At 44.1% G+C, this 144,179-nt stretch overlaps 1 protein-coding gene and 1 non-coding gene across 7 annotated transcripts; both read left to right on the top strand.

Moving 5' to 3' along the window:
* The first annotated feature begins 33,796 nt into the window (after positions 1-33,796).
* trnag-gcc (transfer RNA glycine (anticodon GCC)) lies at positions 33,797-33,867 on the top strand. Its single transcript has one exon. It is a non-coding gene; the product is annotated as a tRNA-Gly (tRNA).
* A 5,284-nt stretch (positions 33,868-39,151) lies between these two features.
* Positions 39,152-98,693, top strand: LOC137358670 (nuclear receptor subfamily 4 group A member 1-like). 6 transcript variants are annotated; one of them, XM_068024836.1, is made up of 8 exons: positions 53,294-53,506; positions 68,783-69,081; positions 69,283-69,597; positions 81,316-81,445; positions 90,349-90,512; positions 91,630-91,832; positions 93,405-93,583; positions 94,808-98,693. In XM_068024836.1, the coding sequence occupies exons 2-8, from the start codon at positions 68,785-68,787 to the stop codon at positions 95,062-95,064; spliced, it is 1,545 nt and encodes a 514-aa protein (XP_067880937.1). In that variant the 5' UTR covers positions 53,294-53,506; positions 68,783-68,784; the 3' UTR covers positions 95,065-98,693. The 6 variants fall into 6 exon arrangements, with proteins under 6 accessions (XP_067880934.1, XP_067880937.1, XP_067880936.1 ...); XM_068024835.1 differs by having other exon boundaries at positions 69,280-69,597; XM_068024833.1 differs by lacking the exon at positions 53,294-53,506 and adding an exon at positions 39,152-39,277 and having other exon boundaries at positions 68,783-69,597.
* The last annotated feature ends 45,486 nt before the right edge of the window (positions 98,694-144,179 follow it).

Raw genomic sequence — 144,179 nt, 5'->3', positions numbered from 1 at the left:
TGGAGATGTCTAAACACTGGCAATGGAATGTACATTGGAGATGTCAAAACACTGGCGAGGGAATGTACATTGTAGATGTCTAAACAGTGGCAATGGAATGTACATTGGAGATGTCTAAACACTGGCAATGGACTGTACATTGGAGATGTCTAAACACTGGCAATGGACTGTACATTGGAGGTGTCAAAACACTGGCAATGGAATGTACATTGGAGATGTCGAAACACTGGCAATGGACTGTACATTGGAGATGTCAAAACTCTGGCGATGGAATGTACATTGGAGATGTCCAAACACTGGCAATCGACTGTGCATTGCAGATGTCAAAACACTGGCGATGGACTGTACATTGGAGATGTCAAAACACTGGCAATGGACTGTACATTGGAGATGTCAAAACACTGGCAATGGACTGTACATTGGAGATGTCAAAACGCTGGCGATGGACTGTCGATCGGAGATGTCAAAGCACTGGCACTGGACTGTACATTGGAGATGTCTAAACACTGGCAATGGACTGTACATTGGAGATGTCAAAACACTGGCAATGGAATGTACACTGGAGATGTCGAAACACTGGCAATGGAATGTACATTTGAGATTTCTAAACACTGGCAATGGACTGTACATTGGAGATGTCAAAACACTGGCAATGGAATGTACATTGGAGATGTCTAAACACTGGCAATGGAATGTACATTGGAGATGTCTAAACACTGGCAATGGACTGTACATTGGAGATGTCTAAACACTGGCAATCTACTGTACATTGGAGATGTCTAACCACTGGCAATCGACTGTACATTCGAGATGTCAAAACACTGGCAATGGAATGTACAGTGTAGATGTCTAAACACTGGCAATGGAATGTACATTGGAGATGTCTAAACACTGGTGATGGACTGTACATTGGAGATGTCTAAACACTGGCAATGGACTGTACATTGGAGATGTCAACACACTGGCAATGGACTGTACATTGGAGATGTCAAAACACTGGCTATGGAATGTACATTAGAGATGTCTAAACGCTGGCGATGGAATGTACATTGGAGATATATAAACACTGGCAATGGAATGTACATTGGAGATGTCTAAACACTGGCAATGGAATGTACATTGGAGATGTCTAAACACTGGCAATGGAATGTACATTGGAAATATCTAAACACAGGTGATGGACTGTACATTGGAGATGTCTAAACACTGGCTATGGAATGTACATTAGAGATGGCTAATCACTGGCTATGGAATGTACATTGGAGATGTCAAAACACTGGCAATGGACTGTACATTGGAGATGTCAAAACACTGGCAATGGACTGTACATTGGAGATGTCTAAACACTGGCTATGGAATGTACATTAGAGATGGCTAATCACTGGCTATGGAATGTACATTGGAGATGTCTAAACACTGGCAATGGACTGCACATTGGAGATGGCTAATCACTGGCTATGGAATGTACATTGGAGATGTCTAAACACTGGCTATGGAATGTACATTAGAGATGGCTAATCACTGGCTATGGAATGTACATTGGAGATGTCTAAACACTGGCAATGGACTGTACATTGGAGATGTCTAAACACTGGCAATGGAATGTACATTGGAAATATCTAAACACAGGTGATGGACTGTACATTGGAGATGTCTAAACACTGGCTATGGAATGTACATTAGAGATGGCTAATCACTGGCTATGGAATGTACATTGGAGATGTCAAAACACTGGCAATGGACTGTACATTGGAGATGTCAAAACACTGGCAATGGACTGTACATTGGAGATGTCTAAACACTGGCTATGGAATGTACATTAGAGATGGCTAATCACTGGCTATGGAATGTACATTGGAGATGTCTAAACACTGGCAATGGACTGTACATTGGAGATGTCTAAACACTGGCTATGGAATGTACATTAGAGATGGCTAATCACTGGCTATGGAATGTACATTGGAGATGTCAAAACACTGGCAATGGACTGTACATTGGAGATGTCAAAACACTGGCAATGGACTGTACATTGGAGATGTCAAAACACTGGCAATGGAGTGTACATTGGCGATGTCACAACACTGGCGATGGAATGTACATTGGAGATATATAAACACTGGCAATGGAATGTACATTGGAGATGTCTAAACACTGGCAATGGAATGTACATTGGAGATGTCAAAACACTGGCAATGGAATGTACATTTGAGATTTCTAAACACTGGCAATGGACTGCACATTGGAGATGTCAAAACACTGGCAATGGACTGTACATTGGAGATGTCTAAACACTGGCAATGGACTGTACATTGGAGATGTCAAAACACTGGCAATGGAATGTGCATTGGAGATGGCTAATCACTGGCTATGGAATGTACATTAGTGATGGCTAATCACTGGCTATGGAATGTACATTAGTGATGGCTAATCACTGGCTATGGAATGTACATTGGAGATGTTTAAACACTGGCAATGGACTGTACATTGGAGATGGCTAATCACTGGCTATGGAATGTACATTAGTGATGGCTAATCACTGGCTATGGAATGTAGATTAGTGATGGCTAATCACTGGCTATGGAATGTACATTGGAGATGTTTAAACACTGGCAATGGACTGTACATTGGAGATGGCTAATCACTGGCTATGGAATGTACATTAGTGATGGCTAATCACTGGCTATGGAATGTACATTGGAGATGTTTAAACACTGGCAATGGACTGTACATTGGAGATTTCAAAACACTGGCTATGGAATGTACATTAGTGATGGCTAATCACTGGCTATGGAATGTACATTAGTGATGGCTAATCACTGGCTATGGAATGTACATTGGAGATGTTTAAACACTGGCAATGGAATGTGCATTGGAGATGGCTAATCACTGGCTATGGAATGTACATTAGTGATGGCTAATCACTGGCTATGGAATGTACATTAGTGATGGCTAATCACTGGCTATGGAATGTACATTGGAGATGTTTAAACACTGGCAATGGACTGTACATTGGAGATGTCAAAACACTGGCAATGGAATGTACATTGGAGATGTCAAAACACTGGCAATGGAATGTACATTGGAAATATCTAAACACAGGTGATGGACTGTACATTGGAGATGTTTAAACACTGGCGATGGACTGTACATTGGAGATGTCAAAACACTGGCAATGGACTGTACATTGGAGATGTCAAAACACTGGCAATGGAGTGTACATTGGCGATGTCAAAACACTGGCGATGGAATGTACATTGGAGCTGTCTAAACACTGGCAATGGAATGTACATTGGAGATGTCAAAACACTGGCGATGGAATGTACATTGGAGATGTCTAAACACTGGCAATGGAATGTACATTGGCGATGTCACAACACTGGCGATGGAATGTACATTGGAGATGTCAAAACACTGGCGATGGAATGTACATTGGAGATGTCTAAACACTGGCACTGGAATGTACATTGGAGATGTCAAAACAGTGGCAATGGAATGTACATTGGAGATGTCTAAATACTGGCAATGGACTGTACATTGGAGATGTCTAAACACTGGCAATGGACTGTACATTGGAGGTGTCAAAACACTGGCAATGGAATGTACATTGGAGATGTCGAAACACTGGCAATGGACTGTACATTGGAGATGTCAAAACTCTGGCGATGGAATGTACATTGGAGATGTCCAAACACTGGCAATCGACTGTGCATTGCAGATGTCAAAACACTGGCGATGGACTGTACATTGGAGATGTCAAAACACTGGCAATGGACTGTACATTGGAGATGTCAAAACACTGGCAATGGACTGTACATTGGAGATGTCAAAACGCTGGCGATGGACTGTCGATCGGAGATGTCAAAGCACTGGCACTGGACTGTACATTGGAGATGTCTAAACACTGGCAATGGACTGTACATTGGAGATGTCAAAACACTGGCAATGGAATGTACACTGGAGATGTCGAAACACTGGCAATGGAATGTACATTTGAGATTTCTAAACACTGGCAATGGACTGTACATTGGAGATGTCAAAACACTGGCAATGGAATGTACATTGGAGATGTCTAAACACTGGCAATGGACTGTACATTGGAGATGTCTAAACACTGGCAATCTACTGTACATTGGAGATGTCTAAACACTAGCAATCGACTGTACATTCGAGATGTCAAAACACTGGCAATGGAATGTACAGTGGAGATGTCTAAACACTGGCAATGGAATGTACATTGGAAATATCTAAACACTGGTGATGGACTGTACATTGGAGATGTCTAAACACTGGCAATGGACTGTACATTGGAGATGTCAACACACTGGCAATGGACTGTACATTGGAGATGTCAAAACACTGGCTATGGAATGTACATTAGAGATGGCTAATCACTGGCTATGGAATGTACATTGGAGATGTTTAAACACTGGCAATGGAATGTACATTGGCGATGTCAAAACACTGGCGATGGAATGTACATTGGAGCTGTCTAAACACTGGCAATGGAATGTACATTGGAGATGTCAAAACACTGGCGATGGAATGTACATTGGAGATGTCTAAACACTGGCAATGGAATGTACATTGGCGATGTCACAACACTGGCGATGGAATGTACATTGGAGATGTCAAAACACTGGCGATGGAATGTACATTGGAGATGTCTAAACACTGGCACTGGAATGTACATTGGAGATGTCAAAACACTGGCGAGGGAATGTACATTGGAGATGTCTAAACAGTGGCAATGGAATGTACATTGGAGATGTCTAAACACTGGCAATGGACTGTACATTGGAGATGTCTAAACACTGGCAATGGACTGTACATTGGAGGTGTCAAAACACTGGCAATGGAATGTACATTGGAGATGTCGAAACACTGGCAATGGACTGTACATTGGAGATGTCAAAACTCTGGCGATGGAATGTACATTGGAGATGTCCAAACACTGGCAATCGACTGTGCATTGCAGATGTCAAAACACTGGCGATGGACTGTACATTGGAGATGTCAAAACACTGGCAATGGACTGTACATTGGAGATGTCAAAACACTGGCAATGGACTATACATTGGAGATGTCAAAACGCTGGCGATGGACTGTCGATCGGAGATGTCAAAGCACTGGCACTGGACTGTACATTGGAGATGTCTAAACACTGGCAATGGACTGTACATTGGAGATGTCAAAACACTGGCAATGGAATGTACACTGGAGATGTCGAAACACTGGCAATGGAATGTACATTTGAGATTTCTAAACACTGGCAATGGACTGTACATTGGAGATGTCAAAACACTGGCAATGGAATGTACATTGGAGATGTCTAAACACTGGCAATGGACTGTACATTGGGGATGTCTAAACACTGGCAATCTACTGTACATTGGAGATGTCTAAACACTGGCAATCGACTGTACATTCGAGATGTCAAAACACTGGCAATGGAATGTACAGTGGAGATGTCTAAACACTGGCAATGGAATGTACATTGGAAATATCTAAACACTGGTGATGGACTGTACATTGGAGATGTCAACACACTGGCAATGGACTGTACATTGGAGATGTCAAAACACTGGCTATGGAATGTACATTAGAGATGGCTAATCACTGGCTATGGAATGTACATTGGAGATGTTTAAACACTGGCAATGGACTGTACATTGGAGATGTCAAAACACTGGCAATGGAATGTACATTGGAGATGTCAAAACACTGGCAATGGAATGTACATTGGAGATGTCAAAACACTGGCAATGGAGTGTACATTGGCGATGTCACAACACTGGCGATGGAATGTACATTGGAGATGTCAAAACACTGGCGATGGAATGTACATTGGAGATGTCTAAACACTGGCAATGGAATGTACATTGGAGATGTCTAAACACTGGCAATGGAATGTACATTGGAGATGTCAAAACACTGGCAATGGAATGTACATTTGAGATTTCTAAACACTGGCAATGGACTGCACATTGGAGATGTCAAAACACTGGCAATGGACTGTCCATTGGAGATGTCTAAACACTGGCAATGGACTGTACATTGGAGGTGTCAAAACACTGGCAATGGAATGTACATTGGAGATGTCGAAACACTGGCAATGGACTGTACATTGGAGATGTCAAAACGCTGGCGATGGAATGTACATTGGAGATATCGAAACACTGGCAATCGACTGTGCATTGCAGATGTCAAAACACTGGCGATGGACTGTACATTGGAGATGTCAAAACGCTGGCGATGGACTGTCGATCGGAGATGTCAAAACACTGGCACTGGACTGTACATTGGAGATGTCTAAACACTGGCAATGGAATGTACATTGGAGATGTCAAAACACTGGCAATGGAATATACACTGGAGATGTCGAAACACTGGCAAAGGAATGTACATTTGAGATTTCTAAACACTGGCAATCTACTGTACATTGGAGATGTCAAAACACTGGCAATGGAATGTACATTGGAGATGTCAAAACACTGGCAATGGAATGTACATTGGAGATGTCTAAACACTGGCAATGGAATGTACATTGGAGATGTGTAAACCTTGGCAATGGACTGTACATTAGAGATGTCCAAATACTGGCGATGGACTGTACATTAGAGATGTTTAAACACTGGTGATCTACTGTATACTAGAAATGTCTAAACATTGGCGATGGACTGTACATTGGAGGGCGGCACAGTGGCGCAGTGGTTAGCACCGCAGCCTCGCAGCTCCAAGGACCCGGGTTCGATTCCGGGTACTGCCTGTGTGGAGTTTGCAAGTTCTCCCTGTGTCTGCGTGGGTTTTCTCCGGGTGCTCCGGTTTCCTCCCACAAGCCAAAAGACTTGCAGGTTGATAGGTAAATTGGCCATTATAAATTGTCACTAGTATAGGTAGGTGGTAGGGAAATATAGGAACAGGTGGGGGTGTTTGGTAGTAATATGGGACTAGTGTAGGATTAGTATAAATGGGTGGTTGATGTTCGGCACAGACTCGGTGGGCCGAAGGGCCTGTTTCAGTGCTGTATCTCTAATCTAATCATAAAAAACTTCTAAACACTGGTGATCTACTGTACACAAGAGATGTCCAAACACTGGTGATCTGCTGTACACGAGAGATGTCTGAACACCGGTGATCTATTGTACATTGGAGATGTCTAAACACTGGTGATCTGCTGTACACTAGAGATGTCCAAACACCGGTGATCTATTGTACACTAGAGATGTCTAAACACTGTTGATCTACTGTACACTAGAGATGTCCAAACACTGGTGATCTATTGTACACTAGAGATGTCTAAACACTGTTGATCTACTGTACACTAGAGATGTCCAAACACTGGTGATCTATTGTACACTAGAGATGTCTAAACACTGGTGATCTGCTGTACACAAGAGATGTCCAAACACTGGTGATCTGCTGTACACAAGAGATGTCTAAACACTGGTGATCTACTGTACACAAGTGATGTCCAAACACTGGTGATCTATTGTACACTAGAGATGTCTAAACACTGTTGATCTACTGTACACTAGAGATGTCCAAACACTGGTGATCTGCTGTACACTAGAGATGTCTAAACACTGTTGATCTACTGTACACTAGAGATGTCCAAACACTGGTGATCTATTGTACACTAGAGATGTCTAAACACTGGTGATCTGCTGAACACAAGAGATGTCCAAACACTGGTGATCTGCTGTACACAAGAGATGTCTAAACACTGGTGATCTACTGTACACAAGAGATGTCTAAACACTGTTGATCTACTGTACACTAGAGATGTCCAAACACTGGTGATCTGCTGTACACAAGAGATGTCCAAACACTGGTGATCTGCTGTACACAAGAGATGTCTAAACACTGGTGATCTACTGTACACAAGGGATGTCCAAACATTGGTGATCTGCTGTACACTAGAGATGTCTAAACAATGGTGATCTACTGTACACTAGAGATGTCTAAACACTGGTGATCTGCTGTACACTAGAGATGTCCAAACACCGGTGATCTATTGTACACTAGAGATGTCTAAACACTGTTGATCTACTGTACACTAGAGATGTCCAAACACTGGTGATCTATTGTACACTAGAGATGTCTAAACACTGGTGATCTACTGTCCACTAGAGATGTCCAAACACCGGTGATCTATTGTACATTAGAGATGTCTAAACACCGGTGATCTATTGTACATTGGAGATGTCTAAACACTTGTGATCTACTGTACACAAGAGATGTCCAAACACCGGTGATCTATTGTACATTAGAGATGTCTAAACACCGGTGATCTATTGTACATTGGAGATGTCTAAACACTTGTGATCTACTGTACACAAGAGATGTCCAAACACCGGTGATCTATTGTACACTAGAGATGTCTAAACACTGGTGATCTACTGTCCACTAGAGATGTCCAAACACCGGTGATCTATTGTACATTAGAGATGTCTAAACACCGGTGATCTATTGTACACTGGAGATGTCTAAACACTGGTGATCTACTGTCCACTAGAGATGTCCAAACACCGGTGATCTATTGTACATTAGAGATGTCTAAACACTGGTGATCTACTGTCCACTAGAGATGTCCAAACACCGGTGATCTATTGTACACTAGAGATGTCTAAACACTTGTGATCTACTGTACACAAGAGATGTCCAAACACCGGTGATCTATTGTACACTAGAGATGTCTAAACACTTGTGATCTACTGTACACAAGAGATGTCCAAACACCGGTGATCTATTGTACACTAGAGATGTCTAAACACTGGCGATCTACTGTCCACTAGAGATGTCCAAACACCGGTGATCTATTGTACATTAGAGATGTCTAAACACCGGTGATCTATTGTACACTGGAGATGTCTAAACGCTGGTGATCTACTGTCCACTAGAGATGTCAAACACCGGTGATCTATTGTACACTAGAGATGTCCAAACACTGGTGATCTATTGTACACTAGAGATGTCTAAACACTGGTGATCTGCTGTACACAAGAGATGTCCAAACACTGGTGATCTGCTGTACACAAGAGATGTCTAAACACTGGTGATCTACTGTACACAAGTGATGTCCAAACACTGGTGATCTATTGTACACTAGAGATGTCTAAACACTGTTGATCTACTGTACACTAGAGATGTCCAAACACTGGTGATCTGCTGTACACTAGAGATGTCTAAACACTGTTGATCTACTGTACACTAGAGATGTCCAAACACTGGTGATCTATTGTACACTAGAGATGTCTAAACACTGGTGATCTGCTGAACACAAGAGATGTCCAAACACTGGTGATCTGCTGTACACAAGAGATGTCTAAACACTGGTGATCTACTGTACACAAGAGATGTCTAAACACTGTTGATCTACTGTACACTAGAGATGTCCAAACACTGGTGATCTGCTGTACACAAGAGATGTCTAAACACTGGTGATCTACTGTACACAAGGGATGTCCAAACATTGGTGATCTGCTGTACACTAGAGATGTCTAAACAATGGTGATCTACTGTACACTAGAGATGTCTAAACACTGGTGATCTGCTGTACACTAGAGATGTCCAAACACCGGTGATCTATTGTACACTAGAGATGTCTAAACACTGTTGATCTACTGTACACTAGAGATGTCCAAACACTGGTGATCTATTGTACACTAGAGATGTCTAAACACTGGTGATCTACTGTCCACTAGAGATGTCCAAACACCGGTGATCTATTGTACATTAGAGATGTCTAAACACCGGTGATCTATTGTACATTGGAGATGTCTAAACACTTGTGATCTACTGTACACAAGAGATGTCCAAACACCGGTGATCTATTGTACATTAGAGATGTCTAAACACCGGTGATCTATTGTACATTGGAGATGTCTAAACACTTGTGATCTACTGTACACAAGAGATGTCCAAACACTGGTGATCTATTGTACACTAGAGATGTCTAAACACTGGTGATCTACTGTCCACTAGAGATGTCCAAACACCGGTGATCTATTGTACATTAGAGATGTCTAAACACCGGTGATCTATTGTACACTGGAGATGTCTAAACACTGGTGATCTACTGTCCACTAGAGATGTCCAAACACCGGTGATCTATTGTACATTAGAGATGTCTAAACACTGGTGATCTACTGTCCACTAGAGATGTCCAAACACCGGTGATCTATTGTACACTAGAGATGTCTAAACACTTGTGATCTACTGTACACAAGAGATGTCCAAACACCGGTGATCTATTGTACACTAGAGATGTCTAAACACTTGTGATCTACTGTACACAAGAGATGTCCAAACACCGGTGATCTATTGTACACTAGAGATGTCTAAACACTGGTGATCTACTGTCCACTAGAGATGTCCAAACACCGGTGATCTATTGTACATTAGAGATGTCTAAACACCGGTGATCTATTGTACACTGGAGATGTCTAAACACTGGTGATCTACTGTCCACTAGAGATGTCAAACACCGGTGATCTATTGTACATTAGAGATGTCTAAACACCGGTGATCTATTGTACACTGGAGATGTCTAAACACTGGTGATCTGCTGTACACTAGAGATGTCCAAACACTGGTGATCTATTGTACATTAGAGATGTCTAAACACTGGTGATCTACTGTCTGCTAGAGATGTCCAAACACCGGTGATCTATTGTACACTAGAGATGTCTAAACACCGGTGATCTATTGTACATTAGAGATGTCTAAACACTGGTGATCTACTGTCCACTAGAGATGTCCAAACACCGGTGATCTATTGTACATTAGAGATGTCTAAACACTGGTGATCTACTGTCCACTAGAGATGTCCAAACACCGGTGATCTATTGTACACTAGAGATGTCTAAACACTTGTGATCTACTGTACACAAGAGATGTCCAAACACCGGTGATCTATTGTACACTAGAGATGTCTAAACACTTGTGATCTACTGTACACAAGAGATGTCCAAACACCGGTGATCTATTGTACACTAGAGATGTCTAAACACTGGCGATCTACTGTCCACTAGAGATGTCCAAACACCGGTGATCTATTGTACATTAGAGATGTCTAAACACCGGTGATCTATTGTACACTGGAGATGTCTAAACACTGGTGATCTACTGTCCACTAGAGATGTCCAAACACCGGTGATCTATTGTACATTAGAGATGTCCAAACACCGGTGATCTATTGTACATTAGAGATGTCCAAACACCGGTGATCTGCTGTACACTAGAGATGTCCAAACACCGGTGATCTATTGTACATTAGAGATGTCTAAACACTGGTGATCTACTGTCCACTACAGATGTCCAAACACCGGTGATCTATTGTACACTAGAGATGTCTAAACACCGGTGATCTGCTGTACACAAGAGATGTCCAAACACCGGTGATCTATTGTACACTAGAGATGTCTAAACACCGGTGATCTATTGTACACTGGAGATGTCTAAACACTGGTGATCTACTGTCCACTAGAGATGTCCAAACACCGGTGATCTATTGTACATTAGAGATGTCCAAACACCGGTGATCTATTGTACATTAGAGATGTCTAAACACCGGTGATCTATTGTACACTAGAGATGTCTAAACACTGGTGATCTGCTGTACACTAGAGATGTCCAAACACCAGTGATCTATTGTACATTAGAGATGTCTAAACACTGGTGATCTACTGTCCACTAGAGATGTCCAAACACCGGTGATCTATTGTACATTAGAGATGTCCAAACACCGGTGATCTATTGTACACTAGAGATGTCTAAACACTGGTGATCTGCTGTACACTAGAGATGTCCAAACACCGGTGATCTATTGTACATTGGAGATGTCTAAACACTTGTGATCTACTGTACACTAGAGATGTCTAAACACTGGTGATCTACTGTCCACTAGAGATGTCAAACACCGGTGATCTATTGTACATTAGAGATGTCCAAACACCGGTGATCTATTGTACACTAGAGATGTCTAAACACTGGTGATCTGCTGTACACTAGAGATGTCCAAACACCGGTGATCTATTGTACATTGGAGATGTCTAAACACTTGTGATCTACTGTACACAAGAGATGTCCAAACACCGGTGATCTATTGTACACTAGAGATGTCTAAACACCGGTGATCTATTGTACATTAGAGATGTCTAAACACCGGTGATCTATTGTACACTAGAGATGTCTAAACACTGGTGATCTGCTGTACACTAGAGATGTCCAAACACCGGTGATCTATTGTACATTGGAGATGTCTAAACACTTGTGATCTACTGTACACTAGAGATGTCTAAACACTGGTGATCTATTGTACATTAGAGATGTCTAAACACCGGTGATCTATTGTACACTAGAGATGTCTAAACACTGGTGATCTGCTGTACACTAGAGATGTCCAAACACCGGTGATCTATTGTACATTGGAGATGTCTAAACACTTGTGATCTACTGTACACTAGAGATGTCTAAACACTGGTGATCTATTGTACATTAGAGATGTCCAGACACTGGTGATCTATTGTACATTAGAGATGTCCAAACACCGGTGATCTATTGTACATTGGAGATGTCTAAACACTTGTGATCTACTGTACACAAGAGATGTCCAAACACCGGTGATCTATTGTACATTAGAGATGTCTAAACACCGGTGATCTATTGTACATTAGAGATGTCTAAACACCGGTGATCTATTGTACATTGGAGATGTCTAAACACTTGTGATCTACTGTACACAAGAGATGTCTAAACACTGATGATCTACTGATCAGCTGTTCTGATGAAAGGTCACAGACCTGAAACGTTAACTCTGCTTCTCTCTCCACAGATGCTGCCTGACCTGCTGAGTCTTTCCAGCACTTTCTGTTTTTATCTGTTTCTGTGATGTTGACTGAGGGATAAATATTAATTCGCACATTGGGGAGAACTCTTCTGTTGTTCTTCAGCATAGTGCCAGGGGATCTTTTACATCCACCTCAGAGGGCAGGCAAGGCTTCAGTTTAACATCGCACCTGAAAGACAGCACCTCTGATAGTGCGGCGGATGGGATGTGTGACAGACGACTGATCCCCTACCGCCTGTTTGCTCTCCTGGCTGAAAGTTAAAGTTGTCCCGAGTGAAGATGTTTGCGTAGTTAACACTCGGTGATTTGTACACAGTGTTGTTCAACTGCCTGGAAGCATGTCTGCTTTTTCTAGCCTATTGTAATACTTCTTAAATATCCTCATTACCTCCCTCATTTTCATTTCCAGCAAGTTATTGGTTTCATTCAGATCAACAATATCATTCTGTGAAACTGTTCTGGTATACAGGGGTGAGATTTACAATCTACTTGGATGGTCATTTCCACCATTGTAAAAAGGTTTTCCTATCTATATATCGCAATACAAGATAGTCAGATCTATATACAGGAGAGTAAGATCACTGAGGTTCAGATCCATATAAAGCAGAGTGCAGCTAACTCAGCACAGTCCAGCATTTGAACCTCAGAGCCACCAGCCTGCGTGCTAAATACAGTAAGTGCTATTTACCAGCTGAGCCACTAGGGGATCTAGTCTACACACAGGAAAACCACCCTGCAATGTCCCCAGTTGTCTGATGTTTCTAACAGGGGTTGTAAATAATTGGCTGCAAATCACTGGCCCACATTCATCTCTGTCAGTTTTACTTGTCGAGCAGTTTGCTTGTAAAAATAGACCAGGAATCTTGAAGGCTTACTCAGCTGTCACAGGCGTTGGAGAAATAGGATACTGAACTAACAAGCCATAGGAATGAGCTGGTGAACTGAACTGAAGGACCAGGGCTTAATTTAGCAGGGAATTTGTAAATTCTCAAATCTAGCTGGAGGGTGTCCCCCTGCACTGAACGTAGAAGACACGCAGATGAGGATTTGGCCTATTTATTCTTCAATATCACATTAAGAGGCATTATTATTCCAGGGGAGAGTTCTGAGCTATCGTTAAAAACAGAGTGCCTTCTACTATATGCAAAATTCCATTCTACAGCACCCGCCCGTGGACAGGATGAGTTTCCAAAGTACTTTACTTTAAAGGAAGGAAGACCTTCATTTTTACAATGTCTTTCGTGACCTCAGGTCACCCTAAAGCATTTTACAACCAATGTAGCATTTTTGAGGTATAGTATTGTAATGTAGGAAACACAGCAACCAATTTGCGCACAGCAAGCTCCCTCAAACAGCAACATTATAATGACCAGATCGTCTGTTTTCGGATATCGGTTGAGGGACAAATATTCCCCAGGACATCTGGGGGAACTCCCCCACTCTTCTTCAAAATAGTGCCGTGGGATCTTTTATATCCACCCGAGAGAGCAGACAGACCCTCAGTTTAACATCTCATCTGTAAGATGGCACCTTTGATTGCGCAGCACTCCCTCCGTACTGCATTGCAGTGCCAGCCTCGACTATGGGGCTCAGGTCTCTGGAGTTTAAACTGGATTGAGTCTGCCAAACAAGAGAACACACAGAAGAATATCATATGAGTGCATCGGATGTGAGCCTTCTGAGAACCTTCGGGCTCAGAGATGGGAATGCTACCACTGAGCCATGGCTGAAGAGGGAAAATGGCTAAGGAGGACAAAAATGGTTGATGCAGAGCAGGAAGCATTTTGATGTTTTAACTTAATTGTTTTTGGGTGCGTATTATGTCCACAAGAAAGAAAAAACTTGCACGTTGTCTGAATGTCTTGAGGCACTTCACCACAGATTAATTACAGTCACCGTTGTTTAGTAGGCAAATATGCCAGCCAATTTGTACACAACAAGATCAGACAAATAATAGGAGATAAATGGCCAGTGAATCTATCTTAGTGATGTTGGTTGAGGGATAAATATTGACCAGGACACTGGGGAGAACTCCCCGACTCTTCTTCACAATAGTGCCATGGGATATTTTACAGCCACATGAGAGGACAGACGGGGCCTCAGTTTAACATCTAATCTGCAAAACAGCGCATCCAACACTGCAGCACTCAGTCAGTACTGTACTGGAAGTGTAAGCCTGGATTATGTACTCAAGTCTCCGAAGTGGGCCATGACCCCAACACCTTCTGATTAAAGGGGTTAAAGTGAGCTAAGTTGACACATGAGCTGTGAAAAATAGCCAGTAGCATTAGTATGGATTGTATGCTCTAGCTGTGTCCGAAAGGAGTGTATTGAGCTGTGCAACATTGGGGGGAAGCACTGCTGGGTACAGAACTGTCACTTGTCGTGGTTGTGGTGGGATCAATTTGAGGTAAAGAAACACGAGGATTGTAGAAGAAGCATATTGGAACCAATAAGTTAAATAAAGCTGGGGGCAGCACTGATATAGTAAAGGCATATAAGTAGAAATTCACATCATAATGCACTCATATGATATCCTTGTGTGTGCTCTTGTGCCGCAGGCTCTAACCTATTTAAAGTAAAAGGATTAAAACCGGTGCAAAAATAGCACCCACACAAGAATATAATTCATATGTACATTGTATTGATTGGACTTGCACCCCCACCATTCCCTCACTCCCTCCCCCCACCAAACACTTATCGAGGGATCCCAAGTACAAGGATCATTGACAAGAGTGTGTACAGAAAGGTTGGGTTGCAATCAAACCTACAGGTGGCATCATAAGCCAAGAAACATTCTAATCTTGCCATCAGAATTTTAAGAATGTGTTACAGCCTGCAACTCTCTTCAACGTATCTGTTCTTATCTGGAATATATAGACCAATGGTATTGGGTATGATTTTCTGGTCTGAAGGCTGTTGTGATAGTTTTGTGGTCGAACATTCCTTCACTCAACTGTGTCCATGCAGGGGTAAGAACAGAAGAAAAGCCAGCCGAGCATCCAACTGCACTTGAAATCAGCTCGACAAACCTACGACATCATCTGGCGACCCTACAACATCATCTGGCAACCCCATGACATCACTCGGCAACCTTATGACATCACACGGTGTTACAACCAGGTGAGAAAGGTGTCTAGGGATTCCTCTCAGCCTTCACCTGATCTTACCGTAACAGGATTTAGCTCCCCCTTGGTGAATCCTTGTTCACCGCTTTCCAATTATAAGGCAAAGAAACCAGCACAAACAGGCTTTCTTAGGTTTAAAGAAGAAAAGTTGAAATTTATTAAGCTTAAACTCTAATTCAGTTGATGCCTACGGATACACGACGCACCCACGCTAGCATGCATACGCAATACACACATGCACATAGAGACAGAAAAGAGCAGAAGGAAAATAAAGTGAAAAGTTTGTGGCAATCTCTGAAGAGTTGTTGTTACGGTTCTTCGAGCTCACTATAGAGTCCTTGACTGTAGGTAGATCTTGCTTTTCTTTGGGGCCCAGTATTCTTCTTAAACCTTGTTTGCTGTAGGATACTTTTCCCTTTTGGGGTTCATGTGTCTTCAGTGGATTCAGAGCCTTGTGAGAGATGGGAACAGACAGGAGAAAGATCTTCTCAGTCCAGGAGCAAACAGACTTTCTTTTCCCAAACTGTTCGTACAAATTTAAAAATCTCAGGTTGCCCAGTAGGTTAGTCATGTGACTAGCTGGTTTGACCATGTCCGTTTCTGTATTCGGCCATCTTAGCAGTCAACCTGGAATCTGATCAAAAGTCCATTGTGGGTTGAATGTGTCAGGGAATGGCTGCTTTGTCCTTCCAAGCACTGTCTGTTAATATGCAAATGTCTTTTCCAGCCACGGCTGATCTGTTTAATAAGTCCTTTCTTCACTCCAGTAACAGTTTAAAATCAATGTTCATGACAAAATTAATGTGCCTCATTCTTGGCAGGTGGGGGCCTAGCATGACACCGGGCAATCCTACGACATCACCCTATGACACCACCCAGCAATCCTACTGCATCACTCGGCAACCCTACAACATCACCTGTCCCCCAGATCCACTGCATGTATATACATAATAGGTTGCACATTGTCCCTTTGTCCTCCACAGATAAATTGCCCACTTTCTTCAGGTCTACTCCTTCCACTGAAGAGGCCATTACCCCCTCCAAGGGCAATAAGAGACACCAAATAGCTAGAAATCTATTGGAACCATCAGCTGTAGCTACCAAGCAATATTGGTCCATTTAGGGGCTTCCACATCCTGCTGCTGAGTAGCAGGAATGGAGGAATCTGCTGAGTTTCGTCATCAGATCCTCCTTATGACCTACCCAGAAGTACTTCAATCCTTCAGGAGGTACTGGCAGAGGAGAGGTCACAGCAGCCAAGCATGCTAGACTCTGCCCAATGGAAGCCTTGGTTCATGTCTATGAGTGCTCTCTCTCCCGTGACATGACCCGATCCCCTTATTAGTTTATTTGCAGCTTGCAGTGAAGACTGATATCTTGTAAGAAAATAAAAGGCTATGAAACATCACTGCCCACAGCAATAGAGCAGGGGTCATTCAGCACAACTAAAGTCTTACAGTTATACCAGGCAGGTACTATGTACAGCTAAATATTCTTACATTATTCTACAATTAACGACACAACAGTTCTACTCCCTACGTAGCTAGAAAAGGAAAGCCATAGCAGAAGAGAGAAAGAAAGAGACAGAGAGACTGAGTCGCAAAGGGGACAGAAATAAAAGGTCCAGAAAGGGACAAATCTGATCTGTTTCAATAAATATACCAGAAGATTGTTAATGAAAAGAGAAAATGTCAGAGGAACAGGTTCCTCCTTATCTGAAAACTGTTGAAGGGCTGGATTTTGCTGGGCTTGGGGCAACGGGATTGGAGGGAGGGGTTAGGAACATAGGAATATAGGAGCAGGAGTAGGCCATTCAGCCCATCGAGCCTGCTCCGCCAGTCATCCACTTCAATGCCTTTTTTCCCACACCATCCCCATATCCCTTTATGTCATTTGTATTTAGAAATCTGTCAATCTCGGCTTTAAACATACTCAATGACTGAGCTTCCACAGCCCTCTGGGGTAGAGAATTCCAAAGATTCACAACCCTCTGAGTAAAGAAATTTCTCCTCATCTCTGTCCTAAGTGGCTTCCCCCTTATTTTGAAATTGTCTAGACTCCCCAACCAGGGGAAACATCTTAGCTGCATCTACCCTATCTATCCCTTTAAGTATTTTGTAGGGGGTTGTGGGTGGGGCCAATAGAATGGCGGGGGAACGTGTTGGAATGGAACCCTGACGTGTTCTCGCTTCCGGGCAATTTTCCCAGAGGCAGTCAGGAGGCGGGCAATTAAGCCTGTTAAGGAGCCAATTGAATGTCATTTTGAGGCGGTTTTTACATTTGACTGAGGGGCACAAGGGATCCACAGAGCTTCAGCAGCTCACCCGCTATAAGGAGGCGAGGGCTCAGTGGCAGGTGAGTGATGGCTGCAGGTGGGAGCCGTTGAGAGCAGCAGTACCCAGGAAGGGGGAGAGGCATTAAAGGACAGGAGGGAGAAGCTGGAGGCACTGCCAAGCGGGCGCACACATCAGAGGCTGATGAAGGGTCTCTCTGATGTGTAACTCATGCATGCCAGAGTTAGGGGACTGAGAGGCTTTGAGACCTGGATGCAGCAGTTAGCAGATTTTGACTGCTCTTGTGAGGAGTTGAATGACAGAGAGAGAGAGGTGCAGGCACAGGGAGCGGGGCTGCAACACCCTGAAGGTTTATGAGGGTAATCGGGGACTTGGACAAGGTGGGTGAAGACTGTCATGATTCTGCTCATGATCACAGAAGGCGCTACCCAGCCGAAAGGGTTTACCGGCGAAGACTATGGGTGTACAGGCAGGTGGTGTCAGAGCTATGCACAATGCTGGAGGAGGGGTTGAGGCGAGTGGGATGTGGTGGCCAACCATTGCCTGCGGCAGTGAAGGTCACTTTGGCGCTCAACTTTTATGCCTCAAGCTCATTCCAAGCATCATCTGGAGACATCTGAGGGATCTCCCAGTCAGTGGCCCATTGCTGGATCAAGCTGGTCATGGATGTCTTGTACATACACTTGCGCACAGGTCAGGCCAGCCAGACCGAGAGGGCATTTGGATTCGGGGCCATTGCTGGATTCCCCCAGGTGCAGGGAGTAATTGACTGCAGGCATATGGTCATCCAGGCTCCTGCAGAGTAGCCAGGAACTTTTGTCAACAGGAAGGGTTTCCACTGGCTAAATGTACAGTTAGAACACGACCGATGCAAATGTACGCTGCAGGTGTGTACAAGGTTCCCAGGAAGCTGTCACAACCCTTACAACCTGAGACAGATCCAGGTGCCTCAGCTTTTCAGGCCACCTGAACGATTTTGTGGATGGATATTGGGTGACAAGGGCTGCGCTCTGAAAACATGGCTCCTTACACCTGTGCGGCACCCCAACGCCGAGCCGGAGGACACCTACAACCTACAACTGTTGCCATGCGACTACATGGGCAACCATTGAGCAGGCTCTGAAAATGAGATTCCGGTGCCTAGATAGATCTGGCGGAGTCCTGCAGTACGCACCATCAAGGGTCTCACGTATCATGGTGGTATGCTGTGCTCTACGCAACCTGGTGCGCCAGAAGAGAGTAGCCTTGGAGAATGAGGATCTCCTTGAGCGCCCACCCTCCTCCGAGGAGGAGGAGGATCTGGAGGGGGCTTGAGACCAAGCAGTCAATGGCAATGCACCCGAGAGGCCAATGCCAACAGACATTAACATGCGTGCCAGGGAGACACGCAAGTCACTCATACTGACGCATTTCTCCTTCACCTACCTTAAATGCCCATGTAAACACTTTACTCTTCTCCCTCACACAGCCTTGTTGGCCTTCCCTTGAATGCCCTTACCATGTCAGTGGGTCCCTTATGACAGGACGCGAAGGCATACATACACCATTGCCCTCATGCAGACCATATCTTACCTCCTTCTCAAGAGCTCACCAACTGCTGATGGCCCACTGGTGCAGAAATGAGCACTACAGACATTAACTGAAGCAAAACATCACCTTACATTTGACACATTGAGCCAAATCTTTCACATTGCACAATAAACTATCACCCAGTGAGACCCAAGTGCAACTAGATAGATTTACACAAACACTTGCGGATGCTCCTATGTTATGCTCTCCTGGTGCATGCAGCTGACAAGATGGTCTGGCACTTCCTCTTCTGCCACCTTCAAAGATTGGTGAATATGTACCCCCAGGTCTCTCTGTTCTTGCATCCCCCTACCCCCATCAAAATAGTATTATTTAGATTATACTGTCTCTCCAAGTTGTTCCTCTCAAAGTGCATCACTTCTCACTTATCCGCATTAAATTGCATTGGCCATATGTCTGCCCATTTCACCAGTCTTTGTCTTCCTAAAGTCTACTACTATCATGCACATGACTTATGAAGTTGCCATGTTTTGTATCATCCGCAAACTTCGAAACTGAACTCCCTATACCCAAGTCCAGGTCATTTATATTTAACGAAAAAAAGCAATGGTCCTAACGTCGACCCCTGGGGACCCCACTGTATTCTTTTCTCCAGCCAGAACAACATGTATTCACCACTACTCTCTGCCTCCTATCACTTAGCCAATTCTGTACCCAAATTACCACTAATACTGGGTTTCTATTTTCCAAATAAGTGGTAATTTATCAAATGTCTTTTGAAAGTCTATATATACATCTACTGCACCATCTTCGTCAAAGAACTCAATCAGGTTAGTCAGGCACACTGTGCCTTCAACAAACTTGCACTGACTTTCCCTTATTAACCCATATTTCTCCAAGTGATAATTAATTTTGTCCTTGACAATGGTCTCTGGTAGTTTTCCCACCAGTGATGTTAGACTGACTGGCCTGTAGTCACCAGGTTTATCCCTCTCCCACTTTTTGAACTAAGGTGTAACATTTACAATCTTTCAGTCCTTTGGCACCATTCCAATATCCAAGGAATGACTTGTTAACTTTGAGTGATGCCAACCTATTTAGCGCCTCCTTTCTATCTGTTCTTATCCTAGCCAATATCTCAACTCACCACCACTCCGTACCCACCCACCCCCCTCAATTCCAGCATTAGGTTCATCCCCTTTTTTTGTTCCTGATCAGCCCCACCATTACTTTAACTATCCAGTTTTTATATAGGTTTATGCAAGATTTTTGGGTTCCATTTTATGCTCCCTGCTAATCTTTTCACACACATTCTCTTTGCTCTTCTTATATCCTTTTTCAATTTCTCCCTGCACTCTGTGCATTCTGTCTGCTCAGGTTTCAATTGTATTCTGTGCCTGACATTTATCATGGAATTCCTAGATTCCTTTGCCCTTCTACCCCATTTAGCCTCTTCACAGAATCACAGAATTGTTACAGTGCAGAAGGAGGCCATTCGGCCCATCGTGTCTGCCCTGGCTCTCCGAATGAGCAAATCGCCGAATGCCATTCCCCCGCCTTCTCCCTGTAACCCTGCACATTCTTCCTTTTCAGTTAACAGTCTAATTCCCTTTTGAATTCTTCAATTGAACCTGCCTCCACCGCACTCGCAGGCAGTGCATTCCTGATCCTAACCACTCGCTGCATGAAGAAATTTTTCCTCATGTCACTTTTGTTTCTTTTGCCAATCTCTTATTATTCAAGCAGCATGCGGCCTCATTATTCTTCCTAGTGTGGGAATAGGAGGAAGGTGGATTAACTGGGATGCTTCTTTTTATTGTATGTGGTGTGCAGCAGGTGTACTGTCAGGCAGGTGCTGGGGGTAGGGGTGAATCCCTACTTCTTTGGAGAGAAGCAAACGTTTGTGGCTCAGGAGAGGGTTCAAGGGAATGACTTCAGCAGCTGTCAAAGGGTCTTGTGGTTGTTTCCACTTGGCTGTCTCCAAGTAATTGCAAAAGGGCACAGTACTGAACATGGCCTCTGACACTCAGCCTACAATAACAACAGCATTCTGCAGCAGGTACACATAAACTGTGTTCTTGGGTAAAATAAATTACCCTTCTTTACAATCGTAGCCTCTTCCTGCCCGACAGCTGGCACCTGAACAGCAGCTCTGGGATCAGTAGCGCCCAGCTTTTCTGGGAACAACTTGCTCCTGAACTACACAATTACAGGAAATCTTTGCCATTAATTTGCACGAAATTCACACTATTTGCAGGTGCAAACACCAGAAAAGCCACAGAGGAAGTTTGTGTGCAGTGCTACACAGGAGAAAAACAGGAGTAAATAATTAGTGCCCATTTTTCTTCTATATTGCACTTATTTTTGGGGTGCTATTCAGGAGCAGTATTGGGGAAAATTGGCCCGAATAACTCATCGCTGAAGTGCGCAAAGAGACTACAATAATAAAGCACCAGTTCATTTGGACGTGCCCTTGTCTGTAAATAGTTATGTAAAATGACCTCACCATAAATGTACAGGCGGTTGGGTGCTCACAGCTAGGCTGCTGGAACACTTATAAAATGTTGGAGTCGATGCCAGGGTTATAAGCGAAAGGCATGTAGCTTGATCCTCACAAGCCCAAGAACAGTTTATCACTTGCATGGTGTGTGACAGGGAAACTGTAATTCCATCTTCCTTTGCCACAAGTTGCCTTGCACTATACTGTAGATTGCTTTCCTTTGGCAAGATCCCACATTGTAAAAGACTAAGATGTCATTGCAAAGTCATGTCAAGCTATAAATACGATTTATAAAGCAGTAAGTTTATGTGCAATAACTTATGTAATGTCCAGGTGCAAGACACATTGAAGGTCTTATGTTAGCTGAAATTTTGTTTGCAAGCAACAAGTTCTCATCCTGCTTGTAACTAACCATTCCAATGTACTAAAGATAGCAGTTGAAGTCAACTTGATGGTGCAGGGCACTGATGCACCAAAGCACTACAATTAGCCTTAGTGATTACGGAGACTTGGATATCACAGGGGCAGGAATGGATGTTGGATGTTCCGGGGTTTAGATGTTTCAAAAGGAATAGGGAGGGAGGTAAAAGAGGTGGGGGAGTGGCATTGCTAATCAGGGATAGTATCACAGCTGCAGAAAGGGAGGTCGTCGAGGAGGGTTTGTCTACTGAGTCAGTATGGGTGGAAGTCAGAAACAGGAAAGGAGCAGTCACTTTATTGGGAGTTTTCTATAGACCCCCCAATAGCAACAGAGACACGGAGGAACAGATTGGGAGGCAGATTTTGGAAAGGTGCAGAAGTAACAGGGTTGTTGTCATGGGTGACTTCAACTTCCCTAATATTGATTGGAACCTCCTTAGTGCAAATAGTTTGGATGGAGCAGATTTTGTCAGGTGTGTCCAGGAAGGTTTCCTGACTCAATATGTAGATAGGCCGACGAGAGGGGAGGCTATATTGGATTTGGTGCTTGGCAACGAACCAGGCCAGGTGGCAGATCTCTCAGTGGGAGAGCATTTCGGTGATAGTGATCACAACTCCCTGACCTTTGCTATAGTCATGGAGAGGGATAGGAGCAGACAGGATGGGAAAATATTTAATTGGGGGAGGGGGAATTACAATGCTATTAGGCAGGAACTGGGGAGCTGAAAATGGGAACAGATGTTCTCAGGGAAATGCATGACAGAAATGTGGAGGTTGTTTAGGGAGCACTTGCTGCGACTGCTGGATAGGTTTGTCCCGATGAGGCAAGGAAGGGATGGTAGGGTGAAGGAACCTTGGATGACAAGAGATGTGGAACAGCTAGTCAAGAGGAAGAAGGAAGCTTACTTAAGGTTGAGGAAGCAAGGATCAGACAGGGCTCTAGAGGGTTACAAGGTAGCCAGGAAGGAACTGAAGAATGGACTTAGGAGAGCTAGAAGGGGACATGAAAAAGTCTTGGCGGGTAGGATTAAGGAAAATCCCAAGGCTTTCTACACTTATGTGAGGAACAAGAGGATGGCCAGAGTGAGGGTAGGGCTGATCAGGGATTGTGGAGGGAACTTGTGCCTGGAGTCGGAGGAGGTAGGGGAGGTCCTTAATGAATACTTTGCTTCAGTATTCACTAGTGAGAGGGACCTTGTCGTTTGTGAGGACAGCGTGAAACAGGCTGATATGCTTGAACGGGTTGATGTTAAGAAGGAGGATGTGCTGGAAATTTTGTAAGACATGAGGATAGATAAGTCTCCGGGGCCAGACGGGATATACCCAAGGTTATTGCGGGAAGCGAGGGAAGAGATTGCCGCGCCTTTGGCGATGATCTTTGTGTCCTCACTGTCCACTGGAGTAGTACCAGATGATTGGAGGGTGGCAAATGTTATTCCCTTGTTCAAGAAAGGGAATAAGGATAACCCTGGGAATTACAGACCAGTCAGTCTTACATCGGTGGTGGGCAAATTATTGGAGAGGATTCTGAGAGACAGGATTTATGATTATTTGGAAAAGCATAGTTTGATTAGAGATAGTCAGCATGGCTTTGTGAGGGGCAGGTCATGCCTCACAAGCCTTATTGAATTCTTTGAGGATGTGACAAAACACATTGATGAAGGAAGAGCAGTGGATGTGGTGTATATGGATTTTAGCAAGGCGTTTGATAAGGTTCCCCATGGTAGGCTCATTCAGAAAGTAAGGAGGCATGGGATACAGGGAAATTTGGCTGTCTGGATACAGAATTGGCTGGCCCATAGAAGACAGAGGGTGGTAGTAGATGGAAAGTATTCAACCTGGAGCTCGGTGACCGGTGGTGTTCCGCAGGGATCTGTTCTGGGACCTCTGCTCTTTGTGATTTTTATAAATGACTTGGATGAAGAAGTGGAAGGCTGGGTTAGTAAGTTTGCCGATGACACAAAGGTTGCTGGAGTTGTGGATAGTGTGGAGGGCTGTTGTAGGTTGCAACGGGACATTGACAGGATGCAGAGCTGGGCTGAGAAGTGGCAGATGGAGTTCAACCTGGAAAAGTGTGAAGTGATTCATTTTGGAAGGTCGAATTTGAATGCAGAATACAGGCTTAAAGACAGGATTCTTGGCAGTGTGGAGGAACAGAGGGATCTTGGGGTCCACGTCCATAGATCCCTCAAAGTTGCCACCCAAGTTGATAGGGTTGTTAAGAAGGCGTATGGTGTGTTGGCTTTCATTAACAGGGGGATTGAGTTTAAGAGCCGCGAGGTTATGCTGCAGCTCTATAAAGCCCTGGTTAGACCACACTTGGAATATTGTGTTCAGTTCTGGTCGCCTCGTTATAGGAAGGATGTGGAAGCTTTAGAGAGGGTGCAGAGGAGATTTACCAGGATGCTGCCTGGACTGGAGGGCACATCTTATGAAGAAAGGTTGAGGGAGCTAGGGCTTTTCTCATTGGAGCGAAGAAGGATGAGAGGTGACTTGATAGAGGTGTACAAGATGATGAGAGGCATAGATAGAGTGGATAGCCAGAGACTTTTTCCCAGGGCGGAATGGGCTATCACCAGGGGGCATAATTTTAAGGTGATTGGAGGAAGGTTATGGGGAGATGTCAGAGGTAGGTTCTTTACACAGAGAGTGGTGGGTGCGTGGAATGCACTGCCAGCGGTGGTAGTAGAAGCAGATACATTAGGGACATTTAAGCGACTCTTGGATAGGTACATGGATGATAGTAGAATGAAGGGTATGTAGGTAGTTTGATCTTTGAGTAGGTTAAAGGGTCAGCACAACATCGTGGGCCGAAGGGCCTGTACTGTGCGGTATTGTTCTATGTTCTATGTTCTATGATCCTAAGGTAACAAGAGGAAAATTCCTACTCCTGATCAAGGTCCTCCTGCTGGTAAATGCAAGATTGGGTGTAGCTGTTGCTCCCACCACCATCTTTGAGGATGTCTACTGACATTTACTGTTTAGGGGTTCACACTCTGGTCATTGTTCCTCTGAACTTCATTCTCTTGTTGCTCCGAAACCTTGGTATTCCTCCTCCCTGCATCCTCCACCATGTTGATATGAAGACTGGAAACTGTGGGGCTCTTTAACTCCCTCACTCTTCCCTTCTCATGCAGTCTGCAGGTATTTAAAAACCGGGGGTGTTGTCCTGGCACCAACTCAGATGTACATACCACTCTCTCAGCTGCTTGACCACGTCCTTCACTGCCCATTTAATACTGTACCACTGACGTCTATCCTAGATACTGCCAAAATCTATGAAGTCAATAAAAATCGGGCAGTTTCAACAACCCACGGCTGATCCACAATGCCAGTTTTACGCCTAGGTGGCAAGTTGAAAATCTACCCCACATGCTCTCTCAAAGAAGAGACACATCATCATTCTGGACTTTACACAGACGGTTAGTGACAGGTTGGACATGTTACGAGGGTGGACGATTAAAGCCAAGACAATGGACTTATTTAGGCAATAGCTGAATGCTGTAATGGGAAGATGGTAGCGTAGGTATTTGGAAGTCCAAAGAGCCGTCTTCATCCAAACTGGCCTTGTAATGTGACAGCATTATTTATCAATCTACTAATCAAGTAAATGGAGCTGCTTCTCTCTACCCCACCACTAGTGTGCAGTTTGCCACTGCAGTTCCTCACACTGGAACCCATGTACCAACTTGAAGCCCTGCTACTGGTTTGTTAGTGGGGCAAGGAAACAGGCCAACCAAAGCAAGGCCATTAATATTCTGACAAAAACCAAACCAAGCATTCGGTTTATTTCTATAGGGATAGAATTGAAGAGTAGAGAAGTTATACTAAACTTGTATCAAACCTTGGTTAGCCCACACTTGGAGAACTGCGTGCAGTTCTGGTCACTATATTATTAAAAGGATATAGAGGCTCTGGAAAGGGTGCAAAAATGATTCACAAGGATGATACCAGAACTGCAAGGTTATGACCTATCAGGAAAGGATGAACAGGCTGGGGCTTTTTTCTCTTGAAAAGAGGTGGCCAAATAGAGGTCTTTAAAATTTGGAAAGTTTTGATTGCCTGGACACAGAGACAGTGTTTCCACTTGTTGGGAAGAGCAAAACCAGAAGCCATCAATATAATAAAAGCAATCAATATAAGATAGTCACCAAGAAATCCAATAGGGAATTCAGAAGACAGTTCTTTAACCAGAAAGTGGCAGGAATGTGCAACTCGCTACCACAGGGAGTAGTTGAGGCGAATCGTATAGATGCATTTAAGGGGAAGCTCTACAAGAACATGAAGGAAAAAGGGACGAGAGGGTTATGCTGATAGAGTTAGATGAGGAAGGATGGGAGGAGGCTCGAGTGGAGCATAAACGCCGGCATGGACTGTTTGGGCCGAATGGCCTGTTTCTGTGCTGTATACGCTCTGAAATTCTTTGTAACATAATTCCCCTTTAAATCAAACATTATCACAAATTCAGATAGGTCCTCTTTATCCTCGAGGTTTTTTTTTTATTCTTTCATGAGATGTGAGCATCGCTGGCAAGGCTGGCATTTGTTACCTATCCCTAATTGCCCTTGAGGTGGTGGTGAGCACAAATGCTTTACAGACAAGAAATGGGAGGGTGGCTTAGTTCAGTCAGATCTAACACCCAATTATTGCTTTAATTGGTAGTGTGGTCACCATGCGATAAGCCACTATGGCTGGATTTAGTTCATGGTTCGGACATGTGGAATGGCAGTAATTATGACAATGGTAGCATTACTTCCAAAGGGAGCATACATTAAGTAGTTCCGAAGAAGGGTTACTGACCCGAAACGTTAACTCTGCTTCTCTTTTCACAGATGCTGCCAGACCTGCTGAGTGGTTCCAGCATTTCTTGTTTTTATTTCAGATTTCCAGCATCCGCAGTATTTTGCTTTTACATTAAGTAGGACTAGATATCTAGTAACATTACAGCACACATGTCAATTTGACCTTTTATGTTCACCCCTTCCATTAATTTTCTCCCTTGCTCTCCCGAAGGTGCTAAATTCTTGATGGGGTTCAGTTTCATGGGCGCTGCTCCTTAACTGAAACCAGTGACTCATTCCAGAGGAGTGGCTCCACAAGAGCTGCCAGTTCTTTGCTATTATGCCCAAATGACCATTCTTCATGCACGAACCTAAAGAGTGGGTGTTGGAAGACAGTGGACCATGAGGGACTGTGGTGGGCAAACCCAATCCTGTCCGCATATCTACACACAAATCCTACACACATCCAAGCAATTTTCAGGAGGAGTCACTGGATGGCAAACTATGAGAAGAACCCTGGGTGAATTGTTTTCCCTCCCTAAACATTACCACTGCACTGCTGAAAACAGCTAACTCAAAATATGGAGGGATCGAGCTTGCAGCCCCATAGTCTGTAGGGTAAATCTTGCAGTACAGAGTACATCTACTTATTGAGGTGTTGAAGGAGCCACCATTCAAGTTGATATTGTGTTTACTGATGGCTGATTTTATTGATCTTTGCCACATTCGATGATAGATTGCTTGCTCTCAGTTAATGTAAATTGGCAGCCAGCATCTAAGTACTTTCTTTTGGGCCTCCTTATCTCGAGAGACAATGGATACGCGCCTGGAGGTGGTCAGTGGTTTGTGAAGCAGCGCCTGGAGTGGCTATAAAGGCCAATTCTGGAGTGACAGGCTCTTCCACAGGTGCTGCAGAGAAATTTGTTTGTTGGGGCTGTTGCACAGTTGGCTCTCCCCTTGCGCCTCTGTCTTTTTTCCTGCCAACTACTAAGTCTCTTCGACTCGCCACAATTTAGCCCTGTCTTTATGTCTATATCTAAGTACTAAGGGGTGGAAAACTATATAGAATGCTCGTTGGATTATTCTCAAAATTGTAGACTATTTATAGAATAATGAATTACAAAGGCTAGAGCTAATCAAGAGTTTTAGCCATTCAGGAGGCCATTCAGCCCCTCAAGCCTGTTCTGCCATTTAATGAGATCATGGCTGATCTGTGATCTAACTCCATAAAGCACCTTTGCCCATATCCCTTAATACCTTTGGTTAACAAAAAAATCTATCAATCTCAGATTTAAAATTTACAATTGATCTCGCATCAATTACTGCTTGCAGAAGAGAGCTTCAAACACCTACCACCCTTTGTGTGTAGAAGTGTTTCCTAATTTCACTCCTGAAAGCCCTGACTTTATTTTTTTGACTATGCTCCCTAGTCCTAGACTCCCCAACCAGCGGAAATAGTTTCTCTCTATCTACCCCATCTGTTCCCCTTAATATCTTGAAAACTTTGATCAAATCACCCTTGCCCTCATGAGGTTGCCACCATTTGCCAAGTCCAAAGCTAGGTGGGAGGCAGGATAGAGGTAGGACACTGGGTGAGATCATGCACTGCTTGAGTTCTGATGCCTGCTTTGCTGTTGATAACAATTCTTTGCAAACACGACCAATTCCTTTGCACAAATCAAACCGTGTGACCAATCGTTTTAATATGGGACTGTCACTACTGCTATGGCTGCTGGGATAGCCTACTGTCCATTGCATTCTCTATTTTTTTTGCTCTCCAATGAGAGGAAGGAACCATCATTTTACAAAATTCTTTGGAAAAGGGATTTCTGCCAAAGACTGGAGGCAGGCCAGTGTCACACCCTTGTTTACAAAAGGGGAAAGGATAAGGTAGCGAAATTATACCTCAGTTTGTCTTACCGCACCTAGGTAAACTTTGAAAGCCCATACAATAGGATCAATGTTGACTCAATGGCAGCTTTCTTGCCTCCCTTGAGTTGAGCAGCTGTAGGTTCAGGTGCAAGCAACTTGAGCAATTAATCCAGTGCTGCACTGTCAGACAGAGATATCAAATTCTTGTAGGTGGGTACAAAGGTTATTTGGCATTATTCAAAGAAGAATGGTGGATTTTTACTGGTGTCTTCACCAATGTACCTCAACCACCATCACTGAAGCAGATGTTGTCATTTATCTCATTGCTGCTTGGGGGATCTTGCTGTGTGCAAATTGGTTGCCATGTTTCCTAACAGTGACTACACTTCTGTGAGGAATTTTGGGATGTTGTAAAAGGTGCTATGAAAATGCAGGTCCTTTCCTCTAATATGACACCAGTAAATACCTAGAAAGGCTAATCAGGAATGTCATCATGGATCCGCAGAGGGCAGGCTGTGCTTGGTTAATTTTGTTAAATGAGTTGAGAAAGTCAGAGCCTGTATAAATGACGCGAATGAAATGGGTGTTGCATTTATAGATTTTTCTGATAAGGTGCCTGTTACGACAAGGTAAGGAAGGGGTCTCAGGCTCCCCTCTTGCCCCTTTCCTGGTTTATCTTTTAAAAAACAGTGTTTTTAGCTTAACACCTCAGTGAGTCCTCACTCACTGCTCTCTAATTGTAATTTTAAATGAACCAACCCAACAGGTTTTCTCAGATTTAAACAGGAAAGATGTAAGTTTATTATCCTTATCACTCTAACTCGGTTAAAATTACTAAAACACGCATCGCAACCATGCTAGCATGCATACGAGATAAACGCACACACGAGGAGGTGACTAGATGTGTAGATGAGGGTAAAGCAGTTGATGTAGTCTACATGGATTTCAGTAAGGCTTTTGATAAGGTCCCGCATGGGAGATTGGTGAAGAAGGTAAGAGCCCATGGGATCCAGGGCAATTTGGATTCAAAATTGGATTCAAAATTCGTTAAGTGGCAGGAAACAGAGGGTAATGGTCGAGGGTTGTTTTTGCGAGTGGAAGCCTGTGACCAGTGGTGTACCACAGGGATCGGTGCTGGGACCCTTGCTGTTTGTAGTGTACATTAATGATTTAGATGTGAATATAGGAGGTATGATCAGTAAGTTCGCAGATGACATGAAAATTGGTGGTGTCGTAAATAGTGAGGAAGAAAGCCTTAGATTACAGGATAATATAGATGGGCTGGTAAGATGGGTGGAGCTGTGGCAAATGGAATTTAATCCTGAGAAGTGTGAGGTGATGCATTTTGGGAGGACTAACAAGGCAAGGGAATATACAATGGATGGTAGGACCCTAGGAAGTACAGAAGGTCAGAGGGACCTTGGCGTACTTGTCCATAGATCACTGAAGGCAGCAGCACAAGTAAATAAGGTGGTTAGGAAGGCATATGGGATACTTGCCTTTATTAGCCGAGGCATAGAATATAAGAGCAGAGAGGTTATGATGGAGCTGTATAAAACGCTAGTTAGGCCACAGCTGGAGTACTGTGTACAGTTCTGGGCACCACACTATAGGAGGGATGTGGTTGCACTGGAGAGGGTGCAGAGGAGATTCACCAGGATGTTGCCTGGGCTGGAGCATTTCAGTTATGAAGAGAGACTGAAAAGGCTGGGGTTGTTTTCCTTAGAACAGAGAAGGATGAGGGGGGGACATGATTGAGGTATACAAAATTATGAGGAGCATTGCTAGGTTAGATAGGAAGAGACTTTTTCCCTTAGCGGAGGGGTCAATAACCAGGGGGCATAGATTTAAGGTAAGGGGCAGGAGGTTTAGAGGGGATCTGAGGAAAAAGTTTTTTAACCAGAGGGTGGTTGGAATCTGGAAAGCACTGCCTGAAGAGGTGGTGGAGGCAGGAACCCTCACAACATTTAAGAAGTATTTAGATGAGCACTTGAAACGCCATAGCATACAAGGCTACAGGCCAAGTGCTGGAAAATGGGACTAGATGCTTGATGGCCAGTACAGACATGATGGGCCAAAGGACCCGTTTCTGTGCTGTATAACTCTAAAACTCTATGACGAATAGATACAGAGGGGAAGAAAGGATTACAGAGGGAGGTTTAATTAAGGTTGGTAACAAATAGAATCCAGTTACTGTCTTTTGGTTTGGATGTAAAGTCCTTGATTGGAATTGAGATCTTGCAGTTCTCGATGGGGCCCAGTGTATACTTTCAAACTTGTTTCTCTGGTACCAGAGGGCTGAAGGGGTCCTCTGTTTTGAGGCTTAAGCTGCTTTTTGGGTCCCTGGGACTTTGCTTGAGAGAGAGAGAGGGACCTTCCTTCTCTTTGGTCTTCAAATTGCAGTCTGACCCAAACCTTTCTGTGAGGCACAATTCAAACAGTTCCCAGTCTGGCCAGCAGGTAAGTCATGTGACCAGCTCTTTGAAAAAGCATCTGCTGCGACGGTTGTTGATTCTCAAAGTTCACCAGTCACATTTGGTGGGGTCTGGAGCTTGGGCACTTCCGCAGACAAAGAAGGTTGATTATTACAATTGCCCAGATCAATCTTGTTAATTGTAGCAGTGAGCACTCCCATTGACTCTCTATTCAACTGTCTCTCAGAATGCAAATGTGCAGCCATATTTCAGCTGTCCAACTCTGTGGTCTTTTTTAAACAAGTTCTGTGCGATGTCCAGTTAAAGGGTTCAAGTAGTGTTCCATCTGATGAAATTAATATGTCTCCATTTGGCAGGTGTGGTTTCCATCACAGTGCCATATTTGAGACCTGTTATGGTAAATTAAGGCACACTGGCATTAAAAGGAATGTAGCATATGGATTGAGACAGGACTAAGTGACAGAAAACAAGGAATGGGACAAATGGTTGTTTTTTTTGGATTGGTGGGCTGTGCGTAAGGGTGGACACCAGGGATCTGTGTTGGAATGTCAGTTTTCACATGTACACTGACAACACCCAGCTCTATCTCACCACCACCTCTCTCAACCCATCCACCATCTCTAAATTGTCAGACTGCTTGCCTGACATCATGTGCAGAAATTTCCTCCAATTGAATATTAGAAAGACTGAAACCATTGTCTTCGGTCCCCACTTGTTCCCTAGTCACCGACTCCATCCCTCTCCCTGACAACTGTCTGAGCCTAAACCAGGCAGTTCACAACCTTGGTGTCATATTTGACCCCGCGATGAGCTTTCAACCACACATTCGTGCCATCACTAAGGCTGCTTAACATCGCCCGACTTTGCCCCTGCCTCAGCTCATCTGTTGCTGAAACCCTCATCCATGCTTTTATTATCTCTAGACTTGACTATTCCAATGCACTCCTGGCCGGCCCCCCACGTTGTATCCTCTGTAATCTTGAGGTCATCCACACTCGTGTCCTTACTCACACCAAGTCCCATTTCCCGATCGCCCCATGCTCACTGATCTATATTGGTTCCTAAGCAATACCTCAATTTTAGAATTCTCATTTCTTGTTTTCAAATCCCTTCATGAGCGCACTCCTCTCGATCTCTGTAATCTCCTGCAGCCCCATAACCCTCCGAGATATCTGTGCTCATCCAATTCTGGCCTGTTGAGCACCCCCAATTTTAATCCTCCACCACTGGTGGCCGCGCCTTCAGTTGCCCAGGCCCCAAGCTCTGGAATCTCCTCCTTAAACTCCTCCACCTCTCCACCTCACTTTCCTCCTTGAAGACACTCCTTAAAACCTCCCTCTTTGACCAAGCCTTCGGTCATGTAACCTAATATCTCCAGATATGGTTCACTGTCAAATTTTGATAATGCTCCTGTGAAGCACCTTGGAACGTTTTACCACATTAAAGGTGCTCTAGAAATGCAAGTTGTTGTTGTTGTTGAATGCCTTTTGCTTTTAGCCATGGTTTGAGCATAAGGCCAACACATCAGGTGAATGGCTCGGGATTGAAAATTTTGCAAGTGTTCAATGTTCGGCTCCAAAGCCCAAATGAAATTCTAGAATAATGTCTCTCTTCTATCCAAAGTAACGTTAAATCAACACAGTAAAACCGGCTGACAGCTTTACTGCAGTTTCCCAAAGTATTGGTAGCAGGCTGCCAACCAGCCAAGGTCAGGCAAGAACCCCATGGGCTGTTTCAAGCAGACACTTGCCATGTTGTGGCCTTTGTAAACCTGGACTGTGTGGAAAGAGACTTTAGAGGACAACTGCCCCTTAGAGGCCACTGCTAATACAAAAGAATTTGTAACAATGCTGCATTTAAGTTCTTGAAGTTAGAGTTCTCTGTTGTTCTTTTGTTCTGGGCATCACTTACATCAGAAAATGAGGTAATAGAAATGACAGCTCATGTTTGGATAAGAAATCAATTTTGGAACAATTTCTTCATCTGGCATCGGTGGTTCAGTGGTAGAATTCTCGCCTGCCACGCGGGAGGCCCGGGTTCGATTCCCGGCCGATGCAACCGTTTTTATTTAACCTTACAAAAATTGTTTATATTTATTCCCTGTTGCTTTATTTAACTTATATTGTTTTGACTGTAATATTTAGTCACTACACGAAAGAAAAATATAATTAAATATTAAAACATCAGCTATTTGTTTTTCATTTAAAATGTGGGCTCCTGGGTTTGATTCATTCTCAAAGCGTTTCAAATGTAGAAACTCCAGGGCAGTGACTTGCAGAAGAGTTTCATTCACAGACCAGGCAATATAGGGGCTTTGTACCAATTTGGAGTTAATGAACACAAATGTTGTCCGTTAAAATTATTTTCCTCTGTTTTCTTTAGTTATTAATTCTTTAAAGATTGCATAGAATGTAGTGAAACCTCACAGAAGCCTAATCAGAGAAAAATTGTTACTGAGCCAAATAACCTGCTGTTAGACAGGGTGTCTAAAAGCCATGAGTTTTAAGGAGGGCTTTAAAGGAGATTTAAGGAGGGAATTTTTCTTTATATTCGTTCATGGGATGTGGGCATCACCAGCGAGGCCAGCATTTATTGCCCATCCCTAATTGCCCTTGAGGAGGTGGTGGTGAGCCGCCTTCTTGAACGGCTGCAGTCCATGTGGTGTAGGTACACCCACAGTGCTGTTAGGAAGGGAAAGCTTAGGGCCTAAACAGCTGCTGGCATGGCTGCCAATGGTGGGGCAAATGAAGGGGGTACGCAAGATGCCAGAGTAAATTTGCCAACCCTCCAGTATATTGTCCTGAAGTCTCCAGGAATGATAGGTTAATCTCCTGGACACTTCTGCAAACAACCCAAGAGAAAGAAAATCATGAAAACATTTTTTTAAATCTGCTTTCTTCCCCATTTTCTTTTGTTTATTAATTATTTAAATATCAGAGATGGGGGGGGGGGGAGGCTATTTGACTGGGTGAGGCAGTTGGAGATTGAAGATCATTGGCTGAAACCTCCAAGAGTACATCCAACAAGAGTTGGCAACCCTCGGCCAGCGACGAAGGAGTGCAGCGATGTCAGAGGGTTGTAGGGCTGGAGGAGATTAAAGAGATAGGGAGGGGCGAGGGCATGGAGGGATTTGAAAATAAGGATGAGAATTTTAAAACTGTGACATTTGGTGGACCGGGAGCAAATGTAGCTCAGTGAGAACAGGGGTGGTGGGTGAACAGGACTTGGTGCGAGTTAGGATATGGGCAGCAGAGTTTGGGATGAGCTGTAGTTTATGGAGGGTGGAGAATAGACGGGCCAACCAAGAGAGCATTGGAATAGTCAAGGCTGGAAATGCCTTAATTGCACATTTGTCTGTTTGCTCTCCTTACATTTAGATGAGTTGCTAATCTGTACCACTTTGCTGATCATAAATGTCACATCTAATATGACTGTTCTCAGCTTCTAAATTTCTAATTTCAAAACAAAAATTGCTGTTTTGTAATTTAGGTCAGTGTATCGTCAATGCAGTAACTGGTATGTTAACGGTACATTGGAACATGCTGGCTTACAGAAAGCATTGTGTGGCATGAGCATGATTTACAAGCGTTGAAAGGCACGGGTGAACGACATCAGCTGCATCGTAGCCATTTATCTTCTGTGTGCCAGCATTTTGATGTGTTCTGCTCACGCCGCGTGGCAACATTGAAAAATGTGCTTTTTAAACCAATTCTTGCTTTTCAGACTGTTAGGTAATTATTTCAAACAGTGGGTCTTTTTCGCTCTCTGCAGAGGTCAGATGGTGCTTGGCTTATTAAAACTTGTGATGTGGTCCCTTGGGCCTGCATGGAACATTAGACTCTTTCAGTGTGTGCTCGGACGGCTCAATGAGCTGCGCAGCATGAAAACATGGGAGCTCAGATGGTGAGTGCCAACTGGCTAATCGACTGTGGGAGGAACATTGCAACCCTGCCCAATCCCTTTCGCACAGGCACATTTTCTGATGGCTTTTGTTGCCTAGTAATTAGGAGCAGGGACCCTTGGATAAATTTCCCCTTCCTCCTCCAGAGTCCCCATTGCTAGTTTTCTTGTTAAAACCTGAGAGTATAGGGATGAGGGGGGTGCAGTTGGGGAAAGAGGGGATGGCCAGAATCTTCAGACTGCAACTTTACTGCAGATTGTGCTCATTTGACTAAGAAGACAGGCCTCACTTTGGAGATAAAATCTCGGAACAGGAGTTGGCCATTCAGCCTGTTCCGCCATTCAATGAGATCACGGCTGATCTACATCTTCACATGTGATTTTAAAGCTAGAAAAGAATAAATGAACAGAAGAGGAAAAGAAAAAAACTTCTGTTGCTTCTGCATTGTGGAAACTTGTCAAATGTGTAAAAGCCCCTTGAGTCTTTGAGTGGTTCATGGTTGTCCCCTGATTTTTTTTAATATTCACTCATGGGATGTGGGCGTCGCTGGCTAGGCCAGCATTTGTTGCCCACCCCTAATTGCCCTTGAGAAGGTGGTGGTGAGCTGCCTTCTTGAACCGCTGCAGTCCATGTGGGGTAGGTACACCCACAGTGCTGTTAGGAAGGGAGTTCCAGGATTTTGACCCAGCGACAGTGAAGGAATGGCGATATAGTTCCAACTCAGGACCGTGTGTGACTTGGAGGGGAACTTGCAGGTGGTGGTGTTCCCATGCATTTGCTGCCCTTGTCCTTCTAGTTGGTAGAGGTCGTGGGTTTGGAAGGTGAGGGTCGAAGGAGCCTTGGTGCGTTGTTGCAGTGCATCTTGTAGATGGTACACACTGCTGCCACTATGCATCGATGGTGGAGGGAGTGAACGTTTGTGGATGGGTTGCCAATCAAGTGGGCTGCTTTGTCCTGGATGGTGTTGAGCTTCTTGAGTGTTGTTGGAGCTGCACCCATCCAGGCAAGTGGAGAGTATTCCATCACACTCCTGACTTGTGCCTTGTAGATGGTGGACAGGCTTTGAGTAAATCTATAAGGCTACTCATACCCAATGTGAAGCAACAGAATCTAATTTTCATTCACAAGTACATGAAACTGGATGACTCACAGGTGACTCAAGAAACGTTGGCAAGGCTGGACACCAACGGTTAAATTATGTGGTGAAATTTCCACAGCTGGGGTTATGTTCTGTGGCATTTAGAAGGTTAAGCGGTGATTTGATTGAAGTTTTCAGAGATTAAACTGAACAGATAGGGTAGATTGAGAGAAATTATTTCCGATGGTTGGGGAGTCTCGGACAAGGGGCACAGTCTAAAAATTAGAACCTGACCTTTCAGGAGTGAAATTAGAAAACTTCTACACACAAAGGGTGGTAGACGTTTGGAACTCTCTTCTGCAAATGGTAATTGATGTGAGATCAATTGTTAATTTTAAATCTGAGATTGATAGATTTTTGTTAACCGAAGGTATTAAGGGGTATGGGGCAAAGGTAGGTATATGGAGTTAGATCGCAGATCAGCCATGATCTCATTGAATGGCGGAACAGGCTGGAGGCCTACTCCGGTTCCTAAGTTGTCCTCTTCACAACATACTTTCCTACCTATCTTTGTGTTATCTGCAAATTTAGCTACTATGCCATCGCTCCCCTCATCTAAATCATTGATATAAATTGTAAAAAGTTGAGGCCCCAGCACAGACCCCTGCAGGACTCCACTTGTCACATCCTGCCAATCAGAAAAGGACCCATTTATGCATACTCTCTGTTTTCTGCCAGCCAGCCAATCTTCTATCCATGCTAATATGTTACCCCCTACACCACGAGCTCCTACTTTACGTAATAACCTTTTATGTGGCACCTTATCAAATACCTTCTGGAAATCCAAGTACAGTACGTTAGCGGGCTCCCCTTTATCCACAGTGCATGTTACTCCTTCAAAGAACTCCAATAAGTTGGTTAAACATGATTTCCCTTTCACAAAACCATGCTGACTATTCCCAATTACCTTGAGTTTTTCTAAGTGCCCAACTATAGCCTCCTTAATGATCAATTCTAACACCTTCCCCACGACAGACGTCAAGCTAACTGGCCTATAGTTACCTGTTTTCTGCCTCCCCCCACCTTGAGGAAGAGACTGAGTAGCTGAGCGATGCAGTAGTGAGGTGCAGCAGTGCCACCTGGTGCTCGGAAGCCTGTTATTACAACAAACATTGATATGGCAGTTTTCCATTATAAATGTTGACATTAAAGTGTCACTCAAAACTTATGACGCATAAAGTAAGTGTGAAGAGGAAAGCTACCCATACATAAGACATTTAGCATATTATAGTTGTCCATTAAATGTCTTAATAATTACCTATATAGAACACTAGTATGGGCCCAGCTGGAATGTTGTGTCCAATTCTGGATACCACACTTTAGGAAGTACATGAAGGATTTGGAGAGGGTGCAGAAGAGATTAACTGGAATGGTTCTAGGGATGAGGGATTACAGTTACATGGATAGACTGGAGAAGCTGGCATTGTTCTCCTTAGAGCAGAGAAGGCTGAGGAGATTTGACCAAGGTGTTCAAAATCGTGAAGGGTTTAGATAGAGTAAATAGAGTGAAACAGTTTCCAATGGCTAAAGGGTCGATGAGCTGAGAACCATCCACCTGAGAGGGCAGACGGGGGTCTCTGTTTAACATTCCACTGAAAAGACCGGCACCTTCAACAGTGCAGCACTCCATCAGTACTGCACTGGGAGTGTTATCATGGATTATGTGCTCAAGTCAATGGAGTGGGATGTGAACTCACAACTGGCTGATTCAGGGGTGAGAGGGCTACCGCTGGTGGAAAAGTTAGCAGGAGAGAGGGAATCCTTAAGCAACCTCACACCTGCACTTCACTCTGTTCTCAGCATGCAGCTGGCAGAAACAGCCCTGTAGTGTTATAGCCTTATTGCAAACTCACACTCCTGCCTAGCAAGGCTCCACGTCAGAAGCTTTGCCTCACAAAATGACCCTTTTAAAAATACTAAACCAGCATGGAGACACAATGCAAAATAACCTCATTCTGGAAATCAATCCTCATAATAGTTGTGCAGATGGGTAAAAAAGTTACCTTGGTATCCATTACTCAGACCATGTACTATTTTGGATTATTTTAAGGATGAATTCTTTTGAGGATTCTATTTTTATTGGAAATGACGCAAGAGATGGGAATTCCATCGACGTCAATGGAAGTCTGAATTGACGTCCTTCTGAGCAGGGTTTGGCTGCACAAAGATGCATTTTTTGGCAAGAGCACAAAGGAAGTGTAGTATTACTGCACAATGCAGTGTAGTATTACAATCCAGTCCAACAGCATTCAGCTAGCTATGGCCTCGTATTGCATAGACTGCTGTTTGCTCAAACAGACGGACCACTGTAGCATGAAGAACAGAAGGGAGCCTAGATTTAATTACGCTGCAGATTTCATTGTGCACTGTCTCAAGCTATTTTTTTCCCCCAGTTCTGGCAATCGGGCTATAATGGAAAATCAAAATTGTAAGTACAAACACCACCCATGTTGTTCCACTGGAAGTTTTGCTTTAGATTTGGAGGGATTATGCATTTTAATGTGGCCATTGCAGTGACTATATTTGCAATGTTCTCCATCAGTTTTGCCTGTTCCCATATATGGAGACAGTTCCTGCTATATTAGCTGACTTAAAGGAGCATTGTCTTGGGCAGGTGTGGGGAGGAGGCAAGGGGATAAACAAAAGGATTAAATGGCATAAATCAGGTTGAAAGGTATCACCACAAGACTTATAAGCTGAGTATGTGGGAGCAGCATTCTCTCTCCATTGCGGGTAAGAACCTGGTCATCAGGTGCGAGGCGCTCACGTTGTTGCTGTACGTGGCGCATGTCTGGCCCATACCACACTCCTGCGCTGTGGCGGTCACCCGAGCCATTTTCCGCTTCATCTGGGAATCCAAAATGGACCAGGTCCGGAGGGACACGATGTTCAAACCTCTGGATAAGGGCAGGAAAAATGTACCCAACATTGCCCTCATCCTGATGACTACCTTCGTGTACGGCTGCATCAAGCTGTGTGTAGACCTCCAGTACACAAACACCAAGAGTCACTATGTGCTGAGGTTCTATCTGTCCCCAGTGTTGCGAAGGATGGGTCTGGTCACATTGCCGCGGAACGTTCCATCCAGTTGGACCGTGCCATACCACCTATCCTTCGTGGAAAAGTTTCTGCGGAAAAATACCTTTGACCACCAATCCATCAGGCAGTGGTCTGCACGGAATGTCTTCAAGGCCCTACGGGAAAAGGAGACGGTGGATCCTGTCGGATGGTTCCCCAAGCAGACTGCCAAAGTCATTTGGCGGAATGCCTCATCACCAGAACTTTCAAACAAGCACCAAGATGTAGCTTGGCTGGTGGTGAGAAGAGCCCTCCCCGTCAGATCCTTCCTGCACGCCCGGAGTCTCACACCCTCTGCACAATGGCCTCGATGTGGCTGTGGTGGGGAAGAGACGGTTGCACACCTCCTTCTGGAATGTGTCTTTGCAAAGCAGGTGTGGAAAGAGATGTAGTGGTTTTTGTCGAGGTTCATCCCAAACAGCTCTGTAACACAGGAGACTGTGCTCTACGGGCTGTTCCCAGGGACGCACACCGAGACAAACATCAACTGCTGCTGGAGACGCCCTTTGGTCTGCCTGAAACTTGCTTGTCTTCCAGCACAAAGAGTTGTCCACGACCGAATGTTGCAGACTGGCACATTCCAAGGGCCAGGACTACGTGCTGAGGGACGCACTAAAGCTTGGGGCAGCCGCAGCAAAGGCTCAATGGGGAAAGACCACTGTGTAAGGTCCTCCCGCCATAGTGAACTGAGGGGCTGGACACATGGGAAACCCCTCGGGCTGTATCCAGAAAATATTTGTTTGCTGAGAAAAGTACATGGCAGGTAAAATGAAATGGAAGGGTTGTGAGGCAAATCACTCCTGTATTGAAGGAAACTGATCTCCTTTGCACTCTTTGTATTGTTTGACTTGGTGCTGTTTTGAACTGTTTTGTAATATATTTTTTACAGTTTTTTACGAATAAAGTATATTTTGGAAAAAAAAATCATCACAAGACTTGCACTCTCTGAACCGATCCCTCCCAAATGAAAAATGGGTTTGCCAAATACATTTTCATGAAGACAGTGCCTCTTTAATTGCATGAAAGAATGTGAGATAATTAGGCTTGTTAAACTGTTGGAGGAATGTGAGTTGGACGATTGTGGAACTTAACACAGTCATGAGAATCTGTACTGGGGAATGAGCTCCAAGCAAATAGTTTGGACAGACCGTAAATGTTGGGCAATATTTTATGTATTTATTAAATTAGTGCGTATTTTGTGCTGGTTCTGTGGGAGAGCACAGTGGTTGTTACTCTTTATTTATTCAGTATGCAACCTCTTGTGATTTGGCAGGTAAATGCATTAGACGATGTGGAACTAACCCCAAAAGGAAGAGAGCTGCAAGTTGATGTACTGACCTGAGCTAAGATCCCCAATCTCAGTCAGGGTATCGATAGGGACATCTCCATATCCAGCCAGGATTCCTGCTTTTGATCATTATCCAGTGGCCCCTGCTGGAAGTGTAATTGTGTGTGTATGTTGGATGAGGACAGGATCAGGCTGGGATGTGATGCACTATCAGGCCAAATAGCCGACTGACCTTCTGGGCTCACACATGAAGAATGCCCCCTTGGGGTGAGGTAATGCAAGGCTGTCAGTGCCCTTTAGAAAAGGGACCCAGCAAAAGGCAACCCTTTTAGGTGAAAAGGGCAGAAAAATGGCAGGGAAAACCCCCAAAAGCAACAAACACAACACATGATGATTAAGGCACCAAACTCTAGCCTGGAACTTGTTTAGTTTCAAAGTTAGACAGTTGCTCTGCTGGTCAAATATAGCTCCAACATATATATAATATTGTGTTATCTGTGACTGTATTCATTACTCGCGAAAAGATAAAGGCGAGAGGCACTGTTAATAAAAGTGAAATGGAGGCAGATATTATATGCCAAAAAGACAGAATTACAAGCAGAAAAACAAAATTTCCAGTGCTCTGTGAGCTAGTTGGAGCAGCACATTATTGATTCATTCTGCTCTGTGTTGTATGCACCGAGAGGAGATTATTCCTTATAGTTCAGTTTTGTTAAGCATTGGTGTATCAGCAGCGGAATTTTGAAAGGAATGGTTGAAGATGACAAAAACAAATTCTCTTGGGTGAGTTGAAGGCAGGGCCGTCAATGGTGGAGTGCTGGGGAGACACACATGGCGCAATTGGTGGGACAGTCTCTATTCTGTACCCCAGAGAACCATGGATGCTCAGTTGTTGAGTATATTCAAGTCCGAGGTCGATAGATTTTCGGATACTAAGGGAATCAAGGGATATGGAGATAGTGCAGGAGGGTGTAGCTGAGATAGACGTTCAGCCACAGAATGGCGGAACAGGCTCGAGGGGCCGAATGGCCCACTCCAGCTCCTGTTTCTGATGTTCTTATGTATAGGCAGCAGGGTAGTGGGTGCACTGGTCGCCATGGCTGCACTCTGCCATACCCTCCTCTCTCTCCTTAATTCCAAGGGAAGTATTCTCACCAATTCTTGGCCTATGTCCTCCTGTCCTGTAATTTAATCACAGCTATGGGTGGAGAGGGAGGGGAGCAGAGAATTGTGCCAATGAGTTGGAGGACAGGCAGGCGTGAAGAAAATTCATTCTGTGATGATGATACAGATGAAGATGATGTTGAGGAAGTGGCCATTGAGGACAAGGCGATACAGGAGATCCTGTCCCATGTTCCTCTGCCCCAATCTCCTCCGTATCGCCCCCCTGTGTCACCTGCTTTCTCATCCCCCAGGTACTTTCACCGGGTGGGGGTGAATTTAACACAGATTTTAAGGTGGAAATTCTCCAAAACTGGTGAGGTAATTCAGGTGCAGCCCCTCTTGAAAATCAAGTTTATCACAAATCTCCCTAACTTTTGATGAAATGATAACAAGAGCTTGCATTTGTATGGTGCCTTGAACATGGAAAAACATCACCTGGTGCTTCACAGTGTAAAAAGGGCACCGACACAAAGGAGGAGATATTAGCAGGGGTGATTCAAAAGTTTGGTCGAAGAGGTGGGTTTTAAGGAGCTTCTTCAATTCTTCAAGGAGGGGAGGGAAGTGGGGAGATAAAGGTATTTGGCGAGTGACATCCAGAGAGTGTAACCTCTGGCTGAAGGCATGGCTGCCAATGGTGCAATGGGGTACACAAGAGGCCAGAATCAGAGGGATGGGGGTGGGGGGCGGAGGAGGGGGGAAGAATTTATAGGGCTGAAGGAGATTAAAGAAATAGGGAGGAGCAAAGCACTGGGCAACTCCGAGCCAATGCAGATCAGCCTAGAAAGGAGATGAATGGCAAGCAGGACTTGGGATAGGCTACGGGTGGCAGAGATTTGTATGATTTTAAGATTATGGAGGGCAGAGGATGGGAGAACAGCCAGAAATAAAGAGATATTTGTGCCCATAATCAAGACACCCTCCAGAAGATTCTTCACTGTTCCTTATTTTTACAACCAGGTGACAAGAGGCCATGAATATTTGTGAGGAAGATGTGATTTAAGGAATAGACCTTGAGCAGTGTAATCTCTTCAGTGTACACAGGGACCTAGGAAAACCTGGATCGAGAGAAAGCCACTTGGTCCTTCCATCCCATTCCTTCTACCGAACATGTGCTATCTGCTCCATCATGGACTCTGCTCAACCCATTTAATTTACTGGGGAAGGGGCCTGAAAAGTTTCCTCCTGCCTCAATCCACCCTCCCCCCACCCAACAAGTAAATCAAACAAACTCCAGATTGCTGAGCTATCCAGCTTCATACATTATGCATATTTGACTGTTCCTTGACATGACATTTTCAAAGTTCAATTAGTGTAAGACTCATCATATTCCTCGCAACATTTAATCCCTCACTCTGATCATGGTAGGGCATATTCGCCAGCGAGAGCTTAATTTAAATGTGTGAATCGATTTAAATCTATGGAAATAAGACACTCAGCGGGCACACCCAGAGTGAGCAATTAAGTAAAGTGCCGTGTGCAACAGAGCTCTTAAAAGGGAAGACTTTTAATGTTTGTTTTTATTTTAATTTTTCCGTGACCTTTTTTTGGTGCCGACTTTGTTCTTTTTATTCTTGATAGTGTCTGAAAAGAAAATTCTCGAGAACTTTCTTTAGGTTGCTCAAGTTGAAACAAAAGGAGCCAAATGATGTCTGCAAAATTAGCAGAAAGCTGACTACAACTGAAGCATTTACAAGGCTTCATTTGAACAGGAAATGGTTAAAAAAAAAAAGAGGGGACATAAAAAAGACGCTCTTCAAACACATTCACAGGAGGGCAAGGAGTGACGATTTCTGTGTCTGACAATGTCCGAGGAGACGACGAAGGAGAGTTACTCCATCTACTACTACAGAGCGATGAAACAGGCTCACCCCAGACACCGGCATCTCCTCCGAGGCCATGAGCGTCACAATCTCCTTTGTGAACGATATATTCGAGCGGATCGCAGGTGAGGCTTCCCAGCTGGCCCACTGCAACAAGCGCCACCCCATCAGGTCCCAGGAGATCCAGCCTGCTGTCTGCCTGCTGCTGCCCGGGGGGAGTTGGCCAAGCGTGCACCGTGTCGGAAGGGTCAAAGGCTATGATCAAGGAGGCCAGCTCCAAGTAAAACACCACAATCTGAAAACGTAAAACATCTAAGTGGCAGTTACAGTCCTATGGTGGCCAAGTCAAAATTAATGGCAGTTGGTTGTGAAGTGCCCCAAATTCATGGTTTAATGGCCAGAGTAGTACAAGATGAAAGAAGGCATGCCATTGCGATCAGCAGGCAACAGAGTTGGAATTTCCACAGCCACCAATTTGCCTACCACCATCCCTGTCTGCTGACCTGGGCACACCTACCAAGCAATGGCAACTGAGGACAACAGACTTTGATCTGCAGGGAGCCAGCTGTGGGGCTCTGTCACTTGCTGGAAGGAGGCCTATAGCTATCCTGCACCATAGGGATGGCATTTAGTGGTGGCCAAGGTTACCACCACCCCCTCAATCTTTCTGCCTCCACCTCCTTCCAGGTGAGCATAGGGATCATCAGCAGTATCAGTCAATCTGCTTACCCACACATGTATCAAACAGGTGACTGTTGCATAAGTCAGCATGGACAACAATCTCAATTCTTTTGGTCTGAATGACAACAGGAGTATGACAGGACATGACTCTCCAATGCCACCTCATGGCACAATTTCCCCAACCGGATTTCCATTGTTAATGGCAGGAGATCGGAAGAACCCGTGCAGAAATTCCTGGCGCACAATGTAATAGTCCAGTTACTTGTGCCACTCTTAATATTACTGTAAGTAAAAACATATATGGTAAAAATGCTCTGTTCAAGCTCAGTCTGATTTGGAAGCCAATGGGCTCAAGGCCCATTCCAGGACTTGAGCGTTTACTCCAGGCTGACACTTCAGGAAGTGCTGCACTGTTGGAGGTGGCATCTTTTGAATAAGACGTGAAACTGAAGCTCCACCTGCATGTAAAGGTGGATGCAAAAGATCCCATTTGTGCCACTGTTCCTTTGTTCTCCCGACAATTGTGGATGGCCAATATCCCTTATCAGAAAGGCCAAAAGCCAATCTGTCATTCCCCTGAAAGAGGAAAGAAGCCGGTGAGATGGGATTAACCTGCTGACAGTGCTAATCTGAAAACGAAACGGGCAAAGATGAGCCAGACCAACTGGTTCAACAAAACTGAGACTGGTAGGGAACAATGATTTGCTTTGCATTTTTTTTTCTGTTTCTTTTTCATCAAGTTGAGGGATGTTAGTGCTGGTGAGTGACACCCTTCCCATTTGTGAACATCAAGCACTCGCAGGTCAGGTAGAAAACAGCTAGGTGTACAGTAGTGATCGTACCATGCTGCCCCAACAATATGCCTCAACTCCAACCTCAAAAGAGCATCACCTACCCAGTGTGGCTACTTCTCCATTTCCCAGAGTGAGATTGCCTATTAGTGCTGTAAACCCATGTGTATTAGCAATTGGATTGAGACTACCTGAACTGATCTTACACGACCATTATAGCCAGCAGACAGAAGAGACTGTTACCCTATTAGTCTGGACTGGATGTTGAACCCAGTTCCCAGAAGTGAAACAACAAAGTCTAACCTAACTCAACACCTATCATGGACTTTATTTTGCTAGTTTTACAGGCATAGTAGGGATGACTGATTCGCAATCATTTGCTTTTCTAAAAATATTCTTCCTATATCAGGTTTAACCCTCATAAAGCCTAGAAATTACCTGAGCGTACTTAATGCTTTCATTTAAAATGCCTTTGTTCACTATTTCAATGGAAGCATTAACAACTCCAATAAAAATAGCAGAGAAAATAGTTTCAGATGAATGCAGTTAGTGTAATATTGCACAGTGTCATTTCTGGTTCCAAGAGGAGGAGATAAAGTTAAATGCCTCTCTTTAACTGCAAAATGATCTAAATTATTAAACATTAGAAATACTCAATAGATAAGACTGCACTAAAGGCAATATTAATTATGCACCAACATTATTTACGAATGGAAATATGGCAACTAGCCACTGGTGGAAAGTAAACTTTGCCAGTAAAGTGTGGAACTAGGGCCAGACCACAAGGTTCATGTGGTGTTACTGTGGCCACACGCATTATCTGGGGCAACAATTGTATTAGTACCAAGTTTACGACCTGGCCATAATGTATGGGAATGGTATACCTTCATTTTTTTTGCCCTAAGTGTAATAGCAGACATGGCTCAAATGTAACAGCTGGTCTGCTGAAGAAATTAAGAACATTCAGTCCACATTTGTTCATGCAAATTTTAAAGGAATCAACAAGAGTAGACTGTCTCTCCATTTGAAATAAAATCTTTCATTTCTTTTCTATCCGTATCATTATTTGTGGGGAGGGTAATTATTTCATGATTATCAAAGTGCTGGAATTCGGTACTGAAAACAGGAATCACTGGAAATACACAGCAGGCCAATCAACTTCTGTAAAAACAGGTTAGCATGTTTTGGGTGGAGACCATTCATCAGCCTATCTCAGAAGAATTGTGTCACAATGCTGTTGCAAGTAACAGGTTGATAGAAAATGGAAGGAACTTGCACTGATACAGCACTGTTCACCTCCTCAGGACATCCCAAAGCACCCCACAACCAGTCAAGTACTTTCAATGTGTAGTCACTGTTGGGATGCAGGAAATGCAGCAACCAATTTGCACACAGCAAGCTCTCACACGCAGCAATGTGATAATGACTGGATCATCTGTTTGCAGTGATGTTGATTGAGCGATAAATATTGGCCAGGACACTGGGGAGAACTCCCCTGCTAGTTTTCGGAATAGTGCCCTGGGATCTTTTATGTCCACCTGAGAGGACAGATGAACCTCAGCTTAATGTCTTAACTGAAAGACTGCATCTCCATCAGTGCAGCACTCCCTCAGTATTGCATTAAAGTGTCAGCCAAGATTATGTGCTCCAGCCTCTGGTGTGGGGCCTTATATTATGTATATCGTAATTTGAGAACGCGGCAAAAAGACTCCCAGGAAGATTGAGGAAACGCTTTAGGGATGTTCTCAAAGCATCCCTGAAGAAATCCAACATACCCGCCGACTCACAGCAGTCCCTCGACTGCTCAAAGTGCAGAAGGTGCATTCGGGAAGGTACCGAGCACTTTGTGATATCTTGACGGGAGCATACGGAAGCCAAGTCCAGGCAAGGGAAGGAGCACACAGCCCCCCCAAGTAACTCGCCTATCCAACCCTTCAAATACCACCTGCCCCACATGTGGTAGAGTCTGTGGTTCATGCATCAGACTCGTTAGTCATATTAGAACTCACTGAACCAGAGTGGAAGCAAGTTATCCTCAATCCCGAGGGATTGCCTAAGAAGACGATATCATCATTTGGATCATTGCCCATGTGTTGGTAAACAAGTGAGACTAGGTTTCGGAAAAAAATCTTTTTTGATGGGAGCTTTGCCCCCTTAACAATTGAATCATTGTCCCCATTTATTTTAGCAGCTTTAGTGTATCTTATTCATGCACATAAAGGCATTAAAATAATGACATATTTATGAAAATGAGAGTGAACTCATTTTTTTCATTCGTTCCTGGGATGGCAAGGCCGCATTTATCGCCCATCCCTAATTGCCCTTGAGAAGGTGGTGGTGAGCCACCTTCTTGAACCGCTGCAGTCCATGTGGGTAGGTACACCCACAGTGCTGTTAGGAAAGGAGTTCCAGGATTTTGACCCAGCGACATGAAGGAATGATGATATAGTTCCAAGTCAGGATGGTGTGTGGCTTGGAGGGGAACTTGCAGATGGTGGTGTTCCCATGCATCTGCTGCCCTTGTTCTTCTAGATGGTAGAGGTTGCGAGTTTGGAAGGTGCTGTCAAATGAACCGTGATGAGTTGCTGCAGTGCATCTTGTAGATGGTACACACTGCTGCCACTGTGCGCCAGTGGTGGAGGGAGTGAATGTTGAAGGTGGTGGATGGGCTGCTTTGTCTTGGATGGTGTCGAGCTTATTGAGTGTTGTTGGAGCTGCACCCATCCGGGGAAGATGATTAGATTCTCTCTTGTTGGAGATGGTCATTGCCCAGCACTTGTGTGGCGCAAATATTACTTGCCACTTATCAGCTCAAGCCTGAATGTTGTCCAGATCTTGCTGCATGCAGGCACAGACTGCTTCAGTATCTGAGGAGTTGTGAATGGTGCTGAACATTGTGCAATCATCTGCGAAGATCCCCACCTCTGACATTATGATGGAGGGAAGGTCATTGATGAAGCAGCTGAAGATGGTTGGGGCTAGGACACTACCCTGAGGAACTCCTGCAGCGATGTCCTGGGGCTGAGATGATTGGCCTCCAGCAACCACAACCATCTTCCTTTGTACTAGTTATGACTCCAACCAGTGGAGAGCTTTCCTCCTGATCCCCATTGTCTTCAATTGTTCTGGGGCTCCTTGATGCCACATTCAGTCCAATGGTGCCTTTCATGTCAAGGGCAGTCACTCTCACCTCACTGCTGGAATTCAGCTCTTTTGTCCATGTTTGGACCAAGGCTGTAATGTGGACTGGAGCCGAGTGGTCCTGGCAGATCCCAAACTGAGCATCAATGAGCAGGTTGTTCTGAGTAAGTGCTGCTTGATAGTACTGTCAACGTCACCTTCCATCATTTTGCTGATGATTGAGAGTAGAATGATGGGGCGGTAATTGGCTGGATTGGATTTGTCCTGCTTTTTGTGGACAGGACATGCCTGGGCAATTTTCCATATCGTCAGGTAGATGCCTGCATTGTAGCTGTACTGGAACAGCTTGGCTCAGGGCGCAGCTAGTTCTGGAGCACAAGTCTTCAGTACTACAGTACTACAGCCGGGATATTTTCAGGGCCCACAGCCTTTGTGGTATCCAGTGCCATTAGCCATTTCTTGATATCACATGGAGTGAATCGAATTGGCTGAAGACTGGCATCTGTGATGCTGGGGACCTCGGGAGGAGGCTGAGATGCATCATCCACTCGGCACTTCTGGCTGAAGATAGTTCCAAACGCTTCAGCCTTGTCTTTTGCACTGGCGTGCTGGGCTCCCCCACTTTTCCTATAACATGCTACTTGACGGTTAGCCAGCATAATATAATAAAGGGAAGACATTGTGTATAAAACTGAAAAGCAAAAGTGTGTATGTATCCTAGGTTGTAAATATTACACATTCAAAATTCTGAGGGGTTCTGGTGAGAGTGAATCAGAAGAACCTCTTTCCACTGGCAGGAGGGTCGGTAACCAATGGGCACAGATTTAAAATACTTGGCACAAGAACCCGAGGGGAGATGAGGAGAATGTTTTTACACGAGTTGTTATGATCTGGAACGCACTGCCTACAAGGGTGGAGGAAGCAGATTCAATAGTAACTTTCAAAAGGGAATTGGATATATACTTGAAAAGGAAAAATTTGCTTGGGCTGTGGGGAAAGAACAGGGGGAGAGTGGGACTAACTGGAGAGCTCTTTCAAAGAGCTAGCACAGAAATGAGGGGCCAAAGAGCCTCCTTCTGGGCTCAATGATTCTATGATGTGGTGAGCTCATACTGAGCCTTAGAGATCAGAAGGTCCCCAGTTCAATCCCTGGTCTGTGTTGTACTTGCCGATCTCAACTGGGGCTCTACAATTGCTCTCAGTCCTCCTGGGATCCTGCTTCTGACGGCTAGCCAATGACTCCTGCTGAGTCACGCAGACCAGGAAGGTCATGGGTTCAATCAAAGATGGTGCAAGGCTTATAGTACATTACTGACACTCGTCCTGAATAGGACTTTCACAGCTCACTCTTAGCGACTCGATTTCCCTCTCTGCCTTTTTAAAAAAAATTAAACATTCCAGCATCCTTTCAGTCTTTTCATGCTACCCGCCATATCCTGATGGAGAGTGCCAGCGTGTAAACAGAGCCCATTCCTTTGCTGCTGAGCAACCAGTTGCTAGCAAGTCCGTGAGAGCAGCTACCTGGTAAATTGCCCTTTTACTATCTTTCCCCTCCCTGCTACAAAGAATTCCAAACTCTACTAGGTCCCACTACTGTGGTGAATATTGAATTCCCATGTAACTAAACGTGGTGCCAACTCGTTAGCTAACTGCTGCTGTGCAAATCTGGTGGAATCAGTTGCAAGGACGGCAGTGCCGCCCTATCATGGGTGACAGGCTTGTTAAAAAAAACAAAGTGACGTCATGCCTCATCAGCAACAAGTGTTACAAGCAAGGGTAGATTTGAAGTCCCCAGATCACATGTCGTTTTTATTTTAAGTATCAAATCTGGTTCAGTTCTCAAGGTGACTGCACGTTACACGTTTGCTGTGTCCGTTATGAGAGCAGGGGTATAGAGTTCAGCTGTAACACAGCCAAGCGGTAAAACAGGTGCTTTCATTGGACCTTGACTGCTCTTGTTTCGCAAGAAAAACATGCTTTAATCACCATATATAACTCAATTCACGCAAAGTTGTAAAAGGCTGAGGGCTGGCCTGATAGAGGTCTTCAAACTTGTGAAAGAGTTTGATAGGGTAGATGTAGAGATGTTTCCACTTGTCGGGGAGACCAAAATTAGGGGCCACGAACTATAAGATAGTCACTAATAAATTCAATAGGGAATTCAGGAGAAACTTCCTTACCCAGAGGCAGGTGAGAATGTGGAACTCACTGCCACAGGGCGTAATTGAGGCAAATAGCATAGATGCAGTTAAAGGAACCTTGATAAACACAAGGGAGAGTGGAATAGAAGGATATGCTGATGGGGTTAGATCAAACAGAGTTGAAGGAGGCTCTTGTGCAGCATAAACACCAGGATGAACCAGTTGGGTCAAATGGCCTGTTTCTGTTTATGCAGACTCTGTATTTGTATTTTAGCACAGAAGGGGACTATTTGGCCCATCTCACCCACATTTGCTCTGTGTTGGTGCTATCTACATTAACACTGCTGTGGAGCCTATGTAATAGGTAATACATTTGCCATTAATTGGTTACCTGGTTGCACTCCATTGGAAATTGTGATGGCCGTGGGTCATTTCATTGACCTTTCCTGATGAAGGTCGGGGAATGTGTCAACTTTTGATGACAGATTCTGAAAACGCGTTGATAACTTGCTTATGCTTCATTGGTATGGTATCTGCAACAGTCGTGCAAACTAAAGCCAGCATTCGATACGTGAGCTGGAGTATGGTAGCAACATACGCAAGTGTTCACCTCCTCAAGATTTATTATGTAACAAATATGGAATGCTGTAAGTTTAAAGGATTCCATTGTGGACTGCCTTGTATCTATGGGCTGTAATTTGAAAACCTTTGCTTTCGAAGTTAATGTCGCAGGGTCCAATATTGATTGCAAACCTATCTTCCTCATCACCACTGCCTACCAATAATCCCATAGATGTTAGCTGTGGCTCAGTTGGTAGCAATTTTAGGTCTCAGTCAGATGATCATTGGTTCAAGTCCTCCTCAAGAAGCTTTAGCACAAAATCTAGGTTGATACTTCAGTACAGTACTGAGGAAGTGCTCTATAGTCAGATATACTGTATTTCAGGTGAGTCATTGAACCATGGTCTTGTCTATTCTCTCAGATGGAATTAAAAGCTCCTACAACACTTTCAAAGTAAGAGCAGGGTAGTTCTTTCTGGTGTCTTGGCTGATATTAATCCTTCAACCAACAGCACCGAAAACAATATTATCTGGTTACAATGCACTTTATGGGAGCGTGCTGTGCACAAGTTGGCTTACATGTTTTCTACATTACCACAGTGTCTACACTTCAAAAGTACTTCATTGGCTGCAAAGCTCTTTGGGACTTCCAGATCCTCAGGGCAGGAAAGGTGCTACATAAATGCAAGTTCTTCCTTCTCATGTAGACAGTAAAGCCAACAGCTCAGGATACTAAAACGTCTTAAGAAAGCCAAGAGCAAAATACTGCGGATGCTGGAAATCTGAAATAGAAAAAAAGAACAGAAAATGTTCAGCAGGTGAGGCAACATCTGTGGAGAGAGAAACAGAGTTAACGTTTCAGGTCAGACTCTTTTTTTTCTGTTGAAAGGTCATTCAGCTGAAACGTTAACTCTGAGTAGATCCTGAGGGGACTTGACAGTGTGGCTGTTGAAAGGATGTTTCCCCATGTGGGAGCGACTAAAACTAGGGGACACAGTTTAAAAATAAGGCCTTTCCCATTTAAGACAGAGATGAGGAGAAATATTTTCTCTCAGAGGGTCATGAGTCTGTGAACTATCTCTGGAGAGCAGTGGAGGCAGGGTCATTAAATGTTTTTTAAGGCAGAGGTAGACAGATTCTTGATAAACAAGGGAGTCAAAGAGTATTGGGGGGAGGGGTGTGTGTGTGGGGGGGTGGGGGGGGGGGGATTGCAGGCAGAAAAGTGGAGTTGAGTCCACAGACAGATCAGTCAAGATCTTATAGAATGGCGGAGCAGACTTGAGGTGCTGAATAATCTACTCCTGCTCCTAGTTCATATGTTCGTATGTATGTATGCATTTCCAGCATTCTCTGTTTTTATATTTCTGAATAAAGGCCAAGTAGTGTTTATATTTTTTTCCACTACAGCTGATAAAGATTTACAAACGTCAAGGTGATGTCTTCTTCTGGGCTCGCTCTAAATATAGCCTATTGCTGTGCCTGTGTACAGGTGGGGACATCCTTTTCCCATGGATTCCATCAGCTCACCTGCGGCTATATTTAGACACCTCCTGTGCGTCAATGGAGCTCCGCACACGTCACCCAGCTACACCGCCAGCCAAATTCCGCCGCCAGCCATTGGCTCAACTCCCAGACGGGTGCAACCCACGGGGCCGGGCGACTGACCAATAGGAGCGGGTCCGGCCCTCTCCCCCCTCCCCACCCCGCCGCAAGCCCCGCCCCCTGCCCGACGTAATGGCTCGTTCATTACAGTGAAATTGACAAGAGTGATTCCCAGAAGTTGGGAGCTTGTCAGTCAGTGAAGGAGGCTGCAAAAAAAAAGTGCCTGTGATCCGTCGCAACTCAGCAGGTGTTTCCAACCTGATACATCTGTTGCATTGCTGTGCAACTAAAATCATCCACTGGGATTTAAAAAAAAATCTATTTCTATACATCATTTTGATCTGGATTCTTAAAAACAAACAAAAGATATATTGCATATATTACAATCAGGTATGTATTGCAAATATAACTTGCTTTCTGACTGCTTTTAAAAACTAATACAAATTGCATCTGGGACTACATAAATCAGACTCTTTCAATTGTTCCCCACCCCAAGGGGACAAAACAATGTTAAAGATGTCTTTTACACGAGTTTTTTGTTTGGCCTTTTCTGTTTTGCTCTTTAACAGTTTTATTCTGCTGTTTCTTTTTCCTGTTTGGGAATGTTAAAGTCAAATATAACAAATCAAGCTATTGTATTCATGGCATATTTTAAGCTGTGTCTATGTGTATTGCATAGAAGTTTAATTTGCTAATGTTTTGTAGATGTATGCGTTTGTGTACAGCACTCTGTTCAACTGTAGATGCAGTTATAGGAAACAAGAAAATATTTCATTTGTTGCTTTGGAAGCGAATGTGGCTAAACCGAGCAACGTAAAGCTCCTGATTTAGGTTCAGAAGGTTGTGCAGACTCGCTGCCTATCAGCAGGCGGGACTGGCAGGAGAACGCTTGTGCAAAATGGTTTGAGCTGTCCAAGAGATAGGTGTCAGCAAGGACTGGGACGCTGACAGTTACTAAGGGATAGGATCTGCAGATGCTGCAGCCTTGTTTTAGGAGTAGCAAAACTGTCAAATTGTGCATATCAATTGCATTCAAATATTGGGGCATGGCAGAGCAATCCCTGTGCCCACCCCTCTCTCTGGCTTTAATTAGTTTGGAGCAACTGTTAATTTTTATACATCTAAAAGTTATGGAAAATGCATTGCTAGAATAGCAGGCTTCTTTACTCCAAAGCCCAAAAGCAGGGCATAGATCATAGCTTGGGAAAGAATGAGGCATCTTCAGTAAGGTGGTTTCCAGAACAGCTGTGGGACTGGTCAGAAATCAGTGAGATGTGCCAGAGATGCAGCAGTGGTCTTATTTTTAGACTCGGTCTTTTGCAAAAGATAAGCAGCAATTTTCTTCCTGCAGTTTTCTCCTCTTTCTCCCGAACACAACGTGTTATCATTCCTCGGGGACTGGTTGACATCCAGTACCTCACCCAAGTGGCATTTGTGAGCCCAGGCGGTGCGTGTTGGCAGCCATTCAACCATAGGTGGCATCACACTGTAAGCCCAATTCTGTCCTCACTCGATGTCCACCAGGCAATCACAGGGGTAGGAACCCTGGCTGGTCTCCCTCCCTTCCTCAGGAATGTTGGGACCAACTGTAACATCCCTGCTACCACCGCAACTGAGATGAACGAACTCAGTATAGTTTAACCTGGTCTGTATGGCTTAGTATCGCAGCAATTAAGTGCATTTACTTTGAATGCTGAACTATTAAATTGCCTTGAGCAGTATTTCCAATTCTGGTACAGAAAAAAGAGAAAGGGAAGGGAGAGCACGAACAATGTAATAATTATATGTGCATCATTGCAATAACCTGGCTAATAAAATTATATAGCAGTTGGAACAACAGAAGGTGACCATAAATAATTTTGTTTCAGGTTGTGAATGCTACTGTGGTGGAATTGTATTATTCCAACACATATAAATGATTTTAAAAATTCAATAGTACATTTCCGTGTGTCTAACCCTGATGTATAAAACATATTTCTAAATACAAATATGCATAAGCCAAACAAGTATGAGGAAATATTTATTAATTATGAAATCCAGGGTATGTGATGTGCAGAATGCCTGCTGGCCATGGGGGAAAAGGGTACTGACAAGTGTAAATCTAAAGCAGATTAACAGGTGCCTTTAAAGCTAGTAATATGATACCCATCACCACTTTGATCGTGTGCCTGCTACAGCAATGACCTTTATCTTTAAAACGTTTTATCGACTACAAAAACACGACGTGATTTAAAAGTGTCGAGTCATTTAAAAAAGTGCCACCTGCAAAGAGTCATAGAGTTATGCAGCACAGAAACAGGCCCTTCGGCCCATCGTGTCTGTGCCAGCCATCAAGCAACAAACTATTCTAATCCCATTTTCCAGCACTTGGCCCAAACAACAGCAGGTTTAGTTGCGCTCGGTCTTCTTGATGTGTTAAATTGTCCAGCAAGGTGAGGCAGGGATGCAATGTGAGTTGAGAATTGCCATAAGTTGCTGCCTTTAACAGCTCGCGGGTCCAGCAATTCGTGGTGCAAGAGCTTCTCAAGCTGAAGGCCTAGGGGAAAGGTTTAATGGGGCACACCACGAGATGCCCCACTCCAGAAAACTCTGGGCCATGTGTTAGTTTTTGATACAGTTTTTGTTACAGCATAGACCATGGTGGGGTGCGGGGAGGCTCACCTTGCTTCGGTAGCTATTCCGCTGTACTAGTAGGCAGAGCAGCCTGGGGAGAGACTGACAATCCCGATGTGGAAGAGGCACTGCGCATGTGGGCAGGCAGCAGGCACAAACTTGCCCACCCATGGCATTGTGGCACATACGGTTGGCACCACCGCAGTGCCATTTTGAACAATTGCAAAGAACCTTTATATTGCAATTTCCCCTTTCTCGGTCCACTGGGCTCGATTTATTGGGTATTGACAAAAGAAAAACATAACTACAAATCTTGGAAATCTGAAATAAAACTCAACAATGCTGGAAAGGCGCATCAGGGCTGTGGGTGAATGTGAATGCCTTGGATAGAAACCCTTCATGAGAGAAAGCAAATCTCGATCCAAAATGTTAAACCATCTCATCGGCTATGATTGGTTATTTGTTTTTTCCACCACCCCTAGCCTTGCAACATAACAGCGGGCGTCCCTCCCATTGGGGAATGCCTCAGAGCATTTTAGAAAGGGGTGGGGAGAGGAAGATGCAAAGCTGGCTTGGTTAGGATGATCAATGTGGAGGGGAGGGAGGAACTGTTAAAGAGTTAAGTTTGAATTTGAAAGAGAAAATGCTTTTGAAAAAAAAAACCTATATATCTCCGTCATGGTGTGGACAGGAAATGAAATATGAATGGACCCCAATGAAGAGGATTCTTAGTTAAAGTGCAGAATGTGAGGCTGTCACATCCCTAGGCTTGAGAGAAGGACTGAAAATCCCTTTCATATCTGCTTCCCCCTCCACTGCCCCCCGCCAACCTTGTTTGTAAATCTGTTGTGGAGAATGACAGATGAGGAAGATGGGCTTTGAGACATCATCCTCCAACATGCCGGGTGGTGAAAGGGGAATGCTGTGGAACATGAGATTTGTAGTTAATTATTTGAAGCCATTTACACCATCGTGCATTTTAAACATGGTGAGGGTGACATTGGACATGGGCGGGGGCGCAAAACGTAATCTCCTTTTACCGACACTGTATTGAAGTCAATGAAAGTGGCCAATGGCTGGAGCGTATTTCGGGTGATTGCTCTGATGCCGCCTGTTCCCCGCCTTCCACCCATGTCCAATTTCACCCCCCACTTGGTGTTTTTTGGCGGGTCAGATCAGGAGCACTGTGAATCCCTGAGAAAGCTCTCTGTGAAGGCACATCTCTTGGTTTTTTTTTTGTTAACAAACGTATTGATTTCTTGCAGAACCAGCAGGTTTTTAATTGAATTAAATGAATTACAAACCTGGATTAAGCAAGTGTTTCCTGAGGAGAGGTGATAACAGCCAGGAATAAATAATGAAAGGTGAGCAGCATCAGTGTATGTCAATTGAGCTGCCTTCACTGCCACCCATCTGGAGAAGGGAGTTTCAGCATCAGAATCCCTTTTTAACATGATACTGTCAATCAGCTCAATGTTAACATCCTTTGTCAATATCCACTAGTTAAATGGAAGTGAACAGAGATAGACTGATTTTAATCGCTCCATCATGGGCGGCTGTGCCTTCAGTTGCCTAGGCCCTAAACTCTGGAATTCCCTCCCTAAACTTCTCTGCTTCCTTTAAGATGCTCCTTAAAACCTACCTCTTTGACTAAGCTTTTGGTCACCTGCCCTAATATCTCCTTCTGTGGCTCGGTATCAAATTTTGTCCGATAACACTCCTGCGAAACGCCTCGGGATGTTTTATTATGTAAAAGGCGCTTTATAAATGCAGGCTGTCATTGTTGAGCTGTAACTTTCAAAGGAAGCCCAATGGTGTGATTTGCCCTTTTTTAAAATTATCGACTTCACTTTGACTTTAACATATATGAAATATTTATATTGAAACATATATAAAGCTATATCATGTATTACATCAGTGTTATATTGTTGTATGCAGTGTGGCACCAGTACTTTAAATTGCTGTTGTATCTTCTTTATTTTAGTCCGCATGTTTCTTCTCCGTTCTGTGAAGCACTTTATCCTAAATGTAGTTCAGCTGTTTTTTCCAGCTGAATTGTTTGGAGTGGGAGGGTCCCAACTTCGAGACCCATTTTTAGCTGACCCAGGAGTGCCTTGTTGACGATGACACCGGGTGCCAAAAGTGGGAAAGTGTCTGTCGTTTACGAATATCCCACTCGGACAAAACAGTGATACTTTTCTGACCTATTTTTGTGCACACTAGTAGTGGATGTTAGTGTGTCATTGATAACACATAGGTTGCTGTTGACTCAAATTAAACACAAGGATCTCACTACCCAAGTTTAGTAAGAGATGGTATGCCTCTTCTTAATAAACCAACAAGGAGTCACTTTGTTGCGCTAGGGTTATCAAGCAAAAAAACAGGCAAACATGCCCCCTTTTAGAGGGGCACAACTGATAAGGAACTAAACCATAAATTAAAGGAAACTTTTAAAATGAAATAAAAATATTATTTCCAGTGTCCAGTATACACTCAAGCGTACCAGCAGACACATGTGACAATACCTCTGGTTTAAACGAAATAAGAGCACTGTGAACAGTTCTGGTCTCCATGTTATGAAAAAGGATATCGAGCCACTGGAGAAGGTGCAAAAAAGATTGACATGGATGATACGGGAACTGTGAGGTTATACCTATCAGGAAAGAGTGAATAGACAGGGGCTTTTTCCTCCAGAAAAGAGAAGACTGAGGGGTGACCTGATAGAGGTCTTTAAGATTATGAAGGATTTGATAGGGTAGACGTAGCGATGATGTTTCCACTTGTTGGGTAGACCAAAACTAGAGGCCATCAATATAAGATGGTCACCAATAGGGGCATTCAGGAGAAAGTTCTTTATCAAGAGAGTGGTTCAAATGTGGAACTTGCTACCACATGGAGATGAGCTGAATAGCATAGATGCATTTAAGGGAGAAAGAAATAGAAGGGTTTGCTGATAGGGTTCGGTCAATTAGGGTGCGAGAAGGTTCTTGGGGAGCATAAACACCAGCATAGACCAGTTGGGCCGAATGGCCTGTTTCTGTGCCGTAATGACTCTATGACCTGCATTTTCCAGCAAAGTTTCTGGGTAAGAAGCAAGAGCAGAAATCCTGACTCATGCTTTGTTTCCCCAACCCCTTGCCGAATCTAGGGGCTTTGAGACAAGCTCTAGTCCGCCTCGACTTCCACTAGTGCAGCCCCCGGGCTGAGGTTGAGCATAGACTGAGGCCCAGAATTTGGGACTGTTCTGGTCTGTGTGACTTAGCACTGGGCCAGATGATTACGTTTGCCAAGATAAAGGCGGGTGGCATTTACCACGTGACACGCAACCTGTGCTCTGCTGGTAAAGTGCTGCCAAGTCCCTTTAAAGCCATAACCTGCACCAGGCACATATTGAGGTCAATTAAAGGTAATTGTTTCTCTTTGTCAACTCTTTGTAATGTGAAGACTCCTCCCCAAGTGCAGACACACGGGCAGGAATGATTAGATTCCTTTTCAATATCTTCTTTAAAAGTTGTTTGGCATCTATAACAAAATCTGACCGGTACCCCAAAGTATGAAATATTTAATTTCTTATTGCAAGACCTTGACACACAGGAGGGATTTGCGTTGTGTAGTTTGCATTTGGCGCCTGTTTCCTTAACGGTCTCTCAGTACCAAATCCTCTCACCATGCACCCCCTGTCCATTTCCCAGCTAAAATACAGGTTGGAAACTTGCTCCAAGCTCCTCACCAAAAAGGGGTTGGTTTTAAGAAGCATCTTAAAGGAGGAGAGAGTGGTAGAGAGGCGGAGAGGTGTGGGGAGAGAATTGCAGAGCTTAGGGCTCAGGCAGCTGAAGGCACAGCTACTGATGGTGGAGTGATTAAAATCGGGGATGCTCAAGAGGCCAGAATTGGAGGAGTGCAGATATCTTGGAGGATTGTGGAGGAGATTACAGAGATAGGGAGGGGTGAGGCCATGGCAGGATTTCAAAACAAGAATGAGAATTTTAAAATTGAAGTGTTACTGGACTGGGAGCCAATGTAGGTCAGCGAGCACAGGGGTGATAGATGAACAGGAGTTAGTATACAGGCAGCAGAGTGAGACCTAGCTTTTCAACGCAAGTATTTTTAAATGATTGAAATGCTAACTAGAGTTTTCCTGATCGTTTTAGCAGATAGCCAGCAGAGAAACTGTCCCACGTTTGACCTGACCTACATAACTCACTGATCACTCATGGGTTACCAGATCAGGTCACAGGTACCCCCCTGGTACCATCCCATTCTGTCTGTGAGATGTGCACAGTGCCGTGTTCCGAAGTATTTTGAACGTGTGGTGTCATAAACTCTGGTTGTAGAAGTTGCATCAATGTATACGTGATCTCCCTGCATTAAGGAAATGGAAGATTCTGTGTGAGTGATTCTGTGTGAACTTGTATATAGCAGTTAAAGGAGAACCTCAGCCAAGGTGGGTTGATGCAGGATATCTCTGGTTCACATTAACCTCCTTGACTGGCATGGTCATCCAGTCTCGGTCCAGGTTATTTACCCTTTCAGCTTCTTGTTGGCATGGCGAGGAGTGGCCAAGTGAAGGTAACTGTGGTGATATCCAGTGGCAGGTTCCACATTGGCCTGCATTCAAAGCAGGCTTGAAGTGCGATACCGTTTCGCAAACTCAACCCTGACAGGCAGTTCCTGGGAGCACTGAAAGACTGTAAGGAACTGTACTTGTGGTGTCGGGTGGGCCGGTCGGAGTTTTGGCGTAGTCTCTATACATACAATGATGGTTCATTTTTATGTTCTATGCCCCCCTCCCCCACCAATACCACACGCAAGTGGCCATTCCTCACAGTGTGACTGGGTAGTGAATGTTGGCAGGATATTCAACTGTGAGGGGCATAGTCTTGTCTTCATCCAATGTCCACACACATGCAATGTTGCAGGAGGAGAGAAGAGAAAATTGATGCCAGGGGCGGGGGGCAGGGGGCTGGAGGTGGGTGAGGAAGGAACAGAAATATGCAGTCTTGACATTCTGTCACTAAGTGTGGCCAACTGGCTTTTTTTAAGTACTGCGCTTCAGGGCTTTCTCCATGTGTTCTAGAAATATCAGGAAACACATCCCCTCCACATACCCAGTGAGGGGTGTGCCACAGATCTGATGTACAGTGAATTACAAGGCACACAATTCAGAAATATTACTCAGGATTTGTTTATAGGCTTAAACGCCGCTGCCCACCCGAAATTTTCCTTTGGCGCCCCTAGATTTGTTTTCTTCTTAATTATGAAACCCAGATGAAGGGTCAAGGAAGCTGCTCATATTGACCAGGGTAGAAGCTGAGGTAAAGAAAGAAGTTATGATTAGCTAATAGAAGCCAGTAGATCGCAGGCGTAAAGGAAGGCTGAGGAAAGAAAGGAGCCCCACAGTTTTGAGGTTTTGGGAAAAGAATGAAAAGGCCAATTATGGTGCACGGAGCTTTCATTTCAACCCAGAGAGCATGCGTGGGGGGGGGGCAGAGTGTTTTAAAATGGTGTATTAAGAATCCATGTAAACAATTCCCTACTGAAACCTGCCAAGCTCCCTAATGTTAATGGAAGAGGATCTGCCAATCATCATTAGGCATGAGTCAGGGTGACATGTTCTAAGAAATCACAGTAAAAGCCACTCACAGCTAATGGCTCACCATGGTTTCTGTGTTATGTAGTAACTTGTTCGATAATGAATGCTGCACTAAGCAAGAAGTCCTTGCAATCTGATTTTTTTTTTAGATAGGAGTTAGTACATCATATAAAAGCAAAATACTGCAGATGCTGGAAATCTGAAATAAAAACAGAACGTGCTGGAAACACTCAGCAGGTCTGGCAGCATTTGTGGAGAGGGAAGCAGATTTAACGTTTCAGGTCAGTGACCTTTCATCAGAGAGTTAGTGCATGTCAATTCAGGAGGGCATAATTTATACCTTTCACATCACTTTGTACACATCTAAGGTAATAGTTTGGCTGCTCATGCAGTAAGCCATCCACTGTTCACTTTTCTTATTGAGAAGATTTAGATAACCAGGAACCATCTTAAAGGGGTAGCCCAAAATTCTGAATGGCATAGATGGCACATTAAGATCCGTGCCCTTTTTCAAAAAAAAAAGCCATGCTTGATCCATCTTCCATTTAAGAGAAAACCTTCATGGTCTTTGCAGTTGTGAAATGAAATGAAAAACTTGTGCTGTGCCGAAAAAAAATTGCAAGGGCGTCAAACTTAACTTTGAGATCACAAGGTTCCAGGGGATTTGTTTAATCAGATGGTGGGGACTGTTGGCAGCATGCTCCTGGGGAAGCACTGGCCATTGCTGCAGAGGTGGGTTCTACACAAGGTTGTCTGCTGCCAGAGTATTTACCACCAGCGGTGTTAGAGTTAAACAGATGGGAGCCAGCATTGACCAAGACACATGTGCGAAGTGTCTAGAGGTCTCCCTGTGTTAACACGTTTGCATTCCATGGTTAATTGTGGGTCACAGGTTCCTTTTATGCAGCTATTTCTATTTACAAACACTGCATACGAGACTGTAGTTCACTGTTGGAACAAATATCCCCATTAAACAGATATGACCAGCAGCAGGTGCCTTTCAGTTGTTGGGTAGCAGAGTATGATCAGGGAAATTCTGTTTCAGATCATGCTGCAAGGGCTTAGAGATACCACCAGGTGGCCCCCCAAACCCCAGCCACAGGCAAATAACTACCGTCAAATCCCACTTTATAATTCTAGTGTGCCCTTGTACAGAATAACAGACGTGGTTTAACCACAAAAATCTCTTGCGGCTAACTGTTCTTTAATGCTTTGTCAAATATCGCCAAGCCACTGTGCAATCTCACCTGCAGTGCATTGAGAAAGAGAAGCACTTTTGTGCCCAACTATCTGTTTTGGTTCAAGGCTGGCCACTTGTGAAGTTGCTTATTTTGTTAGTCCATTCATCCTTTCTTGAAATCCTTGTCTGAGGAGAGCATTTTACAATAGACTAGTTAGGGCTTTGTCAGCCCTTGCGGCAATTTGGGTCAAACACTTGCATTCAGGCCCAGCCTGGGGGTTGTGAGGTGGGGTGGGGGAGCTTGTTGCATGGGATGGAGTATTGTGCAGCAAGAGATTGCCAGATGTTGTACTTAGTATGAAAACGCTTGAGTTCTTTTTTTTTCAGCAGAATCTGACTCTCCGATTGTTTTCTGCTTCACTTTTGCTGAGGTTCCTCTGCTTGCCACCTCCCTCACGCTGGCACCACAGAAGTTGTAAGCATGGCCTTGGGGCGTAAACCCGTAGCCCATCGATGCCCCTCCCTTCTTAGATTCTTATCGCCAGCTGAGGGCAGGGTGGTGGAGGTGTCAAAATGTGTTTTAAACAAAGTGTATAATACATGTATCCAGATTTAATATTTGCACTTATAGTGCCTTATCACAAGCTAAATATATGGTAAAATAGTGCATTAAGTGGAAAAGCAGTGACTATTCATATATATGGGAAGGCAGCCGCCATTTCTTTTGCACAGCAAGCTCTCAGCAACAGCAGTGACATGAATGATCGGTTAATCTGTTTGTAGTGCCGAATGAGTGATGGCTATTAGTCCAGGAGCGCTCTCCTGATCGCTCAGGGAATCAAGGGATATAGGGAGCACTCCTAATTCTTATGTTCCTGCTCTTCTTCCAACACTGCCAGGGCTGGTAAGGGGAGGGGTAGTGGTGGGGGCAGGGTTGGGGAGGGGAGGGGGTTCTTTAAAGCCCATCTGAACAAGGAAATGTGGCCTTATCCGAAAGGCAGCACCCCTGAGCACTGAAGGATGAGGTCCTGCTACTGGGCTCGAACCCTCAATGTCCTGTTAAGCAACTGAGCCCCACTGGCACAGTATGGTCAAAGGATAATAGAAGTGGCTTTGATCAGTGAGACTAGAAGGCCATCCTTCTTGATGTTGACAAGCTGATGAAGTGTCTCACATTGTTCCCTTTTCGGTCTGAGTAAGTGTCTGCTGTTTATTGCCTGAGGGGATAGGGAAGGGGAACATGAGTTGTTGCTGGAGCAGACGCTCATCTCTTGGCAGCCAGTAAAGCTCTAGAAGGTCCAAGCCTAGCAGAAATAGACACACTAATGAATGCACTCCCCATTCCATTGTGCTCTTTGCAACACTGTCTGCATACTCGAGCCCTGTGACGTTTAATGTCAATTAATCAACACTGTCGGGGAATCAATACCCAGATGAAGGTGCTGGGGGAATGACCTACAAGCTTGTTGGTGATACAAAGATTTGTGTGAATGTTGGGATGGGGAGGACCAGGGCTTATGATGCATGGGAAGAACTAGGTTAGCTGCTCACCAATGCTTCTCCTCTCAGAGAATAGTAGACCTGTGGAACAGGCTTGTGCAATGAGTGCTGATTGATACACTGTGTACCTCCAAGGGAGAGCTGGACCAATTCCTGACCGGGGCAGAGACAGGCATCAGCTAATATAAGTCATATTCAATGCAGTCTACTAGACTAGTTTTGATTGTCTGGAGCGCAATGTTTCAGATCTTTTTCCCTCAATTGGTCTTCGAATTTTTGATCTGTTTTTCGTCTCTCCCAAGAGACAACATGGTACCTAGGGCACCAGACGTCCCTTGAGCTGATGCATAAGACATCATAACTGTATAGGACGGGCTGGATGGACAAGACAGTCTTTTCCTGTCTGACATTTTTGAAGGTTTGTAGTGGAGACCTTGAGAAATGCCTACTGTTGGATAGACTGGTCTCCTCATACCTTGTGTAACTCTCAGACGAGGCCTGCTAAAGGTAATCGCTGCATTATTTTCCTGGGCACCAGAGGAGCACTCCTGCAGGGGGCCGATGGATGTAATCTGGGCAGCTCACACCCTGGGACCCCCATCCTCCAAAATCATGACTCAAACCACCCTCTTCCCCCCCCCAACACCCTGCCCAACTCACCTTTCTGATGACTGCCCCCACCCGATCTTGAGTCTTCAATTTGCACCAAGGTGCCTGTCAATGGCTCTGCCACCATTGTGATGTGACTTGAGGGTATGGGCCAAGTGCTGGAAAATGGGATTAGAATAGATAGGTGCTTGATGGCTGGCATGGACACGATGGGCCGAAGGGCCTTTTTCTGTGCTGTATAACTCTATGACTCTACTTTAATCAGCAATAGCATCCTGCCATGGTGTCAGCCCTTTCAGTAAAATGACCTCGTGTCCCTTATGAGCCTTGTGGTTTTCTGCCCCTTTCATACCATTTAGGACTCACGCAATCCTCGATCATTGACGCCCACTGCACTTCACTCCAAGGCAGTCCAGAAGACAGTATTGCCAACACATCACATGCAAGCTAAGTTCATATTTCAAATTAGCTAGCTAGGTTTATTTATAGAAATTAAGCAAGCTAGACACATCCAGAACAGCTCAAGCCTAGGTACTAAGACAGCAGTAGATGTCCTAATGTTTTAAATCTATCCTCTGCTCCCATCAGCAGTGAATCTAGTCAGACAGGATGAATTTCCTCAGCTCTTCTCCTGTTCAGCCAGTGTCATTTCAGCAGAAACCCCATTTATATGCTAGGAAATTCACCCCGAGAGTCTCTCTACGATACGTCTGTAACAGTCTGCAGGACTCACTTTTAGTGGTTTAAGATTCACCATGGGCCATCTTGGTTCTCCCCTCTCCCACTCTTTCATTGTTAAGTCTTTCCCTGAATGTCCTTTGTTGCCTTTGAACTGCCACACAAGCCCAGTGAATTCTGGGTCAACATCAGATGATGAATATTGACGTTGCAGGCCTAATCACATCCTGGTTCTTCACATAGACCCAATTCCAGTTAGAATGAACCACAGGACGGTGTTGGTCACATCTACCAAGCAAAGTCTTCCAGGCTCAATGAACACTTTCATATTGCTTGCTAATGGAAGTCAAAAGCGCACTTCTGGAAACCTGACACAGTGAAGCCAGGTGGCCATTTTAGACCTTCCCCAGGCTTAGCTTTACATTGGTACAGAGCTCAATGTATTAACCTAATCTCACTTTGTCTCCACCAATGTACAGTGACAACACCAGGGAAATTGTCATTGAGTTTAATAGCTTGTGAGATGCATTTTTAAAATGTTGAAAGAAATGGTATAAGCATAATTCTAGTCAGAAAGTTTTAAAAAATTGTAGAAAGATTAAAGGAGAGCAAAAAAACAGCTGTCAAATGGAAGCGAAGTGCCTTGACCATTATTTGGGAATGTCCCCTCGTACATCCTAAGAGAACAAATTTTATTTAATTTTTTTTTCTTCAAAAATAGGGAAGTAATTCACCAGTCCTTTTTGTCCACAAAAGGCAGGACAAACCCAACCCGGCCAATTACCGCCCTATCAGTCTACTCTCGATTATCAGCAAAGTGATGGAAGCTGTCATCGACAGTGCCATCAAGCGGCACTTGCTCAACAATAACCTGCTCGCTGATGCTCAGTTTGGGTTCCGCCAGGGCCACTCAGCTCCTGACCTCATTGCAGCCTTGGTTCAAACATGGTCAAAAGAGCTGTACTCCAGAGGTGAGGTGAGAGCGACTGCCCTTGACATCAAGGCAGCATTTGACCGAGTATGGCATCAAGGAGCCCTAGAAAAACTGAGGTCAATGGTAATCAGGGGGAAACCCTCCGCTGGCTGGAGTCATACCTAGCGCAAAGGAAGATGGTTGTGGTTGTTGGGGGTAATCATATCAGTCCCAGGACATCACTGTAGGAGTTCCTCAGGGTAGTGTCCTAGGCCCAACCATCTTCAGCTGCTTCATCAATGATCTTCTCTGCATCATAAGGTGAGAAGTGGGGATGTTCGCTGATGATTGCACAATGCTGTGGCTAAAAGAGCAGGTCAGAAGCTAGGAATTCTGGAGTGAGTAACTCACCTCCTGTCTCCCCAATGCCTGTCCACCATCTACAAGGCACAAGTCAGGAGTGTGGTGGAATACTCTCCACTTGCCTGGATGGGTGCAGCTCCAACAACACTCAAGAAGCTCGAAACCATCCGGACAAAGCAGCCCGTTTGACTGGCACTCCATTTACCACCTTCAACATTCACTTCCTCCACCACCGATATACAGTAGCAGCAGTGTGTACCATCTACAAGATGCACTGCAGCAACGCACCAAGGCTCCTTCGACAGCACCTTCCAAACCCGCGACCTCTACCACCTAGAAGGACAAGGGCAGCAGATGCATGGGAACACCAAGTTCCCCTCCAAGCCACACACCATCCTGACTTGGGACTATATCGCTGTTCCTTCACTGTCACTGGGTCAAGATCCTGCAATTCCTTCCTTAACAGCACTGTGGGTGTACCTACACCACATGGTCTGCAGCGGTTCAAGAAGGCGGCTCACCACCACCTTCTCAAGGGCAATTAGGGATGGGCAATAAATGCTGGCCTGGCCAGCAACGCCCACATCCCAGGAATGAATAAAAAAAATGTCCTGCATTCTCTGTGTAGAACCACATTTAAAGGGAATAGAGATTAGAGAATCAGTTTTACTGTGTTGTCTTCTCGCTCACTCCCACTCATTTTGAATAAGACTCTCTACTGACAACATACAATTGATGAAGGTACCCAAAAAATGTTGATCTGAACTACACCCAGAGTATTGAAGAAAAATAACTGCTTTACAGATCATGGAAATATGGAACCCTCTTTCCCCCAAACAGCTGTTGAGGCTGGAGGCCAATTGAAAATGTCAAAGCTGAGGTTGATAGATTTTTGTTAAGAAAAGGTATTAAGCGTCATGGAACCAAGGCAGATAGATGGAGTTAAGATACAGATCAGCTGTGATCTAATTGAATAACAACTCGAGGGGCTGAAGGGCCTCCTCCTGTTCTTGTGCTCCTATGTTTAAGATACATTTTTAACAAAAAAAAACTGGCAGCAGCTATCAATTTTCTGGAGGGACATGGTACCGGGTTCAATTTTATATATATATATATATATCTATGTGATGACAAATGGCCACTTATGTGTGCTTAGAATGTCTGCTGCCATAAGGCCAACACAAGTGCTTGGATTGCAGTCTCGTGTTCTGTTACATTCAATTTATTTGCGGCTACTTGCAAAACATGAATCGAGTCACGATTAAAAAAAGACAGCATTGCAAATCAGTGAACGATTATTCAAGAAAGAGTTTTCCATGAAGTGAGGTCTTGGGGTGCAGACTCAAAAACCAGCTAGCTTAGTTGCAACAGACTCAACACAAACCTTTGGAAACTGAGTCAAAAATAAGAAAACAATGGAAGAAAAGGGCTGAGGTTAGCATCTGATTGGCCCAACTGGCCTGCAACATATTGGCTTGATGGTATCACTGGGTGCAAAATGGAATGATTCCATTTCCCGGTGACATTGGCAGTTTGAATAATCCGCTGTCAAATTTAAAGTAGTCTTGACGTATAAGTACACTCAGCCATCTTGGAGAATTGATTTCTGAACTCACGAGAATGGTTCCAGGGATGAGGAATTTCAGTTATGAAGATAGATTGGAGAAGTTGGGGCTGTTTTCCTTGGAGAAGAGAAGACTGAGAGGTGATTTGATAGAGGTATTCAAAATCATGAAGGGGTCTGGACAGGGTAGATAGAGAGAAACTGTTCCCACTCATGAAAGGATCGAGAACGAGAGGGCACAGATTGAAAGTTTTTGTTAAGAGAAGCAAAAGTGACATGAGGAAAAACTTTTTCACGTAGCGAGTGGTTAAGATCTGGAATGCACTGCCTGAGAACATGGTGGAGGCAGGTTCAGTTGAAGCATTCAAAAGGGAATTGGACAGTTATATGAAAAGGAAGAATGTGCAGGGTTATGGGGGGAAGGCGGGGGAATGGAACTGAGGGAATTGCTCTTTCAGAGAGCTGGTGCGGACACGATGGGCCGAATGGCCTCCTTCTGCACTGTAACGATTCCGTGATTCTTTTATAATACATCACTGGACATCCATCTTGTGTATAGTCTGTATTTTTTAAGTAGTACAAGATGTAAGACTAATGAAAGAAGACCAAAATGCCCTCTAACTTGAATAGGTTTTAATATGTTTATTTTTCAGAGATGCCTTGTCTTCAGGCACAATATGGGACCTTGCCACAAGGTGGAGGACCATATGAGGACTACAATTCTGACTTCTTGACTCCTGAGTTTGTCAAGTTTGGAATGGACCTCACCACCACGGAGATCGCTGCCACCACCTCTCTCCCCAGTTTCAACACTTTCATCGACAGCAACAACGGAGACTTTGATGCCTATTTGTACCAACTGATGCTTTCCAACCAGCAGTCTCCATTTAAAGTGGAGGACGTTCAAATGTTTGGCTGTTACCCAGGCTCGATCAACATGCATTTGGAAGAGGTGATACCTCAGTGTGGATCTTCTCAATACTACAATGGATCCTACTCCATCCCATCACCTTCAACCCCTAGTTTTCAAATGCAGCAAGTATCCATATGGGATGATTCTTTTCCACATCACTCACTCCAATATAGTGAGATGGATCATTTATTAGATCAGCAAAAAAATGTTTCCCAACTTTCATTCTTTTCCTTTAAGCAGGTACCTTCAGAATCTCCTGTGTCGCATTGCCACATGAGGCTTGATGCAAGTTCCCATGGACCTAATACTGTCCACCAACTACTTGATACTATGTCTTATGATGTCACCAACCACGCCTCAATGAACTTTCCTGCTCTACCCATGGACCATGGACCGCGGATCTTGGACAGCCCCATTGTAATAGACAATCCCATCCCCTCTCCTTCAGTTCGTAATGCCCCTTCCAGCGAGGGTCAGTGTGCTGTGTGTGGAGATAATGCTTCATGTCAACATTATGGTGTACGAACCTGTGAAGGATGCAAAGGTTTCTTCAAGGTATTTGATCAATTACTTGAACCTTAGCAATGGTTGGGGTAATTTTGATTCTGTGTGATAATGTAAAAAGGACAATCGTGAATCAGCAGCCTGTTTCACATCTCTTCCAGTTTATATTTCCATTGACGTCACCCGTTCTGTTTCTTTCAGCTGTTTTACATTATCCCACAAGGTTGCTCTGTGGCTTGGTGGGTCGCACTCTCGCTGCTGCGTTAGAAGGTTAAGGGTTCAAATCCCATTCTAGGACTTCAGTGTAAAAGTCTAGGCTGACACTCAGGCTTGGTACTGTTGTGGGAGTGCTGTACTGTTGGTAGCGCTGTTTTTTTTGGATGAAACATTAAACCGAGGCCCCGTCTGCCCTCTCAGGTGAATACAAAAGGACCCATGACACTACTTCAAAGAAGAGCAGGGGAGTTCTCCCCGGTGTTCTGGCCAATGTTTATCCCTCAACCAACATCACTGAAACAGATTATCTGATCATTAGCACATTGCTGTTTCTGGGATCTTGCTGTGCACAAATTAGCTGCCGCGCTTCCTGCATTACAACAGTAACTACACTTCAAAAGTGCTTCATTGGCTGTAAAGTGCTTTGGAACGTGCTGCGGTCGTGCAAGGTGCTATATAAATGCAAGTCTTTCTTTTTATCGTGTCCTCTCATTTGTTGGTCATTCAACAAGTTAAAGATATGAATCTTGGAAGTGCCACAATAGTTTCTAAGCAGAATGACAGTTGTTACTTGGAAATTGGTACTTTTACATAAAGTATCTTCATTGCAATCAGTTACACACGCCATGGTTTGAAGAAGTACACTTTGTAAGGTACAGTTCCCCTACGTCACAGCTTACAGCTTAGAGCAAGACGAGTCAGTTGCTTAGTTTCCATAACCAGGCTATCAGTGCTACAAATCATTGTGACCATACTTGCTGGCTCTTGCAGCTATCTTCCCTTTGCCACCCTTCAACTCAGGTTTTTCTGCACACAGCCCCACCATCTCAGCTTTGATCTTCCACGTAGCATTTTCCCAGCTGTGACCCATTCCATAACCTTCTGAGTTGACAGACGGAGGGGGTATTGTATGCTAAGACTTTGCGAGGTCTGAGTTTGCATCAAGGTTAAAACTCTGGTCAAACCTCTGGTCATTTTTCAGGGCATCTACTGCAGTAAGTAAATATAGGACCAAAAACTAAAGTGTTGAGAAAACACTACAGAGCCCCTGGAGGCAATCTATAAATCCAGGGAATAATGACATGAGAGCAAGCAAATTTTCTGATCGAGCAAGGAACAGCCTGTGCTTAGCATGTTACTCAAACTTGTGGCAAGTTGATTGCCAGGATAACTGAGAATGTTGAACTTTCAAAAGGGAATTGGATATATACTTGAAAAGAAAAAAATCTGCAGAGCTACAGGGAAAAAGCAGGGGAGTGGGACTCATTGGATAGCTCGTTCACAGGCACGATGGGCTGACTGGCCTTCATCTCTGCTTCAAGATCATATGATTGACAGACACACATCTATTGCAGCATGCAATGTTAATTTTCATTTTTTGGGTGGGTTGTTTTTGGAACTGTATAATTAAAATAATTACAGCACCAGTTGTGATTAGGGTTGCTTCTTTCTCCCTAAGTAGGTTAGGTACGGGCCAGAGGATGGGATCAAGGGTTGAGTTCTGATGTTTGCTTTGCTACTGATGAAAATTCATTGAAAGCCTTAAAGAACAAAAAAACTTGTAGTGATAGAGTACCTTTCAACACAGCAGGATACCGAAAAATGCTTCATGAGTCAATTATTACTTTTCAAAGTGTAATCACTGTTCGGTGGGCAAATAGGGACTCACTTTAAGATTCCACAAACAGAAAAAGAGGTCAATGACCTGATAATCTGTTTTAATGATGTTAGTTGAGGGATAAATATTCATCTGGACACAGGGGAGAATTCTCCTCAAATCGTGGCCATGGGATCTTTTACGGCCACCTGAGAAGCCTCGGTTTAACATCCCATCCGAAGGACAACACTCCCTTTAGTACTGTCGCCCTAGATTATGTGCTCAAGTGTGTGAGGCTGGCATCCACAAGTTAATAATGATTGAGAAGGGTTGGTTAGCTTGGATGGTTAGAGTGTGGTGCTGAATAATGCCAACAGCACAGGTTCAGCTCCCTATCCTGGCTGAGGTAGCTCTTGGGGCCTGCTGCCTTGCCCCATAGGGATGTCATTGCATAAGCCATGATTAGCAACCCTTGGACAACAAGGACACTACATGAGGAGAGAGAGAGCGAGAATAACAAATGTCTCCACCTCACTGAACACAGGAGGGCATTGACAGAGATATTCAATGTCTGGTTTATATTCTGGAAATTTTCAGGCTGTCCACTGCCTGGTACAGGTTGTGACACAGTGGCGTTCTGTGTACAAGCTTATTCGAGTTGTTGTCGTTGCCATAGTCCCAAAGGACCAGAGACATCTCTCCCCATTGGACAGACAGTTGGTGATGTATAGCTTGAGGGTCAACACTCCTCAAGCATGGGTCAAGGCGAGGAGGCAGGCTTCCATGAACTACCACAGCCAGTACCACACTGGTACTGAACCCACCACGCAGTTGGCATCTCTTTGCATCACACACTAGCCAACTGAGCTAACTCACCCCCAAGCTTAATTGAGTGTGGCAAAAAAAAAATCACCAGAAAATAGTGGTCCTTTCAAACGTTCCATTGTTTTCAGTTGGGAGTGGTGTTTGACCTTCCAGTGGGATATAATGAAAAACGGAGTTTATTTGTAATTACAAATTGCATTGAGGCTTCCATTTTTTCAATGGTCCATTCATATCTGCTAAGTATAAAATAATTTGAAATTAGCCCCAAGGCTAATGCTGTGTGTGCCTTCTCAGTCTCAGTTCTGGGAAAATGCATGCCAGGGTCATCTAATGCATAATCACAGTAGTCACATGCCTTTTGTTGATGTGGCAATGATTGAGGGAAGAAATGGGAGAAGAACACACAAAAGAGACAGCTAACAAGCCAGTGAGATAAGGTGGTGAGAGGAAGTATCTCCTAGGTGTGAAGGTAGCTGTTAAAGCAAGTTCTTTAAAACACTTTTCCAACTGAATCGCCATAGTGACTTAAGGAACAAGCCTCAGATGCAACTCAACCCATTGAGAGCAGTGGGGGGGGGGGGGGGGGGGGGTGCAGTGATGAATGGGAGGCATGTGTTACCTGCCCCCAAAATCTATAGCATAGATTATGTCCTTCCCACATCCCAAGTCCTCATACTGGTTACAGTATAAAGGGTACAATTAGCTTGAAATTAGCTCAAGTGTTACAACACTACCGACTTGCCTTTATATAGCGCCTTTAACGTAGTAAAATGTCCCAAGGCACTTCATAGGGCTGTTATCGAACAAATATTTGACATTGAGCCAAATGAGGAGATATTAGGACAGGGGAACCAAAAGCTTGGTCAAAGAGGTAGGTTTTAAGGAGCATCGACTTAAAGGAGAGAAGTGGAGAGGTTTAGGTAGGGAATTTCAGAGCTTAGGGTTTTGGTAGCTGAAGATGCGGCCGCCAATGGTATCACAGAATCACAGAGAATCACTGAAACGCTACAGTGCAGAAGGAGGCCATTCGGCCCATCGTGTCTGCACTGGCTCTCCGAAAGAGCAATTCCCTCAGTTCCTTTCCCCCGCATTCTCCCCGTAACCCTGCACATTCTTCCTTCTCATATAACTGTCTAATTCCCCTTTGAATGCTTCAATTGAATCTGCCTCCACCACACTCTCAGGCAGTGCATTCCAGACCTTAACCACTCACTGCGTGAACAAGTTTTTCCTCATGTCGCTTTTGCTTCTTTTACCAAATACTTTAAATCTGTGCCCTCTCGTTCTTGATCCTTTCACGAGTGGGAACAGTTTCTCTCTATCTGCTCTGTCCAGATCCCTCATGATTTTGAATACCTCTATCAAATCACCTCTCAGCCTTTTCTTCTCCAAGGAAAACAGTCCTAACTTCTCCAATCTATCTTCATAACTGAAATTTCTCATCCCTGGAACCATTCTCTTGAATCTTTTCTGTGCTCTGTCCAATGCCTTCACATTTTTCCTAAAGTGTGGCACCCAGAACTGGATGCAATAGGCCAACTAGTGTCTTATACAAGTTCAACATAACTTCCTTGCTCTTGTACTCTATGCCCCTATTAATAAAGCCCAGGATACCGTATGCTTTATTAACTGCTCTCTCAACCTGTCCTGCCACCTTCAATGACTTATGTACAGAGACACCCAGGTCCCTCTGCTCCTGCATCCCTTTTAGAATTGTACCCTTTATTTTATATTGTCTCTCCATATTCTTCCTGCCAAAATGAATGACTTCACATTTCTCTGCATTGAACTTCATCTGTCACCTGCCTGCCCATTCCACCAACTTGGAACAATGGAAATTGGGGAGGCTAGAATAGCAAGAATGCATAGCTCTCTGAGGGTTGTAGGAGAAGGTTACAGAGTTAAGGAGGGTTGTAGTGGGTGGAGGATGTTACAGAGATAGGGAGGGATGTAGGGCTGGATGAGGTTACAGAGAAACGGAGGGATATAGGGGCTGGAGAAGGTTACAGAGATAGGGATGGTTGTAGGGGCTGGAAGAGGTTACAAAGATAGGGAGGGTTGTAGGGGCTGGAGGACCTTACAGAGATAGGGAGAGTTGTAAGGGCTGGAGGAGGTTACAGAGATAAGGAGGGTTGTAGGGGCTGGAGGAGGTTACAGACTTAGGGAGGGTTGTAGGGCCTGGGGAGGTTACAGAGATAGGGAGGGTTGTAGGGGCTGGAGGAGGTTACAGTGATAGGGTGGTCTGTAGGGGCTGGAGGAGGTTACAGAGATAGGGAGAGGTGTAGGAACTGGGGGAGGTTACAGAGATCGGGAGGGTTGTAGGGCCTGGAGGAGGTTACAGAGATAGGGAGGGTTGTAGGGGCTGGTAGACATTATAGAGCCAGGGAGGGATATTTATGTGAAACTGTTATAAATCACTGGTTAGGCCCCAGCTGGAGTATTGTTTCCAGTTCTGGGCCCCACAGATTCAGAAGGATGTCAAGGCCTTGGAGAGGTTGCAGAGGAGATTTGCTAGAATGGTGCCAGGGATGAGGGACTTCAGTTATGTGGATAGACTGGAGAAACTGGACTTGTTCTCCTTAGAGCAGAGAAGGCTAAGAGGAGATTTCATAGAGGTGTTCAAAATTAAGAGGGATTAATTATGAGAGGGTAAATAAGCAGAATCTGTTTCCAGTGGCAGGAGGGTTGGTAACCAGAGGACACAGATTTAAGGTAATTGGCAAAAGAACCAGAGAGGAGATGAGGAGACTTTTTTTATGCAGTGAGTTGCTGTGATCTGGAATGCACTACCTAAAAGGCAAGTGGAAGCAGATTCAAAAGTAACTTTCAAAAGGGAAATGGATATATATTTAAAGGGGAAATATTTGCAGGGCAAGAGGGTGGGACCAATTGGATAGCTCTTTCAAAGAGCCAGCACAGATAGACTGAACGGCCTCCTTCTGTTCTGTAAAATTCAAAGATTGATAAAAATGTTTGCTGCATTTATATATGTGTTGTGTTGGCATCTTTCCATCTATGAAAGATGATGGACATGCAGCAAACAGTCTATTTGGGTGGGGGTGTCTTCTCTTGATGCACCTTTGCTGATGGCTATGAAGGCCAATCCTTGCGAGGCAGGTTCTGCTACAAGTGCCGCACGCGAAGCTGCCAAGTGACGCTGTGAGTTGTTGTTTTTGACGTTGGCGCCTGTTGCCAAGCTGCTGTAGCAACTGGTCGTCGTGGTCCTGCCAGGATATACCCATAGTGCACCGCAGACAGTGAAGATGGAAATTATTGAGCTTCTTTTCCTGGTAGCTGTAAGTCATCCATGTTTCACAGCCAAACAGCAAGGTGCTGAGAACACAGGCCTTATAAACCATCAGCTTGGTCCGAAGGGTCAGCTTGTTGTTATCCCATGCACGTTTCGCAAGTCGGCCAAAGGTGGTAGCTGCTTTCCCTATGTGTGTATCGAGCTCTGCATCAAGGGACAGATTGTCTGTCACCATAGACCCATGATAGCAGAATTTGCTAACCACTTCCAGTGGGGTGTTATTTAGTGTGATCTGAGGCAGAGATGCAACACCTATATATATATTCTGGCACAATGGAGACTGGCCAACCATAGTGATGTCACCGAAAGGGACCTATGTCTGAAACAACTCTTTGGCAGAGTCTGCCATCAATAGCATGTTCTTCTGAGGTCAGGCAGCTCTGGATCAGCTCCTAGAGTAGTGTAAGACCACATTTAATACCATCTTCTAAACTGTCCATAATGAAAATAATTTTTGACAAGCAATATATGCTAATGACTACTTTGAATGCACTTAAAAGTAGTGGAAGTGATATATGACTGCTTAAAGTGTTTTAACTTGTGGTACAGACTGACAATACAATGGAGGCCAGGGGAATACCAAGGTGATTACATTTCTAAGAGAGACCTTTAGAACTTGCTCGTGACTCACTTGTGACGAACTCGTGCTTTCACTGAAAGCCAGTGACATGAGAATTCCCCCACCCACTCTTTAGCCACACACCACAATCTGTTACTCACGAGTAAACTTCAAACTCCGCAAGATTCAGGAAGCAGGCTGTTTGCACAACCGTGCCATGGTGCCTTGAATTGGCAGTCCTCGCTCTTTCTTCCTGACAGGACTCCTGAACGGCCTAGCTCTAATTTTAAGCTTATGCCCCCTTGTTCTGGACTCCCTGCCAAAGGAAATAATTTCTCTCCATCTATCCGTGAGAATCCTTTAATCATCTTAAACGTCTCAATTAGATCACCCCTTAGTCTTCTTTACTTGAGGGAATACAAGCCTCGTCTGCACAACCTGTCCTCATAATTTAAGCCTTTTAACCCCGCTGCACTGTACCCACCATTCTTGGGTATCCTCTATCTAGCTTCTTCACTGCCATTTTACGAGAGAGCCCCTTGCCCTAAGTGGAGTCACTTTTAAGCTTTTGCTCTTATTATTTGACTGACTGCTTAAAAATAATGCTGCTTTGCTTTCATGTCAAATCCATTTGCATGTTCTGCAATCACTGACCATCATCCAGGTGTGAAATTGTGCTGTACAATTAAGAATAACAGAAGACCAAAGTTAAATGTAGACCCAAACTATACTATCAACTTATGAGGAATTCACGGTAGACAGGTCAGTTGGTATTTGGAGGGGTGACCACGCAGTGCCCCTTGCCAGTGGAGACTTTCAGATGAGGCTTTAAACCGAGGCCCTGTCTGGCCTCTCAAGTGGAAAGATCCCATGGCACTATTTCCAAGAAGAGCAGTGGAGTTATCCCTGGTTTCCTGGCCTATATTTATCCCTCAACCAACATCGCAAAAACAGATGATCTGGTCATTATCACATTGCTGTTTGTGGGAGCTTGCTGTGCGCAAATTGGCTGCCATGTTTCCTACATTACAACAGTTGCGACACTTCAAAAAGTACTTCATTGGCTGCAAAGTGTTTGGGGATGTCCTGTGGTCATGAAAGGCGCTATATAAATGCAAGTCTGTCTTTATATACATAAATGTATGTGTATGTATGCAGGGCGTTTACAAAGTCCTTGTGCAAATTTAAACTTTAATAACTTTGGATGTACGTATGGTAGACGCAAACTGTAAATGGCATATGAAAGCATAATTCATAAGTTTTTATCACAATACAGGTCACATTTCTAGTCTTCGACATAACCAAAATCTTTTGTGATCCATCGTTCAATCTGAATTTCCAACAGTTCACTTTTTCTTCGACTGTCGCCGTTTTCAATCAGTTTTAGCATCATTAACACAGCATTAAGAACAACATGAACAGCATTAGCATTGAAGAAACTTTATGAATTATGCTTTCATATTCCATTTACAGTTCGCTTTTATCATGTGTACGTCCAACGTTATTAAAGTTTAAAGTTGCACAATGACTTCATAAACAGCCTGTATGTTTACATGTGCGTGTGGAAAATACATATATAGTAAAAGTGGCATCTAAAGTTGCAATGCAAAACGACTTGTAAAAAATGTTTCTTTAACCGAACAAAAATGTGAATATCTAGGCTAGAAATGACTTTTGACTGGTGGGCTCCTTATTGCCTTCATTTGACATACCTCTGTCCATTGCTTCAGTGCAGACACCAATCCATTTATTTTAAATGGGCTGAAACCTCCACTAAAATCATGGAAGCATTGCACATTTGTCCATGCATGACACATTTACCCGTTGGTCACTACTAGCATGCTATCAATAATGCTTGTCAGCTGACCTAGAGCCTCCAAGGCCTCGCCCAACTGGCTGTCCCTTCTGTGTGAGTCTATGCAATGAGTACTTGGGTGCTATTCGACTGTGGGGGCATCACGGGCAAGCCTGAGTCTGTACTCATCCCAGGCACAAGTGTCGTCCAACAGGCTAGCGACCAAGAGCATGGATGCAGCCTCAGTATGTCTTTCCCCCCATAAACAGGGATAATGAGGCCAACTGTAGCATCCTGACTGCCAACACATCGTAAGATCAGTTTAGAAAGCACAGACCAGGGATCTTGGTCTGCACACCATGCAGCCCATGGGAAGCCGGGAGAATGCACTTCACAGGATAGGTGACTGCTTTTCGAGTTATTCTTAATCTTGTATTTTCAATAAAATATTTGCCAGCGCTACAGCCTTTTTCATGAATTGTTGCTGCTTAAGGGGGGAAGGTGTTCAAATGATATACTGTTCCTTTAAATGAGAAAACGCAGTTAAAGTGTACGGCAGGATATCAGAGTGGGTCTTGACAACCACAAATATGACCAACTGGCCAGTGAATGATTGCACAACACAATACGCCCTTTAAACATTGAATTTTCCTGGCACGATATCAAAACCAAGTCTGTTTTTCATCACTTAACATCGACAACACAGATATTCAGTACAGCTGTGACACTGGATTTTCGGAAGGGGTTGGTGGGGAGAGGGCCCCGAGATAGTTGTTTTGCAGATGTTCTGGCATCCTACCAATGGGCCAGTTGCTTGGCAACAATATATCTTCCCCTATTTGTCACATGAGCATTTTTTGCTCAGGTGGAGATTATTTTAAATGATATATTTAAAGTCAGCAGTTCATAATGGACTCATATCCTTACATAATGGTCGCTGTTATACTACCGTGTTTGATCACAACACGTTATTCATGAATCCCTAATGAATAAAGAAGGCATAAATAAAACATCGTCTCTATGAAACACCTCTCACTATTTTTTGTGCAGCTTCTGAGGACTGAGTGTTGTCCTTTCACCACTGGGCTTTGAGGTCAAACCAGCCTAGATAGACACAAGTCTGCTTATTTAAGGGGAAGTGCTGGAGTAGTGGTAATGTTGCTGGAGTAGTAATCCAGAGCCCAGGCTAATGCTCTAGAGACATAAGTTCAAATCCCACCATGACAGATAGCGAAATTTGAATTCAGTTAATAATAAATCTAGAATTAAAAGCTAGTCTAATGGTGACCATGAAATGATTGTTGTAAAAACCCATCTGGTTCACTAATGTCCTTTAGGGAAGGAGCTCTGCTGTCCTTACCTGGTCTGGCCTGCATGTGGCTCCAGACCCATAGCAATGTGGTTGACTCTTAAATGGCCTAGCTAGTCATTCAAGGGCAATAAATGCTGGCCTAGCCAGTGACACCCACATCCTACAAATCAATTTCTCCCAGCTGGGAAGGGCCTTGAGTTTTGCATGCTGTGTGGGTAAGATTAAGTTATTAGGCAAAGTAGAACTGTTTGACCGGTGCTACAACAACGTGTAAATGCTTGATGCCAGCACTGGATGCAAAATGTGGAAAAGCATTTTGCCTTCTCACATTCACAACCCTTACCTTGAGAAACGGGAAATGCTCACCCATTCCAACCTTTTAGTTTTATAAAAGCAGTTACTTTGAGATGGGTTGCTCATTTTTGGATTTTAGTCCCCCATTCTATAACGCAAGTACACCTAATTAGATGGTGCTAAAGTGTGTGGATTTTGAATTGGAAAATATTTCATAGTAAAAGTGAACTTTACTATTCCACCTGTCACACAACGGTGTAATATTACATGACAAATGATTGTACACTCAACACTGCTATGGTAAATTGCCACTAAATTTTCCTGTTCGTCCTTAGTTTCAAATGCACCATCCTAGACACTCTTCCTCCTCCTGGCTTTGTCACTGTATTGAAAGCAAAACTCATCTAACTCATTCTTTTGCGTAATTTCCAAGCAATGGGGCTCCTCACCTCCCTCAGTCTTCTCATTCTAGTCTATAGACTTTTAAACTCAAGTTTGGTGTAATTTAACCAATATTCATTTCATCTTCTCTCCTTGGTGGATCCTACACCATTGACCTTGGAGAGAGTTCAAAGGTGCAATCCAATGTTAAGATTCAGTGAACTGAGCTGTGTTTAGGTCGTTCACCAGTTTGGCCAGGCAGAGCCTGGATGTATTAAATGGGAGTGAATTGGAATTGAAACCCTGTACTGGGACCAATGCTGAAAGTTCTAGTCGAGGACATTGAATACCAGTTGAGACTAGCTTGAGACTGGTATCAACTGCTATTTAGCACAAGACTGTCACCCATTGATTGATTGGGTTATCACTGTACTATCGTATTATCTTCATTGCTTTTCCACTGACCTCATTTAACCAGGAAGGTACAACACCTATGACATCAAGAACTTAATCACCATCGCTTTCAATTCCCCCTCCCCCCCCACCGCCCCACAGTCCATGCTATTTTTCCTCTGAGATTGAGTCATCTTCTAATCACCTACCATACGGTTGCCTGTCTGCTGAGAACCAGTGAAGAATGCTCACTAATAAACCTAGGCTTGACTGGATTCAACCCTTGGTTCCAACATGAGAGTTTGCCATAACAGCTACTTATGTGACACCAGCTGTGTACCCAACAAAATAACTATGATTAAACCTATCCACTTCCATAAATGCAAGGTTGTATCCTGTTTTACCCATATTTTATACCATTTATGACCCCGGTTTTCTCCCACTTCTCCCCCACCCCATCACCACTCTCATGAAGGTGGTACCCCTCTTACTGCAGGACATTCCCATGGGTGCTTGATGTCCTCCAATATCTTGCCCAACTGCCCATTCTTCGAGCTTGAGCTTGGACAGTGAGTGTTGGCAGGCTATTCCACTTTGACAGGCTTCACCACGGAGCTTGCTGCTGTCCTATTGTAGTGTCCACACACTTGTGCTATCCGCTATGAATCACACAGTCGCAATGAGGAACAGGAGCTGTGGCTGGTACTTTGTTTTTTGCCCCTCCCCAGGCTGGAGGCACTAAAGCTAACTTTACTGTCTCTACTCCACTCTGATTAACATCAGCTAACTCAGCACCGGCAAGGAATTGAACCTGTCACCTTGTTGCTTTGTTTGGTTCATTCCCAGAAAAGGCAATGCGTTTATCAACTGAAGCACTTGGGGAGGCAGATTTGTAATATTGAACCCAATTGCTGCTTCGACCTTCAACCTTTAAAATTACGGTTCACCTTCTGATATGAAAATGTGGACATGTCCACCTCCGCATTACTCCGCCAGGTTGGCAAGGTACATCTGCTTGCATATCTCTTGACCAGGAACTCCTTGGTAACCTCCTTTCTTCACTGATAATTTCCATTTGTCTCCATAGCGCACAGTTCAGAAAAATGCCAAGTACGTCTGCCTAGCAAATAAAGACTGTCCAGTGGATAAACGGCGACGGAATCGATGCCAGTTTTGCCGCTTTCAGAAATGCCTCGCCGTGGGCATGGTTAAAGAAGGTAAGCATTTGGACAATTCTAGCTGTATATACATGTTCCGTTGTTGGTCAACCACCATTCCATTCATCACACCCACCTCTCAGGACAAGCTCACAATAGTGATCAAATTCTAGTCACCTCGTATAATGCATTTTACTGTAATATAAAAGAGTGCAAAAATAGGTGTGTTTGCCCTTGAGAATGCAAGTCACTTCTTTACATATTCCCTTGAGTTATTCTTGCAATGGGGAAGTAACAGTTTCAGAATCCACCCCCGTCCCACCCCTTACTATCATGTGTTAGGCTTTGTCCCACATTTGTCTCTGGTAGGCTACTGACCAATATTAATTGTACTCATCAGAGACAAAGCTATTCAAAGCCCAGATTCGCCATAACTGTCTTAGCAGGAGTGGGCAAAAGGCTACAAGGAGATGAATTTTCAGCAGATGGGTTCAATAGTGAGAACCAGAAAAGCACTGGTAAAGCCAGAACATTGAGCTGGGCACCCTGAAGATAAGCTTGTAGCAGGTCGGGTATGTAAAGAGCATCGTTTCCAGTTATAGTAGAACAGAGGATGAACATAGAAACATAGGAACAGGAGGAGGCCATTCAGCCCCTCGAGTCTGCTCGTTCATTCAGCTTGATCGTGACTGATCTGTATCTTAACTCCATCTACCCGCCTTGGTTCCAAGTCCCTTAATAGCCTTACCTAACAAAAATCTATCAATCTCAGTTTTGAAATCTTCCCCAGCCTCAACAGCTTTTTGGAGGAGAGTTTTCCAGATTTCCACTCCCCTTTGTGTGAAGAAGTGCTTCCTGACATCACCCCTGAACGGCTTAGCTCTAATTTTATGCTGATGCCCCCTTGTTCTGGACTGTCCGACCAGAGGAAATAGTTTCTCTCTGTCTACCCTATCAATTCCTTTAATCAACTTAAACACCTCAGTCAGATAACATCTCTAATAACATGCTTATTAGCATGAAGACTAATAAAGCAATTGAATTGGAATCTTTTCCTACAGGAGGCTTATGGCTACCTGTAAACATGTTTGCAACTTGAAACTTGCTCCTTAGGAGCAACACCTAACCTATGAGCTTATAGAAAATATACTTTGTTACAAGCTCGAAGGAGCACTACCAGCGCAATGGCTAAACTGCAGTTTCCACAATGACAATGCTTTTTCTTACGTCTTTAAACTGTTCAAAATCGAAGGTTGTTACTGTGATAATTCTGGTGGACTCGCAGGCCGGTCACTGTTTTAGGATTTCCTCCTCCCTAACTGGCCTCGTCTTTACATTCAGGTTTTGTCTTCCACCATCCAACCTTTTGAAAGACCCTTCTAATCCCTAGAAATGACCAGATCAATGCCTCTGATATAATAAATAGAGAACAGAGGATTGCTTTATAAACATATAAAGCATTGGGCCACTAATACAGTCATTTTATTTCTAGTCTCCTCCACACTGTCATTCCTTTGACCTCTTGTCTTGTCTTGTCCTCATGCCTTTTCTGTTGGCAGGGACAGTTCAGGTGCTGTAGATTCCAGAGCTCAGAGCTGATGACAGAAAAAGCAGAAGTCCACTGAAGAAGTTCTTCTTGACGCATGGAGAACGCATGATGTAGGCACTCAATTTTTCTTATGTGTGTTGTGGCACACTATCCTACACTGTGGGATGTCTATCAGACCTGGTTAGTTAGAACTAATGTGCGACTGAAGAGCCAGTCAGTACGCACCTGCATTAGTACAACCGAGCCACTCGTTAACCAACCCAGTGGCCACTTAACCGGGCGCATAAAGAGCGCAAAATGCAACAATCTAGCTGTGCATGGCATAATTTGTATCATTCGTCGAGGCAAGATAGTACACCAGAAAAGCTCACTTAAAGAGAAAACCTTGCAGGTTATGGCAGGCAGCATGAGGGGACAGTGAAAGGTCCTCTTCAGGCCCAAAGGACAGGCCGCAAGAAGGAGCGAACACTGTGGGCATTTGCAGATGATCACCAAAAATGTCAACACTCCTCCTCACCCCAGCTGGAAGAACCTGAAGGTGCATAACCTGAAGAAAAGGGGTAATGTATGAACTGTACGTGAACTAACCAGACCAACTAACCACAGGTGGTTTGAAAGAGATTTCTTGAATAGCACTACAAAGGAAATTACTAACCTGAATTTATCAAGTAATAGCATGGAAATGAAACACAAAGGAAAATTGTTCCGAACTAAACGAACAGGCTAAAACGGGTGCTGGTCTTCTTGCAAGAGAAGGTGGCCCTTGATAGGAGCGAGTATTGGTGGACTGGCGATAGTTCTCAACAAAAATTCGACCTTTGCCAGCTCGGAGGATGCCACTGTTGACATTAAAGGCAGGGTGACCAGAGAGGGAGCAGGAACGTTCCTCAGGTCAAACACAGCGCTTGAGCATGTCCATTCAAAACCGTCAGATTGATTTCTTTTTTGGCCAGCCCAATTTTTATGCCAGCAGTCGCTGCTCTCGGAAGTGGCCGAGCAAGTCATTCAGTTGTTTGAGAGGGGCAATATATGTCAGCCTTGCCAGCAACATCCAAACAACCCAAGAACAAGTTGAGAAATAAAATGCTGATAGAATATTTAAGCTATCACACACTGACGCTGTGACATAAAATGGAAAATAATGTCCGCATGCTCATTGTCATGAATTGGGCTCTCTCAGATACTTTTTCTCATGTCCAACATAAAAGCCAGCTCCCTGTAAGCCTGTGCTGCCCTTGGACTGAAGACTGGCCTTATGCACAAAATAATCCAGGATAGTGTTGCCCTTGTTGAACAATAAACCCCTTCTGTTGTTAATTAGCTCATTGAAATTAGTACTAGCCACCTCATACTCTCCAAGTCTCCTCAATAGGTGAACAAACGACATCTTGCCAGACTATGTCTCACAGACTATCTCTGTAAATCAAGTTGTTCAAAAGTAGAATTAATCAGAAGCAAAAACAGATGCAGCAAACTTCACTAGATTTCAGTTGACACATGCTTGATTTCTTGCTTGTCTTCTAATACCTCCCCCAGCCAACCACACTTCAAGTCACAACTGTTTTGAAATTTTGATAACTTCCCAACTTTGAATGCCCTTCTGTGTGGTAAAGCTTAAACGTGAAGTCTGCGATTCATGGACCCCTTCCACCAGCCACAGTTGTCTGGAGAGTGAAAGTTAGTGAACAACAATTGTACCCAATTCTTTACTTTGAAGCTCAAATTGAGACAATGAAGTATCAAAGAGAAGGTATATTTCATAATTGGACACAGCTATAACTCACAGTAGGATTTAAACACATCAGGCTGCTTTCCCAGAAACTGGTTTCCAGGCACCCACGCCCTTCAGAACAAAGCCAACTGTGAAAAATTTTGCTTCGCAGGAGTCACAGATGGGTTGGACCACCAGAATGGTTTGGCTCTTTTTCCGTCTCCCATCCAGATGATGAATATTAAGTGTTTCTGTCACTCATATGAAGGTTTGCCAATTAACGCTTATCTACCTAGACAGAAGAGACTCAATATTCCTTATTAACATGTGCGGCAAAATACATGTTTGGCATCCACCTGAACAGTTTGTTTCTAACCAGCAGTAAATAACTTACCAGTTGGCTAATGAGCAAGATTTTATACAGAAATATAAACTATACACAGTTGCTCTTGGTTAGAAGCAAGGCAGATCTCTGCTCTGTTATAGATTCATCGTATGCCGCCTTCTCTCATCGTACAACCTGTGGAGAAGTACGCCAGCTCCTTCGATCGACAAATTGCAGAGTAGCGCGCTGCCGTCAACATGACGTGAACCAAGCATCAGCCCGGTGATCCACGCATCGGAGGATATTGCGTGAGCTTGAGGAGGCACAAAGTGATCCTTGGATCATTGGGAACGGAAATGCAGCAGGGGTGACTGATCCCCCGCTTTGCTTCAGAGTGCTGGCTGCACAGGGCAGGCTTGCAAAGAGAGGATTCCGTACGCCAAGGAATTGTACATGAATCGCTTGTCTCCTTGTGAAACAGGATGGAAGCTGGTCCTTGGAGTGTGGGGGCATCTAGCACCCACTTATACACTGCCATGGGGAAACAGCTGTCGATTCTGCAGACTGCCATTGAGCGGCAAGCAACATCAGTGGCATCTGCACGGAAAGGCTTCAATCATGGAGACAGTTGGAGCATCTCTCATGAAGGCTTCCACTGATGTTAAGCTCTAAAACTCAAGACACAATAAAAGCTGGCATCCATTTGCTTGAGAAACACAATCAGAATGACCAGGAGATTCCCAACAGAAACACAGAGCTCACAGAGATTGGTGGCTTATGCCATGACCGCTATTAGTGCACGCATGCAGCATACCAGAAGCGAGTGGCTGGCTCTCAAGCCGCGCTAATTCCTTGCCATACTGCACCTCTGGACCAAAGAATCCTCACTGAAAGCAAGCAGCTCCTTGCAGCAAGCCACCACGGCCGACTCCTTTCATTGGGAAATCACCCAGTAGTAATGCATGAGGCACAACGGGAATGCATAATACCCCAGTAAACACAAGTCTTCACACACGCTGTTGCATGGATAAAAATTGATGTCAGAATTTTTTTGTACTGTGCTCTGAAAATCACATTTAGGAATGGTAGCACAGTATATAGAGGTGCCAAAGAATAGCAGGTATACGAAAGAACTAGGACGGTCAGGCTGGAATTTGCACTGTAAACTTATAAGGGCCTCTGGGAAGAATTCGTCAACAAGAGCCTGATGCACCAGTTTGATTTCCTGCACTGGCTGCTCTGCTGCTGATGGATCCTGTTTACCATTGTCCTCCTCCGAGCAACTTCCATGGCCACACGGGTTTCCATAGCGATGCTCGGTGATGTGCAGCACACAATGCTGCTTTTCAGCCAACTCTATCAGGGGGAGGGGAGCCCTCCTGTGAGACTCATTGCTTCAACACCCCAAATGTCTGGTCTCTGATTGTTCTGTTGCCCTCTTTATCTTGTTTCTTGAGGGGTGCGGGGGCTTGCACAGAGGTGTCATCAACCATGCCAGCAGCAGACCTTCCAGAAACCAATGTTGCAATCTCTTTTGGCTCATAGTATTTGCACATTTAAGCAGTAATAATTCTGTTGCTGAGAATAATGGTATTGTGTACAGAGGCACTAATGGCTCTATGAGTACAGTCTATGGCACCCTACACTCAGGAGATGACACAACCTTGGTAGGAATGGGGCTGTCTCTCCTGCTGGTGCTGCAGCTCCACATTCAGCACATTCATGCATGATGAAGTCAGACAGCTGTGACCTATTTAATTCAGTGGGGAGCAGCAATCTAGTTTCCGTGGGTGACTGATAGGACCCTGTGACATACAAGTTAATGGCCATCATTACTTTCAGATATTGATCTGTGGCTGCAAGTCTCATTCTTTCAGGTGATGGTTCAGTGATCATGTCCTTGCACATTACTGTAAGGTGCATTGTAGCTGAGTTGGGTACAGTAATCCTGTAACATGCTGGGATGCCTAATGCGCACTTTAACTTCCCTGGCTTAATTCTGCTGATCGTCTCCCTCCAATAAGTCTATCAGTGTAACACTAGATGCTGGACCTACATTGCTGCAGGCACAGAGGAGTTCTCCCTTCACTAGGTTCTTTTGTATATCTGCTGCATTGCAAGACAACAACAAGAACTTGCATTTATATGTGCCTTTAACATTGCAAGACATCCTGTGTTGCTTTCCAGAGGCATAAGTAGCCACCAATGGATGCCAAGCCAAAGAAGGAGACACTAGAAAGGTGAAACAGAAGCTTGGTCAAAGAGGTAGTTTTAAAGAGGGTCTTAAAGGCAGAATATGACGTGGAGAGGCAGAGGGGATCAGGGAGCAAATTCCAGAGTTTAGGGCCCAGACGGCTGAAGCAATGGTCACCGATGTCGGGACAAATGGAGTGGGGGATGCACAAGAGGCCAGAGTGGGAGAAGCCCAGAAATGTCAGAGGGTTGTGGGGCTGGAGGAGGTTACTGAGATAGCAGGGGATGAGGCCATGGAGGGATTTGAACACAAGGATGAGAGCTTTAAATTGGAGGTGTTGCAACTCATTCAAGAATGGATATTGGAAGAGCAGTTTGGCAACGCAGAGGCAGCGGAGGTGTTGAGAAGTAGTGGAGTGATAGAGTTGGGTATATGTGAAAACTGACCGCATGTCTTTGGAAGATGTTGCTAAACAGCAGCATGTAGAGGAGGACGAGGAAGGAGAGGGCGAGAATAGACTGTTGCGGGGAGTCTTTATCTCTAGCGGCTGGCGTACAAAGGGGTGGGAGTTATGCTACAATGTATAAAGCTCTGGTTAGACCCTGTCTGGAATACAACACTGAGCTCTGAGCACTGCACTTCAAGCAGGATATATTGGCCTTGGACAGGGTCCAGTGCAGATTCACCAGAATGATACTGGGGCTCAGAGAGTTAAATTATGAGGACAGATTGCAAAAACTAGTTATTGTATTCACTTGAGTATCGAAGATTAAGATCTAATTGAGGTGTTTAAGATGACTAAAGGAGTTGATAAGGTAGACAGACAGAAACTATTTCCTCTGGTGGGGGGGAGTCCAGAGCAAGGGGAAATAACCTTAAAATTAGAGCCAGGCCGTTCAGGGCTGATGTCAGGAAGCACTTTTTCACACAAAGAGTTGTGGAAATCTGGAAAACTCTCCTCCAAAAAGCTGTTGAGACTGGGAGTCAATTAAAAATTTCAAAACTGAGATTGACAGGTTTGTGTTAGGTAAGGGAATTAAGGGTTACAGAACCAAGGCGGGTGGATGGAGTTAAAGATACAGATCAGCCATGATCTGAGGGGGCTTGACAGGGTAGATGCTGAGAGATTGTTTCCCCTCGTGGGGGAATCTATAACTAGGAGGTACAGTTTCAGAATAAGGGGTCTCCCTTTTAAGACAGAGATGAGGAGGAATTTCTTCCCTCAGGAGGGTCGTTAATCTTTGGAATTCTCTTCCCCAGAGAGCAGTGGAGGCTGGGTCATTGAATATATTCAAGGCTGAGTTAGACAGATTTTTGATCTACAAGGGAGTCAAGGGTTATGGGGGGGGGCGGGCGGCAGGCAGGAAAGTGGAGTTAAGGCCACAATCAGATCAGTCATGATCTTATTGAATGGGAGAGCAGGCTCGAGGGGCCGAGTGGCCTATTCCTGCTCCTAATTCTTACATTCTTATGAACTGAATGGTGGAACAGGCTCAAGTGGCTGAAAGGCCTCCTCTGTTGGGATGGGGCAGAAAGAGAAACTATTGTTGGAGATGCTGTGCCTACGATCAGTAGGTAAGAATGGAACCAAATGAGAGCAGTTCCATTTAGCTGGATAACTGATGAGAGGTGTTGGTGGAGGATGGTTTGGCCAACCATGTCAAAAGCTGCAAACAGGTCTTTGATTAGATTCGTTTCATTCCTGTAGCAGAGGGGAAACCTCATCGGAAAGTCAGGTGGTCATTTTGAAGGGAAATACAGAGAGCTGTGGTATTTGTTGATGCATTGGCTGGGCCCAAGGGGGTAATGGTGGGTCAGATGAGTGGGACAGGAAGGAGGTTGGTGAGGTTTACCCTCAGCGGGTACGTTGGGTAGGAAAGAAAGTTAGTATGAAGGTACAGCAAGCAATTAGGAAGGCAAATGACATATTGGCCTTTACTACAAGGGGATTGGACTACAAGAATGAGGAAGTTTTGCTACAATTGGACAGGGTTTTGGTGAGACCACACCTGGAGTACTTCTCACAGTTTTGGTCTCCATATTTAAAGAAGGATATACTTGCATCGGAGGTGGTGCAGCAAAGGTTCACTAGATTGGTTCCTGGATATGGGGAGTGGGCAGGAAAGTGGAGTTGAGGCAGCAGATCAGCCATGATCGTGTTGAATGATGGAGCAGGCTCGAGGGGCCATTGGGCCCCTCCTGCTCCTATCTCTTATGTTCTTCTGCTCTTATGAAAATCGGCGAGTAAGGAGGATGAGGCAATTGGAGTTTCTACTCGTAAGGCACAGTACCTCGATGGGCTCTTTCAATAGTACCATGAGAGGACAGAGGGACGATGTGGGCTTATCCAAGGGAGGTTCAAGCCTTGGGCAGCTGGAACGTGAGGAGGAAGGCAGAAGAGTAGCGATGGATTGGGTTCGAGATTGTGGGATGGGGAGGGGCACAAAGTACCCAAGAGGGGAGAAATAAAAGCTGACATGACTGGGTGATAGGAAGGGGAGAAGATAGGAGATAAGGGACCAAGAGATAAAAAGGGAGATGGATGTAAAGGACTTGGGTCAGGAGCAGTACCAAAAGGTGCATCTGTATGGGCACAGAGGGAAATCAGGTTACATAGGGATGGGCATTAGGAGAGAACTGTCCTGGTTGGAAACAGATGGTAGAGAGGTAACACTACGGGAGAGCCCAAAGTTAGATTCTGAGGTCCAGTGGTGGGATGTAGTTAACTTGTAGACACCTTGGAGTCAGGTTCCCACATCCAGGTTCAGGGACAGTTGTGAAGAGGGAGTGAATCCAGGAGCTGTTTGAGGAGCAGAGTATCAGTGGGTACACTGTTCCCTGCTGAAACTTTGCCTGCTCCCCTCTGTTGCTATAGTGGCAGCCTTTATTGGATGTAACGAACGCAACAGGCGCAGAAAGTCAAGCCAAAGAATTGCTCATTAACAAAGCCTTAAGAAGCAACAAAATAAACTCGCCTTGGGTCTGTGTGCAACTAGTTGTAACACCAATTTATGTACATGAGGAACTTTACGAGTCATTGGAAGTGGACCAACGCATTGCTTGTGTAAACTCTAAAAGTTCCTCCCTGTGAACGCTTATTTTGTGCATCCGCTAGCTCCAATGGCAAGAAACGCTTCTCGGCCTAAGAGGCTTAAAAGAAACTAACTTTTTTTTAATCTTCCAGTGGTCCGCACAGACAGCCTGAAAGGTCGTAGAGGTCGTCTTCCATCCAAACCAAAGAATGTTCAAGAAGCCACGCCTTCAAATGTTCCAGTTAGTCTCATCACAGCGCTGGTCAGGGCACATATTGATTCCAACCCAATCATGTCCAATCTAGATTATTCCAAGGTAAATATGAGGTGAAAAACAGTTGAGAGGTTAAAAAGAAAAAAATGTTTGAATCAAGGGACAAGGAGGCAGATATAAACAATAATTAATTTGCAATGACATTTGGATATATGTGTATGTATATATCCAGTGAAATTCTTCCAATCTATTTACCGATCAGTAAGGGCCAATTTTAACTCTTAGGTGGCCGACCAGCTGCCTGCCCATTCCAGCCAGCGGAGAGGCTGGAGCCACCACTTAGGCCCAGGCCTCATCGAACCGATGAGCTGCGGGCACCATTGGGCAGCCCAGAGGCCACTCAGTCAGCAGCCAGGTAAGTCCTGTGGGGTGGGGGCATGGGGCAACAGCGGCATAGGCTATTTTTGTGGAAGCACAAAAATAATTCTAAACTTACTATTTCAGGGCTCTTTCAGCAGTATAGGGTGCTGGCAAGTTCTGTCCTAAAATGGCAATTAGGATTCTATGTATGTCATTTTTTGGTCTATTTTGAGAAGCTTTAAGTGGCCGTGAAAAGGTGGCACAGTAGTGCTACTTCAAATGACTTTTTTCTTAAGTAGGCCCGGAACATCCCCCGCCTCCCTCCCTCACTATGCACCGTCCACCAGCCAGGAGGCTGTTTGCTTACCTGCAATTCCACTTCAAGCCACATTCTCCAAACCTGAAATGGCGGTGAATGCATCACTAATGTTCCCCTCAGCACATAATAGCGCGCACGGGCGCAAAGGATTGGAAGACAGCAAATGTGCGGCTCTGCGCGAAAAAAAGCCTGGCGCCAACTTGACTTGTGCGAGCATGAAATTTACCTTCAGAAATGATTTGAGTAGTCGCTAATACTACGTTGCCAGTCCAGCCCTGGAATAAATGCGATCAGAAAGCAGCCTGCATTTTCTGTCCAATTAAAGGAGAATTTCCATATACCAAGCCGGAAATGCCAGAAATTTGCTGACAAGTCCAATGCTCTGTTGTAAGCTGCGAGTAGTACGCTACTGCTTTGCGGAGAAATCCCAGTTTATATTAAATCAACAATGACATTCCTTACTTTTTGTTATTTATAAAAGAAAATAGTTGTTCTCTTTAACAGAAATATTCTCCAGTTGATTTCAAACGTCTGGTCCAGTTTCAGGAATCCAACACTTATCAGTCAGAGGAGGACGAGGCAGGTGATATCCAACAGTTTTATGAGTTGTTGGCAAGCTCGATGGAAATGATACGCAAGTGGGCAGAGAAGATCCCAGGGTTTAATGGTTTGCCCAAGGAAGATCAGGACCTTCTGCTGGAATCTGCCTTCTTAGAGCTCTTCATCCTCAGGTTGGCCTACAGGTAGGTTTTTAACCCTGCAGCTCCATCTGTCAGTACATTTTTGCCCCCATTGTTTTCCTCTCTTTCAATAAGGTCCCGCATGGGAGATTGGTTAAGAAGGTGGGATCCAGGGCAATTTGACAAATTGGATCCAAAATTGGCTCAGTGGCAGGAGGCAGAGGGTAATGGTCAAGGGTTGTTTTTGCGAGTGGAGGCCTTTGACCAGTGGTGTACCACAGGGATCGGTACTGGGACCCTTGCTGTTTGTAGTGTACATTAATGATTTAGACATGAATATAGGAGATATGATCAGTAAGTTCGCAGATGACACGAAAATTGGTGGTGTCGTAAATAGTGAGGAGGAAAGCCTTAGCTTACAGGACGATATAGATGGGCTGGCAAGATGGGCGGAGCAGTGGCAAATGGAATTTAATCCTGAGAAGTGTGAGGTGATGCATTTTGGGAGGACTAATAAGGCAAGGGAATATACAATGGATGGTAGGACCCTAGGAAGTACAGAAGGTCAGAGGGACCTTGGTGTACTTGTCCATGGATCACTGAAGGCAGCAGCACAGGTAGATAAGGTGGTTAGGAAGGCATGTGGGATACTTGCCTTTATTAGCCATGGCATAGAATATGTGCAGGGGAAATTCACCAGGATGTTGCCTGGGTTGGAGCATTTCAGCTATGAAGAGAGACTGAAAAGGCGAGGGTTGTTTTCCTTAGAGCAGAAAAGGCTGAGGGGGGACATGATTGAGGTATACAAAATTATGAGGGGCATTGATAGGTTAGATAGGAAGAGACCTTTTCCCTTAGCGGAGGGGTCAATAACCAGGGGGCATAGATTTAAGGTAAGGGGCAGGAAGTTTAGAGAGGATTTGTGGAAAAAATTTTCACCCAGAGGGTGGTTGGAATCTGGAACACACTGCCTGAAGGGGTGGTAGAGGCAGGAACCCTCACAACATTTAACAAGTATTTAGATGAGCACTTGAAACGTCATAGCATACAAGGCTACAGGCCAAGTGCTGGAAAATGGGATGAAAATGGATAGGTGCTTGATGGCCGGCACAGACACGATGGGCTGAAGGGTCTGCTTCTGTGCTGTATAACTCTATGATTCTCCATGAATTATGTTTGGTGTACAGGACCACGGTAACCCTCCTGTTCCTAGTCCTTCTTCTGAGTGTTGAAGAAAGAACTTGCATTTATATAGCTCCTTTCATGACCACAGTTTGTCCCAAAGCACTTTACAACCAGTGAAGTATTTTTGAAGTGCAGTCACTGTCATAATATAGGAAGCATGGCAGCCAATTTTCACACAGCAAGCTCCCACAAACACCAATGTGATAATAACCAGATAATTTGTTAGCGGATAATAGAGGTCATTAAGGCTGATCCCACTCCTGTTCCTCAACCAACATGAATACGCAAACCCTTCTCATCATGGGATAACAATCAGGAATGGGAATGGCTGCCTTTATGACCCAATATCCAAAGGCCTGACTCATCATTTTGAATGTTATCCAAGGTAGACAGGAAGATTGGTTTCCTTGAACCCAGTATTGAGGTGTTCTGTTGACATGTTGCTTGCAGGTCCAGCCCTGAAGAAGGCAAGCTCATCTTCTGCAATGGTGCTGTCCTCCACCGCCAGCAGTGTGTGCGTGGTTTTGGTGAATGGATTGACTCAATCATCGACTTCTCCTCCACCCTGCAACGGATGAAGATCGACATGTCCAGCTTCTCCTGCCTTGCAGCATTGGTTGTCATAACAGGTGAGTTCTTCCTCTGTTCAAACGTTCCTTCTTCTTGCCACCTTTACAGTGGATCCTGATGCGGGCCACTCTGCCTACGGTCCAATACAACATAAGAACAAGCTCAAGTGCACAAATCTATTCACTGGCCAGCATTTCACTTGAAAACCTTAAAGGGGCTTTGTTGTCAGAAGTTTCGGGCTTCAAGTATATCCTTACACTTGAACATGATCAATAAGCTTTCACACAATTATTCACTGATTATCCTCTAGATTTCTGTAGTACTCCCTTGAGGTCGCAAGAAACTGAATTGAATCTGATTTTTAAAAAGAAGCCTTGTAATTGTTTACCTTATAATATCACCCTGGCAAGTGATACCTTAAAACTCAACTGCTCTTCATGGTTTTATAAGGCAAGGTATACCTGTGTGAAACAAATTAAATGTCAAATGAGGCAGCAATTCATTTCGAATAATTACCTAGGTTCAGACACAAACTCAAATTGCTTACAGTCATCCACCTCCGATCCACAGCAGCTCCATCATGTGTTGTAAGTGCTTCTGACTCAGGCAGTCAGCCCACCCAGACAGTAGCTCCCTCTAATTCAGACTTCCGGAACTCCAGAAATAACATGCAACAATAGGGTGGTCATCGCTGAGCCCAACTTTTCTCCCAGAGACTCCCGCCCGAAAACGGGAGACTTGGGAATCCTAGAACCTGGTCTGCCCTATACATGACTCCTGTCCCACTCTGTGTGGATGACTTTTAATAAGCTCTGCTCTCTAAAGTGATCTGGCAAAAACAATTTTGGGGTAAATAGGGACCGGCCAATAAATGTGGCCTTGCCAGCATCACTCTTTCGTTTGCTTACCATTTTCTGTTTCCCTAGGCCTAGTACTGTTTGCCAACTATGAGGACAGGCCTCTTCATCTAGGCCTCTACTTATTAGGGAACTTATTAGTGGCCTGAGGGAAGTCTGTACCCAAGATTCTCCCTGGTGAATGAGGGGGCCTAGAGAGCGAGTAGGCAGTGAGTGAGAATCCTTGCAAGCAACCTGCTTATCCATTCTCTCTCTCTAGATTTAACTAAAAAACAACCTTCATGCAAGAGTGGGAACAACTTCTTTCAAATGGGCCATATTTACTCAAATGATCCTTGGCTTTAACGTTTTGAATCATTGTCTAAAGTTTTGCGTCCATTTCTGAAAATTGATATCCCGGCTGTGTTGGTTTTTGCGATGTTTCAGACCGACATGGCTTAAAAGAACCCAAGAAAGTTGAAGATCTACAAACCAAGATTATAACTTGTCTGAAAGACCACGTCACATCCAGTGCAGGTGAGCAGATGCGGCCAAACTACTTGTCCAAGCTTTTGGGCAAGCTACCCGAGCTCTGTACCCTCTGCACACAAGGACTCCAGCGCATTTTCTACCTGAAGCTCGCTGACCTGGTTCCTCCACCTGCCATTGTCGATAAACTATTCTTGGACACTTTGCCTTTCTAGAGAAGCTGCCAAGCTATGTGACTGTTGAACTGGACCCCAGCCATCATATTTGATGTTGCAGTATGAGCAGGGAGTTAAACTTACCACTGGAACCAGTTCAAAATTGAATGGCTTCAGGAATTGGACAAGTATGCTGTGCGCTAGTTGGGTTTGCTGTTTTTCAAAATGCTGTTTTTATTTTATTCAGCATACAGATTGTTGGAAAAAAAAGTCCCTTTGCTACATTGCAGCTTCTACAATGAAATCTAACCATATAGCTGCTCTGAATTTTGACAAACTTGAGACATCACATGCTCTCGGAGAAGATAAACAGCACTGGTTAGAGATACTCTCTCCCTCTGCCCCCATATTCATGGCCCCGAATTCCAACTTTAAGAACAACCTAATGCAATGCGGTGACTTGTCTATGTTATACACTCTCAAATATTGTCATCTCTTATGTCAAGAGTTACAAATGAGGTCAAGAAACATCACCATTGGGCCAGATGTGAATTTAAAAAAAAATCAGGACTGAATTTATATCAGTGATCAGCTATCTATGAAAATCAACATGTGTTCTATCCGCCTGGGCTGGATTGAAAATTGTACACCGGACGTAGGAAAGAGTAAAGCTTTTCAACTTTCTATCTGGGATGGATTTTGAAAGGACAACATTTGTTAACATTGTAACGATTTAATCTTCAAAAGGTTTTTTCAAGGCCAGTCCTGGACAGTCAGAACTGAGAAGCCTGAAGTGTGACAGACTAAACCTTGCACCATGTCCCCAACATATTCTGCATGGATATTTGACGCTATGGTTTAGTAACAAAATTAGTCAATACTCAAGGTGAACACAGCCCTGACTGGAAGCTGTGAAGCCAAATCTCTTCAGCTATGAAGACTACGCTCGTGCAATATGGCACAAATTTTGGCACTAGCTTGGTTGTTTTAAAAGGTTTTCTTTTGCTAAGGTTTGTTAATAGTCCTGGAACCAAGAGTGGATCAACTTGAATTCGTAGTACCCCCTTACCAAGAAGTTTTGAGACTTATGTATGATAGAGCAAAGCCCATTGTCCCAATGGAAACAGATATTTTCTGGAGTGAGGGGGAAGGGAGGTGGAAAGTGTGGTCTACAATTCCTTTCATGAATCCACTTATTATCAGTTGGCTCCTTAGCTATAGCATCAAAATTGTATTGGTAACATCCATCAATTACTTTGGTTATTTCCATGGACTATGAGCATTTTCAAGTGACTATTCCTGGCTTCAGATTATGGTCACCCGTATGACAAAAGGTTCAAATCAATTGGTCTGTTGACTGGTTGACCTTGTGAGGGAGCAAGGGTGAAAGAGATATGTTGTACTGTTACGTCTAGGAATAACTGTCTGAATTTATTCTATATAGAGAGCATTATGACTGGGAATAACATGCTTTAATTTCATATGGGGAGCACTGAATCAATTGTAGTACTTAACATGTCTGATGCCATAATGGAAATGTGTATATTTTATATTGGTTAAAAACCATAGACTATATTTACAGTGCCTTACCAGTCATTATGTACAGAAGGTGTTTGATTCTGATGCTACTAGGAAATGGTGTAACTCATTGCACATTGTGTTGTCATGCAGTTGAATCCTCACCTGTAAACTTTTAAGGCTTGCTTGTAGGTTTGCAAAACTGGTCTCTTCTGCTCCTGACCTCATTGTGGGGCAGCTCAAGTACCAAGTGATACCTGCACTTGGAGTCTTCAACCAGGCTTCTAATATAGACTGTATTTGCAACTAATGACAGCGGGTGGGTTTCTGATTCCACTCGTCTGCCACAACTTTGATGGAGGAGCTGCAGAAACCCTGGAAAAATGGCATGAACAAAATCCCCCTGCCCTCGTACCATTTAAATACTTCAGCTGGCCCCAACTGAGGTCCTCCTGCCTATGTTAATAAGATTTTGCAATCTAGGGGAAACTGTAAGATGTTGTTGCAAAATGCATATACTTTTCTATTGTTAATATATATTTTTAAACCAAACTTTTTCAATGTTAGGATATGAAGTCAAGATGTCTAGTTCAATGTAAAACAAAAACTGTCCACTTGGGAAGAAATTCCCCCGGTTGTCACAGCTATTCCATGCACAAATTAAGCGTGGGATCATTTGTGGAGTTTGTGCGAATAAAGCTATTGTCTGCTCCAGCACTGCTCCTGAACGTCCTCCCTGGTGTAGTGCATATTCACAGTCACAGCATTAAAGCCTCTTTCGTATCCCGATAAAAGGCCCCATTGAGGAAACACGGGCAAAAACGATGCTGCCTTGAATTTCTCACGCGCATCACAAATAACGTGCAACAAAAACTGGTGCTAGAGAAGCTGAGGGTGCTGGTAGAAATGCACCTTATTTCTGTCTGCGGGGCAGTATGAGTACCGTTTACCATTGGCAGTGGTCCCGCTAGAGAAGCACAGACTGCAGGAGATGCCAAACAAGAAGAGTCAGGGGACATGGAAGATTGACCAGTATCCCATGCAATGAGCAGAATGAGTGAGCTGAGTCATTCAGAGGATCGGTGCCAGAGAAGATTTAGGGTCAGTTGGCATATGATAGAAAAAGCGCCCCCGCTCCCCCCTCCACCACAGCCCCCCCCCCCAGACGCAGTCCACCATCTACACAGCACTCGTCAGTAACGATGAACGTCATTACGGTCCTCAATGACTACACCAAAGGATGCTTCCAGTCACCCATGGCAGACGTCTCTGGGTTCAGTCAGTTTGCAATGTTCTGCTACATTAATTCCCAGACAATCATGCATGCCCCTACCACTTTCCCTAGTGTGGTACTAAGAATCAGCACAGTTTCAACATCGAATGCCTAAGCACGGGACTGGCAGATGCAATTTTCCGGCAGTTTTGCCTTCCCCAAGCTACAGGGCGTCAGAAGTTGTGTGCAAGTAGCCATTTGCATGTCTTTACACAATGCAATTGCATACCTCAATAGGAAGAGCTATTGTTTCTGAGCATGTGACTACTACCAGTGCCCATGAACAGACTGTTCCCAGGGAATGCTTATAATGCCTTAATTCTCAGATAATCATGCAGCTCTTTAAAAGGTTGGCTCTTGGGGACATTAATTACCCAAAGCAACTATTTCTAACGACACATCCATGCAACCCCACACCCCAACCAAGTGCAGCTACCAGGCAGGTGACTGAATCAGGAGGCTCATGGAGTGCATACATGGGGTGCGCTAAAAACTCTTCAGGTCTCTAAATCTTCAGGTGGGGTAGGAATGCGGGTTACAATATGGCTCAGAGAGGGTTTACTGAATTCAAGCAAAAGTGCACAATATTGCTTTGGACAGATACTTCGCCATGGAATCACCGAGGAGCGGCGGGGGACCCTGAGATCGATGGTGGATAGGAGCCTCCAGCAGCAGAACAGCCAGGGCAGCAAGTGAGACTGATGTATCAGGGGCTCATGGATGAACTCATCTCTTGAGCCCTGCAAGTGGCCCCCTACAACAGTTGCCATAGTAGGTTTGCTCACGTGGACCGCCACACCTGCTTTGCCACACCCGGTTTGCCCTGCCATCTGTATATGTTGTATTATCATTCTTAGTGCTGTTGCATGCCTTTCTGATGAGTACATTAAAAGAACTGACTGCAACATATCAGTGAAGTGTGTTATTTTCATTTGAATAATAATGAATGTGGCTAACGTGCTGCTCTGCTTTCCCCTTGCACCTCGCAAAATAATAGTGAGTGGCCTGCCTCACACACTACTCTGAAATGACTTCCTAAAAGTGAGTGGTATACCTCATGCACCATTCTTAAATGACTTCCTAATGTTGAATGGTCTAGCCCATACACTAGCCCTGGATTATTACCGGGGATGTCCTGGACTGTAATCAGATTGTAAGCTCCATGTTTTCGGTAGCACCTTCTGTCACCGTATGTGATGGCACAGAATGGGCACTAATATGAGCTCTAACCACCTGTTCCATGCATTGCACAGTACAGTTGGAGGTCAAGTGCGCCTACAGCTCACTGATCTGTGCAAGCAAAGACTTCTGGACTTCAAAAAGGTCTCTGGCTCCCTCCCTTGTGGTTACCTGGATTCAGTATCCTACCATTGAAGCCAGCCATTATTGCGTCTTGCATTTTAGATTCCATGCTCCCTCCTCATCTACACCAACTCGCACCCTCAGAGTTGTGTGCCTCTGGACTGATGCTTGCTTCAAGCAGGCTGTTGTACAGCGATTCATTCCTCAGAGTTACTGGTTCATTTTCACTGTGTTCCGGTATTTCTACAAAAGAAAGGCGTGCTATGAAGAATATAAGCATTGCAATCACCTCCTGTCTCCCCAAAGCCTGTCCACCATCTACAAGGCACAAGTCAGGAGTGTGATGGAATACTCTCCACTTGCCTGGATGGGTGCAGCTCCAACAACACTCAAGAAGCTCAACACCATCCAGGACAAAGCAGCCCGCTTGATTAGCACCCCATCTACAAACATTCACTCCCTCCGCCACCGACACACAGTGGCAGCAGTGTGTACCATCTACAAGATGCACTGCAGCAATGCACCAAGGCTCCTTAGACAGCACCTTCCAAACCCGCGACCTCTACCAACTAGAAAGACAAGGGTCGCAAATACATTGGAACACCAACACCTGCAAGTTCCCCTCCAAGTCACACACCATCCTGACTTGGAACTATATCACCGTTCCTTCACTGTCGCTGGGTCAAAATCCTGGAACTCCCTTCCTAACAGCACTGCGGGTGTATCTACCCCACATGGACTGCAGCGGTTCAAGAAGGCAGCTCACCACCACCTTCTCAAGTGCAATTAGGGATGGGCAATAAATGCTGGCCTAGCCAGTGACGCCTACATCCCAAGAATGAATATTAAAAAAAATCCATATTGCCACAGCCACGGCAGTGCAGATGTCAGGCGTGACTCAGTGACAGCACTCTTACCCCTGAGCCTGCCAGTCATGGGTTCAAGTCCCACTCCAGGGACTTGACTATATGATCTCTGCTGACTGAGGGAGTGTTGCAGTGCTCTTCAGATAAGACATTAAACCGAGGCCCTCAGGCAGATGTAAAAGATCCCATGGCAGTATTCTGAAGAAGAACAGGGGGACTTCTCCCTGATGTCCAATCTTTATCCTCCAACCTGATCAGTGAAAAAAATGGAATATTTGGTTATTATCACATTGCTGTTTGTGGGAACTTGCTGTGCGCAAATTGGCTGTCGCGTTTCCTCCATTACAGCAGTGACGACACTTCAAAAAGTTCTGCATTGGCTGTAAAGTGCTTTGGGATTTCTTGAGGTCATGAAAGACGCTATATAAATGCAAGTTTTTTTTCCTTACATACTGTGTCCGATCACTGCACCCAGGCGTTCTTGCCAATGTGCCATTATGACAGGGTATAACCAGGAGCTTGGCTATTTCCTCCAGCTTTGGCATCCCTGGCACCCTTGAAGGCTGCTTTGCCTACAATGTACCCTATTGCAATCTCTAAAAGCATAAGGGCTCTGATATGTAGGATATCACTACCAGCCCACAGCCAGTTACATCTATTGAGTACCAACTTCTCCTGCACAGAGAAGAACAGTATACATTGATTGAGAGGACATTTACACTGAAAATTTATTCTCTGTAACATTATGAATGGTGTAATACAATTTGCACGGCTAGGATGAATCAGGCTGGGAAATAGTGGTGGCCCACCGTGAGGTAGCTGTGGTTGAGAGGGGGCAATTGGTATCCGCGGTGTGGTAGGGGCAGTGGGGGCAGGGGAGTGGGTGGGGTTGCATTTATCTTTTAATGTGGACTGCTCTCCTTGGCTCCACAGTCAGGTCAGTATACTTTAAAAGCAGATCTTTCTGGTTGTGGCCCTGCAGAGAGTGCCAGCTGCCTCAGGGCAAACCAATCTTGCATTGGGGGCCTCAAACAGGCATTAGGCCCCTTTTTGGCATAACAAATATTTCAGGGGTAGACACACTGAGATTTTCCCTTTATCAATATGGCAGCCAAGGCACACCTCTGGCTCATACTGAGTGTGCCCATTTTGGAGGCTTAGGAGATTGTTTAATGCCTGGAAAATGGTTGCTGTGCACCAAATTTCTAGCCCTTCATATTAATCTTCATTGCTTACCTTTGTGCTTTTCTTAAGGCCCAGTATTTTGCACTTTTTATGCCATGCCTGTGCAGTGCTCACACCCCATTGAGCATCTCCATTACTTCCTTCCCTGCCTGACGTACTCCCAGGCTATTTGCACTTGTCACTAACACAGGCTTTCTTTTGAAACCTTCCCTACTCCATTACTGTAGACTATCATGCACTCAGCAGCTGAATTTACAGACCAGACAAAATTTATATTGAGGAGGCTTTACAATGTAACTAACCTGTGCTGTACCTGTGCTCGGAGTGTTTGATGGGGACATTGTAGAGGGAGCTTTACTCTGTATCTAACCCGTTTTTTTTTCTCGTTTTTTTTTCCATGCTGTACCTGTCCTGGGAGTGTTTGATAGGGACAGTGTAGAGGGAGCTTTACTCTGTATCTAACCCCGTTTTTTTTCTTCCTTTTTTTTCTTTTTTTAAGGTGACCTTTATACCCCAGGCCCCTTTTATATTTTCATGTTGAGGGGGCCTTTATTCCTCAGGCCCCCTTTATATACATATTTACATTTAAAAAAAAAATAACTTTATTAAAACCAGATAAATAAACAAAAAACTCAAATTAAAATGCCATTCTCGGCGTCAACGATGCACTCCAGTCCCTGCGGTGCCCACCAGTCGCGGAAGGCCTCAAGCGTACCGGCGGACACCGCATGCTCCTTCTCCAGGGACACCCGGGCGCGAACGTAACCACGGAAGAGGGGCAGGCAATCGGGGAGGACGGAACCCCCGACGGCCCGCAACCTGGACCTGTGAATTGCCACCTTGGCCAGGCCCAGGAGCAGACCGACGAGGAGATCCTCCTCCCGGCCCAAGCCCCTCCGCACCGGGTGCCCAAAGATCAGGAGCGTGGGACTGAAGTGCAGCCAGAATTTGAGGAGCAGCCCCTTCAGATACTCAAAGAGGGGCTGCAACCTTGCACACTCCGTATAAACGTGGAACACGGACTCGTCCAGGCCACAGAAAGTACAGGCGGCCTGGGAGTCCGTGAACCTACTTAAAAGTCTATTGCACGGGACTGCTCTGTGCAGCACCCTCCATCCCAGGTCCCCAATGTAAAGGGGGAAGACTCCCGCGTAGAGAGACCTCCATCGGGGTTTCCCCTCGCCGCCAGATGGCAACGCGGACCGCCAGGGCGTGTCCGGCTGGCTGACGAGGGCGAGGAAGTGGAGAGTGTGCAGGAGAAGTCCGTATAGGAAACCCCTCCGCGCCGATTGGAATGGCACGGAGGGCATTTCCGAGAGGTGGCTCGGGTTGTGCGGGACCGGCTCCCGAGGAGGGTTTCGGGGCCTGGGTCCGATGAGCAGTTCCGGCCGAGCGGGGGTCAGCTCGGCCGGGATCGCTCCGCACTCCCGAGCCCCCCCGCCACCCGCAGTGAGGGGCGTCCCGAGGGTTTCGGCTACTCCTCCGCCCGCCGGACCGTCCTCGGAGTCGGCCGCCCGGACAGCCGAGGCGCTCTCCTCCACCGGCGGGGGAGCGCCCTGACTGGAGGCGACCATGTTCCAGACTCGGAATAGATCCCGGTAAAAGACAGGCAACTCCCTCAGAGAGGCGCGGCTAACGGACTCCACCGGGAGCTGCGTGTCGTCTTGAAGGCAGTGACACTGGCGGAAAAAATACGTCGCCAGTGCACACCATCTGGGAGGACGCTCGACGTACAAGTATCTCTGCAGGGTCCGAAGGCGGAGAGTCGCAGCCTGGGTGCGGACGCACACCAGCGACTGACCGCCCTCCTCGATCGGGAGACTCAGGACCGCGACAGAGACCCAGTGTTTCCTCTTGCCCCAGAAGAAATCGACGAGTTTCTTCTGGATCTTGGTGGCAAATACAGGGGGCGGGGCCAAAGTGACCAACCGGTACCACAACATGGAGGCCACCAGTTGGTTTATGACCAACGCTCGGCCCCTGTAGGAAAGCACTCGGAGCAGTCCTGTCCAGCACCCTAGCCGAGCGGTGACTTTCGCCTCCAACTCCTGCCAGTTTGCTGGCCAGGCTTCCTCAGTGGGGCAAAGGTGGACTCCCAGATAGAGGAGGTGCGTGGTGCTCCACGCAAAAGGTGTCATCTCCTCTGGCAGGGAGTCCACCCGCCACTGACCCACCAGGAGTCCGGAACATTTCTCCCAATTGATCCTCGCGGAGGACGTGACAGAAAAGGTCTGCTGGCAGTCGCGCATCCTCCGCAAGTCAACGGGATCTGTGATTGCGAGGAGCACGTCGTCGGCGTAAGCAGAGAGAACGACCCGCATGGCCGGCTCGCGCAGAGCCAATCCCGTCAACCTCCTGCGAAGCAGGCACAGGAAGGGCTCCACGCAGATGGTATACAATTGGCCGGACATGGGGCATCCCTGACGCACTCCTCTCCCAAAGCGAAGGGGCGCCGTCAAGGACCCGTTAACTTTGACTAGACACTCTGCGGCGGCGTATAAAAGTCGGACCCGGGCCACAAAATGCGGCCCGAGTCCGAAAGCGCGCAGAGTCCCGAAAAGGTAATCACGATCCACCCTGTCGAACGCCTTCTCCTGATCGAGGGAGAGAAAGGCGACCGACTGACCAGTCCTCTGGGAAAGATGGATCAGGTCCCAGACCAGGTGGATGTTGTCCTGGATGGACCGGCCCGGGACCGTGTAGGACTGGTCGGGGTGGATCATGTGGGCCAGCACGGAGCCCAGGCGGGTAGACATAGCCCGGGCAAAGATCATATAATCCGTGCTGAGGAGGGAGACCGGACACCAGTTTTTAAGCAGGCGGAGATCGCCCCTCTTCGGCAGCAGGACGATGACCGTCCTGCGCCACGAGAGGGGCATCTCCCCAGTCGCCAGGCTTTTCCCCAGGACCCGCTCGTAATCGTCCCCCAGGACGTCCCAGAACGCCCCGAGGAACTCCACGGTCAACCCATCCAGCCCTGGGGATTTGCCCCTTGAGAGCTGGTGGAGGGCGCCAGTCAGCTCCGCCAACGTGAGCGGAGCCTCCAATCCTTCGGCACCCTCCGGACTGACCTGCGGCAGGTCCTCCCACAAAACTCTGCGCGCATCCTCGCTGGACGGATCCGGAGAGAACAACGCACTGTAATAAGTACGGACCAGGAGGCCCATTCCCTCCGGATCCGTGATGGAGGATCCGTCGTCGGCCAGCAGCTCGACGAGCTGCTTACGGACCCCCCGCCATTTTTCCAGCGAGTAGAAGAAGGGTGAGGCGCGGTCCAAATCTTCCAGGATCTGGATCCGCGACCTCACGTACGCGCCTCGGGACCCTATGAGCTGCAGGTCCCTCAGCGCGCCCTTCTTCTCTTTGTACGCCTGCCACAGGGCCGGGTCCACGACGGCATGACCGAGGCGGGACTCCAAGTCAAGCACCTCCCTCTCAAGGTGCCCGATCTTGGCTTCCCACCTCTTGGTCGACCCCTTCGCGTATTCCTGACAGAAGACGCGGATGTGAGTCTTGCCCACATCCCACCATCGCTTCAAGGAGGGGAAGCCCCCCTGCTTCCTTCTCCAGTCGGCCCAGAATCGACAGAATGAGTCCCGAAATCGCTCGTCCTCCAGCAGCCGGTTGTTAAAGTGCCAGTACGCAGACCCCGCCCGCGTGCGGAGCGGAGTGAACTCCGCCCACACCAGGTGGTAGTCCGAGCACGGCACCAGCCGCATGGAGGCTGCCGAGACGCGGGAGACGTACGCCTGTGAAATGTAGAGGCGGTCGATTCGCGACCCCCCTCCTCCAGACCTCCACGTGAAGGCGCTGGAGTCGGGATGGAGATTCCGCCAGACGTCCACCAAGTTAAGGGAGCTGATCAGTCCCCTCAACTTCTCCACCGACGCTTGGCCGCGCTGGGGACCGGAGCGATCCCCCACCTCGAGGGTGCAGTTAAAATCCCCCCCGAGGATGATGCACTCGCCGCTATCGATGGAGCTCAAGAGAGCGGACACTTCTTCAAAGAAGCGCGCTTGCAACGCGCCGGGCCTGGGCGCGTACACGTTCACAAAGTGGAGTGGCACGCTACCCAGGCGAACGGCGAGGTGGAGCAAGCGGCCCGGCACTAGCTCCTTGACCCCCAAGATCTCCGGCTGAAAAGTTGGGGCCAACAAGATAGCCACCCCACTAGAAATAGGGGTGAGGTGACTCATGTAGACCCCACCCTGCCACTCCAGGAGCCAGGTGGCTTCGTCTCCCGGAACGGTGTGGGTTTCCTGCAGAAAGCTCACCGCGTATCTCCCTTCCCTAAGGACTGAGAGATTGTGAAATCTGCGGTGAGACCCCCTGCTGCCGTTGATGTTGAGGCTGGCTCTGGTATCTTCATGTCAAAGGTACTTAAAACCCGTCACCAACAGCTCACTGTGAGGAGGGTGTGGAAGTGCACCTGGCCTTCCACTCCCCCAGCAACCCATTGAGGAACACATTAAACCGGCGCCTCTCAACCAGTTTCACGCCCGCGCGCTTGCCCGTTATCTTCAGGGCAGCACGGACGGACTGGATGATCAGCGCCAGATTCGACCAGCGGTCGAGGGCCAGCTGAACTTTATTGCGGCAGCCCCTGCAAACCGCGAGGAAATCCAGGAGTTCCGCCGTGGGGATGAGAGGAGATTCGGTGGGAGGCACAAGGGACTCCACCACCTCACTGGCGATGGAATCAAGATCATCCTCCGTGCCCCACAGCGAATCCCCATCCTCCTCCGGGTCGTCACCGCCAGCGGCCGACACATCCACCACACACTGTGGGGCGGACGTCCCGGCCGCGCCAGCTGGTCCCGCCTCCGTCACGATCCAACCCCCAGGATCGATGGCGGAGGAGTCCTCTCTGGGTTCCATTGTAAAACTGGAGCCTGTGGGCGCCAGCAGCCCAGGACCCCCCTCCACCTCCGTCCCCAGGCCACCGAGTGGTCCAGGGGAGACATAAGATCCCGACTCCGGAAATCCAGCCGGAGCCGAGACCGGAGGCGGAGAGAGGAGGCCATCTCCCGCTCTGCCAGCACCCACAGGTCCAGCAGATGGGGCAGCATTCTCAGTTTTCACCAGGTCGGGTGTCTCCTGGTTGGTGGTGGACTCCGGCTGGGAGGGCCGACCCTCTGGGGCGTCGCCCTCCCCTCCATTCAGGGCACCCGACCCAGTAGCAGTGGCGGAATGGGCGGCGTCCCCAGGCTCCCCCACCACAAGCAGGGCCCCACTTACTCCTTCAGGAGGGGTCTCATGTACCGGGGCCTTCCCCTCCCCTCCATCCTGAGGAATAGGGAGCTCCTGCCCAGACTTTGCAGCCTTGGTGGTGGCGGTAGGGGGAACCTGAGGACCCGAAACAGGAGACAGCTCCCCTCCAACAGATGGGCCCTGCACCTCAGGGCCCTGTGTTATTTCTGTGGAGGGGTGCCTTCTCCTCTTTTTCCCACTCGGGCGCGGAGGCTCAGAGACCTCCATGTCATCAGAGGCCTCCGCCTCCGCACCCTTTTTTTCCTTTTTAGTCACCCTGGGCCTGAGCCCAGCCCTGGGACAGGTGGATTCCATGGGAATGGGCTTTGGGCTGAGCTCAGGCTCGGGTTGAGTCAAAGTGTCCAGGGGACACGCCTCATGATGTTTCTTTTTTCCCCGCGTCTTCCTTCTGCTCGGACGGACGCTCCCCTCCCCGCCGGAGGCTGTGAAAACCACAGCCTCCGGAACCGACTGAGCGGCGTCTATTGGATGTGTGGGGGGAGTGGGAGGAGGTGCTGTGGAACCACTCTGGGCCGCCGAGGTGGAGCTGGCGGCCGGGAGGTTGGGGCAGTTCTTACGAACATGCCCCACCCCCTTGCAGACGCGGCACCGCGCCCCATCCGAGGTCCAGAAGATGCGGTAGGCCGTCCCCTGAAACTCTATACCGAAGTGGCCCTCCAAGACCTCCTCCCGCGCCAGCTGCATGAATAGCTGGCGCCGGAAGGAGTACACATGTCGGAGGCTGTGCTCCCGAAGACCGAGCGGGACTGGGGTGATCCCTGACCTCACCTCCCCCAGATGGTGTAGGTGGGGGGGGAGGAGCTCATCAGGAATGAAGGGTGGGACATTCGACAAGGTTACCCGATGTGCAGTGGCCCCCAGAGGGTCCACTGGCAGGAAAATCCCACCCACTGTGAGCCCCGTACTTAGGGCGAGGGACACAGCCCGCTCGGTCTTCAGGAAGAACACAGCCTTCCCATACATCTTTGAGGCTGCAACAATGGCCGTGGGGCCGACAACCACGGCCATTGCCTTAACACAAGCCTCAATAGTCATATTAGGATGAGTGTAACTCTTCACCCTATGCTTTGATGTTAAGATTTTAAATGGTGACGGGGCCACAGGAGCAGCTGTCGCAGCTGCTGCAGCATAGGAGGGCCCCGCCACCGGAGAGGACTGAGAAGTCATGGGGTAGAAGAGTTACAGGCACTTTGCTGAGAGAAAAAAAAAAGAGCAAATACAATAAATCAAAAAAGCAACATTTAAAGGATGTAGCACAGGGGAAGAGGCTGAGGGAGAGGAAGGCCAGGAGGAATCAGTCTTTGTTGGTATTTTAAAGAAGTCTTGTAGCTGGTCTTCCAGTTGGGAGGGTGGGGTGATGTCTTCACCTGGGTCAGCTGTAAGCTGCCAAGGCACACGCCTCCTTCGATGTTCAGATAAGAGAAAAGAGAAGAGAAGTCTCTTCACCTGGGCAGCTCCAGCTGTCCCAGTCTTAGTAATTGGGATGGGGAGGGAGCTCCCTATCCAAAGATGTTAAACACAGGAGCTCCCTATTGAACAATGCAGCCCCACCCAAGGTCTTCAGGTCTCTTCTTTCCCCACCCCCAACAATCAATGAAAAAGACTTCAGGATAAAAGAAACTCACAAAAAAGCTTCCAGTTCTCTGCCTGCCTGCCTGCCTGCCTGCCTGCCTTCCTTTGTTGAAATTTGGAACAAACTTTTGTTTCAGTTTGAATCTCCCTCTTGCAGCAGTCACACAGCCTGCAGCCTCCAACCTGTGCACACAGCCACAGTCAGCTGCACCTCGTTGATGCACTCAGGCTCCCAAATCAGAGATCAGCCAATCCCAGTGCTGTACCTGTCCTGGGAGTGTTTGATGGGGACAGTGTAGAGGGAATTAGAATTAGAACATTACAGCACAGTACAGGCCCTTCGGCCCTCGATGTTGCGCCGACCTGTGAAACCATCTGACCTACACTATTCCATTTTCATCCATATGTCTATCCAATGACCACTTAAATGCCCTTAAAGTTGGCGAGTCTACTACTGCTACAGGCAGGGCGTTCCACGCCCCTACTACTCTCTGAGTAAAGAAACTACCTCTGACATCTGTCCTATATCTATCACCCCTCAACTTAAAGCTATGTCCCCTCGTGTTTGCCATCACCATCCGAGGAAAAAGACTCTCACTATCCACCCTATCTAACCCTCTGATTATCTTATATGTCTCTATTAAGTCACCTCTCCTCCTCCTTCTCTCCAACGAAAACAACCTCAAGTCCCTCAGCCTTTCCTCGTAAGACCTTCCCTCCATACCAGGCAACATCCTAGTAAATCTCCTCTGCACCCTTTCCATAGCTTCCACATCCTTCCTATAATGCGGTGACCAGAACTGCACGCAATACTCCAGGTGCGGTCTCACCAGAGTTTTGTACAGCTGCAGCATGACCTCGTGGCTCCGAAACTCGATCCCCCTACTAATAAAAGCTAACACACCATATGCCTTCTTAACAGCCCTATTAACCTGGGTAGCAACCATCAGGGATTTATGCACCTGGACACCAAGATCTCTCTGTTCATCTACACTACCAAGAATCTTCCCATTAGCCCAGTACTCTGCATTCCTGTTACTCCTTCCAAAGTGAATCACCTCGCACTTTTCCGCATTAAACTCCATTTGCCATCTCTCAGCCCAGCTCTGCAGCCTATCTATGTCCCTCTGTACCCTACAACATCCTTCGGCACTATCCACAACTCCACCGACCTTAGTGTCATCCGCAAATTTACTAACCCACCCTTCTACACCCTCTTCCAGGTCATTTATAAAAATGACAAACAGCAGTGGCCCCAAAACAGATCCTTGCGGTACACCACTAGTAACTAAACTCCAGGATGAACATTTGCCATCAACCACCACCCTCTGTCTTCTTTCAGCTAGCCAATTTCTGATCCAAAACTCTAAATCACCTTCAACCCCATACTTCCGTATTTTCTGCAATAGCCTACCATGGGGAACCTTATCAAGTGCCTTACTGAAATCCATATACACCACATCCACTGCTTTACCCTCATCCACCTGTTTGGTCACCTTCTCGAAAAACTCAATAAGGTTTGTGAGGCACGACCTACCCGTCACAAAACCGTGCTGACTATCGCTAATGAACTTATTCTTTTCAAGATGATTATAAATCCTGTCTCTTATAACCCTTTCCAACATTTTACCCACAACCGAAGTAAGGCTCACAGGTCTATAATTACCAGGGCTGTCTCTACTCCCCTTCTTGAACAAGGGTACAACATTTGCTATCCTCCAGTCTTCCGGCACTATTCCTGTCGACAATGACGACATAAAGATCAAGGACAAAGGCTCTGCAATCTCCTCCCTAGCTTCCCAGAGAATCCTAGGATAAATCCCATCTGGCCCAGGGGACTTATCTATTTTCACACTTTCCAAAATTGATAACACCTCCTCCTTGCGAACCTCAATCCCATCTAGCCTAGTAGTCTGAATCTCGGTATTCTCCTCGACAACATTTTCTTTCTCTACTGTAAATACTGACGCAAAATATTCATTTAACGCTTCCCCTATCTCCTCTGATTCCACACACAACTTCCCACTACTATCCTTGATTGGCCCTAATCTAACTCTAGTCATTCTTTTATTCCTGATATACCTATAGAAAGCCTTAGGGTTTTCCCTGATCCTATCCGCTAATGCCTTCTCGTGTCCTCTCCTTGCTCTTCTTAGCTCTCCCTTTAGATCCTTCCTGGCTAGCTTGCAACTCTCAAGCGCCCTAACTGAGCCTTCACGTCTCATCCTAACATAAGCCTTCTTCTTCCTCTTGACAAGCGCTTCAACTTCTTTAGTAAACCACGGCTCCCTCGCTCGACAACTTCCTCCCTGCCTCACAGGTACATACTTATCAAGGACACGCAGTAGCTGCTCCTTGAATAAGCTCCACATTTCGATTGTGCCCATCCCCTGCAGTTTCCTTCCCCATCCTACGCATCCTAAATCTTGCCTAATCGCATCATAATTTCCTTTCCCCCAGCTATAATTCTTGCCCTGCGGTATATACCTGTCCCTGCCCATCGCTAAGGTAAACCTAACCGAATTGTGATCACTATCACCAAAGTGCTCACCTACATCTAAATCTAACACCTGGCCGGGTTCATTACCCAGTACCAAATCCAATGTGGCATCGCCCCTGGTTGGCCTGTCTACATACTGTGTCAGAAAACCCTCCTGCACACACTGGACAAAAACTGACCCATCTAAAGTACTCGAACTATAGTATTTCCAGTCGATATTTGGAAAGTTAAAGTCCCCCATAACAACTACCCTGTTACTCTCGCCCCTGTCGAGAATCATCTTCGCTATCCTTTCCTCTACATCTCTGGAACTATTTGGAGGTCTATAAAAGACTCCCAACAGGGTGACCTCACCTCTCCTGTTTCTAACCTCGGCCCATACTACCTCACTAGACGAGTCCTCAAACGTCCTTTCTGTCGCTGTAATACTCTCCTTGATTAACAATGCCACACCCCCCCCCCCTCTTTTACCATCTTCTCTGTTCTTACTGAAACATCTAAATCCCGGAACCTGCAACATCCATTCCTGCCCCTGCTCTACCCATGTCTCCGAAATGGCCACTACATCGAGATCCCAGGTACCAACCCATGCTGCAAGCTCACCCACCTTATTCCGGATGCTCCTGGCATTCAAGTAGACACACTTTAAACCAGGTTCTTGCTTGCCAGTGCCCTCTTGCGTCCTTGTAACCTTATCCCTGACCTCACTACTCTCAACATCCTGTACACTGGCACTACAATTTAGGTTCCCATTCCCCTGCTGAATTAGTTTAAACCCCCCCGAAGAGCACTAGCAAATCTCCCCCCCAGGATATTGGTACCCCTCTGGTTCAGGTGAAGACCATCCTGTTTGTAGAGGTCCCACCTTCCCCTGAAAGAGCCCCAATTATCCAGGAAACATAAACCCTCCCTCCTGCACCATCCCTGCAGCCACGTGTTCAACTCCTCTCTCTCCCTATTCCTCGCTTCGCTATCACGTGGCACGGGCAACAACCCAGAGATAACAACTCTGTTTGTTCTCGCTCTAAGCTTCCACCCTAGCTCCCTGAATTTCTGCCTTAAATCCCCATCTCTCTTCCTACCTATGTCGTTGGTGCCTATGTGGACCACGACTTGGGGCTGCTCCCCCTCCCCCTTAAGGATCCCAAAAACACGATCCGAGACATCACGAACCCTGGCACCTGGGAGGCAACACACCAACCGTGAGTCTCTCTCGTTCTCACAGAACCTCCTATCTGTTCCCCTAACTATGGAGTCCCCAATGACTAATGCTCTGCTCCTCTTCCCCCTTCCCAGGGAGTTTTACTCTGTATCTAACCCCGTGCTGTACCTGTCCTGGGAGTGTTTGATGGGGACAGTGTAGAGGGAGATTTACTCTGTATCTAACCTGTGCTGTACCTGCCCTGGGAGTGTTTGATAGGACAGGGTAGGGGTACTTTTACTCTCCTACCTGTGCATAACTCATCATTACAAAGGCCTTAGTCTAATGGTGTTATGGCAGATAACATCCAGGTCTGTACTGACAAGCAGCAGGTAACATTCTTTGCAAACAAGTGTCGGGTAATGGCCATCTCGAACACGACGAAGCCCAGCTATCTCCACCTGGCCTCCAACAGCACCCACCATTGGCAGTTCACCTACCATAACCATTTTGTGGGGCCACCATTGACCAGAAGTTTAACTGGACCAGCCATATCAACACCGTGGATACAAGAGCTGCGCAGAGGCTAGGTATAAGTGGCTCACCTCCTGACTGCTCAAAGTCTTTTCACCACCTACAAGACTCAGGTCAGGAGTGTGATGGAACACTCACCACTCACCTGGATGGGCGTAGCTGCAATAATACTCATCACCATCCAGGACAGAGATTGATTGGTGTCCCTACCACCATACTCAATATCAAGCCCTGCATCACTGGCGCACCATGGTTGCATTATGTGTGATCTATAGGATGCACTGCAGCAACTCTTATAGGTTACTTTGACAGCACCTCCCAAACCCACAAACTTTATCACCTGGAAGGACAAGGGCAGCACTATCATCGGAACACCATCACCTCCAGGTTCCCCTCCAAGTCACACACCATCCCGATTTGGACACATATTGCTGTTCCAAAGGGATGGCTATCTTTATCAAGATGTGGCCATTTCTGGACTCCACCTCAAACTTTTAAAAATTACAATTTTTAAATCAGGATCATGTTACAAATTCCAGCGTTCATAGCACATGACACAACTTTAATATTGATGCTGAAACCACTTTGAACTGATGTTAAGCCTCCAGTGTAAATGCACCCTGAAGCTCTTCCTAAAGAAACGATCACTTGGTCAAGCAGTACAAATCTACACAGCCTTCCACAATCTAGCACTGAGACAACATTTGAGGTTGACCTCTGTAGCACTTGACTATAAAGGTGAAGCCTTACAACACAAGTGGAATCAATGATCCAGCCAAGCAAACTGGTTTGATTCAATTGACGGTGAGAGGTCTGGGCTCTCATATTATTGCACATTTTGTTATGACATATTCTTCCTCAACTGACAACTCTCTTAATTGAATATTAAAACCATATACTTCTGTTGTAGCAGGAAGATTGAAGCTGTTTTATTGTCTGTAATCTTTCTGTCCTGGCCACTCTTCATAAACTTGAGCTCATCCAAAACTTGAGCTCATCCAAATCTCTGCTGCCTGTATGCTAACTCGCACCAAGCCCCACTCACCTCGCACCCCTGTGTTCACTGACCTGAATTGGCTTCCAGTCCAGCAACTCCTCAATTTTAAAATTCTCATCCTTGTTTTCAAATCTCTCCACGGCCTCACCCCCTCCTTATCTCTGTAACCTCCTCCGGCCCGACAACCTTCCGCGATCTCTGCGCTCCTCCAATTCTGGCCTCTAGCCCCATCCCTGATTTTCATCGCTCCACCATTGGCAGCTGTGCCTTCAGCTGCCTGGGCCCTAAGCTCTGTAATTCCCTCCCTAAACCTCTTCACCTCTCTACTCTCTCTCCTCTTTTAAGCCACATGTTAAAATCTACCTCTGACAAAACTTTTGGTCACCTGTCCTGATACCTCCTTATGTGGCTTGGTGACAAATTTTGTCTGATAATGTTCCTGTAGTGCGCCATGGGACGTTTTACTAGGCGCTGTATAAATGCAAGTTGTTGTTGCCTTAGGTGGTGTGGAAACCAACATGAGGGAGTAACCAACTTGACCTCATCCTCACTAACCTACCTGTTGCTGACTTTTTTATTCATTTGTGGGATGTGGGCGTTGCTGTCTAGGCCAGCATTTATTGCCCATCCTTAATTGCCCTCGAGAAGGTGGTGAGCTGCCTTCTTGAACTGCTGCAGTCCTTGGCGTGTAGGTACACCCACAGTGCTGTTAAGAAGGGAGTTCCAGGATTTTGATCCAGACTCTCTATTCATTATGGCATTGGCAGGAATGGAAACCGCAAAGTCCTGGTGAAGACAAAGTCCCATCTCCATTGTGAAGACACCGTCCATTGTTTAGTGTGCCACTGCCAGTGTGCTATGCAGTAGAAAGCAAGGACAGAACTCGCAATCCATATCTGGCCAACCATGCGGTGCCCTGGGCCATCAGAGCAGCAGTAGAATTGTGTATCACCACAATCTGTAATTGCATGGTCTGACACATCCCTCGCTCCTCTATCACCAACCAAGTAAGAACAACCCAGGTGCATGAAGCTACAGCAGGCATACTCTAGAATGAGGTACTGACACAGTGAAGCTACACCACAGGGCTTCCTGCATGCTAATATTACCCTTGAACCCAGCAAAACCTTCCCACCCTGGTCAGTCCCCTGGTTTGACCCCCACCTTCTTGAACATATCCAGTGCACACTGGTTTAACCATCCATCACCTAATTTGTCTGGTTCACATCAAATGCTATTGGCCTCACTCTCCTCTACCAAAACCACACATTACTCCAGGCTTCCTTACCTGACTAATAAACATCTCCTTAAATCCTTATCCCTGCCCCCTCCACACTCATCTCCAACAAGCTTGAGGAGCTCATGGATTTCTTCATCACCAAGACTGAGACGATCCAAAAGTGTTTGTTTTTTTTTAACATGCTTGGATTTAACCTACAAGGCACATGATAAATATCATAAATGTTATCCTTTTTTAATCTGCTTAATATATTATGGCCCAGAATTTGCTGGGAATGTAACAGCGAGTTGAATGCCTTTATTTGTGTGCAAATTGTCCACAAATTATATTGCTTTCCAAAAGAAAATGAGCTAAAGCATCCAGCTCCCCATTGCATCATCATAATAAATCAATCGCACACGTCATTTATCATCTCTCTGAGAGAGGCAGCCTAGTTGGTGTTAATTAATCATAATTTGATGCTGCAAACTATTGCTAACTGGGAACGAGATTTTTGCTAAGAAGTTGGGGATCTAACTTGTATGATGCTCGGGGCGATTCCTCTTGGCATTGACGGAATCAGGAGCACCCTTATCTTGGAGCTGACAACATGTACCAATATAGGCCAGAGAGGGGGCTGAATAGTTGGGAGTGGAACATCCAGCTAACTTTTTGAAGAAACTGATCCTTTGCTTGAAACTCATTTTCCTGGCTCCTGGGCATGCATGAGTGGCTGTGTGGGAAGCTGAGGTTGGCAGTCTGTGCCAATATTACCATTACACTTACAGCAAGGCACGCATGGTAGGAGGTCAGTTGTGTTTGTGAAGTGATTTAAGTGTTTCCATATCACGAACCAGAGGGAAACAGATGTCAGATACATCTGCGAATCTGGACAAATCTGGCACTTTTAACAGCCCGATAATCATTTTTTTATTCCTCATTTCAGTTGAAAATGCAACACAAGTAACATCACGTACATTTTATTTCAATGGACAGAAAAATAAAACAATAACACCGTGGGACTCAACAGTTAAAGGAATCAATTCAAATGTCAATTCACTTCCTGCCACTATCTAATTATGTTGCCCCAAATTTGTGAAGATAGCAAAGTTGCACCTTCTTGCTTTTGCTCAGATGATAACGCTCTCACCCCTGAGAAAGAAGGTGGTGGACTCAAGATTTGTCCTGAAATTGGGGGCATAATCTAGGTTGACATTCTGCGTTACTAAGTGCCTTACTGAGGGACAGCCATACTGTCGGAGGTGCCGTCTTTTGCATGAGATGTTAAACAGAGACCCTATCAGTGCGTTCTTCCGATGTCTGAGCTAACATTGCTCCCTCAACCAACATTCCCAAAAGAAAAGGTTTAAAATGGTCATTCAGCACGTTGATGGAGATGGGATCGTGCTGTGCACAAAATGACTGCCAAATTGCCTATGTAACTGCAGTAATAGAGCCGCGCAGTAATTCATTGTCTATGAAGCTCTGAGATTGAGTTGGTGTACAAATCTGTCTTTCTACAATTCATTGCAATATACTGATCAAAAACTACTCTATGCAGCATGTCCGAGAGTTATGCAGCAACATGACATATCTGTTTTCCAAAACCATATGCAGCTCTAAGTTGCTGACTGACGTCAATGGAGAATTGGATTGAAGCTGCCTGGATGCATTAAAGTTCCCACTAAAGGCTATTGTAGGTGACTGTACAGGGGTAGTCTAGAAAGAAAAACTTTATTTCGTTTCAAATCAAACGATGAATGTTAAATTCTTTAGTCATTTGAAACAGATAGCAACTGAAAGCATATGTTGCATTGAAGGGCATTCCTTCTTTGTGTCACTGTCTGAGTACATTCCTGTTCTGGTTCATTCCATGGGATCCACATTGCTGAGCTTGGCACATGGTACAAACAGAAAGACTGTCCATTTCAAAACAGGCCCCACAGCATTTTGAAAAAATACCCTGTGCTTCTTCAAAGGTATCATTCATGCCTTCATAAGAGGACAGATTTTGCCTTGGTTTAAGCATCTTATATGGAAAGCAGCACCTTCACCAGGACAACATTCCCTCAATACTGCAATGCAGCATCAGTTGGGATTATGTGCTGAAGTCCCTGAACCCCTCACCCATTTAACTCAGAGGCAAGACTGCTGCTCACAGAACCACATCTGACACTTTTGAAGGTGGGAGTTCATGTGATGAAACCTCTTGGAACATGTCCGTCCAGCATTGACAACCCTAACCGTATGGGAGGTATGGTGTGTACCTTTAACTGAGGCCAATACTAAACCCAAGTGTGACAGGGATGGGATTCTGACATAGAGTTCTGCTTGATGAAGTTTAAGTTGGTGGTGATTTCATTTCATCTTGAAGGAGGAAGAAAAACTTAGGGCAATAGGAAAAGAGCAGGCTAGTGGAACTTATTGGATAACTCTACCAAAGAGCTGGCACAGGCAAAATGGGCCAAATGGCCTCCTTCTGTGCTGTGGGTAGAGTTTCAGCTAATTTTGTGACCACGTTCCAGCACCAAACCCAGCTCTAAAGGTTGGACAATCTTAAACCGACGTGATTTATGGCCAAAACCACTTACGCTATCTTTTAGGCTGGTTCGGAGTTCAATTCATCTGGATCAGGCTCCGCCCACACCTCCAGGTCGACATTGTAAGATTCCGCCGATTGCACTGGTTCATTTTGCGCTCATTTTCTTAGGCCCGAGTGGGCATGAATTAAAAGCTCCTTCAGATCAAAAATGATTGAATTTAGGAAGAAACAGTGTACATCAATTAAACTAGTAAATGGTTCCGCATAATATTTTTAAAAGTCATTTTCAGTGATTTTAAATCAGGATGTTCACAGGTAGAGAGTTGGCCATCCTTACTAAAAATGCTTATTTTTGCTGAGAAGCCCACTTTCAACCGTATCAATAACTCTACTGCAGGTTGTCACTCTTAAACACAGCAAGGAATACTTTTTGATTTAACAAACAGAAACAACTACCTTCCAAGCCTGATTGGATTGGTTCAGAGAAGTTTTCACATTTGTGATTATGCAAATGAATTTTAGCGACAACTTGCACTGTAACCAATTACCAATATGGTCAATCATATACTCTATTTTTCCCAGAATAAAACACACTAACCAGGTTTCCTTAATGAACAAAAAAAATTATCAGTTTATTATAAAACAAGCCTTAACCAGTAATGAAGTAAAGCATAAACACACAGATTGAAATATTTAAGTTCCCTTTTTACCTTAGCCCCTCACACTTACATACATACACCAGTTAACCGGAAAAATAAAAGGGATTTTTGTTCAGAGCTCTGTTACAGACACAAAAAAAAACTTGGGCTGAATACTTGCTCATTATTGAAGAAAACAGTAGATGAGTTATGTTGTATTCCAAAACTGGCATACAGTCTGGCCTCTGATTACACATAGATGGGTCACTGGAATCTTTTAGAACAGTTCTTTTCAGGAGGCGTTGTGAATTCACTTAGCAGGCTTTTCTTCAAAGACAGGAGACGAGATGAGTTGACACAGTGGACTTCTCAGGGTCTTTTAGAAAGGTGCTGGAAAGCTGAGCTCGGTTGTGGTCTTCTCTCCTTCCTTGGGAATTCTCCTCTCTGCTTGGAAGTTCTCTCCCTTTTTATTTCCTCCCTTCTTCTCCTTGGAAGTTTTCTTCTCCAACTCCAAACAATTCAAAAGAGCAACCAGAAACAGAAAGTCCACCTTCTGACCTGTCACTTCTCTGCAGACATCTTCCCCAGTTACCAGGGTTGCTGTTCTAGTTTTAACTTGAGTCATGTGACAACCAGTAACTGTTGTTTTCAAACCAGTCCTCTTGATGACCCTGTTGGAAAAAAACTGGTCCAATATTTCTTCAGTGGCTATGAATTCCTCAAAAACATATCTTTAACAAAAAACAGAAGCACTTTCATAACACAATGCAGTGTTGCAATATTTGTCAATTACAGGCTGGAGAGAAAATAATTCAGATGTTAACATTGCTGCATGATTCTTTCAGCTCGCACATGACCATAAGTTTCCTATTGTCAATTTCAGGGGGGGTCAATTAATCAAAATTTAGGAATTCCCGAAAACTCTTTTTCTAGGATATAAAAAGAGCTATTCTGTTTGAATATGGCAGTCAGTTTTTGAGTTGTTTGGATTAATTTAGATTTGTGCAGTGGTGAGAAAGTTAAATGGAACCTTGTGTTATATGAAAACCATATAAAGAATGAGCTTAGTACATAGAGTCGCAATCCTTTCGACTGTTTTCACACTCAGAGAGGTAGGTGGAGTGATTTCTACTGTCAATAAAACAACAACAACTTATATTTATATAGCACCTTTAACGTAATATAAGTCCCAAGGCGCTTCACAGGAGCATTATAAAAAAATGACACCGAGCCACATAAGGAGATATTAGGTCAGATGACCAAAAGCTTGGTCAAAGATGTAGGTTTTAAGGAGTGTCTTAAAGGAGAAAAGTGAGGTAGAGAGGCAGGGAGGTTTAGGGAGGGAATTCCAGAGTGTAAGGCTGAGGCAACTGACACTGAGCCAATGGTGGAGTGACTAAAATCAGGGATGCACAAGAGGCCAGAATTAGAGGAGTGCAGATATCTTGGAGGGTTGTGGGGCTGGAGGAGATTAGAGAGATAGGGAGGGGTGAGGCCATGGAGGGATTTGAAAACAAGGATGAGAATTTTAAAATCAAGACGTTGCTTGACTGGGAGCCAATATAGGTCAGCGAGCACAGGGGTTATAGGGGAACGGGACTTGGTGCGAGTTAAGACAGGCAGCAGAGATTTGGATGACCTCAAGTTTACGGAGGGTAGAATGTGGGAGATCAGCCAGGAGTGCATTGGAATAGTCAAGTCTAGAGGTAACAAAGACATGAATGAGGGTTTCAGCAGCAGATGAACTGAGACAAGGGGTGAAGTCAGGCGGTGTTATGGAGGTGGAAATAGATGGTCTTAGTGATGGGGCAAATATGAGGTCAGAAGCTCAGTTTGGGGTCAAATATGACACCAAGATTGTCAACAGACTGGCTTAATCTCAGACTGTTGCCAGGGAGAGGGATGGAGTCGGTAATTAGGGAACAGAGTTTGGAACAGGGCCTGAAAGCAATGGCTTCAGTCTTTCCAATATTCAATTGGAGGAAATTTCTGCTCATCCAGTACTGGATGTTGGATAATCAGTTTGAGATTTTAGCAACAGTGGGGAAGTCAAGCCCTAATTAGGGGGAGGTGGTGGTGTAGTGGTAATGTCACTGGACTAGTAATCTTGAGGCCCAGGCCAATGCTCTGGGGCCATGGGTTCAAATCCCACCACAGCAGATCATAAAATTTGAATTCAATTAATGAATCTGGAATTAAAAGCTAATCTAATAGTGACCATGAAACCGTTGTCAATTGTTGTAAAAACCCTGGTTCACTAATGTCCCTTAGGGAAAGAAATCTGCTGTCCTTACCTGGTCTGACCTACATGTGACTCCAGACCCACAGCAATGTGGTTGACTCTTAACTGCCCTCTGAAATGACCTAGCAAGCCACTCAGTTCAAGGGCAATTAGAGATGGGCAACAAATGCTGGCCTTGCCAGTGACGTCTGCATCACATAAAATAATTTTTTTTAAAAGCCAGCTGTTTCAGGTAAGAGAGGTTGCCTCCATCTTGATTTCCCTCATCAACTTAAAAAAATTAAACATAAAAAAATTGGCCACAGCAGTCAGGCCACCATTGTGGAGGGGGAGCCCCTCTGGGAAAATTCCTGTCGGCCTTTGAAAATTGGTCATAAACTTACCTCAGTTGGCTATCCACCGCTTGTGGTCGGGTAACCTGTCTGCCATTGATAGGAAAATGGCCCGAGAGTGAGATGGTGCCTTCAACTGGCACGCCTCCTCAAAATGTCCAATCACTGAAAATAACTAACAGGCTGGATTTCCTGTTTCATTATCAAGCGTGCATTACTATAAACTTATGCAGTCTCAAGGTTAGGAGAGACAAGGGTCACCCATGAGAGTGATTGAAGTTCTCAGAGTCAAAATAATTAGGTGTCAGTTGAGGCTCAGTTGGTAGCAATCTCGCCTCTTTTTTAAATAATTTATCCTTTCATTGTGGGCGTCGCTGGCTAGGCCAGCATTTCTTGCCCATCCCTAATTGCCCTTGAGCAAATGGAGATGAGCTATCTTTTTGATCCGCTCAAGTCCATGTTGTGTAGGCACACCCACCGTGGTGTTAGGGAGGGAGTTCCAGGATTTTGACCCAGCGACAGTGAAGGAACGGCAATATAGTTCCAAGTCAGGATGGTGTGTGGCTTGGAGGGGAACCTGCAGGTGGCGGTGTTTCCGTGCATCTGTTGTCCTTGTCCTTCTAGGTGGTAGAGGTCGCGGGTTTGGAAGTTGCCGTCTCAGGAGCCTTGGTGAGTTCCGACAGCGCATCTTGCATTGGTACACACTGCTGCCACTGTGTGTCGGTGGTGGAGGGAGTGAATGTTGAAGGTGGTGGATGGGGTGCCGATCAAGTGGGCTGCTTTGTCCTGGATGGTGCTGAGCATCTTGAGTGTTGTTGGAGCTGCACTCATCCAGGCAAGTGGAGGGGATTCCATCACACTCCTGACTTGTGCCTTGCAGATGGTGGGCAGGCTTTGGGGAGTCAGGATGTGAGCTACTGGCAGCAGAATTCCCAGCCTCTGACCAGCTCTTGTTGCCACAGTATTTATGTGGCTACTCCAGTTGAGTTTGTGGTCAATGGTGACCCCCAGGATGTTGATAGTGGGGGATTCAGCAATGGTAATGCCATTGAATGTCAAGAGGAGATGGTTAGATTCTCTCTTGTTGGAGATAGTCATTGCCCGGCACTTGTGTGGCACGAATGTTACTTGCTACTTATCAGCCCAAGCGTGAATGTTGTCCCGGTCTTGCTGCATGCGGGCACAGACTGCTTCAGCATCTGAAGAGTTGCGAATGGTGCTGAACATTGTGCAATCATCAGTGAACATCCCCACTTCTGACCTTATGATGGACAGGTGGTCATTGATGAAGCAGCTGAAGATGGTTGGGTCTAGGACACTACCCTGTGGAACTCCTGCAGTGATGTCCTGGGGCTGAGATGATTGGCCTCCAACAACCACAACCATCTTTCTTTGTGCTAGGTATGACTCCAACCAGTGGAGAATTTCCCCTCGATTCCCATTGACCTCAGTTTTGCTAGGGCTCCATGATGCCCATACTCGGTCAAATGTCAAGGGCAGTCACTCTCACCTCACCTCTTGAATTCAGCTCTTTTGTCCATGTTTGGACCAAGGCTGTAATGAGGTCAGGAGCTGAGTGGCCCTGGCGGAACCCAAACTGAGCATCGGGAAGCAGGTTATTGCTGAGTAAGTGTTGCTTAATAGCACTGTTAATGACATATTCCATCACTTTGCTGATGATTGAGGGTAGACTGATGAAGTGGTAATTGACCAGATTGGATTTGTCCTGCTATTTGTGGACATTCTTTCTGAGTCAAGTGGGTTCAAGTTTCACTCCAGGACTGGAGCACAGAAGTCAAGGCTGACACTTTGCTGCAGTACTGAGGGACTGCTGCACTGTCAGAAGTGCCGTCTTTTCGATGAGACATTAAACTGAGGCTTCATCTGCCCTCTCAGATGATTGTAAAAGATTCCATGGCACTATTTTGAAGAAGAGCAGGGGAGTTCTCTCTGGTGGCCTGGCCAATATTTATCCCTCAACCAACATCACTAGAAACAGATGATCTGGTCATTATCTCATTGCTGTTTGTGGGATCTTGCTGTGCGCTAATTGGGTGCTGTGTTTACTACATTACAACAGTGACTACACTTCAAAAAATGCTTCATTGGCTGCACAGCGCTTTGGGACATCCTGAGGTGGTGAAAGGTGCTATATAAATGCTTTTTTAATCTGGAGTAAGAAGGGCTACAGAATACTTACAATTAGAACAAGCAGCACAGCCTCAGTTTTGCTTGGATGTGGATAACAATTAGTTAAAAATGCTAATAGTTAACGTCGCCTTAATCATGGACCACAGGCACAAGTGCAAAATATGGAACTTTGATTGAAACAAACAGGGTTAGATCTGACTTTGTGCGAGAGTGTAGAATTGGTGATGCAGCGAATCCGCAGCTGGCTTTACACCTCCCCCCATTTCTGTTCCTGTTGAAGTCAATGGTCTGAGATGTGATGTGTGCTGCCGACACGTTATCACCCATTATACAATATCACACAAATTCAAGATCTACCCCACTGACTTTTTTTTTGTGTCCCATTTATGTCAGTGTGCCAGCCATGACTCAGTGGGTAGCACTCTGACCTCTGAGTCAGACAGTCGTGGGCTCAATTCCTATTCCAGAGACCTGAGTACAAAATCCCAGGCTGACACGCCCAGTGCAGGACCTGAAGTACTGGAAGGAGTCCTTGCTTGCAATTTAGTTGCTGCCGCTTGCTGAGAGAAGCCTACATACTGATGTACTGTCTTCCATGAGGAGGGATTATATTAACTGATTGCCTGCAGAAATCTCCATCAAATGCCTTGGAGAAACTGGCAGCAAGATGGTTAATGATTACTGTCATCCTCACAGCTACCAGTCCAAAAGAAGTGGCAATTATGGATTGACTTATTCTGCCTTTCTGAACATATATTAGTTGAGAATTCATCTGTGATACCCATGACATGGTTGGGGCTGATCTTCACAAAGAACCATATAATTGGCCACTGCCCAGTGAATCCTCTCAGGGTGGGTACGAGATCTACTTCTGTTTTCCAGTGGCTGCTGCCAAAATGATTCATGCTTCTCCTAAGGGCATTTCTGCGATCAGAGTAACTGCTGTGCTTCAGAAGGTGGCTTTATAGTGTTCTGGCAGAGTTTAGACCCAGTTCAAATAAGCCTCACTCTTGCCAAGATTTACTGGAATGTGCAACGCATAATCAAAAGTGCACAATTTTGCAGTGTTTTGCTCCTTATGCATTGCATTAACTGGTGCTTATCATAGTCAGTGGGACACATCATCTGCAGTTGGTGGGAAACTGCTATCGTTGAAATGAACAAGGTAGCATTTATTTGCCAAAAAAAAATGTTCCCACTGGTTCGAATCATCTGCCCAAAAATAGAAAATTCAGCGCCAAATCATTAACAAATCATAAAAGCGATGATATTGCCTGAATCCGAAGGTCGAATTAGTCAACAAATAGTCTTTTTAAACAGCACATGACAGCAAAACAGTCGACACAGTCTGTTAAATTCCAGAAAGCTTGTTATGGAAGGATAATGTCGGAGCCTATATTTACTCAGTTTCACATTTATTGTGCAGAAAAAAAGGATTACAAACATGTAGCTCTTCACTCAAAACCCTCCTCAGTCCCAGTGAGTGTCTCCTTTTGAGTGCTCAACTTAAACCCCAATTAACACCCTTCACCTGCGTACAATCACACAATTAACAGAGTCGATTTAAACAGAGGCCCCACGAACTACAGCAAACAGAAATCATGAATGAAACAGGGTGATTACGTCTCCCAATAAAAGCAGGGTAAATTCAGTCAGTGGAGGATAGTCACATTATACAAATTGTGCGTGTAAAATCAATCCCAGTCACTAACAACAGTGTGGTCTCCAGGTGTGGTTGACAGGGCAATTGCCCAATCATCTCCATGCTGGCTGGGAATAGTGGTGCCACTGTCTGCAGCCCACTTTATGCCCAGATGTTACTTGCGAAAATTAAACTCCAGGATCTCTGTAAGCAAAGGTTCTGAGGCCTGCTTGTGGCCTTTCTTTATAAGTATATTTAAGTTTTTAAAAAAACTTACATTACCTTTTTTAAGCACTTAAGGTTTCTTTAAGTGTTTTCAAGTTTAATGTTCACACACTGGTCTTCAGGAACCACTGGGGGGTGTCCATTGGGCCCCACCACCAGCACCGTTCCTCTGCCCGTAGCACCAGTTGGGGCCACTTCACAACGATCCCTCTGAAGTGCTCGACAAGGCTGCACCTCCCTCACATAGCAGGAAGCGAATTAGGCCAACTGCCAGACAGCTGCAGACGCAGCTCGTAAGGAAGACCTACAGCTGACTAAGATCTGAGGCCAACATCCAAATGAATCCCGTGGTCTCAATTTGGTAGCAAGCTCAACTCCAATGCTTGCTGACATGTTGCTATCCTCCAGACTGCCCGACCCTGGAGAAGATTCTGCTGCTCCTTCATGCAACATTCTGCTTGCCCCAAATCATTTCACACAAACCCCATCAGCAGCAACCAACATCTCATGGGCAACAAATCTGACAACCTCCCGACGGTTTATATAGCACTGTGTCTCCCTATGGTGCCAACTCTTTCCATCCTATCCTCTTAGTTCTCGATCAGCAACAGGAGGTTTCGAGGTGACTGGCTGTTGGTTTACAGTAGCGGCCTTGGGGGATTGAAGTGCTGATCCTTGCCAATAGCTTGGTTTCCCTTGAAACAGAAAGCAGAGAAAATGAAGGCCCTTTTGCTTGCCAAGGTTTCAGAACACAATCCTTGAGTCATAGTGAGAATAGGTGTTGGCAATGAAACACCTTCCGCGAGAATCTTTTACTGCTTCCCCCCAGTGTGCCGCTATGAGTCACGGAATATTTGCAGGAGAAGTGGGGTGCAGGTGGGGGGTAACGTGGGACAGCCTGCACGTGGGTAGTAAGTCGCAAGTGGTGTTTGATGCAGTGAGGGCAAGATGGGTGCAAGTGGGAAAGGACGTTCATTACAGTCCATTGTTACAAGGTATGTCATTTTGCCTTTCAATAGAAATAATAATTGGGAGATGTAAAACAGGCTGCTGATTCGCTATTGCCCATGTTGCACTATCTTGCAGAGTCAATATTAACCCCATGGCATGACTGCCTCTCGTTATGTTGGTTGCCCTGGAAAGGTCAGTAAACTTCTGCTAGCCTTGAGTATTTGTGCAGGGACCACTGGATGTGGCAGTCACTGCCAAGGCTTCCCTTGATGGGGTCTGGATCATGCCTTTCATGGTCCTTCCTCCCTTCCTTCAGGGCCAAAATGCTGGATCCACCTTTAGTGCAGTACTGAGGGAGTGCTGCACTGCTGGAGGTGCCATCTTTCAGGTGAGATATTAAACCAAGGCCCTGTCTGTCCTCTCAGCTGGACTTAAAAGATCCCATGGCAATAGTTTGAAGAAGAGCAGGGGGTGTTATCCCAGTGTCCTGGCCAATATTTATCCCTCAACCAAATTACTGAAATAGATTATCTGGTCTTTATCACACTGCTGTTTGTGGGAGTTTGCTTTGTGCAAACTGGCAGCTGTGTTTCCTACATTATAATTGCGACTACACTTCAAAAGTACTTCATTGGCTGTAAACTGCCTTGGGACATCCTGAGGTTGTGGAAAGCCCTATATAAATGCAAGTTTTTCTTTCCTTCCTTCGCCAGATTACAGACAGTAGCACCTAAACTGAAGGGTCTGTAAATCTGGGGGCTCGATGCTCCAAGCAAGCTGCAGCCTCAGAGACTGCAGTAAGCCATATTGCCACAGGCACTACATGGCTGCCTTGACCCATTCAGTTGCTGCAGGAGCACTAGATTCTCCTCCCCCTCAGCCACCTTGCCCCCATCGCCCCAGAGACGGACTGCTGATGGGACCAGGAAGAAACCCCAGGTAAATGTGGCTTCATTCTCTGTGGAAGTAGATCAAATAGTGGGAGTGCAGCTTTGGTTCCATTTTCTCAATGAACCTACAAAGGAGGAAAACCCAACCCTGTTTCGCTGCTGCCTGACATCATCAGCGATAATGTCCAGGGCCTCGCCAGTGAAGCTAGCGTTTCAGGTTTGTCTTCTTCCCTCCATTTGCATAAGAAATTAAGAACTGCATTGGCATAATGCATAGTATTTATAACAACAATAACAACTTATATTTGTATAGCACCTTTAAAGAAATAAAAACACCCCAAGGCACTTCACAGGAGCATTATAAAATAAAGTATGACACCGAGCCACAGAAGGAGATATTAGGTCAGGTGACCAAAAGCTTGGTCAAAGAGGTAGGTTTTAAGGAGTGTCTTAAAGGAGGAAAGCGAGGTAGCGAGGTGGAGAGGTTTAGGGAGGGAATTCCAAAGCTGAGGGCCTAGGCAACTGAAGGCACAGCTACCAATGATGGAGCGATTAAAATCAGGAATGCACAAGACGGCAGAATTAGAGTGCAGAGATCTCGGAGGGTTGTTATTATGTTCTTCTGTTGTGGGGCTGGAGGAGATTACAGACATAGGGAGGGGTGAGGCCATGGAGAAATTTGAAAACAAAGATGATCATTTTTAAATCAAGACGTTGCTTGACCGGGAGCCAACGTAGGTCAGCGAGCACAAGGGTGATAGGGGAACGGGACTTGGTGCGTGTTAAGACATGGGCAGCAGAGTTTTGGATGACCTCAAGCTTATGGAGAGTAGAATGTGGGAGACCAGCCAGGAGTGTGTTGGAATAGTCAAGTCTAGAGGTAACGAAGCCATGAATGAGGGTTTCAGTAGCATGTTGAGACAAGGGGCGAAGTCGGGCGATGTTACGGAGGTGGAAATAGGTGGTCTTAGCGATGGTGCAAATATGAGGTCGGAAGCTCATCTCGGGGTCAAATATGACACCGAGGTTGCGAACAGACTGAATTAATCTCAGACTGTTGCCAGGGAGAGGGATAGAGTTGGTAACTAGGGAACGGAGTTTGGAGCGGGGACTGAAAATGATGGTTTCAGTCTTCACAAAATTTAATTGGAGGAAATTTCTGCTCATCCAGTACTGGATGTTGGATAAGCAGTCTGATAATTAGCAACAGTGCAGGAGACAAGAGAGGTGGTGGTGAGGTAGAGCTGGGTGTCGTCAGCGTACATGTAAAAACTAACACTGTGCTTTCTCATGATGTTGCCGAGGGGCAGTATGTAGATGAGAAATAGGAGGGGGACAAGGATAGATCCTTGGGGGGGACACCAGAGGTAACGGTGTGGGAGCAGGAAGAGAAGCCATTGCAAATGATACTCTGGATACGATTAAATAGATAAGAAGGGAACAGGTGAGAGCAGTTCCACCCAGCTGGGCGACAGTGGAGAGGCCTTGGAGGAGGATGGTGTGGTCAAAGGCTGCAGACAGGTTGAGAAGGATGAGGAGGGAAAGTTTTATCTTTGTCACAGTTACATAGGATGTCATTTGTGACTTTGATAAGAACTGTTTCAGTACTATGACAGGGGCAGAAACCTGATTGAAGAGATTCAAACATGGAGTTCCGGGAAAGATGGGAATGGATTTGGGAGGTGACAACACGTTCAAGGACTTTGGAGTGGAAAGGGAGGTTGGAGATGGGATAGTAGTTTGCAAGGGCGCAGTTCAAGAGTTTTTTTTTTGAGGAGAGGGGTGATGACGGCAGATTTAAAGGAGAGAGGGACAACACCTGAATAGAGAGAATTGTTAACAATATTGGCTAACGTGGGGAGCAGGAGGGGAAGTTGGGTGATCAGCAGTTTAGTGGGAATAGGATCGAGGGAACAGGAGGTGGGTCCGATGGACAAGGTGAGCTTGGAGAGGGCATGAGGGGAGATAGGAGAGAAACTGGAGAAAGATGTGAGTTGAGGGCTAGGCGGGGTGGTGGTGGTGGGGCTTCAGAGGAAGTTTGGCCCCGGTGGGTGACTGGAAGGGAGGGATGTGGCAGAGGCAGCTGGTTGGATGGTCTCGATCTTAGTAATAAAGAAGTCCATGAACTCCTCACACTTATTATTGGAGGTGAGGGTGGAGGGGACAGGGGAGAGGAGTTTAATCAGACAGTTTGCAGTAGAGAAAAGAAGCCGGGGGTTATCTTTGCATTCCGGGATGATCCAGCAAGATCCGGCAATGAATGGCAAAACCAGTTGTCCGCCATATCCTTTCAAGTCTGCATCCCTTGGTCTTAAGGGAGTGGAGATGCAGATGAGGGCCATACCAGGGGAACAGTCAGGGTGAGAGAGACTGATCTTTTTACTGGGGACTAGGGCATCAAAGGTGGAGGTGAGGGTGCAGTTGAATAAATCAGTAGCTGCAGAAATGTTGGGGTGAACGGAGGGCCAAAGGTTAGAGAGTTGGGATTTTGAAAGTGCCTTTGGAAGCGAATTGGGGGATAGGTTTTTTCAGATAACTTTAAGCCTATTGAATTCATTTTAATACTTTTGATACATGTGAAGTCAGAAAAGCGATATGGAGCAATATTGAACTTTACTGGCATGGTGTTAACAAATGAGAGCAAAACTCACACACGGTGGGTTTCTAATGATATTGTTGCCCTGCCCGCTATCCAATGACTCATGCTAGAAAAATGCATGATCTTTTGGTGAGGTCAGGATTGGACTCAGTTCTCATGAACACCCACAGTGAATAGCCACTGTGACACCAGTAAGGCTGACACATGAAGCATGGTCATTTGGGTGAGGTACTTGAGGGGAGCTGGTGCCGGAGAAACTGAACCCCAGCAAAAGACAGCGTCTGCAGGAGAACAGGGAACTATATTGAAGGGGATGGAGGGGGAGCGGGGGGCTGAACTCAGAAATAAACAAGGAAAATGGGGAGGGAAACTGAAAGAGCTACGAGGGGTTAAAATGAACTTTTGAAAAGGAGTCCTGATGGTTTGACTCCACTTAACATTTTAGTGGTTAATCACAAACAACAATCCGTGCCAAGAATTCAAGGCGATGTGCTGTTGTGTTGTGGATAACTTCAGCTCAAAGGGAAGAGTTTAAAGACACAATCAAAGGGAAGGGTTTAAAGACACACTCAATGCAAAGGATTTAAAGGTACATTTAAAGGGAAGGGTTTAAAAGAACAATCAAAGGGAAGGGTTTAAAAGAACAGTCAACGGGAAGAGTTGAAAAGAACAGTCAAAGGAAAGAGTTTAAAAGAACAGTCAAAGGGAAGGATTTAAAAGAACAGTCAAAGGAAAGAGTTTAAAAGAACAGTCAAAGGAAAGAGTTTAAAAGAACAGTCAAAGGGAAGAGTTTAAAAGAACAGTCAAAGGGAAGGATTTGCAAGAACAGTCAAAGGGAAGGCTTTAAAAGAACCGTCAAAGGGAAGGATTTAAAAGAAAAGTCAAAGGGAAGAGTTTAAAAGAACAGTCAAAGGAAGGAGTTTAAAAGAACAGTCAAAGGAAAGAGTTTAAAAGAACAGTCAAAGAAAAGAATTGAAAAGAACCGTCAAAGGAAATAGTTTAAAAGAACAGTCAAAGGGAAGGATTTAAAAGAACTGTCAAAGGAAGGAGTTTTAAAGAACAGTCAAAGAAAAGAATTGAAAAGAACCGTCAAAGGAAATAGTTTAAAAGAACAGTCAAAGGGAAGGATTTAAAAGAACTGTCAAAGGAAAGAGTTTTAAAGAACAGTCAAAGAAAAGAATTGAAAAGAACCGTCAAAGGAAATAGTTTAAAAGAACAGTCAAAGGGAAGGATTTAAATGAACTGTCAAAGGGAAGAAATTAAAAGAACAGTCAAAGGAAAGAGTTTCAAAGAACAGTCAAAGGGAAGAAATTAAAAGAACAGACGAAGCACAGAGTTTAAAAGAACAGTCAAAGGAAAGAGTTTCAAAGAACAGTCAAAGGAAGGAGTTTAAAAGAACATTCAAAGGAAAGAGTTTCAAAGAACAGTCAAAGGGAAGAGTTTAAAAGAACAGTCAAAGGAAAGAATTTAAAAGAACAGTCAAAGGAAAGACTTTAAAAGAACAGTCAAAGGAAGTGTTTAAAAGAACAGTCAAAGGGAAGGGTTTAAAAGAACAGTCAAAGGGAAGGATTTAAAAGAACAGTCAAAGGAAAGAGTTTAAAAGAATAGTCAAAGGAAAGAGTTTAAAAGAACAGTCAAAGGGAAGAGTTTAAAAGAACAGTCAAAGGGAAGGATTTGCAAGAACAGTCAAAGGGAAGGCTTTAAAAGAACCGTCAAAGGGAAGGATTTAAAAGAAAAGTCAAAGGGAAGAGTTTAAAAGAACAGTCAAAGGAAGGAGTTTAAAAAAACAGTCAAAGGAAGGAGTTTAAAAGAACAGTCAAAGGAAAGAGTTTAAAAGAACAGTCAAAGAAAAGAATTGAAAAGAACCGTCAAAGGAAATAGTTTAAAAGAACAGTCAAAGGGAAGGATTTAAAAGAACTGTCAAAGGAAGGAGTTTTAAAGAACAGTCAAAGAAAAGAATTGAAAAGAACCGTCAAAGGAAACAGTTTAAAAGAACAGTCAAAGGGAAGGATTTAAAAGAACTGTCAAAGGAAGGAGTTTTAAAGAACAGTCAAAGAAAAGAATTGAAAAGAACCGTCAAAGGAAATAGTTTAAAAGAACAGTCAAAGGGAAGGATTTAAAAGAACTGTCAAAGGGAAGAAATTAAAAGAACAGTCAAAGGAAAGAGTTTCAAAGAACAGTCAAAGGGAAGAAATTAAAAGAACAGACGAAGCACAGAGTTTAAAAGAACAGTCAAAGGAAAGAGTTTCAAAGAACAGTCAAAGGGAAGGATTTAAAAGAACTGTCAAAGGAAAGAGTTTTAAAGAACAGTCAAAGAAAAGAATTGAAAAGAACCGTCAAAGGAAATAGTTTAAAAGAACAGTCAAAGGGAAGGATTTAAAAGAACTGTCAAAGGGAAGAAATTAAAAGAACAGTCAAAGGAAAGAGTTTCAAAGAACAGTCAAAGGGAAGAAATTAAAAGAACAGACGAAGCACAGAGTTTAAAACAACAGTCAAAGGAAAGAGTTTCAAAGAACAGTCAAAGGATGGAGTTTAAAAGAACATTCAAAGGAAAGAGTTTCAAAGAACAGTCAAAGGAAGGAGTTTAAAAGAACAGTCAAAGGGAAGGATTTAAAAGAACTGTCAAAGGAAGGAGTTTTAAAGAACAGTCAAAGAAAAGAATTGAAAAGAACAGTCAAAGGAAATAGTTTAAAAGAACAGTCAAAGGGAAGGATTTAAAAGAACTGTCAAAGGGAAGAAATTAAAAGAACAGTCAAAGGAAAGAGTTTCAAAGAACAGTCAAAGGGAAGAAATTAAAAGAACAGACGAAGCACAGAGTTTAAAAGAACAGTCAAAGGAAAGAGTTTAAAAGAACAGTCAAAGGGAAGGATTTAAAAGAACTGTCAAAGGAAGGAGTTTTAAAGAACAGTCAAAGAAAAGAATTGAAAAGAACCGTCAAAGGAAAGAGTTTCAAAGAACAGTCAAAGGAAATAGTTTAAAAGAACAGTCAAAGGGAAGGATTTAAAAGAACTGTCAAAGGAAGGAGTTTTAAAGAACAGTCAAAGAAAAGAATTGAAAAGAACCGTCAAAGGAAATAGTTTAAAAGAACAGTCAAAGGGAAGGATTTAAAAGAACTGTCAAAGGGAAGAAATTAAAAGAACAGTCAAAGGAAAGAGTTTCAAAGAACAGTCAAAGGGAAGAAATTAAAAGAACAGACGAAGCACAGAGTTTAAAAGAACAGTCAAAGGAAAGAGTTTAAAAGAACAGTCAAAGGGAAGGATTTAAAAGAACTGTCAAAGGAAGGAGTTTTAAAGAACAGTCAAAGAAAAGAATTGAAAAGAACCGTCAAAGGAAATAGTTTAAAAGAACAGTCAAAGGGAAGGATTTAAAAGAACTGTCAAAGGGAAGAAATTAAAAGAACAGTCAAAGGAAAGAGTTTCAAAGAACAGTCAAAGGGAAGAAATTAAAAGAACAGACGAAGCACAGAGTTTAAAAGAACAGTCAAAGGAAAGAGTTTCAAAGAACAGTCAAAGGAAGGAGTTTAAAAGAACATTCAAAGGAAAGAGTTTCAAAGAACAGTCAAAGGAAGGAGTTTAAAAGAACATTCAAAGGGAAGAGTTTAAAAGAACAGTCAAAGGAAAGAGTTTCAAAGAACAGTCAAAGGGAAGAGTTTAAAAGAACAGTCAAAGGAAAGAATTTAAAAGAACAGTCAAAGGGAAAGGTTTAAAGCAACAGTCAAAGGAAAGAGTTTAAAAGAACAGTCAAAGGGAAGGTTTTAAAAGAATGGTAAAAGGAAGGAGTTTAAAAGAACAGTCGAACGAAAGAGTTTCAAAGAACAGTCAAAGGGGAGAGTTGAAAAGAACAGTCAAAGGAAAGAATTTAAAAGAACAGTCAAACGGAAGGATTTAAAAGAACAGTCAAAGGAAAGAGTTTAAAAGAACAGTCAAAGGAAAGAGTTTAAAAGAACAGTCAAAGGAAAGAGTTTAAAAGAACAGTCAAAACGAAGAGTTTAAAAGAACAGTCAAAGGGAAGGATTTAAAAGAACTGTCAAAGGGAAGAAATTAAAAGAACAGTCAAAGGAAAGAGTTTCAAAGAACAGTCAAAGGGAAGAAATTAAAAGAACAGACGAAGCACAGAGTTTAAAAGAACAGTCAAAGGAAAGAGTTTAAAAGAACAGTCAAAACGAAGAGTTTAAAAGAACAGACAAAGGGCAGAGTTCAAAAGAACAGTTAAAGGGAAGGATTTGAAAGAAAAGTCAAAGGAAAGAGTTTAAAAGAACAGTGAAAGGGAAGGATTTAAAAGAACAGTCAAAGGAAAGAATTAAAAAGAACAGTCAAAGGGAAGAGTTTTAAAGAACAGTCAAAGGGAAGAGTTTAAAAGAACAGTCAAAGGGAAAGGTTTAAAGCAACAGTCAAAGGAAAGAGTTTAAAAGAACAGTCAAAGGGAAGGTTTTAAAAGAATGGTAAAAGGAAGGAGTTTAAAAGAACAGTCGAACGAAAGAGTTTCAAAGAACAGTCAAAGGGGAGAGTTTAAAAGAACAGTCAAAGGAAAGAATTTAAAAGAACAGTCAAACGGAAGGATTTAAAAGAACAGTCAAAGGAAAGAGTTTAAAAGAACAGTCAAAGGAAAGAGTTTAAAAGAACAGTCAAAACGAAGAGTTTAAAAGAACAGTCAAAGGGAAGGATTTAAAAGAACTGTCAAAGGGAAGAAATTAAAAGAACAGTCAAAGGAAAGAGTTTCAAAGAACAGTCAAAGGGAAGAAATTAAAAGAACAGACGAAGCACAGAGTTTAAAAGAACAGTCAAAGGAAAGAGTTTAAAAGAACAGTCAAAACGAAGAGTTTAAAAGAACAGACAAAGGGCAGAGTTCAAAAGAACAGTTAAAGGGAAGGATTTGAAAGAAAAGTCAAAGGAAAGAGTTTAAAAGAACAGTGAAAGGGAAGGATTTAAAAGAACAGTCAAAGGAAAGAATTAAAAAGAACAGTCAAAGGGAAGAGTTTTAAAGAACAGTCAAAGGGAAGAGTTTAAAAGAACAGTCAAAGGGAAGAGTTTAAAAGAACAGTCAAAGGAAGGAGTTTAAAAGAACAGTCAAAGGGAAGAGTTTAAAAGAACAGTCAAAGGAAAGAGTTTAAAAGAAGAGTCAAAGGGAAGAGTTTGAAAGAACAGTCATAGGGAAGAGTTTAAAATAACAGTCAAAGGAAGGAGTTTAAAAGAAGAGTCAAAGGGAAGAGTTTGAAAGAACAGTCAAAGGAAAGAGTTTAAAAGAACAGTCAAAGGAAGGAGTTTAAAAGAACAGTCAAAGGGAAGAGTTTAAAAGAACAGTCAAAGGAAAGAGTTTAAAAGAAGAGTCAAAGGAAGGAGTTTAAAAGAAGAGTCAAATGGAAGGATTTAAAAGAACAGTCAAAGGAAAGAGTTTAAAAGAATAGTCAAAGGAAAGAGTTTAAAAGAACAGTCAAAGGGAAGAGTTTAAAAGAACAGTCAAAGGGAAGGATTTGCAAGAACAGTCAAAGGGAAGGCTTTAAAAGAACCGTCAAAGGGAAGGATTTAAAAGAAAAGTCAAAGGGAAGGATTTAAAAGAAAAGTCAAAGGGAAGAGTTTAAAAGAACCGTCAAAGGAAGGAGTTTAAAAGAACAGTCAAAGGAAGGAGTTTAAAAGAACAGTCAAAGGAAAGAGTTTAAAAGAACAGTCAAAGAAAAGAATTGAAAAGAACCGTCAAAGGAAATAGTTTAATTGAACAGTCAAAGGGAAGGATTTAAAAGAACTGTCAAAGGAAGGAGTTTTAAAGAACAGTCAAAGAAAAGAATTGAAAAGAACCGTCAAAGGAAATAGTTTAAAAGAACAGTCAAAGGGAAGGATTTAAAAGAACTGTCAAAGAAGGAGTTTTAAAGAACAGTCAAAGAAAAGAATTGAAAAGAACCGTCAAAGGAAATAGTTTAAAAGAACAGTCAAAGGGAAGGATTTAAAAGAACTGTCAAAGGAAAGAGTTTTAAAGAACAGTCAAAGAAAAGAATTGAAAAGAACCGTCAAAGGAAATAGTTTAAAAGAACAGTCAAAGGGAAGGATTTAAAAGAACTGTCAAAGGGAAGAAATTAAAAGAACAGTCAAAGGAAAGAGTTTCAAATAACAGTCAAAGGGAAGAAATTAAAAGAACAGACGAAGCACAGAGTTTAAAAGAACAGTCAAAGGAAAGAGTTTCAAAGAACAGTCAAAGGAAGGAGTTTAAAAGAACATTCAAAGGAAAGAGTTTCAAAGAACAGTCAAAGGAAGGAGTTTAAAAGAACATTCAAATGGAAGAGTTTAAAAGAACAGTCAAAGGAAAGAGTTTCAAAGAACAGTCAAAGGGAAGAGTTTAAAAGAACAGTCAAAGGAAAGAATTTAAAAGAACAGTCAAAGGGAAAGGTTTAAAGCAACAGTCAAAGGAAAGAGTTTAAAAGAACAGTCAAAGGGAAGGTTTTAAAAGAATGGTAAAAGGAAGGAGTTTAAAAGAACAGTCGAACGAAAGAGTTTCAAAGAACAGTCAAAGGGGAGAGTTTAAAAGAACAGTCAAAGGAAAGAATTTAAAAGAACAGTCAAACGGAAGGATTTAAAAGAACAGTCAAAGGAAAGAGTTTAAAAGAACAGTCAAAGGAAAGAGTTTAAAAGAACAGTCAAAACGAAGAGTTTAAAAGAACAGTCAAAGGGAAGGATTTAAAAGAACTGTCAAAGGGAAGAACTTAAAAGAACAGTCAAAGGAAAGAGTTTCAAAGAACAGTCAAAGGGAAGAAATTAAAAGAACAGACGAAGCACAGAGTTTAAAAGAACAGTCAAAGGAAAGAGTTTAAAAGAACAGTCAAAACGAAGAGTTTAAAAGAACAGACAAAGGGCAGAGTTCAAAAGAACAGTTAAAGGGAAGGATTTGAAAGAAAAGTCAAAGGAAAGAGTTTAAAAGAACAGTGAAAGGGAAGGATTTAAAAGAACAGTCAAAGGAAAGAATTAAAAAGAACAGTCAAAGGGAAGAGTTTTAAAGAACAGTCAAAGGGAAGAGTTTAAAAGAACAGTCAAAGGGAAGAGTTTAAAAGAACAGTCAAAGGAAGGAGTTTAAAAGAACAGTCAAAGGGAAGAGTTTAAAAGAACAGTCAAAGGAAAGAGTTTAAAAGAAGAGTCAAAGGGAAGAGTTTGAAAGAACAGTCATAGGGAAGAGTTTAAAATAACAGTCAAAGGAAGGAGTTTAAAAGAAGAGTCAAAGGGAAGAGTTTGAAAGAACAGTCAAAGGAAAGAGTTTAAAAGAACAGTCAAAGGAAGGAGTTTAAAAGAACAGTCAAAGGGAAGAGTTTAAAAGAACAGTCAAAGGAAAGAGTTTAAAAGAAGAGTCAAAGGAAGGAGTTTAAAAGAAGAGTCAAATGGAAGGATTTAAAAGAACAGTCAAAAGAAAGAGTTTAAAAGAATAGTCAAAGGAAAGAGTTTAAAAGAACAGTCAAAGGGAAGAGTTTAAAAGAACAGTCAAAGGGAAGGATTTGCAAGAACAGTCAAAGGGAAGGCTTTAAAAGAACCGTCAAAGGGAAGGATTTAAAAGAAAAGTCAAAGGGAAGGATTTAAAAGAAAAGTCAAAGGGAAGAGTTTAAAAGAACAGTCAAAGGAAGGAGTTTAAAAGAACAGTCAAAGGAAGGAGTTTAAAAGAACAGTCAAAGGAAAGAGTTTAAAAGAACAGTCAAAGAAAAGAATTGAAAAGAACCGTCAAAGGAAATAGTTTAAAAGAACAGTCAAAGGGAAGGATTTAAAAGAACTGTCAAAGGAAGGAGTTTTAAAGAACAGTCAAAGAAAAGAATTGAAAAGAACCGTCAAAGGAAATAGTTTAAAAGAACAGTCAAAGGGAAGGATTTAAAAGAACTGTCAAAGGAAGGAGTTTTAAAGAACAGTCAAAGAAAAGAATTGAAAAGAACCGTCAAAGGAAATAGTTTAAAAGAACAGTCAAAGGGAAGGATTTAAAAGAACTGTCAAAGGAAAGAGTTTTAAAGAACAGTCAAAGAAAAGAATTGAAAAGAACCGTCAAAGGAAATAGTTTAAAAGAACAGTCAAAGGGAAGGATTTAAAAGAACTGTCAAAGGGAAGAAATTAAAAGAACAGTCAAAGGAAAGAGTTTCAAAGAACAGTCAAAGGGAAGAAATTAAAAGAACAGACGAAGCACAGAGTTTAAAAGAACAGTCAAAGGAAAGAGTTTCAAAGAACAGTCAAAGGAAGGAGTTTAAAAGAACATTCAAAGGAAAGAGTTTCAAAGAACAGTCAAAGGAAGGAGTTTAAAAGAACATTCAAAGGGAAGAGTTTAAAAGAACAGTCAAAGGAAAGAGTTTCAAAGAACAGTCAAAGGGAAGAGTTTAAAAGAACAGTCAAAGGAAAGAATTTAAAAGAACAGTCAAAGGAAAGAATTTAAAAGAACAGTCAAAGGGAAAGGTTTAAAGCAACAGTCAAAGGAAAGAGTTTAAAAGAACAGTCAAAGGGAAGGTTTTAAAAGAATGGTAAAAGGAAGGAGTTTAAAAGAACAGTCGAACGAAAGAGTTTCAAAGAACAGTCAAAGGGGAGAGTTGAAAAGAACAGTCAAAGGAAAGAATTTAAAAGAACAGTCAAACGGAAGGATTTAAAAGAACAGTCAAAGGAAAGAGTTTAAAAGAACAGTCAAAACGAAGAGTTTAAAAGAACAGACAAAGGGCAGAGTTCAAAAGAACAGTTAAAGGGAAGGATTTGAAAGAAAAGTCAAAGGAAAGAGTTTAAAAGAACAGTGAAAGGGAAGGATTTAAAAGAACAGTCAAAGGAAAGAATTAAAAAGAACAGTCAAAGGGAAGAGTTTTAAAGAACAGTCAAAGGGAAGAGTTTAAAAGAACAGTCAAAGGGAAGAGTTTAAAAGAACAGTCAAAGGAAGGAGTTTAAAAGAACAGTCAAAGGGAAGAGTTTAAAAGAACAGTCAAAGGAAAGAGTTTAAAAGAAGAGTCAAAGGGAAGAGTTTGAAAGAACAGTCATAGGGAAGAGTTTAAAATAACAGTCAAAGGAAGGAGTTTAAAAGAAGAGTCAAAGGGAAGAGTTTGAAAGAACAGTCAAAGGAAAGAGTTTAAAAGAACAGTCAAAGGAAGGAGTTTAAAAGAACAGTCAAAGGGAAGAGTTTAAAAGAACAGTCAAAGGAAAGAGTTTAAAAGAAGAGTCAAAGGAAGGAGTTTAAAAGAAGAGTCAAATGGAAGAGTTTGAAAGAACAGTCAAAGGAAAGAGTTTAAAAGAACAGTCAAAGGAAGGAGTTTAAAAGAACAGTCAAAGGAAAGAGTTTAAAAGAACAGTCAAAGGAAGGAGTTTAAAGGAACAGTCAAAGGGAAGAGTTTAAAAGAACAGTCAAACAAAGGAGTTTAAAAGAAGAGTCAAAGAGAAGGGTTGAAAAGAACAATCAAAGGGCAGAGTTCAAAAGAACAGTCAAAGGGAAGGATTCAAAAGAACAGTCAAAGGAAAGAGTTTAAAAGAACAATCAAAGGGAAGAGTTCAAAACAACAGTCAAAGGGAAGAGTTTAAAAGAACAGTCAAAGGGAAGGTTTTAAAAGAACGGTCAAAGGAAGGAGTTTGGAAGAACAGTCAAAGGAAAGAGTTTAAAAGAACTGTCAAAGGGAAGATTTTAAACGAACAGTAAAAGGGAAGGATTTTAAAGAACAGTCAAAGGAAAGAGTTTAAAAGAAGAGACAAAGAGAAGGATTTCAAAGAACGGTCATAGGAAATAGTTTAAAAGAACAGTTAAAGGGAAGAGTTTAAAAGTACAGTCAAAGGGAAGGAATTAAAAGGACAGTCAAAGGAAAGAATTTAAAGGAACAATCAAAGGGAAGGATTTAAAAGAACAGTCAAAGGAAAGAGTTTAAAAGAACAGTCAAAGGAAAGAGTTTAAAAGAACAGTCAAAGGAAAGAATTTAAAAGAACAGTCAAAGGGAAGAGTTGAAAAGAACAGTCAAAGGAAGGAGTTTAAAAGAATAGTCAAAGGGAAGGGTTCAAAGCAAGAGTCAAAGGAAGGAGTTTCAAAGAACAGTCAAAGGGAAGGATTTAAAAGAACAGTCAAAGGAAAGAGTTTAAAAGAACAGTCAAAGGAAAGAGTTTAAAAGAACAGTCAAAACGAAGAGTTTAAAAGAACAGACAAAGGGCAGAGTTCAAAACAACAGTTAAAGGGAAGGATTTGAAAGAAAAGTCAAAGGAAAGAGTTTAAAAGAACAGTGAAAGGGAAGGATTTAAAAGTACAGTCAAAGGAAAGAATTAAAAAGAACAGTCAAAGGGAAGAGTTTTAAAGAACAGTCAAAGGGAAGAGTTTAAAAGAACAGTCAAAGGGAAGAGTTTAAAAGAACAGTCAAAGGAAGGAGTTTAAAAGAACAGTCAAAGGGAAGAGTTTAAAAGAACAGTCAAAGGAAAGAGTTTAAAAGAAGAGTCAAAGGGAAGAGTTTGAAAGAACAGTCATAGGGAAGAGTTTAAAATAACAGTCAAAGGAAGGAGTTCAAAAGAAGAGTCAAAGGGAAGAGTTTGAAAGAACAGTCATAGGGAAGAGTTTAAAAGAACAGTCAAAGGAAGGAGTTTAAAAGAACAGTCAAAGGGAAGAGTTTAAAAGAACAGTCAAAGGAAAGAGTTTAAAAGAAGAGTCAAAGGAAGGAGTTTAAAAGAACAGTCAAAGGGAAGAGTTTAAAAGAACAGTCAAAGGAAAGAATTTAAAAGAACAGTCAAAGGGAAAGGTTTAAAGCAACAGTCAAAGGAAAGAGTTTAAAAGAACAGTCAAAGGGAAGGTTTTAAAAGAATAGTAAAAGGAAGGAGTTTAAAAGAACAGTCGAACGAAAGAGTTTCAAAGAACAGTCAAAGGGGAGAGTTTAAAAGAACAGTCAAAGGAAAGAATTTAAAAGAACAGTCAAACGGAAGGATTTAAAAGAACAGTCAAAGGAAAGAGTTTAAAAGAACAGTCAAAACGAAGAGTTTAAAAGAACAGACAAAGGGCAGAGTTCAAAAGAACAGTTAAAGGGAAGGATTTGAAAGAAAAGTCAAAGGAAAGAGTTTAAAAGAACAGTCAAAGGAAGGAGTTTAAAAGAACAGTCAAAGGGAAGAGTTTAAAAGAACAGTCAAAGGAAAGAATTTAAAAGAACAGTCAAAGGGAAGAGTTTAAAAGAACAGTCAAAGGAAAGAGTTTAAAAGAAGAGTCAAAGGGAAGAGTTTGAAAGAACAGTCATAGGGAAGAGTTTAAAACAACAGTCAAAGGAAGGAGTTTAAAAGAAGAGTCAAAGGGAAGAGTTTGAAAGAACAGTCAAAGGAAAGAGTTTAAAAGAACAGTCAAAGGAAGGAGTTTAAAAGAACAGTCAAAGGGAAGAGTTTAAAAGAACAGTCAAAGGAAGGAGTTTAAAAGAACAGTCAAAGGGAAGAGTTTAAAAGAACAGTCAAAGGAAAGAGTTTAAAAGAAGAGTCAAAGGGAAGAGTTTGAAAGAACAGTCATAGGGAAGAGTTTAAAACAACAGTCAAAGGAAGGAGTTTAAAAGAAGAGTCAAAGGGAAGAGTTTGAAAGAACAGTCAAAGGAAAGAGTTTAAAAGAACAGTCAAAGGAAGGAGTTTAAAAGAACAGTCAAAGGGAAGAGTTTAAAAGAACAGTCAAAGGAAAGAGTTTAAAAGAAGAGTCAAAGGGAAGGGTTTGAAAGAACAGTCATAGGGAAGAGTTTAAAATAACAGTCAAAGGAAGGAGTTTAAAAGAAGAGTCAAAGGGAAGAGTTTGAAAGAACAGTCAAAGGAAAGAGTTTAAAAGAACAGTCAAAGGAAGGAGTTTAAAAGAACAGTCAAAGGGAAGAGTTTAAAAGAACAGTCAAAGGAAAGAGTTTAAAAGAAGAGTCAAAGGAAGGAGTTTAAAAGAAGAGTCAAATGGAAGAGTTTGAAAGAACAGTCAAAGGAAAGAGTTTAAAAGAACAGTCAAAGGAAGGAGTTTAAAAGAACAGTCAAAAGAAAGAGTTTAAAAGAACAGTCAAAGGAAGGAGTTTAAAGGAACAGTCAAAGGGAAGAGTTTAAAAGAACAGTCAAACGAAGGAGTTTAAAAGAAGAGTCAAAGAGAAGGGTTGAAAAGAACAATCAAAGGGCAGAGTTCAAAAGAACAGTCAAAGGGAAGGATTCAAAAGAACAGTCAAAGGAAAGAGTTTAAAAGAACAATCAAAGGGAAGAGTTCAAAACAACAGTCAAAGGGAAGAGTTTAAAAGAACAGTCAAAGGGAAGGTTTTAAAAGAACGGTCAAAGGAAGGAGTTTGGAAGAACAGTCAAAGGAAAGAGTTTAAAAGAACTGTCAAAGGGAAGATTTTAAACGAACAGTAAAAGGGAAGGATTTTAAAGAACAGTCAAAGGAAAGAGTTTAAAACAAGAGACAAAGAGAAGGATTTCAAAGAACGGTCATAGGAAATAGTTTAAAAGAACAGTTAAAGGGAAGAGTTTAAAAGTACAGTCAAAGGGAAGGAATTAAAAGGACAGTCAAAGGAAAGAATTTAAAGGAACAATCAAAGGGAAGGATTTAAAAGAACAGTCAAAGGAAAGAGTTTAAAAGAACAGTCAAAGGAAAGAGTTTAAAAGAACAGTCAAAGGGAAGAGTTGAAAAGAACAGTCAAAGGAAGAGTTTAAAAGAATAGTCAAAGGGAAGGGTTCAAAGCAAGAGTCAAAGGAAGGAGTTTCAAAGAACAGTCTAAGGGAAGGATTTAAAAGAACAGTCAAAGGAAAGAGTTTAAAAGAACAGTCAAAGGAAAGAGTTTAAAAGAACAGTCAAAACGAAGAGTTTAAAAGAACAGACAAAGGGCAGAGTTCAAAAGAACAGTTAAAGGGAAGGATTTGAAAGAAAAGTCAAAGGAAAGAGTTTAAAAGAAAAGTGAAAGGGAAGGATTTAACAGTACAGTCAAAGGAAAGAATTAAAAAGAACAGTCAAAGGGAAGAGTTTTAAAGAACAGTCAAAGGGAAGAGTTTAAAAGAACAGTCAAAGGGAAGAGTTTAAAAGAACAGTCAAAGGAAGGAGTTTAAAAGAACAGTCAAAGGGAAGAGTTTAAAAGAACAGTCAAAGGAAAGAGTTTAAAAGAAGAGTCAAAGGGAAGAGTTTGAAAGAACAGTCATAGGGAAGAGTTTAAAATAACAGTCAAAGGAAGGAGTTTAAAAGAAGAGTCAAAGGGAAGAGTTTGAAAGAACAGTCATAGGGAAGAGTTTAAAATAACAGTCAAAGGAAGGAGTTTAAAAGAAGAGTCAAAGGGAAGAGTTTAATAGAACAGTCAAAGGAAAGAGTTTAAAAGAACAGTCAAAGGAAGGAGTTTAAAAGAACAGTCAAAGGGAAGAGTTTAAAAGAACAGTCAAAGGAAAGAGTTTAAAAGAAGAGTCAAAGGAAGGAGTTTAAAAGAAGAGTCAAATGGAAGAGTTTGAAAGAACAGTCAAAGGAAAGAGTTTAAAAGAACAGTCAAAGGAAGGAGTTTAAAAGAACAGTCAAAGGAAAGAGTTTAAAAGAACAGTCAAAGGAAGGAGTTTAAAGGAACAGTCAAAGGGAAGAGTTTAAAAGAACAGTCAAACGAAGGAGTTTAAAAGAAGAGTCAAAGAGAAGGGTTGAAAAGAACAATCAAAGGGCAGAGTTCAAAAGAACAGTCAAAGGGAAGGATTCAAAAGAACAGTCAAAGGAAAGAGTTTAAAAGAACAATCAAAGGGAAGAGTTCAAAACAACAGTCAAAGGGAAGAGTTTAAAAGAACAGTCAAAGGGAAGGTTTTAAAAGAACGGTCAAAGGAAGGAGTTTGGAAGAACAGTCAAAGGAAAGAGTTTAAAAGAACTGTCAAAGGGAAGATTTTAAACGAACAGTAAAAGGGAAGGATTTTAAAGAACAGTCAAAGGAAAGAGTTTAAAAGAAGAGACAAAGAGAAGGATTTCAAAGAACGGTCATAGGAAATAGTTTAAAAGAACAGTTAAAGGGAAGAGTTTAAAAGTACAGTCAAAGGGAAGGAATTAAAAGGACAGTCAAAGGAAAGAATTTAAAGGAACAATCAAAGGGAAGGATTTAAAAGAACAGTCAAAGGAAAGAGTTTAAAAGAACAGTCAAAGGAAAGAGTTTAAAAGAACAGTCAAAGGAAAGAATTTAAAAGAACAGTCAAAGGGAAGAGTTGAAAAGAACAGTCAAAGGAAGGAGTTTAAAAGAATAGTCAAAGGGAAGGATTTAAAAGAACAGTCAATGGGAAGAGTTTAAAAGAACAGTCAAAGGGAAGAGTTTAAAAGAACAGTCAAAGGGAAGAGTTTAAAAGAATAGTCAAAGGAAGTAGTTTAAAAGAACAGTCAAAGGGAAGAGTTTAAAAGAACAGTCAAAGGAAGGAGTTTAAAAGAATAGTGAAAGGGAAGGGTTCAAAGCAAGAGTCAAAGGAAAGAGTTTCAAAGAACAGTCAAAGGAAAGAATTTAAAAGAACAGTCAAAGGAAAGAATTTAAAAGAACAGTCAAAGGGAAGGATTTAAAAGAACAGTCAAAGGAAGGAGTTTAAAAGAACAGTCAAAGGAAAGAGTTTAAAAGAACAGTCAAAGGAAGGAGTTTAAAGGAACAGTCAAAGGGAAGAGTTTAAAAGAACAGTCAAAGGAAGGAGTTTAAAAGAATAGTGAAAGGGAAGGGTTCAAAGCAAGAGTCAAAGGAAAGAGTTTCAAAGAACAGTCAAAGGAAAGAATTTAAAAGAACAGTCAAAGGAAAGAATTTAAAAGAACAGTCAAAGGGAAGGATTTAAAAGAACAGTCAAAGGAAAGAGTTTAAAAGAACAGTCAAAGGAAGGAGTTTAAAAGAATAGTCAAAGGGAAGGGTTCAAAGCAAGAGTCAAAGGAAAGAGTTTCAAAGAACAGTCAAAGGAAAGAATTTAAAAGAACAGTCAAAGGGAAGGATTTAAAAGAACAGTCAAAGGGAAGAGTTTAAAAGAACAGTCAAAGGGAAGAGTTTCAAAGAACAGTCAAAGGAAGGAGTTTAAAAGAATAGTCAAAGGGAAGGTTTCAAAGCAAGAGTCAAAGGAAAGAGTTTCAAAGAACAGTCAAAGGAAAGAATTTAAAAGAACAGTCAAAGGGAAGGATTTAAAAGAACAGTCAAAGGGAAGAGTTTAAAAGAATAGTCAAAGGAAGGAGTTTAAAAGAACAGTCAAGGGGAAGAGTTTCAATGTACAGTCATTGGGAAGGATTTAAAAGAACCATCAATGGAAAGAGTTGAAAAGAACAGTCAAAGGAAAGAGTTTAAAAGAACAGTCAAAGGAAAGAGTTTAAGAGAACAGTCAAAGGAAGGAGTTTAAAGGAACAGTCAAAGGGAAGAGTTTAAAAGAACAGTCAAATGAAGGAGTTTAAAAGAAGAGTCAAATAGAAGGATTTCAAAGAACGGTCATAGGAAAGAGTTTAAAAGAACAGTCAAAGGGAAGGGTTGAAAAGAACAATCAAAGGGCAGAGTTCAAAAGAACAGTCAAAGGGAAGGATTCAAAAGAACAGTCAAAGGAAAGAGTTTAAAAGAACAATCAAAGGGAAGAGTTCAAAAGAACAGTCAAAGGGAAGAGTTTAAAAGAACAGTCAAAGGGAAGATTTTAAACGAACAGTCAAAGGGAAGGATTTTAAAGCACAGTCAAAGGAAAGAGTTCA

Source organism: Heterodontus francisci, chromosome X, assembly GCF_036365525.1.
Source record: "Heterodontus francisci isolate sHetFra1 chromosome X, sHetFra1.hap1, whole genome shotgun sequence".
NCBI classification, from domain to species: Eukaryota; Metazoa; Chordata; class Chondrichthyes; order Heterodontiformes; family Heterodontidae; genus Heterodontus; species Heterodontus francisci.
Note: the sequence above shows the minus strand (reverse complement) of the source record. Positions and strands in the feature narration are given on the sequence as shown.

Excerpts from the sequence above, each read along its gene's own strand:
- LOC137358670 (XM_068024833.1), top strand. The coding sequence starts at position 68,785 with ATGCCTTGTCTTCAGGCACAATATGGGACCTTGCCACAAGGTGGAGGA. Across the intron at positions 91,833-93,404 it reads ATCCTCAGGTTGGCCTACAG|GTCCAGCCCTGAAGAAGGCA; the intron begins GTAGGTTTTTAA and ends TGTTGCTTGCAG. Across the intron at positions 93,584-94,807 it reads AGCATTGGTTGTCATAACAG|ACCGACATGGCTTAAAAGAA; the intron begins GTGAGTTCTTCC and ends GCGATGTTTCAG.